The sequence below is a fragment of the Equus quagga genome, chromosome 6 (genome assembly GCF_021613505.1).
Source record: "Equus quagga isolate Etosha38 chromosome 6, UCLA_HA_Equagga_1.0, whole genome shotgun sequence".
NCBI lineage: Eukaryota > Metazoa > Chordata > Mammalia > Perissodactyla > Equidae > Equus > Equus quagga.
In genome coordinates, this window is record NC_060272.1 from 105,411,432 (window position 1) to 105,555,610 (window position 144,179).

Sequence of the window (144,179 nt, forward strand, 5' to 3'; positions counted from 1 at the left end):
GGTTCGGATCCCAGGTGCGGACATGTCCCCGCTTGGCACGCCATGCTGTGGCAGGCATCCCACATATAAAGTAGAGGAAGATGGGCATGGATGTTAGCTCAGGGCCAGTCTTCCTCAGCGAAAAGAGGAGGATTGGCAGCAGTTAGCTCAGGGCTAATCTTCCTGAAAAAAAAAAAAATAAGATCAGAGTGGAAGACTGCAGAGAGGCATGCCCATCAGAGGGCAGAGGACCAGCTCTATAGCACCACTGGCAATGAGGGTGACCAACACAGACCTAGGACCAGACTCCTCCCGTAGTCTGGCCCCAGGTTTATCAAGGATTCTTATGTGAACTCATGGGTTGGAAGTCACAGAGCCCTGATAAGGACTGAAATTAGACTTCTTATCTACTCTGATGACAGGTTTAATTTGTCTAGGAAAAAACTTTTTCCTACAATGTTGCTCAAATTTATTTCCACGGTGTGGGAGATATCTATGCATGTGAACAAGAGCTGGAAGGGTGTGTTAACTTGGTGTGGTGCAGAAGGTTTTCCCCTCTCTAGATTTGCTTTAAGGCTTTTGTACTTACTAGATGTTGGTGGTCTAGGTAGCAAAATGACACATGCTGTTGAGGAAGATCTGACGACAGATCAGTGATGGTCGGTGAGTTCAGAGCCGCTGAAGTGCCTTTGGTTAGGAGTCGGGGCGTGGGGCACACACACTGATGCCATGCCCCATGATTTTTTGACAATCATTTGTCTTCCTATTATTATTCACAAAATAATATTCACATGTAATCAATGACTTTTAAATTATATTGCTTTAACTTGTAAATCCCTTGTAAAAGCCTGTTCCCCACAGTTTTTATTTCAAATTTGGTAAGGAATTCTGGCATAGGCCAGGCCCAAGTCTGGCAGCTCTCTCTCTTCCTTGAAACTTTATGAGTATCCAGTGGATTCTAAACAGTCCTTCGACACAGTCCACTGATAAGGGCAGCAATTAATTTCATCACTTGTAAATTATCAACATGAAAACAAGCCAATATTTTTATCTCTCCCCCTCCTCCTCCTCTTCCCAGGGACCAGGAATGGAGAGAAAGATTTGTTTAAAGTGATAGCAAGGCAGTTAATTGCAATGTTTATCAGTGGGCACTGCTTCATTTAGGCTTGTCTAAAAGTAAAACCAAGTCCACCGGGCCAAAGGCACCTTTGTTCTGTGTGTGGTTGGGTGCTTTTACTAGTACAGATGCCAACTAAAGATCAAATGAAGATTAACGAGTTCAGCCTTCCACTGTGATGTTGAATCAGTGAAATAAGACCTTCTGATCATGAGTGGATGATATGTTGAAATTCCACAGATCTGGTTCAATTTTACATCCTACATCTCACAAGAAACCTTGGTAATGTTACCTACCACCTGTGTGTAATGTTCAATTCACAAACACTTTCATACATCATCTCATTTCATTCTGAACACAGCTCTGATATATGAGCAGGGCAGACATTACTATTTTCACCCATCAGATGAGAAAAGCAAAGCCCAGAGGATTAAAATAGCTTGTCCACAGTCACAGAGTCAGCAAGCAGCCAAGGTGGAACTAGAACCCAAGAATAATGACTCCCTTTTGAATGCTATAGCCATTGTGCCCTGTTGCTTCCTGGTTTGGCAACTATGAGACTTGGTTGCATAGGTCTTACTTTCATATCCTCTTCCCCAAGGACAGCTGGAGTAAGGAGGATTTGGGAAGTGAAGAGCTAGCTGTGTAGATGATGTTCAGGAACAAGATTTTGGCGATCAAGGCCATGGCAAAGCCAGGAGAGTACTGAGTCCCAGGCCAGGGGTGTGGGTGTATCACCACCATCAGAGGATCAGGTAGAACACATTTGCCAGTTCATGACTTCTAACCCAAGAAAGAGTTCCTTAAACTGAAAGATGAAAGCAAGAAATAAAAATGACTAGATAGGGGCTGGCCCGGTGGTGCAGTAGTTAAGTTCACACTCTCCACTTCAGTAGCCTGGGGTTCACCGGTTTGGATCCTGGGTGTGGACCTATGCACTGCTTGTCAAGCCATGCTGTGGCAGGCATCCCACATATAAAGTAGAGGAAGATGGGCACAGATATTAGCTCAGGGCCAGCCTTCCTCGGCAAAAAGAGGATTGGTGGCACATGTTAGCTCAGGGCTAATCTTCCTCAAAAAAAAAAAAATGACTAGATAAAATGGCAATAATTCTCATTAGGAAACCAGAGAGAATGGGTTTAGCTGTAGTGCTTTTGACCTCAGAGGTCTTTATATTGATGCATAAAAAAGTAGGAATGATCAGAGAAAACAAGGAATTTTAATCCAAAAAGAGAACTATGGTCTTCAGGTATCAAGGAAACTTGGTGGGTCGAGGATCTCACCTAAAGTATGACTCAATGGGAAGTTGAATCATTCAAAAGAAATATCTAGTAGAAGGGAAAGGGGAGTCAGTTGAAATGTTAAGAGGTATAGTCTTAGTTGGAAATCCATGGGCCTGAAATAGAAGACCATTTGGGTGAAGCAAAAGGAGAGAGAAACCTAAACTCTACCAGTGGGAGTAGGCATCTTATCCAAATGGTTGCAGCAAATAGTATTAAAAGAGGTACAAATCTCAAGATTGGAGAACAGCTTAGAAAAGAACTCTAGTTTCTTTACATAAGGCAGGCCTTTAGACCCACAAGAAATTGCAGATCTGTTGGAGGGAAAATAGATGTTGGCAAAATTACAAAAATGAAAGTGACAAAGGTTAGACAAAATTCCAGCTCTCATCATTTCTGATTTCTCCCATGGCACATACCCAAAATAATCTGTGAAACTGAAGAAAGATTGCACACAGGCAATGTTCAAGGTTTCCAAGTGCAGAGAAAGATAGATTCCAGAAACAATACACCATTGGCAAGCCATAAAAATCCTAGCCCAGAGTATTTAACAGGTGGTTTGCCGTTTACAATGCAAAGCACGATCTTCAGGAGGCAGCATGAGTCAAGAGCAAGCTAGGACAAGGAGACTTCATTTCTCATGGTGACTGGACTGACAAAGGAGAGGGATGCAAGGATGCAAAGGACTTGCCATTAGCAAATTTCTGACATTCTCCCATGATATTGGACAAAGTAGAAACATGGGCCAAATGTTAGTAAAAAAGAGTTAAATTTGTAGCCTCTTGGTCTTGCCCAAAGAGTGCTTCCGTGTCCACAGGGGCAACAGCGGACTGTTCTTTAGTTGGCTTCTGAGCTTGACCTTTGTCTCAGTCTTGATCAAACTGTCTATTAATAACTTGAGTAAAGACATAGAAGCAGTAGTGTACTAAAGCTGGCTTGTGAAAATTGATCATTAAATTTTCAGAAAATTTGGAGGCAGGCTGACACCATCTTGTTAGCTTGTAATTGGTCCTGGTGGGGTATTCTGGCTACAGAAATTAGCAAGCACTACAAATTAGGGCCTTTCCTTTCCCCTCCTCCCAAGAACTGATTGTTAAACATTTACTACCATACCACTGAATAGAAAACAAGTATATTAATTAGAATTCTTTTGACTAAAGATAAATTAGATTAAACAAACAAAAAATAGCAGTTTCAAGTACATAACTGAAAAGTCCAGGTTAGAGTTGGCTTCAGGCAGAGTTGAAAGCTGGACTTAAATGACGTCACAAAGACTCAGTCTCTCTCTCTCTGTTGTGCTTTCCTCCATGTTGGCTTCATTCATCAGTAATTCAAAGCTCTTATATCAGCATTGCAACTCCAGTGGAAAGAGAGCCCCTCTTTCTCAATAGTTTAAACAAAAGATCCAATCACTTTGAGGAGGGGAATAGAATGCTCTGATTGTTCAGTCTGGCTTATGTTCCCATCTGTGGGTATAGAGGCTGAGATTGGGGAAGTGTCTGGCATGATGCAGTTACCAGGAGAAAGGGAGATAGATGCTGGCCACCCAAGGAGCATGTGTCCACCAAGTGCATTTTCTTGATCCATGAAAAGGCAAAGGAATTATAATTCAGCTAAAAAAGTATAATTGCTGGATGATTGGATTAATGAGGATTATGTCAAGTCAGGAAATGTAAGCGCTATAATTGCTTAAGCACTCTTGGAGTATAGTATTCGGTTCTTGGCGCTGCACTTTACAAGGGACGTTAAATATCGACAATGCTGATAACGTTGTCCTAAAACTAGGTATGCAGAAGAATGTATGAAAACGGTTGAAGAAACCAGAGAATCTTTGCTTTGGAAAAAAGACGACTTACGAGCACACAGGATCTCTGTCTTCAAATAGTGAAAGTCCTTTTCTAGCAGAGGGCATCCTCTGTGTGACTCTAGAGGGTACAGTCGTAGAATCAGGGGACTGATTTGGCCCAACATAAGAAACTACTCTCTCATCATGAGGGCTGCCCAACCACAGAATGGGTTGACTCTTAAATCAGGGAGCTCTTTCTCACCAGAAATGTTCAAACAGAATTTGCATGACCAAACTTTCAGCAAGCTATAGCGTTGGCCTGGGATACTGCATACTGGAATAGCATTTTACATGGAAGTTAGGTTCTAAAGTCAGTGGCTATCACAAATAGCCAAAATCACCCTAAAAATTACCTATAAAGTATGGCAATATAGATCATGGGTTTGTGCATATAATACATATGTATGATACCAGCTCAACACAAGGTTGACACAAGGGAAGCCATATTGTAGAAGAGAAACCATATTGTAACTTTGGATGATCTCTGATTAACTAACCCAGACATGCTCTGTAGATTTTATGGCCCTTCCCAGCTGCTATAAGTTTATAACTTTGTTCTTTTAAGTTCCTTAGGAATGTGATGACACCCAGGCAGAGAGTCTATGCTGAAACCATCATCGACGACAACTGAAAAGTCAGCGTACAGGGCGTTGCTCGAGTCTCTGACGCATATCCAGTAAAACAAAGGACTATCAGGAACTAAGACCAGATGGCTCCCCACCTGGAGACCAGTCCCCTGTATAACTGGCCTGTAGTCTTTGTTCTGTAAGATAGTTCTTTTCGGACATTATTCAGCCATCTTCCCCTCACTAGCAAGCTGTAATAAGTCCTTTCTCTCCTACCACCTTGCCTCTCGACTATTGGCATGTCTTGTGGTGGGCAGATGACCCCCCTTAGGCAGTAACATGTATAAATATATAATGTATTTAATAACACACAATAGAATAGAGAGTGTAATCTTTTAAAACCTATGAGAGGTATATGGGGATGAAATAAAGCAACCATTGATTCAAGTCTCCTATTTCACATTCAGCTTGGGGCACGTATTGATAGAGTACAGTAGTGGGTGCATTGTTAACAGCACCTCACTGTTCCCTCCCACTACTCTACAAGCACGTTTCCTTGAATCTTCCTGACCTATAATAAAAAAACTTGACTGGCCTTTGTCCCTGATTCCTGGCAGGAGACTCTAAATCATTGGAATTTCCCAAGTATTAGGAGTGTCTTTGTTATTCATGAGCCCCTTGGATCACACCTGAGTTTATGCTAAGAAAGATGACTCAGGATGGGGGCTGGTCACCAGAAAGACTATGTGATTAGAGGGTTGGGACTTTGAGCCGCCCAACCTCCAGGGAGGGGAGGGGGGCTGGAGAAAAAGTTAAATCACACTGCCAGTAATTCAATTAATCATGCCCATGTAATGAAACTCCAGTAAATACTCTAGACATGGAGCTGAGTGGAACTTCCCAACTGGTGACTATATTGATGTGCTGAGAGGGTGATGAGCTCTGATTCCACTGGGAGAGGGCAAAGAAGCTCTGGATTCGGGACCCTCCCATCCTTGCCCTATGCGTCTCTTCATTTGCTAGTCCTGATTTGTATCCTTTGTAATAAAACTGGAGTCATAAGCCTAGTGCTTTCCTGAGTTTTGTGAGTCATTCTAGTGAATTATCAAACCTGAGGGTGTTGTGGTAACCTCTGAATTTGTAGCCAGCGGTCAGCAGTGTGGCTGACATCCAAAGAAAGGGCCGTCTTGTTGGGGGCCATGCCCTTAAACCTGCAGTCTGACACTTACTGAGTGATTAGCATCAAAATTGTGCAGCAGGACACAAGTTGGCGTCAGAGTAATAGTTAACTTAAAGAAACATGGGATGTGATTGTAGAGTACCTCTAATGAGTCTTACTCCAAAAATTCTACTGTTCTAAAGTAAACAAAATTAATACTTTTATCTTGGCCCATAGAAAAGCCATTAGGTAATTGTCTTTTGATATCTCACTTTATGAAATTTATGTTCAAAAGATGCTGGTGATATAGTAGTTAAGTTCGTACACTCCGCTTCAGTGGGCTGGGGTTTGAGGGTTTGGATCCCGGGCATGGACCTACATACCGCTGGTCAAGCCATGCTGTGGCGGCATCCCACATACAAAATAGAGGGTGATTGGCGCAGCTGTTAGCTCAGGGACAATCTTCCTCAAGGAAAAAGAGGAAGATTGGCAATAGACGTTAGCTCAGAGCCAATCTTCCTCACCAAAAAAAAAAAAAATTCAAGAGAAGTAGAACTTAAGAGTGTTTGGCTTATGCAATTGCACATCACCAACCCCTGTTCCCATAAAGCAGCTAATATCTAGTGTAGAGGAGCTTGTCCACAGGTAGGTTTGGTCAGTCAGGAAGAGAAGGCAGAGCACCTCTTTCTAAATTTGAATATGACTGGGAGACACCAACACCATAATAACAAGATGAGCATGCCCACCGCCTAATGGCTTAAAGGTTGGCAAGATTTTTCCTTTCCCTTTTTCTTTCAGAGAAATGCGAATCAAAAATGTCCACTGCCAATTTCACAGAAATTTAAGGGGAGGGGAAATCCCCTTGCAAGCTCTTTCAGGGCCACAGGACAATGCGTTATTTTCCCAGTCCCTTCAATCAGAGGCTAACAGCAGCAGCATTCATTGAAAACACAACATCCATTCAAATCCCTTAGGATGCCCCCAGAGACATGGCCCTGCTCCCTTGGCAGCGAAGGGCAGGGAAGGAATTCCCAGAGAGCAGAATTAGGATGAAGGGGGACGTTACAGGGGGACTGCCTCAGCTGAGTGTAAGGAAGGCCTTTCTGAGTGGAGGGGGCTTCTCAGGAGATTGAGAATGAACTCTCAGTTACCAGCAGGGTCTCAGCTGAGGGTCACTGCCACACCACCAGGACAAGTGGATGAGGAGATGTACACATCCAGTAAGGGGTGAGGGTACCAGATGACATTTAAGTCCCCGCAGCTCTGACAGCCTCTGGTTCTAACCCGACTCTGCGTTCCAAGTATAACTAGGGAAAATAATCCCACGTAAGGAGACTTCTCCGCTGTGTCCTTACCGTGGCTATTTCTCAACAATAAATCCCGCTAGAGTACCTCCTGCATGATGTTATTTAGGGCAGTTAAGGGAGATTTTGGAATTACTTCAATGCCATTTAAATTCATTATCTAATGCTAATTAAAATTATCTGTTTCACTGTCACCAAGGAAAATCTTGTTAAGGAAACTGAAGAGCTACAGCGAGCTGTCACTGAGCCGGGAGCAGACGCGTGCTTATAGCACCACACATCCTACATCACTTTTTTTTTTTTTTGGAAGATTAGCCCTGAGCTAACTACTGCCAATCCTCTTCTTTTTGCTGAGGAAGCCTGACCCTGAGCTAACATCCATGCCCATCTTCCTCTACTTTATATGTGGGACACCTACCACAGCATGGCACGCCAGGAGGTGTCATGTCCACACCTGGGATCCGAATTGGCGAACCCTGGGCCGCTGAGAAGCGGAACTGTGAACTTGACCGCTGCGCCACTGGGTTGGCTCCCATCCTATGCCATTGACAACTAAGGGCAAGGGAGATTTAACCTGGCAGTGTACCTGGCCTCGGGCAGCTTTTGAGAGCCAGCCTTCTGAAGAGCAGTCAGCTGGATAGCAGGACACTGGCCTCTGACCCTATGTCATCTTGGGGCAGTCACCTCATCTCTCTGGGTTGGGTTAGATCAGTGGTTTTCAATTGAGGATGCACAGTGGAATCACCAAGGGAACCTTCAGCAATACAGATACCCAGGGCCCACCCCAGACCAACTAAGTCAGAATGCCTGGAGACAGGGCCTAGGCAGCAGTGTCAGGTGGTTCCAATGTGTAGGTGAGGTTGACTACCACTGCGTTTGACGGCCTCTAAGGACCCCTCCAGCCCTGTGCCTCTGGGTCCCTCCAGACTGACTAAGTATTGGGAAATCATTGGCTTAGTTCGTCAGTCTTTTGCAGACATTGGTTGTGAGTCTGACTCAACTGGTTTCCACGTGCGTATCAGCGAGGAGGTGACCACTGTTAAATCACGGTCCATGCCTTAGTTATTTTTGTATACGTCTAGCACATACTAGGTGTTCAGTATTCATTTGATGAATGAATGGTGCAGAGGCCAACAATTCAATTTGCAATTCACGACATCTCTCTGCTTCACTTTGAGTGGCATTTTAATCATTTTGCTGCTCTTTATCACTTAGCAGAGTAAGGAGAGCTAGTTACTAAAGTTAAATAATATGTTAGACTTATCTTTAATAGCAGAATAGCCCAAAATAGTAGCGGCTTAAACAAGAGAGAAGTAACACATAAAATCTTGGCTTTCAAAACATGGTCCTGGGACCAGCATCAGCCACTTCATCTGGAAATTTGTCAAAAATGCAGACTCTTGGACTCCAAACCTTACCTGCTGAACCAGAAACTTCAGACATGGGGCCCAGAAATTCGTTTAAACAAGCTGCCCAAGTGGTTCAAGAACCCTGCCTTAATAAAATAATTTGAGAACTAGTCAGTCCAAGGCTAGCATAGCAATTCCATGAAGTTTCCAGGGACCCAGGCTTCCTTCTGCTCACCACTCCTTCACCCCCAGGGTAAAAATCTTGCCCACATGATCCAATATAGCTGCTGGAGTTCCAGCTATCACATCTAAGTTCAAAGGAGTAGGATGAAGAAAAGACCCAGAGAAGGGCACTCACTCTCCTTTAACATGACTTCCTGTCTGAGTACAACACTTCCTCTTACATCACATAGGCAAAAAACATTTCTGTGAATAAGGCTGGAAATGTTGTCTTTGAGTTGGCCACAGGCCACCAAGTTAAAAATCAGGGTTCTGTTTCTGAGGTACTAAGACAGGAAACTAGTTGTTTCTGCCTTAACTAATCACTCACTGATGGTAATAAGGAAAACTAAAACTTACGAGTGCTTTCCATGTGTCTAGGCCCTGTGTTAAATATATCACATGACAGTATCTCATTTAACCTTCACGATTCTATGGGGAATTATCATTCTCATTTTGTAGATGCAACAACTGGGGCTTGCAGAGTTTGGTTAATGTGCCCGATGTCACATAACTAGGAAGTGATGGAGCAGAACTCCATCTGCAGAGGAGATAAACAGAGGCTGTTTATCTGCAGAGCGTGTTCTTAGCCTCAAAGCTATGCTAGTCTGATGAAAGGTTTGGTGGAGGAGACAAAAGATGAGTAATAACTGATAGTTTACAGCCATTCCTTTATAGCAGGAATAATATAACACTGGCTTTGCCATCACTTAATAAGGTTGAGCTTGCAAAGCAACTCCCGCCTTACTCCAAATGGCTGGATTTTTTTTTTCTAAGACTGCATTTTCAGTTCACTAGGACTGGAGTGCAGTGGTGTCTGCACATTAAGAAGCTTAGGCCTAATGCAAGGGAGGATCAGGGTTTGTGGAGTCTGATGCTTGTACAATGTAGGATCTCCCCTTAGGAACAAAATTATTAAATTATGAACACAAAATTATGTAGCAGGCTTTGGAATGCCTAGCAAGCAAGTGGCCCTGATGCTTTAGCCTCGCTGGCTTCACAGGAAACCTGCTTCCAGCCTAATGCTTCTCTCCCGGCGCTGCTTGCGGATTGCATGGGGCACTGAGGACAGACCTGCTGACACCAATCAGGCAATCATGGGCGGTTTCATCTAGGAGGGACATTGGAGATGACATTGATCAGGGTTTTCTAACTTTGTTTTTAACAGTAGAACACTGTTCCGAATCTGAATATGTCACACAGACATAACTGGGTTTGCTCTGGTTGGAGCTCAGGAGGTTGGTCAAGGGCCCCACCTCCTCTGCCCCTGCCTCCCGCCACATTCCAGCCCCCCAGGCGTCTCAGGGCATCCTGGGTCTTCGAGGATCCCATGTGAAAACCACCTGATTTATTGGCAGGTTGGCAACTAGAGCTCCTATCTGTCCACAGATCTTTTCACTCTACCTTAATAATCCTCCCATTCCTAGGAGCCTTTTGCCGAGCTGTCTGTCACCTTATCTCAAATGCGGTATTTGTTATATGGCGGAATCAAAGCGCAAGGTATTACCTGCTTCTATGCGAGTCGGAGCATCTCTCTCCTACTGCAGCCCTGGCGGCGGAGGGCTGGGTACTCCTCCTTCTTCAGTCACTGGAGGTTATGCTTCAATGGCTGGTTTCTCTCTCCCTTTGGTTCACCAGCACAAGTGCTGGGCACTCCCAGGGGAAAGCGAGGGGCAGGGAATGGAACGAATGGGCAGAGTCTGTACCACTGAGAGGAAAAGAGTGGGAACCCCTGGGGTCATGGGGACTGGAAACACATTTATAAATTGAGCACAGGTAGAAGTTATCTTAATAGCATGAAAAAAGAAAACACAAAGAGATTTAAAGACATATCACACGTAGGCACCAGAGACATTTTCTCTTCCATCTTTGATTTTCACTGCTGACTGACAAATATGGGCTGCAAACGTATTCCTTTCCACTTGCTGGAATTTCATGTCTTTCGGACTGTACTTCTGGTCTTGGCAGAAGTTTGCCTTAAGAAAATTCTCTGGAGAGACATTTAACTGGAAGTAGTTCATTTTTCATGGACGTATTGCTGTACTTTTTTGCCGTACTTTTTGCCCACCTAAGTTGTGCAACAAATTTTCCCACTGTGTTGCTTTTTCTTTCACAGCTTTTCTTGGTTCAGACAATTCTCAAGTAAGTTACAGACGGGTAATATTACCCGACATTGGTCTTCTAATTAGAAAGGGGAAATTCTTCCATCAGACCCTTACTTTCCTCAATTATAGAATCTCCCTTAAAAATCTCAAGCTGGTGAGAAGTTTTAATATTAGTCAGTAACTAAAATTATAAATCTCTAAAGCTCTCTTTAAAGCAAATTAAACTTAAAATGTAATCTAAATGGAACAGAATAGCTTTCCACAGAATAGCCACATCATGACTGCAGTTGACAAAAGGGTAAGTGGAAATAGTTTGCTTCTCCTTTTCGGGAAATGGCATCAACTGGCTGATACTGTTCAGAAAAAGGGTGAATATGTCCCTTAGGGTTTGTTGTACTAAAAGGCTGCAGAATAACAGATAACTACGTCTATAGTGCAATATAGAGACAAAAAGCTACTTTGTAAACATCAAAAGTATTATTTCCAAACATTAAAAACATGATTCACATACAAATACATAATGCATCTAAGACTGACATAACTCATCAATGAGAAGCCCAGCAGGGTGGTGAAGGTATATATAGTGATGGGGTTCAGGACATGCTACCCCAAAATATGGCGCCTTGGCACACTGAATGCTTAAGCTGAAGGAATTTGAGAAATGGTAGGTGCAAGAAGGACTTTCTGATCTTCCCCTGAAACAGGTCCTAAGACCCTACTGTGAGAGGTGCCCTTCATACCCCAGCAGGAAAAGGAGGACCCTGATCTCTGAGGATGGAGGACGCTCAGAGGAACCTAAAGGAGGAGGCTCTGCTCTTTCCCCGAGTTGACCACCTTTAACTCACACCCTTTACATCATATCACATTTTCCCAGGACCTTCTACACTTCACCAAACCTCGCAAAAAAATGCTCAGGTTTAACTGCTTCTTCAGGCCTTCATTTCCATCCGAAGGCTCCCACGTCATGTAGAACTTAAATTTTTATGCTTTTCTCTTGGTAATCTTTTTTGCTATAGGGGCTCCGGTTTACAAGGGTAGCTTAGAAGAATTTAGGTAGAGGGAAAATTATTTTTTCCTCGTCCAATAGCTATATACATATTCAATAAAAGAAAGACCACCAGAATAAGATTGCAAAGTTAGATCTACACTGGTTAATGTTCTACAGGGCAATAACACTGTAATCTTTGGCGCTGTCTATTTTGGACAGAAATTGTTTGCAACTTATTGACATTCTACATATTGTGATCCACCACCTTTCCCGAGTCTGGACCCTAATTAATAGAATAGCATGTCAAACACAGTTACGTTCCGCTAGAAAAGTCAAATAGCTTTGCGGTTTTGTAGGCAATGCTCTAGCATAGCTTTAAATGGTGCAAATCTTTTTGCCTTATTTCTAGGCTTTGGATAATTTTACTTAATAGTAGCATCATTTTTTGTTTTAATTTTTATCTGTACACTTTAACCCTGTGACTTGGGAACCAAACAAGGCAAGGAATATCTGACCTAGGTGGGGAATCATAAATGTCGAACAGAGTTTAACAAAGCAACTTCACATACACAATTACATTTGATTCTGACTCCAACCCTCTTAGATTTTCAGGTATTATCTCCCTTTTTACAGATAGGAAAACAGAGGTTCATAAAGACTGTGACTTACCCACATTCCTGGTCAGAGCCAAGCCTCAAAGCCAGAACTTCTGAAAACAAGCTCCAAGTGCTTTTCACTGTGGTACTGCTCTCAACAACTCCTCACATTTGTAGAGAATCTGATTGTTTAAAAGCCTTTGTAAACTGATGGAACATGAGGCAGGTGGCTTGTTTCATAGAGGAGGAAACTGAGGACGAAGATCACCTACCTAGCAAGTGGGTCCAAGTTTCCCCAAGTCCAAGGCTCTTTCCTTTACAGAACAATTGTCTGGAGTTGCCCACTTTGTCTCCTGGTGCCGACTCACATTCCATCTCTGGATGCCAAGGCCACTATATGAGTTGAAACCCCCCCACTTATCAGGAAAGTGACCTCAAACTACCCCTTCCCCAAGGAAACCAACTCCCTTTCCAACCCGTCTAGCTCTCAGTATTCTGCTTGGGTTAAGTTGAAAGACTTGAAGGAAGGTGTTGATCACAGGCTACAGCTAAAGGTGCTGTTCCTACCAGGGTTATTTGCATTCTAAAAGGAGCTGATTTGGACTCCCGTGCTTTTCACCCTCTGCTTCCTACTCAGTGACAGAAGTGACTGCAAGGGCCCCCCGACCCCCTATCGTCTCTTACCCCAAGCACTAGCTACAAATGATGGCCTACACGTTGACTACTTTTCAAATGTACATAGCTGTTTTAAATTGTACAGTATGTCCCTAAAAGTGGTAATGAGTTCATGGAACTTTCTATGTGATTTCTTAGCCAATATATTATACTCAAAAGTACAAGTGTAATTTTGCATTTTGGAGTAAAGGTTGCTGAAATGTCTGATGTTAAAAATCTCAGAGATGGGGACTTTGACTTCCAAGGCTTGACTTCCAGAGTTGTCCCTGCAACCTTTCCAGCAATCCCTACATCTCACACGATTCTACGGCCCGTATGGAAGCTGGCCTTGGGAGAGAGCCCCACAGGGCGTCAGGTCCAGTTCCAGGTCCTTCACATATACAAACTCGTTTAATTCTCACAGTGATCCAGTGAAATGTGCATCATCTTCTTTTTATAAATAAGAAAACTGAAACTGAGATGTTATGTAACTTGACCAAGGATGCCCAGCTAACAGAGCCAGGCTTCATACTGTGGTTCTATGCTGCGCTCCTAGCCACTATCCTATATTGTCTCTAATTTTACCTGATTTTCATTTTCCAAACTGATACTTATGTGCAACTATAGAGCAGAAGACATGTAGGTGTAAAAAAGTAAAAAAGAAAAGTTTTGAAAGGGGTAAAAAGCTACTACAGAAAAACAGAGCAGGCTCATGTAGAGAGGAAAAGATGGAATACTCTTATTTTCCTAACTGTAACACGCCTTGACCGTAAAACCACCAATTATTTCATGTATCACTAAGAAAAAAAGCTCCTGGTAAAAATGACGATGCTAAATGCCATTGACTGTGAGATGCATCCTTTCAGATTTGTTAACATGTGAAAAAAAAAGGGGCATGTTTAGAATTGATGAAATACAGTAACATCCAGGCAGGCAGCACCAGGCAACAGGCTAAGGAGCTTGAGATCCTAGGGGAAGGGGGAGAGAGCATCTTTCACCATTTCTCTCACAGAGGCCCCAGAACCCTATGCTCTGGTTTTGGTCCCACGCCAGATTCTGATTTGACGCTACTTATCAAGAAGCGTACTTCACCCATTAACTAATCATCGTGGCCAAGGGACTGGTGGTGCGCTCTGGGAGACCTGGGTCCTGTGTGCCGGTGGAGGCAGGTGATGATGGGTTCACCTACCCACATAGGATGACTACGAAATGTGGGAGGAGGGGAACCCCCAAAGAGGTGCCAGCCAGACCAAAACGTACATCTACCAGATTATTACTCCAAACAGACACAGTGGATTCCAACAGATCTCTATTTAGAACTAGACTTAGGTATTAAACAATACAGATAGGGCAGAAAGAAGAAAACCCAAGGCTTGTCCATTTCCTCAAAAGCACTTTCTTGCTGTTACCCAGGTCTTGAAGAATCATGTTTGTTCTTTCTGTCACTGCCTACTGTTGAATGTAACAGGAGCCAGTCAATGTGTTTACTGGTGGTTGCAGCAATAAGAACATGAGTTTTAAATGCAACAGGATTTCTATCTAAAAGGAAAAGTCTGTTTTCAAGCATCTGGAAGTCGTTTAAAGTATCTAAATTATTCATTATGCTTAATTATAGTCATCAAGAGCACAAAGTCAGATGATTCTCATAACCTTACCAGATCCCTATCACCTTCCACTGAAGCAGTAATCACGTCAGGCACAACCAAGAGCTAAACATTTTCTCTCAAGATATAATTAATTCTCCTAAGAACAAGAGAACTTGGACCAAAATTTCTCATGACCACGTTTTTTGCAGCTCTCTTCATCCACTTACATTCAGCAACGGGCATGAGTCCATGTTTAAAAAGTGGAGAAACACTTTGATGAAAGATTCCAGACACCATTCCTTTATAGGGATGGGAGTGGAAACATTGGCGCCCTCTTCCAAGGCACTGTTTTGGGTACAAACATGTACACAGCAATCAGTGTATGTTTGCACACTTTGGAATGTAGAACAGAGCAGCCATTTAGTTGCTATTCATAAAAGACATGCAATCCGAAGAGCATATTCTATCTCCTGTAAGACTGTTCGTTAAAAGACCTTAAGAATTCATCTGGGAAAGAGGTTAGGGAATTTGGGGCACTTCAGTGATTGTATTTTTAAATTTAGAAAAAGAAAGATGGTGTATTAGTTTGCTAGGACTGCCTAACAAATACCACAGACTGAGTGGCTTAAACACAGAAATTTACCTCCTCATAGTTTCTGGAGGCTAGAAGTCCAAGATGCAGGTGTGAGCAGGTTGGCTGCATTTGGCGGCCTCTCTTTGTGGCTTATCGATGGCCATCTTCTGTCTTCACATGGTCTTTTCAGTATGTGTTTGTCCTAATCTCTTCTTACAGGGACACCAGTCATATTGCATTAGGGCTTGCCCATATGACTTCATTTTACCTTAGTTATGTCTTTAAAGGCCCTATCTCTAAAAATAGTCACATTTTGAGGTACTGAGCGGTTAGGATTTCAACACACAAACTTGAAAAGGACACAATTCAGCCCAGGAAAGATGGAGATGACAGTAAACTTAGTTTCCTCAGGACAAACAACATCAGAAGTGACAAGCTCAAATGGCAGATTTTTCAGTTTTAGTGCATTGGTTTTGGTATAGAAATAGTTGATTAGTGGCTCAGTTATTAACTGTTGCTTTTTTTGAGACCTTGTGCTCTCTTAACCATTATTCTAAAAATACACACCCTCATCTTTACAAGACTTACTCTTCAGAGTGATTAATCTGCTATAATTAAGATGTAACCTTTTCAAAATTTCATTGAAAATAGCAACAGAAGTGCCATCTCAAATTTTAAAGAGCCAATCCTTTGAGTTCAGGCATGCAGGAAGGCATTTCCTACAAGGGCCCTTATCCTGCTATGCATACTGCCCCAGGCTCCCCAGGAAAAACGGGGTTCTCCTTCCTTCTAGGCAATGTCTGATCCCTGGGAAAAGCATGGGGTTGGTGCAATCTGAAAACTACAAAAAACTGAATTTGAAAATTAAAGACATTCTTAAATTCACTAAGCTCTTCCATGGAAAATATACCCTCCATTCAGCCAGGTGGGTTGTTTTCAGTTTGGTTAAAACCATTTGTAGATTTCTGCTGAGAACAAAAATAGTATAAACTCACAAGAACGAAGTAAACAGGAGAGAACCCATCAGTGAGCGAGCAATAGCAACAACTATCAGGAAGAACAGGAAGCTGTGAGAAAGTAGCAGGGCTGAGAAAGCTGAATACCAAGTGCATGCAAAGGAGCAAGTTAATTCTCACCGTCATACAAAGAAAATCCCAGCAATTAGAGGTGCTAAGCATTGGGGAAAGCTGGGGTGAGGCCTGGGATGGAAAACAGGGAGATTGGCAAAAACTACTTGACTACCACTCTATCCCTTCGCAGAGGCCGACAGTTTATTTTGTGGACTCACGTTGGTTCAATTTCTCCAGACTAGGAGGCCCCAGGTACAAAAGAGTATGAGGGTGAGGCGCTGTACTCAAAGCAGGTGGGTTAATTCAGATCAGCACACTGAGTGTTGAGCAACCAGAATTCTGGCTGCCAGATGGATTTCTCTCTGGAGGAACTGAATTGCCCCAGGCAAAAAGCCTACAGATCCTGACATCTGGAGGACTCCAGTGAAACAGCAGCATCCACACCTGATCACCTGTGCAATGAAGAGTCAACAGTAGAGAGCAGGATGGGCTTGCCCCCTTTCTGATCAGTTTTAAGTGTCTTAAGTATATAAAGAGAGCAAAAGATCCTCCAAGAAAGCCTCAAACTTGAGAGAGACCAAAATAAACAGAAAGTGCAGACAACAGAAAAGAGAAAAAGCAAAGCAAAACAAAACAAAGTACGATATCCCCAGAGATGTTAGGAATACTTCATTTAAGAAACAAGAAAAGAACACTTCAATGGAAGGACTAGCAGACAAAGTGAAGGAAACATCTTACCCAGAAAGCAAAACAAAAAGCCAAAGAATTGAAAAAGAAAATCAGAGGGCCAAATTAGCACATAAAATCTGAAAAATGAGAGTTCCAAAAAGAATAGAGAAAACAGAGAGGGGAAAAAGTCACAGAAACAATACAAATTTAGCTCCCAGAATGGAGGACCTTCACTTTTCTGACTAAAATGATCAACAAGTGCCAGCATGAAGAATGAAAAACAGGTGCACATGACACACACAAATGCACATGACCCTGAAAGACAAGAAGGCTGGGGAGAAAAAAGTCCTGTAGCCTTCCAGAGCAGCCCTACCCTCCACCCAAAAAAGGCCACATATAGAAGACTGACAATTGGATGGCATTGGACATCCATAACAACTCTGCAAGCTGAAGAAAATAGCCACCACTGCCTTCAACATTCTGAGGCAAAGTTAATTTCAAAGTGGAATTCTATATCCAGCTCAACTAGGTACCCAGATATCAAAGGGCAAAATAAAAATACTCAGATTTTAAAAATTTTACTTCATATGCATCCTTTTTCCAGAAGTTACTAGAGATTGTACCCCATTCAAAAGAAGGTGTTAAGCCAGAAAAAGAAAAGCATGAGATTCTAGAAATGGGCTTTCCACAGAAGAAATAAAGGAAGGCCCAGGATGATGGTTATGCAGTCCTTTAGGACATCCAGAAAGCCAGCTGGCTCCAGGAGGGATGTCTGCCGGTTGACTTCATGTACTGGAGAGTGTGGAAATTAGTATTCAGAGAGAGGTTAGCACACTTTTGGCTGCACGTTTCTAAAGATCCAATTCAAAACAGCCTTAATGAGCTATGAGAGTTATTTTTCTCACATAGCCACAAGTTCAGGACTAGGGCAGCTCCAGTTATTTATTCTGCAGTTCAGCATCATCAAAGTTCCAGATTCTTTCCACCTTTTGCTCGGCCATCCTGAGGATGCCTTCTGTCTTCTCATGGCTGCAAGAGCAGTGCAACAGCTCTAAGCATCCAGTCTGCACATACTGAAGTCTGCCAGCAGGAAAGGGACTCTGCCTCGTGGGTCTGAGATCTAAGATACCTTTCCCAGGAACGCCACTTCTCTTCCCAGGTTCACCAGCCATGCTTCTGCTTAAATCCATCACTGACTTAAGGGATGGGCCCTCAGGATTAGTACATACCAGTGCTCTTTTGCACAAGCCACACAACAGAAATGTTTGTATGGTCTTGTGGAGTAACGGATGAGGCTTTAAAAATCTCAGCACTTCTATGACCCACTTGAGGCATACTGGGTGGGAAATCAGACCAGTCAGGGTACTGGCACCACGGGGAAAAGGGTGGACATCATAACTACATGGCAGCCTCACCATCCTGAAAGAAAAGAGGAAAACGGTGCCTGCTAGAGAAGAGTTTAAGCAATTCTGATGAAAAGTTTTGGAAAAAGAATAGGAATGTAGAAAAGTAGACAAATGAAAATAAATGAGACAATTATTAATTCCAAGAAAAATAAAATAGCATAGGAAATGTAATGACAGTTCACTACTTAATTCAGTATTTAACAATTTATGTTGGCATAAACATGCAAACCCTGAACACTGATTTATCGAAAATCATGCAATTCTATTGGGGAAGATAGAAAAGAAATGGGGGAACAGTGGTGGTGAAAAGTCTTAATCTGTATTTTCCCATAATAGGAAGTCAAAAGAAAATGCCTAAAATGGATAGATTAAAAAAAACCCCAAAACCCTAAAAATTATGTATTTAAAAACTTAGCAGAGCTAAAAAGAATTGTAAGTAGGTGCTTCTGGGGAGGGCAAGGCAGGGGTGTGGAGTGCGGTAGGGGTGTGGAGTGCGGCAGGGGAAAAGATTGCTGCTTTCGTTAAAAGTTTTATAGCATTCTAACTTAAAAAACTATGTACGTTATTTTTTTAGTCTCAAAGGTGGAACAAACAGGGTTTCTGCCACTCTCTCTGAATGGAACCAGTAAAACACAAACCACAATGTCCTGGTCAAAAAAAAGCAAGCTCTGATGTTGCCTTTTCCCCATTCCTCGCCTCACCCCATACCCAGTTCCCCCAGCTGTCCCACCTCCACCCTTGACCGCTGGGTGGCGGAGGATGGGGGGAGAATCCACGCCAAAAGAATTGTAGGAATTGCTCTTCTGCTCCTTCGCAGGGTTCAGTGTGCCCAGCAGGAGAGAGGGCAGCAGGTGGAGTCCTGGTTGCTTCCATGTTGGGAGGAGTCCTGGGACCTGTAGTCTGGTCAGGAAGCAGCAATTCTCCAGCAGGTGTAACTGCACTGACAGACTCAAGTGGGCGTGCTGTTACAGCAGGCTACTTAGAGAGGGCATCGAGCACCAAAAGCAGCCAGGTCTTCCCAGGCAGGGCTACACGTGCCTGCCTCATCTACCAATCCTTCCAAGCTTTGTTGCTAAAAGCCAAGCAGTTTTAAAATTCAAACATCCTACCAGCACTTAAATTCAACCTTCTGCACTGTTAACAGATCTGCACATCCTCAAACCCTACAGGCTTCAACTACTTTGGGGACAGTCCCAAGGGAGAAAGTCTCACCATAAGGAGCTATTTACTTGGAAGGCCCCGACCCAAAGATAGATTTTCCCAGGGACCTTGACCTTAACACTGCTACCCATTGTGATCCCCTAATTCATCTAGTGCATGTCCCCCTTGTTACAAGTCTTCACGTACTCAAGTGGCTTTCAAGCAAATTTTAGCATGGAACCAACCCATAAGGCAGCTAGAGGCATGCCCCTGCCCTGTACCCATCAAGGCCCTGAGGCTTCCTGAAGTTCAGTCCAAAACCAGTAACTTCTACACCTCACTGCTGCCACCAGACTCCCTTTGCCTTTTCTCCACATCCTGCCTTCCTTTGACATCCTCTCAAGTCCTACCTCCTCCATGAAGCCTTCTCAGACTATTGCTCACTGAAGATGTCTTCTCCCCTGAATCAACTCACGTAACTACTTTAGGGATTAATAATTATTATTTTTTGTGAGGAAGACTGGCCCTGAGCTAACGTCTGTGCCCATCTTCCTCTATTTTGTATGTGGGATGCTGCCACAGCATGGCTTGAGCGGTGTGTAGGTCCACGCCTGGGATCCAAACCTGTGAACCCCAGGCTGCCAAAGTGGAGCACACGAACTTAACCTCTATGCCACCAGGCTGGCCTTCAAGCAACAGCTTTAAATATATGTGGCTGGTCCCACTGCATACAACTGTTAAACCTTTTACATTACTGCCTCACACTGCGATTTACTTACACTCAATATGACAGAGGAGATGGCAGGGATTAAAAGAAAAAGACCATTTTTAGAAACCATTTTATAAATAGATTCTCATACAAAGAAGAAACACATCTACAGAGCATCCAATTACAGTAAGGTGGACCCTAGCCCTTCTTTTCTGCACTAGGAAAACAGAACAGAACAGGGAAAACGATTCCATCTCGCTCTTAACTGCTTCCACTTATGTAGTCAGTTTTTCCAGTAGAGTTTCTATTCCTTTGCTGGTGCTTTTGTGTTTTTCCAGTGCGGGAATCAGGCTTTTCAGTCCAGCTTTGACTTTGTCTGCAACTTCTTGATCAGAACTCTGGAGAAGGCTGAAGAGAGAAGACAAAAATTAAGAAACAAAAAATTAAATTTTGTAAAAATCCCTAAATCATCTGTAAATACTATCCGCATTCACAATATAAAAACTGACTTGTGAGACAAGTCTTATAACTATAATTTTTTTTTATCCATCAGATGAATGATGGAGGCTAGTAGCCTATATTCTAAAACCACATAAATAAAAAAGGTTTTATAATGTTCCTGGTGGAATCACTCAAGCAAACACAGGAGCAACTTTGTTCCATGTAGAATCGGTCCTAGCTTCACTCTGCTCATCTTACGACTGACACACTGCCCTAACATTATTTACTACACGTATTCCACCCTTCCTTACCCACCTAGGTAAACTCGAGAGCAGAGACCCTGTGTTTTCTTTCTTTACTTCATGGCACCACACGTACAGAGCAGATGGCCAAGAAATGCCTAGTGAGTGACTGAGTTAACACGAGTGAGTAGGGGCACCCAGAGGAAAGGTGGAGGCATCAAATCTAAGCTGTGAAGGGCCTTCCTTCTCACTGAACGCTGGAGCTAAAACATTTAGTCAAAGGATGAAGGCTAAAACATTTAGTCAAAGGATGAAGAGCCTTAACTTGGAGCGTTTTAACTGCCTAGATTTAAAACCTGCCTCTGCCACTCAGTAACTATACTACCAAGAACATGCTATCTAAATTCTCACAGATTCAATTTCCTGACCTGTAGAATGGGATCAAAACAGAATCCCACCTTCTACCAAACAGGGTTGTTTTTTGAGGCTCAAATGATCTTGTATCTAAAGCACCTAGCCAGACCCTGACACTTAGTAGGCACTTAATAAATGTGAGCCACTAAATAAAACATCAGCTCTACTTTCTGAAACCTTGCTGGAGTGCTTTATCCCCAAAGATGACTGGAGCCCTGGAGGCTGGTACAAAGAAGGCCCCTTTCTCTTTAAACAGGGGCTGGGACACAGGCACTTGACCACAGAACACCAGGGCTGAATTTCCTGGTCTCCCCACTTCTTCACAACCACATTTAAATGTTGACCTCTGAAACACATCCTAGAAAGAAGTCAGTTGGCATTTTTGAAAGTCCCTGGTCCCAGTAACTTCCATCACGTCAATAAAGAGGAGGGTAAGTTAGCAGCACCAAGCAGCATTCCACTATTTGCAGGAGACAAGCAACGAGTAGAGCTTGCCACCTGCAAAGGTGAAAAAGTTGAGAAGTAAAGTGCCCTTTTAACAGATTTGTGACTCACCAGGTGTTTTTATTTTATATACCTTGGTTAAGCACACAGTCACATAACACATAATAGTAATAAGTTAATATTGAACACACATATCAGACATAAAGCCAAGCATTTTATACACACCATCTCATTTAGTTTTATAACATCCTAGGATTGTTATTAATCTAATTTTACAACCAAAAAAATTAAGACCCAGAAAAGCTGAATAATTTACCCAAGGCTACACAGCGTGCTGGGTCTGGAACCCAGGCACTCTGTCTAGAGCCCATGTTTTTAAATGCCAGGGAATTCTCCTTCCCTCAGTTATTTTTCAGACTGCATACAAGGCTGATTTTCTTTTTTCGCCTAGAATGCTTTTTCACTTAGTGTAAAAAAGGTTTAGCAAAAAAAAAAAAAGAGAGAGAAAAAAAGTTGCAGAAGTTTTAAGTAAAACATAAACAAGCAGAGAATTTTACCAAACAAGTTAAGCACATGACAATATTCTAAAACCAAACAAAAACAATTATTGTATTAACCAATTACTAGGGTATCTATAGTTCAACCTCCTTCAGAACCTCAAATAGTGTACGTGCTCCTGTTCTAAGTACTGTTCCATAATAAACCTATGGTATCCTTCTTATGTTTGAAAGCCACCCAGGGGAGCTCTGATTGATGAGCAATCTTTATAAATTAATTTCATGGCAGCACTGAAATTTTTAGTTAATTGAGTGTAATGAAAGAATGTGGCAAGTAGGTATTTAATACTCCAAATGCCTGGTAAAAAAACTCTATCAAAAAAGTTCATGTTTCAGCTAATGGATTCTGGCTGTTCAACATCAACTGGAAAATTAACTAATTTTAATGAGAAGTGAACAAAATTATCTGTATCACCCATATATTTGGAGATACTGACACACCTGAAGAAATGAATGCTCCATATGGAGTGTGTGTGTTTGCGAGCACATATTATATAATGAAGAAACACTTATCACATTTACAAAGAGTACAGATCAAATTGTATAGCATGTTACACGTGAGTATACTGTGGGAAATTCAAACTAAGATTAATATCTGTTCTTCCAAACCTCAGCAACACAGCAACGGAAAAAAATCAACAGTGAATGCCTCAAAACAACAAGCAAATCTATTTTAAAATGAATGTTGTTAATAAAAGACAACTTCTATTCTGGGAATAGAATGCATGGAAATTTCAATGACCTGTAAATTATAAATGCAACATAACTATGTCCAGCGAACAACACACAAATTAAGCATACGCCTCAAAATTCACAAATCATCAGTTTTCTATCATTTCAATTAGAAATAAGTGAATAGCATGCAGACTTCAGTAGCAAATGCTTCCAGAATCCTTTTAGAATAGTTGGAAAATACTGCAACAAAATTACATGTAAAGTCAGTCATGACTGAAAAAACAACTTTGTCACAGTTTTCATAGGGACAAGACTAATTCATTAAAAAGAACACAACTATTTTTTTTTGTGGAAGATTAGCCCTGAGCTAACATCTGCTGCCAATCCTCCTCTTTTTGCTGAGGAAGACTGGCCCTGAGCTAACATCCGTGCCCATCTTCGTCTATTGTATATGTGGGAAGCCTACCACAGCATGGCTTGCCAAGTGGTGCCATGTCCGCACCCAGGACCCGAACCAGCGAACCCTGGGCTGCCAAGGCGGAACATGTACACTTAACCGCTGCGCCACTGGGCCGGCCCTACAATTACATTTTTGGCCAAAACCATAAATATGATGAAACAATCACATGATACAAATACTGTATGATCTGTCTTATATGTGGAATCTGAAAAAAAATAATTAAGTTAAATTTAAAAGAGCAAGGGAAAAAATAAAACAAAATAAGAAAATGATATGCCCTCTTCCACATTTTCTTAGGATGGTGCAAATGGGTTGCGACAGGCTTACAGGAATGAGGACCAGATGAGGAGTCATGATATTAGCTGAACTATTGACTTACTATTTAATAATGCGTATTTTTAACCAAAAAATGCTATATGCCAATAGGTAAACTAGTTGCTATGGATTTCTTTGGGATTTATAATTAATCATGGTGAAAATAATGCTACAGAAAACATAATACACTTGCAAATTCTACAAATTATGTAATTTACAATGATTGGGTGTGAGGGGCTCTATAATCTGGAGAGAAAACCAGGAGGTAGTGAAAGAGATCCCTACAAATTAATCAGATGTAAATGGCTTTCTTGAGAGGAAAAAAAAAAAAAGGATTACAATCACATTTTGGTCAAAACCATAAATGTGGTCAAACAATCAAATGGCACCTGTGGATCTCATAATTTTATGATCCAGGACATCCAAAAGAGGGCAGATGAACTGCAATGACTGAATGCAAGAGTTACATTTGCTTTCTAATATTTGGTATACCTGTCCAGACCATGAGTGACTGAGAGTAATAGTATATTAATAGTATAAATAAATATAGAACCAAAACATAAATGTGAAGGAAGCGTCTTCTGCATGAACAGGCATTCAGGATGAGGACACTGCACAGAGAAAGACACACCTTATACCTACCTAGAAAGAATAATGGCACCTCGATTTACACTAGCCCAGGACTTCAGGTTCTTCATACCAACATGCTCTACAAGCGTTTTTGCAAAACAACCTGCAAAATATACTGAAACTTAGTGAATATCACATAGCAAGATTTAAACTCCCAATCTCCTTTCCTACTGCCCTTAGATCTGCAAATATGTTTTAATATAAAAGCTAATAAGAAGAGTTCTCACCTAATATCCCTTAACACTAAAAATTCCAGCTCAGGCTTATATAATGTGTTTTTAATACAGCCATTTCTTTCAACTCTGATCCAAATCCTAAGCTATGTTTAGCAGTAATTACTCAAGAGAAACAATGAATTCTTATAAAACACTCACTTGGTCATGTTTGCATTTCTTTGTACTATTTAATGATTTAACCCTGACCTGAAAGGTATTCAGGAAGTAAATGTTTGACAGCAGCACCTCGTGTTTGGCTGGAATCATGTTTTCCCTCACGGAAAATGCTCACTCAGAAAGTGCCATGAACACAGCTAGTGGTCAAACGACTGTTCTGGCTGACACCTGGTAGTTTCTCTGTAGAGAGCTAGACATTCTCCCGTCAAAAATACCATTCATCTTTTGTTATTATAGTACATCTGATTCCTAAGGTCTTGGTATATTATCTTATTCACTGTGCCATCTAAGTGTAACCAATTCTTGGACAAAAGAGAAATTCTGATGGCTAGGACTTAGTGCAGATGGAGGTAGGGACAGTCTATCTTGAAGGCAAACATCTTGGGTAGGTAGCATGTATAAGTCACTCAAAGATATCCAAACGTAAGGACCCTTGAAAAGCAAAGAGGCCTATGGCTATTTAGCTTTTCATGGCACATGCTAAGGAGGGACAGAGAGCAACTAGTGAGACAGATGGTGTTTTCCAAAGGTGACCACAACACTATTTTCTGCCCTCTGTGTTCTTCTAGAATATTGCCCCTACGTCCCCTCCACCAGAGGCAGGATCAATGTCTTCTTTTGAATTTGGGTGGGGCTTTGTTACTGACTTAACCAAGAGAGTACAGTAAAAGTGAAGTTAAATATAACTTCTGAGGCGAAATCGTGAAACTACCACGCACCTGCTTTGTTCTCTTAAAACCTGACCACCATGTTCTGAGGAAGTCCAAGCAGCCTAGGGAGAGGAACTGAGGCTGCTGGCCTCAGCCATTGCCACCATTGTGAAAGTGGATGCTCCAAGCCCAAGCTGAGCAGCCCCTGATGACTGAGTAGAGCACAAACAAGCTCCACCAAACCCTGATCAAATGATTGTTGTTTCAAAAACTACTAAGTTTTGAGGTGGCTTGTTACACAGCAACAGATAACCTAGACAGCTAGCCACACTCATTTGGTACTATGTGAATATGACAAATGCAGGAGGTCCAAATGGGCATGTGTTAGGGCTGTCAGTACAATTTAATTAAGAAGAAAAGTCACTAGAAAATTGTTTGTATTTTAAAAGTAAGCCAGACAACTTTTCTGACATAAACTCAGCTCAACTGTGCACCAACTTCTTAATAACAAAAAAGATGATTCAATAGATTATTTTTTCTTTAAAATTTATTATAAGTTTTCTTTTACAAAAAATTTACAGTAAAAATAGCTCCCAGACTCTATTCACAGAGGAAGAGCGAGAAGTGACAGCTCTACTGCTATACTGATTGCCTCACTAGCCATTAGAACTGCGACTTGCCTCGAGACATAAATTCACGATCTGTCACTTTTTTCAGATGCAGTAATGGAAAGCCCAAACTGCTTTAACTCAGTGGGGGGGAAATCTCTTTAGCGGCTAAAATACCAGACGGAGTTCGAGTTTAGCAAGAGAAAGTCTGGTCAAAGACAGGACTGAGTGGGGAATGGTACGCAACTTTTCAACTACGTAAAAGATGCTGTCCTCCTCTTGTGAGCTGAATTTCTACAGAGAAGCTATAAGGTTTATAAAAGACCAGGAAGCGCCAAGGACTGGCCTGCTCCTTGGTCACATGTATTTCACTGACAAATAGGCATCAGTTCAAAATTCTCTGATGCGGATAATTTTCTTCTGCTTATCCTTGCCTCAAAACTAAAGATAAATATCATGCTTTTCAACTGGGGCAATGATACTCACAAATGGGTCCCCCCTCTACTCTGCTCTCAACATCCTCAAGGAACAGAATGGCGCTTTAGGGCAATGGTCAAGCCCAGTTAGAAGTCTGAAGCAGCAGAAGAGGGAGAAGAATGACAGAGGGCGGGACAGAGAACGAAAATTAAAGCATTCTAGGACACATTTCCAGCACTCACTAAAGCATTATTTGCAAACACTAAATCATTTCTTATTCACAGGCATCATTTCTAAACACTCAACAAATTTTCATTTGAACTTAGATAGTCGGCATAAAGTTCAGGGATGCCAGAAATTACTGAAATTCCACATAACACAAGAAAAGGTCAAGTTTCACAGCCTACCTTCTCTTCCATTTTCTTTCATCTTTTTATCTTGCTCTATTAACCACTTCAGAACTAGATGTCCTGCAGGATGTTCTGCAACGTGAAGCTATGAGGGGTCAAGAAGATGTTAATTTAAAAAGCTGTTTTCATCCATGCCGTGGCCTACAATCCATTCTGTATCACCACATACAAATAAGCCAAGTTGAAAGTTCTACACGGCTTAAGAGAAGAACCATTACACCTGGAGGGACCAGAGAGCTATTCCAATCCCCAGAGTGAAAAAAAGATAATTACTCAAGATAGCCACTGAAAAGCAGTTCAGACTCCCCAGTTAGAACAGAACCACCACAGTGTCCATCTTAAGGTCATGCTAACCACTTTTCAGAGGGCAATATGCACTTCTGAAGTACAAATAAACTTATGGGACAGAACACTACAGCAGAAACATTAAAACCTAAGGCTGAACGCTGTTTAAGGAGCTGATGAAGGCCCTGCGTGAACTGGCTCCCACCTTCCCCTTCTCTCTGCTCACTGATTTCCAGCCCCCTGGGCCTTCTGCTCTTAAATCCGCTGAACTCCTTCCTTCCTTCAGGCTGCTGCACGTGCTCTTCCCTCTACCTAGAATCTTCTTTCTACCATTCTTCACTGAGCTACCAATCCTCTGGGTCTCAGGTTAGCTCTCACTGCCTCAGGGAGGGCTTCCTGGAATAGGCTGCTTCCCATTCTTACACAATCTCAGAGAACCCGTAGTTTTCCTTCACAGCATTTATCTCAATACTGAATTAAATAATTATTTGTGTGTATATTTATTTAAATACTGGGTTCCCCAAAATGGTACGCTTTGGCGGGGCGGGGGGAAAGTGTTGACCACTGCCTAGCATATATATCAAGGGCATGAATCAATGAACTTAAGATACAAGGCAGAATAACATGAGGCCCAAATAGTATAGACAGGAGCTATCAGAAAGAGCAGACTTTTTAATGAGAGGGAATTACTAAAGACTTCATGGAGGAGGGTTCTGGGGACCCTGAAGGATGAGAAAGGCTTTCAACAGGGAGAGCACAGGAAAATGAAACATGGGCAGCACTGGAGGCTGAGGGAAGTACACACAAATGCAGAGGGATGGAAAGTCCACAGCAAATTCAAAATAGAATTAAGAGCATAGAATATGCTGGAAAGGCAGCCTGAGGCCAGTCACGGACAACAGAGTGCCACATTAAGAGGATTTTGGTTTCAGTCTGTAGGTAATATGGAGTCACCACAAGTTTCTGGGAAAGACTGTGTTGTAACGGCACTGTGTTTTGAATTCAAAATTTCCAAATGTACCGTTGGTATGAGGTGAGTTGAGATAATTATCATTAAAATTCTCTTCATAGCAATGTTCTCAGTGACTGGAGTTTTTGCAGCCACCGCAGCTTTCCCGCCTCGTATAAATAGCACATTACCTCTCCATCCTTGCCACCTGGATGCAGCTCTGCTGCTGCCAAACTGGCAATGGCATCCATGGCAGGCTGAACGTCTCCAATGGCAGCTCCCAGAATGTCAGACACCAACACACAGGCAGACTTATCTAGCACCACTTCTTGGGCGTGTCCCTGCAGGTAGCTTAACAAAGCTGGAGAAATGGATTCTAAGAGCTCTCGTCGGCGGATCGCGGTATCTTTCTTACTGTTGGAATGTTGAATGAAGTATCAAGGTAAGATAAATGGCAAAGAAAACACAGCGATTTCATTCTCACAAAAACCTCAAAGGGCTTATAACAGTCTGTGTCACGCTCTATTGTCTCTTTCCGTTGTATGTGTAGATGAGCCATCGATTTGAGGGTGGGATATCTGACCTTCATCTTTGTGTCCCCAGGATCTGAATAGTGCCTGGCACAGAACAAGCACCCAATAAATAAAGCCTGTCTTATACAATACAAAAAAGCCCCACACCAATCCAAAAACTGAACTACAACAACAAAATATCTTCCAAGACAATACATGTTTAGACTATTTTTTGGATTCTACTCTCTAAGGTACTTAATTATGTGGTACCAATAGTTTTAAACATAAAGCAAAAACAAAAACAAACCACACACTTGAGTGCCTACTATGTGCCAGGTACTCAGAGGCATTCTTCGGGCATGACACTTTATTTCCTTTTCAAGATAAAAGCTTTAAGAATCTGCCAAAACTACAGGCTTAAAAATGGAATTCACTTTTTGAGTTTTAAAAAGGGAAGGAGCAGGTGAGAAGAAATGCATGCGTGAGCAGACATCTGGAAGCATGTTATACTCAAAACTGACAAACAACCAGAGCTGAGGAATAAAGGGCTCAAGCCATTCTATTTGTTCTGACCTGTGTGCGTTTCCATCTCCTTTCTGCAGCACTTCAATGATTTCTCGTACCGTATGTGCAGGATCTCTGGGGCTTAGTAAATACAATAAGACCTTCCTTCCATATTTGTCATTTATTATGTCAGGCAACGAACTGATAATTTCCTGTAAAATTATAGAAACAAAAATGAATCTATATGTTTAAAATAAAGTACACTCGGAATCTGAACGGTAAAGAAGGATACATACTTAATTATTTTCCCCAAAGTATTTAACAGAAAACCCGGAGCCAATTCTGAAATCGTCTCATTAAAGCACAAAGAGATTTACAACACTCAGAACACAGAATCGATTCTCCACTGTGACTATCATTACTGAACAATCCATTTATATAACTGACCAAGCTCAAGGACTTGACAATGTTTAAAGGAGTTATGGTCATTCACTATAATCAGTATTTCTTAGGCCACCATTACTAGGGACATGGCTTGCTAGGGTCAGTGAGTAGACAGGGTTAACTTGCAGCTGCACTTAAATGTAGCACCAGCATTGATGAAGAACGTTCTTATTAGAATTTCCCCACTGAGATGTATGTGAAGGGAGATAAAGAAACTCTGTTAAGTAGAACAAGTGAATAAAGCTTTTAAAGTTAGGTTGCTTATTCATGGCAAATGAAGGCTGTTTAAGTATCGCACTGAAAACAAAAGGGGGAGGGGAGAAATACATGCAGAGACTCCAAGGAGCAGTTACAAATAATTGAATTCTCTGACATTTCCAATCAACTTACCAAGAACAGTAACCTCCTTTTCTAGTTGCCTGAATTTAAGTAACAAAGGCAATGTCATCCCCACATCAACTAAGCTCCCGTGTAAATTTGCTGATGTCTTCAGACAGAAAAGTCACTGCTTAAAAATTCCTTTATTCTTAACAGAGAACATGCAACAGAAAAACCATGTTCTTTCCTCCCTCTAACATTCCTTTTTCTTGTTACAAGCCTAACAGATACTCAAAGCCATACGTGTTTGAGCACCAGACTTTCTGCAGAACCGGCTGGGGCCACAGCAAGAATTCAATCCAGCTCCCCAGGTTTACAGAAGAGGAACCCACAAAGAGGAGAGGCGACTTGCTGGAGGACGCAGGTGTCAGTGGCAGGGCTCTGACTGGTCTTGGTCCCCTGACCCCACCTGTAGTCTCTTTCAAAGAAATCATACACCCCCTCTTAAGGAAAAGAATTCTCCATGAGAAAATATACTCAGATCCACTCTTCTCTTAAGCACCTATTTATCACAACAAGCTTAGTAATTTTAGTGCAAGGAACCAAGCTAAAAATTAAGCCAGTCATCAACCAGGGGATCATGACACTGAAATTCGTGACTCCAAGGTAGATGATGGAACCCCAGATTTCACACACCACATTTCTCTTTTTAAAATCCAAAGCTTCCCTCATTTTCTGCACAAAAGTAGACTGTGCTTCCTATAATTAATAATAGCAGCTAACACTTATTGAATGCTTCTAGTAACCAGACCCTATGCCGAGAGTGGTACGTCCATCATCTTAAATATTCTTCAAATCACCATGACAGAGGTACTATAGTTACCTTCATTTTACAGATAAGAAGCCCAAGATTCAGACAGGTAAAGTGACGCATGGTAGAAAAGTAAAGGTCACTAGTCCAGGGTATGAGAGAGCCGAGACATGACATGAGTGCCCATTTCCATGATTCTGAACTCCACGGCTCTCCTACTTTTGAGGAAGTTTCAGTTCCATATAAAGACTTCCCCACATGACGTAAAAGTTTTCAGAGAATAGGTGCAATAGATCTAACCATGTCAAAATGAATATAAAGTTCAACCATCCAGGGAAAATTATCTCAAAATTTCAATAATAAAGGGGAAGATAGAAAAAATGTAGACACCTTATCCTGGGAGTGGGTGCTGTCCTGTAATTTCAAGGTAAACATGCCCTAAAGTGGACTCAATATATGCATTTCTGATAGGGAAGCACTTAGTGGCACACACATGGGCTACCTGTAGTGTGGCTTTTCCTCTCCTTATGGTTTAATCAACTCATAAATGAAGAAAGATGCTTTCATTTGTTGACAGAAGAGAGTGAGAATGATACACAGCTTAGGCCAATTTCTACAATCATTAAAAAACTCCCACAACTCTGCTGGGGTATAAAAACCTTAAAAAAATAGGGGCCAGCCCTGTGGCCAAGAGGTTAAGTTCGCGCACTTTGCTTCGGCAGCCCAGGGTTTCGCTGGTTTGAATCCTGGGCGCAGACAGTGGCACCACTCATCAAGCCACAAGAAGGCGGCGTCCCACATGCCACAATGAAAAATACACAACTATGTATCGGGGGCTTTGTGGAGGAAAAAAAAAAAAACCTTAAAAAACCACTCTGGGGTATAATATCTTTGAAACACTTGTTTTTTCAGGAAAAAAAAATGGGGAGAGTACGCAATGAGGAAGTATAAACGGCTGCTATTTATTTTTACTTAAATTTTTTTCTTGGTGTAAGGCGGAAAGGGGGTGGCATGAAGCCAGCACTGTACTCCTCAACACACTTAACCTTCACTGTGGAGTCTACACTTAAGGATGAGTGGGACACATATGGCTTGGGCAGAAACGGTCTCACCTCCACATGAGAAGCTAGGACTTCCGAGACACGCATAAAATCCATGCACAAATACTACTTAAGGACTAGTTCCCAAATTCATTGAACTTTTACTGTCTTTCAGTTTATAATTAAGGAATTTAGAATCTAAACTTATGTTCATTTAAGGTTTTAAAAGAGTGCAATGTTTACAAAACAATCATATGAAACAAAAAAAAGTTTACTTAAAATTGTGACATCATCTAGTTCTCTCCCATCTCACCCTGTTCCAGCTTTCCTACCATCATAAACATTCATCTTGGAAAAAGCAAAAGGGAATAGTCTAAGTGCTGTTATATCATGGAGCACTAATTCGTTTCTCTTTAACCTGGGTTACAGAGAAAGAGGAGAGAAATTTCTAGATGATCACCTGGAGAACACTAAGTACAGTTACGTGTAGAAACAGGGAAGAGGCAGCTATGGGAGAGCTGAGTTTGTGCTGAATTCAGTCTCTGGGTTCAAGCTGACTAGGCTTTGGCAAATCCTTGAACCTCTCTACCCATCAATTCCCTTATCTGTAAAAGGAAATGACACACCTGCCTGACCGGGGGGCCATCACCAGGAAGAAATCAGAAAATTCACACTGAAAACTGCTCTAAAGTAATTATTTTCATATTGAAAACACATCTCTTAACACTAAACCATCTTTAACCAGGGATAGTAAATAAAGCTGGTGGAGTCGTGAGTTTGGCATCCTCAAAAGAGAGAAAACCCCAACAACAAAGTTTCAATTTTAAAGGTTTTCGACTTAGCTTTCCCTCTTCCAGGAATTAACATGGAGAAAATCACAACAGGCCTATTTGTTGTAATTTCTTCTTCTCATGCTTTACTCTAAAGCAGGCATGTGAACAGAAGAAGTAAAGGGCGGGAAAAACAAAAGGTCTCCTTTCTGAAGACATGTTTGGCCACTTCTGACCTCCTTGTGTTGGAAGCCTTGCCAGATTCTTTGGCACTCTTGTTTGGCCAGCACTCTTTTAAAACAGGAATGTAAAGGTCAAAATAGAGGGTGCACACTGGAAGCAGGGTTGGAGGGCACATGCATTTGCAGTGGAAGAAGGAAATGCAAAACGCCACAGACATTACTGAGAACCGAGCCTCCAGTGCACACAACACTATGGTAGGTTGTACACAGGGACAAAAAGAAATATAGACAGGCCTGAACCTGAAATAGCTAAAATCTACCAGAAGAGGAAAGAGAACCTTAATAAAAAGTTAAGAGTAAACATAAGAGATGTAAATAAAAAGTTAATAACAGAACTTTTCATGGCTAATAACGGAAATGTAGAAGGAAGGTTAGATCACGAGGCAGTGACTGCAGCCTCCTGAGTGTTCTGTTTTAAAAATATGGTGATTTTATCCAAAAGTCTACCTCTTTGGCCACACTCAAAAAATTGGAAGATGTAGTATAAAGCACCTAATTTTGGTTTCTCAAGATGAAAAAGTTCTGGAGATTGGTTGCACAACGATGTGAACATACTTAATACTACTACACTGCACACTTAAAAAATGGTTAAGATTGTAAATTATATGTTATGTATTTTACCAGAATCAAAAAGAAACAAAATTGGAAGATCCCCCACTATGGAGCTCATATTCCTAGAGACTGGAGGTTCTCCCCATGGACAGGGCATGCGCTCTCTCCTTTCCCACAGCCCAGCCCACCCCGCACCTGGCCTGCCTCACTCATTTACCTGCCTGGTTAACGAACGTTTCAGAGTTTGTGAGCCCTGCGTCAGACCATGATTAACTGCTACATGAATGGATGGCAAAGACAAATTACAGGGGTTGGGAAGATGGGAAGACCAGGTCTGGCTGGGAGATCAGAGAATGCTATCAGGAGATTGAACTGGAGCTTGGTCTTAAAAAGAGAAAAGGAGGAGTGTTTATCAGGATATGATTTCAACCTGCCATTTCAGGAAATCCAGTTACTATGAACAGAATGCTTAGCAACCCTAAGCTTTCTTAACTATTTTTAAAAGCACTGCATAATGCAATAGGTTTTGTAGTGGCTGGGTGGGAAATACAGACATGTGACTCCATATAAACCTGTGTGCAGCTTACTTAGCAATGCAATGATTCTAAGCAAATGCTTACAGAAACAAGGAGACAAATAAGAATGCTCACAGAATTATTTTGAATAACAAAAAATAAAAATTTTAAAAGGTTTTAAAATTGTAAACAATCTAAATGTTCATCAATAGGAAAATGGAAAAATTAGCAGTATACTCAGAATACTATTTGGCATTGAAAAATGAGTAATTTAGAATAGGGGTAGGCAAACTAAGGCCTAGGAGTCAAATCCAACCTGCAGCCTGTTTTTGTACATTCTATAAGAATGGTTTTCACATTTAAAGGGGTGTTAAAAAACAAAGAATGGGTGACAGTGATCATAGATGGGCCACAAAGCCTAAAATCATTACAATCTGGCCTCTTATAAAAAACACTTGCTGACCCTGATTGAAGAATCTCACAAATATGATGCCATAAGAAAAAAGGAGTTTGCAGGAGAAAACATACAGACGTCATTTATATAGACTTTGTAAACATGCAAAAGAGTACTACATACATCGATATATAGTGAAAGGCTAAGGAAATGCATGGGAATAACAAATACAAAATTCATCACAGTGGGTATGGGGACAATATACAATCAGGGACAGGGACACAAATGGCTTGAACTTTAACTGCATTTGTCAAGTTTTACTTCTTTGTCACATGGTGGGAGGGTGGGTGTTCTTTATTGCTTTGTACCTTTCTGTATGTCTTAAAGATAATATATTTTAAAGCATGCATCAATATTTATTCACTCTCAAACAGTAGCTGCCAGTGTACTTATTTCCTTTTCAGAACACTGCTGTCAAAGCAGTTGCATCATACCAGCAATTCCAGGGTAAAACTGGTCAAATTTTATGTTTATTTTGGAAAGTCAGGTAAGTGGGAGAGTCTGTGTCTATTTTGGAAGGTGAGGCTCAGCTGACCAGGCTGTGATTTCAACCTGACATTTCAGGAAGTCTGGTTACCCTGAACAGAATGTTTGGCAACACTAAGCTTTCACGGGTATTTTTAAAAAGCACTGCGTACTGCAACAGGTTTTGTGGTGGATGGGTGGGAAAAACGCAAGAGCAATTAGCATTCCAGAATTTTATCACTAGCTACATAGTTTAATGATACACAGAACCTGTTAAGCGTCTGTCAGCTGGAGTCAAGATATCAGCAAATCAGGCCACTCTGAGGGAAAGCTGCCCTAAGTGTGAGAAAGGCATTAGGAATGTGTGTTAAGTAGTTGTGAGAATCAAACTGATAAGCCCAAGGAATTAAAACTGTTTCAACAGCAACTTTAAGTGGGATAAGTATTTGGAAAAAATTTATCTAGCACACAATTGTGGCAAATCCTGAAGGAAGTTTGAGGTTTCTCTTGAAATCTATTTGGAACAGTTATGCAAATTTTAGTTGTCCAGAAAACATTAAACAAAAGCAGACTTTCAATAGCCCAGCCTGTTTCCATTTTCATTAAACAACTTTATTCATTTAGCCAATCTATGGCCTCACAGCTCTGTCACCAGAATGAAAAACAATCATTATCGATTGGAGTCAAAAGGGTAATAAAGTCACAAGGAACACGTCAAAATACTCAGTTTGTGACATGAAAGTCTTGCCAACTTGTTTCTTCCCACAATCCTATCCCAAAGAAAGTCATCACAATCTTAAAATAGTCAAGGGGAAAGTTGGAAAATGACAGCAAGGGCATGAGAAATTCACACACACTGGGACCTACAGCTGGCATCTAAGAAAGCAAATCTCCTTCCCCTCCACGAGCTGACACATTCTGTCCAATACACCCAGCTCTACTGGTCCACACAGTCTACAGAGAGGGGCCACAGCACCACCATATGCCAATCGGTAAAGTCTCTTTCTGAACATCCATACGCTTCTCTCTGCAGATGGTATGAAAGTAGCTTCTGTCACTAAGATTTCTCCAAGAAGCCTATCCATGTATCCAACAGAAAGGTTTGTGTAATTTTCAGATGAATAACTTATGTCTACACAGATTATGTGGTTTTTAAAACGTTTCTGAGTTTGGTCACTGCTACCAATGTTGCCATTTCTTATCCCTACTCCTGCAACCTCTATCATATATCTGACACTTCTATCTCTGCACACAGAAATAAAGGAAGGGAAGAGAAGAGAGGACCACAGATTCGGAAGTTGGAAAAAGCGGCAATAATTGCAGAATGAAGGAAATTATTTCAGAAGGCAGTTTTTACTTTGGAGTAGCTTTTCCAAGAGGACAGCTCAGTTTTTCTGAAGGCAAACTTAGGGTTAAATAAACTGCATCCAATTATTACCACTTTATGGTCATTATACCAGGCGAGAAGGAATTGCTGAAATGTAAAGAGGAAGCTAGCATGTTAATTTTAATAGTAATTTTTAATCTTACGCTACAAAAGCTTTCATGAAAGCTCTAAGAAGTATCACAATTGAGTGAGTTTTATCAGTTTTTCTTCTCCAGCTCAGTCTAGGAGAAATGTATTGATAAGCTGGGTAACTGTGCAGAGGTAGTTTCTCCAAAGGGAGGGAGAGAAAGGTCATGGAGATCCTCTGGCCGGATATGAGTTCCTGAATAACTGAAGAATTACTGTGTAAACCAATTTCTAATCAAATCTAAACATCACATCGCTAAGTTTTCATTTAATATGTCAATTCGTCTAAAAAGCCATGTTTTTGTAATTTAACCAGTCCTACATATTAAAAGCAATATTAATTATTAATATCAAGTTACAAGATTATGGTTTATACAGGAATAAAGCAAACCCCCAAAACAGACTTAACTGAGGCAACTGAATAATGAAGACAATAGTGGCAGAAAGCACACTTCAAAGTCTTTACATAGCGTGTGAGATCAGAGTTACACACTCACAAATGACCTATCAATTTAACTTAAATTGAAGACCACTGGAATTACTTACTGATATGATTATCTGCTTCACAAGCTTAGTATCATCAATACAGTCAAATGCCGCCAGTAAAACCAAATGGGAGTATTGGCCCTGTAAGAAGTGGAAGCCAGGAAAGGTTAAAAAAATGCATAACTTCTCCCTTTTATTCTATACATGGAGTCACTTTATAAAGGTTAACAACTTGACAACTTGTCCAACATAATATAAATAAGATGGATAAAAGCCATTCAAAGGAACTCCCTTTCTTATCAGGACCTAGTTAATTATATTCTAGGTTGATTTAAAAAAATAAAAGACAGAAACAGAAAAGCACATTCTTCAATATCAAATAGCTGAGACTCATTTTTTTTTTAACTAATTGGGATACAACACCTCTCAAAAATAGGTATCCTGTTAATGAACAGCTACTTGAAAATTAAACTAAAAAAAAAAAGTTCAAGTGATAAGTGGAAAAGAAAAACCAAAAAAAAAGAACATAAAAGAACAGATAGAGGCCAGGCCTGTGGCCAAGTGGTTAAGTTCTCGTGCTCCGCTTCCACGGCCCAGGGTTTTGCTGGTTCAAGTCCTGGGCGTGGACATGGCACCACTTGTCAGGGCACGCTGAGGTGGCATCCCACATGCCACAACTAGAAGGACCCGCAACTATGTACTGGGGGGATTTGGGGAAAAAATGCAGAAAAAAAAACCCATATAAAACTATACACAGGATTCCAATCATGAAAAAGAAAACAAATTCAGGTATAGTTATATATATACACAAAATATACACAAAACATGTACACAGAAAATCCTGGAAGGAAGAATACCGTAATATAAGACATCTCTAGGTTAAAGGATCACAAATGATTTTTCATCTTCTTTTGTATATCATCCAATTTCTTTAAAATAATCCCAAATAATTAGAATAGAAATACTAGAAAAATAAACTAGAAGAACATACTTATATACTGAATATGAGAATAAGATAAAAACAACTGCTTTAAAAAAGTATTACACCATGAGATCATACAAATATATATTATAACTTTCACAATAGCCATCTCTGGAAGTAACAGAATTATTTCCACGATGCTGATATTGTTCCAAAAAGTTAAAGAACTTCTATTTTAAATTAAAAAAAAAAAAAGTGCTTTCAGAGCTTGTGGCATATTCTTTTTGCATCCTAGATAATAATGTAAATCTCTTTTTGAGGGGAATTTAACTTTTGATGACACTCATTCACAGCCAGGCTGATGAATTTGGCAGGTAATAATGTTTCAATTAGAAACAAACTGGAGAAAACAACAAAGGTCTAACATCTTTGCTATATAAAGACCAACAATCTACTAAAAGTGAGCTAAAAACCTGAAGAGTCAGTTCACAGAAATAGAGAAGTACAAATGGCTTTAAGCATATGAAATAATGCTCATTAAGGACAATAATTAAAACAATGAAATACCACTTTCCACCTATCCTACAGGCAAAAGTGAAAACCCTTGATAATATACAAATTTGGCAAAGATTTGGGGAAAAGCAGGCACACTTTTATGTTGCTGGTGAGAATGTAAAGTGGTTCAACTTCTCTGAAGGGCAACTGACAACATCTATAAAAATGTAAAATGCATGCACCTTCTGATCCAGCCATTCTAATTCTAGAGATTTATCTTACAGACATGTTTCGACATAGGCACAAAGGACATGAACTGGAGTACCATTTGAAATAACAAAAAACTAGAAACTACCAAGTGTCCAATAGCAGGGACTGGTTAAATGCCTTATGGAAGTCATATAATGAAATACTATGAAGTCATTAAAGAGAGTGAGGGAGACAGATGTACATGTTGAGATAAAATGACCCTGAGATGATCTAAGTGAAGGAAACGAAGGAGAGAACACTGCACATATAGTACACAACTGCTTTCTGATCTTTAAGTCCCACACACAGAAGCACGCCCACGCACAAAATATCTCTGGGTAAATATGAAAGAAGTTGGAATAGAATTTAAGTAAGAAATAGACAATTTTACAATTATAGTTGGAGATTTTCATATCCTTCTCTCAGCAACTGAGAGAACTAGACAATGACAGACAAATCAGTAAAAACAATGGCGATCTGAACAACACTCTCAACCACCCTGATCTACCAAATTGACATTTATTACCACACCCAATAACTCCACAAAACACATTCTTTTCAGATATCTTCAAATCCATATGCTAGGCCATAAGTCTTTATAAATTTAAAAGGATTAAAATAGCAGAGTACGTCAAGAAACCCCCAATATCTGGAAATTAAACACTTCTAAATAACACATAAATCAAATCCATGGGTTGTATTAGTTTATCTCCCTCCTTTAGAAGCAACTCCTTGAGACAAAAAAGAACATTGCACTGTTAACTTCTTGTTACCATCACAATGCCTTGCTGGGATTAGGTTCTCAAAAAAATATTGTTGATATAACTAATATGCAAAATTAAAACTATCAAATTTTATTACTTAAGACTGTCTTTATTATTAATGTTTTAGACATATTAACATTCTATTTTTATTCTTTTTTAATTTAAAATATTCAAATTAAAACGTTATAAAAACATTTATTTAATGATGAATAATGAATCATAAGATATTCTCATACTCAGGAAACAACTTACTAGACAATCTCTTATTTCACTTTGTTACAGAAAAGTTCCATGCCTTCTAAGTAGTTTTCTACTCTATTCCTAGCTCCAGCCCTACAGAAGACAATACGTATGTGTGCAATCAATCACACAGCACCAATTTATCTGTTTGAATTAGCGTTTACTATATTAAGTATTCAACAGATGCTAGTAGTTCTCACTGGAATTTTTCACAGGAAAAAGTTATTGATATCACTAATTTCAGTTCACCAGTGAATCAGAAGCTATAAAACATAATATATAAAATAAGTAAAAAATTTAAAAAGAGGGATCCAGCCCCGTGGTTGAGTGGTTAAACTCCGCTTCGGCAGCCCAGGGTTTCACCGGTTCGGATCCTGGGCGCGGACATGGCACCGCTCATCAGGCCATGTTGAGGCAGCGTCCCACATGCCACAACTAGAAGGACCCACAACTAAAAGATAAAATGTACTGGAGGGATTTGGGGATAAAAAGCAAAAAAAAAAAGAAGAAGAAGATTGGCAACAGTTGTTAGCTCAGGTGCCAATCTTAAAAAAAAATTAAAAAATAAAGGTTACTACTACATATATTCCATGTAGTATCTAGTATTCAAATACATAGAAATACTATTTTTTGAGGCAATTAATTCCACAGAAAAAAGTTTTTGGATCCTCTGATTTCACCAGGAAAGCTGTTACAGCATCTCAACTGTAAAACTTAATGACTAGAATTTTCTCTGACCACATTACAAATTTACACTAGGTAGTAATTTCCATGTTTCATAACATGACAGCACAAATTCATTAAAGAAGCTAGTAAATATTAGCTCTTCAAAAAATATCTAATAAAAATGGAAACTATCATGATACAATGTTAAAGGAAAAAAGGAGAAATCTCATTTTGTGTAAATTTTATATAAGATACACGTATAAGCAGAGAAAAAGATTGTAATAAAACAATGAATAATTTTCTTCTTGGTTATTTTTTGAATTTTCCAAATTTTCCATAATAGATATGATTTCATCTTATTATTAAAACCAGTTAAAAGAAATCTATCATTTTATTATACTTACATTAGCCACCTTTTCAACATAAGTCTTCATTGTTTTCACAATCACTTTCCTGTCCTTAAAAAAGAAAAAGTGTCTCAATTAACTTTTAGTTAGTTTACAGGTATTTCATAGTCAAAGATTTTAAATATTAAAATTTTCATTTGGGTGGCATACTTTTCACTAGTGAAGACAGTTATGCAGCCAGCATGAAAAAAATTGCAGTATCCTGTAAGAAGTCCTTTCAGGGCTGCTGTAATCTTGGACTTGCATGTGACAGTCCATGGAGACACAGATGTGGACCCACAGATTGTTAACTGCAAGGCAAACCTAGCACAACTACCTCCTTTCAATGGGAACTGAGAGCCCTCTGCACTGAACTGTTTTCAAACTCAGAAGAATCTAGCATACAGATGGTATTCAATACATACATTTGTTGTATAGAAATTCAATTTGTATTAATTTAAAAAGTAAACAAAGTATAACCGTCTTTTAAAGGCAGAATTATGCTGATCAAGTAAATGAAGATCATTTCTGTTAAACGTCATAATTAATATGGATCTTTACCTTTTCCCTCAAAGTACATAACAGCCACATGAGCAAATGTGCAGCTGTTCATTATCTCCTCCCTCCTCTAGTAAGATCATCAAATGAGGAATCAGAGAACCTGACAGGTACCAACACTTCTACAAATCTAAGCCCAACATAAATATGGTGCTCACTTGCTTGGCAGATCCCTTCCCAAATGACAACTCAAGGTTTCACACTTTAAGGAAAACTCCAACAGACAAAAAAATACTAGGCCCAAAGAAAAGCCAAGTCCTGTGAGGCCCTGAGGCAAACTCGAGGAAGATAATGCTGTTTATGCACAACAGGGCAAAGACCAAAGCAGAGGAAAGTCTATGGAAAGGCAAGGCAAGCCCTGACGACACACTCACCTTGGGCGTGCCGTGCCACAGGCAGTGCATGGCCACTCTGGCGCCATCGTGTGTGTGTGCCAGGTACACCACCGCTTCGCGGATGGCTTCGATCATTTCCTGGGGAACAAATGCCATCAGGACTTTGGTTTATTCTTTCTTTCTGCCTTTTAAAAACGTGTCTACTGGGGAGCAGTTGTGCACAGAGAATGAAAGAGCAGAGTAGCAAACAATTTAATTTTTAATTTTGTAAACAAGCACACAGGAACACAACCTCTTTCTAGAAATCTTTTCCATCAAGAGCAGCAAAAACGGCTGGCAGGCAATTTCTATTAAAACAGCCGAGTTTTACCAATGTCTATTCAAAAAAGTCTGTAGACATATAGTATACTAAAAATGATTTTCCAAAAAAAAGAAGCCTAGGAGGTGGCTGTGGTAAGATTGGAGTTTTTAATAGAAAAGACAGACAAAATAAATAAAATGCTCTTCCCTAAGCGTTACGTATATGAACAGAGAAATAAAACACTAATTTTGGATGAAAAAGTTTCTTTTTTAGTTTAGCACTTGATTACTTCCAGAAATCTTATTAATAATTCACCATAATAACAAATAACATTTCCCTAAGAAAATCAATCTCTGTTAGACTACGCCCTCACTTATGACCCTTTAGTAAAACCCCAATCCTTAATTTCCTACACAGTAGTTTAGCTTATTTTTCACCTTTATTCTTCATTATCAATGCATATAATTTCTTAATTCTATTTTGGAAGTCTAGCATATAGATGTACATGAGTTCTGGCAGCTAACAGCTGCAGGGCCCCATTTCCTTCCAGGCCCAATTTAAAAATTTACATTAACTAAGTAACTAAGTACCGCCTCCTGCCAGGAGAGTGAAAGGTGGGTGCCTATTTTCATCAATAAGGAACAAGCAACTTCACCCTTAACTATCTTACAATCTTTTCCCAGGCTGAATCTCAACAACACAGCTTTCAGCTTATGCACCTAAACTTACGAATCTCTTCAAAGCTATCCAGTTGGAGAGTTATACATTTATACCAATTACGTTCCCATTAACCCCAAAGGTTTTTTTTAAGTCTCTCTTGAAAATGCTCCCAGGGCCAGAAAAGATTTGTCTCATTACTTTATAGTAACACTAAGTTCCCAATGATTTTTTTGCTATTACTAAAAAACATTCAACACTAAAAAGATAATGATTTTCCACCACTGAATATATTCAAATGATCATTTTCTCAGTTCTGAAAATAGAGTCCTGCCTCAGTAAATCCAGAACTGTGAGACAGTGTTTTGCAGGAAAGGAAGAGAAATCCTCAAAAGAGAAGCAACAGCTGCTATGGTCAGCGGACCACAAGCTTAGGTGGGTGGCTACTCGTGGAAAATATTTTGTATGCCAAGTCTAAGAAGGTCAAAATTCCTATGAATGTTTAATGTGGCATATTTGTTAAAATGAAGTCAGAGACATTATTCTAGTTATCCCTTATTATTAGAATGAGGGCAAATGGACAATGAGTTCACTGTATGATGAGGCAAGCAATGTCCAGGGGCCTAACGGATGAATTCTAATTTGTACTCCCATCATTGACTTGAAGGGCAGTGTAATTTACCTTCACTCTCTGTTCTTACCCTTCTATCATATACGGTCCAGTTTTTCATGGTCCATTTAGTTTTACATAAGCGTCCTCCCCTAACATTTTAATGCCAATATAATTTTTTTTTTTGTATCAGCACAGGTGAATTTCAAACTACCGGAATGCTGAATATCCCTCCATTTGTTAGTTAATTTTCAGATTAGGTTAGCTAGAGGATACTCTGAATTATAATGAAAATATAAACGTTCAATGGAATTGCTAAAACTATGGTCAATTCTATTGTCTTCTGGCAAAAAACTAAATGGAATTAGCAGACTTGTTCAAAGGAAGGTTAGTGTATTATCTTCTCTAATAAGTTAGTCTCTTTAACATTTCCAAAAGACAATATACATCAAAGCAGTGTTTCACATTTTAACATGGCTTTTCTTCCATGTTTTGGTTTAAAAATTAAAACAAAGAACTTACTGATCTTAGTTTTGGGGGTGCATAGGTAAAAAAGTCCAAGAATACTTTATGCACCAATGAGTGCTTAATCACAGCTTCCCTGAAAACAGAAAAGAAGAAAATACATCAGATCTAGTATTATAGTAATAAGATATAATTAATCTAGGTTGTCCTAAAATAATCAAATCAAGTGAAATGGTTTAGGAAATGTAATGTATCATAAGATACATTGTAACTTTCCGCCACACTACTTCTTTTTTCTTTTTTCTTTATTTAACTTTTAGACTATAAAAATCTTTTAGTGCCATCTATAACCAAAACCAAAAGTACCAATTTCTGGTATCTAATCAGCAAAGATGAAATCATCATTCAAAATACTCTACTCTGGGGTCGGCCTGGTGGCGCAGCAGTTAAGTGCGCACGTTCCACTTCAGCCACCCGGGGTTTGCTGGTTCAGATCCCGGGTGCAGACATGGCACTGCTTGGCAAGCCATGCTGTGGTAGGCATCCCACATATAAAGTAGAGGAAGATGGGCACGGATGTTAGCTCAAGGCCAGTCTTCCTTGCAAAAAGAGGAGGATTGGCAGCAGTTAGATCAGGGCTAATCTTCCTCAAAAAATAAAAATAAAAAAAAATAAAAAACCCTAAAATACTCTACTCTCTTGAATAACAACATCTATATGTTTTTACCCAGCAACAGATACATGATTAGAAATCCCTATGTGGACCTATTTTTTTTATAGCTATTTTCTTTCTGTCCAGCACAATGCATCGGTTTCATAAAATAATTTTAGGTAAATTAAAACCTGAATTGATCAAATAGTATCAGTGATTGCAACAACACCTAACTGACCTGAGACTCGGAGTGTGACACTTGGTGAACTCAGGTGCACAGAGGAGGCTGATGAGCAGGTACCAAAGACTTTACGTTCACATGGAGTACCCAATTAGAGGGCAAACACATGTTGTCTTTATGGGCAAAGAACTGTTTTGCGTGTTTTGAAATATTAACCCATTTAATCTTCATAAAACTCTATGAAATAACTATTATCCCAATTTTATAGACATGGAAACTGAGGCAGAGAGAGTTGGTCAGCATCACACAATGAATAATTGAGGGGGGCACCAGGATTCACCACCAGGCAGTCAGGTCCCAGAGGCTATGCCCCAACCAGACCATTATGGTACAAACGCCAAGGACACACGCCCAGGCTTCTAAATCTTACAATCCAACTCAAGTAACAGATTGTATTTGTGAAACGATCCACCTTTTCTGCGCAAGGTTATAGAAAACTTTCCTCCTTCAAATGCCATATGTTACAAAGAAAAAAAATGGCTTTCTTACTTTTGGGCCATAGGAGTTAAAATCTGCTTCATTTCATCCATAATAAGCTCTAGTTTTTCTGGCTGTACTTCTAATACTTTGTCCAAAGTTGGGTGATCTGCTGACTGCAACAAAAGAAAAATCAAACCCCTCTAAATGTAATCAAGTTTCCTCATCTTCAGAACAAAGAAAATCAGTCATTTTAAATGAACAATATAAATTTCAGATTTCCCATATGCACATAACAAAAGCCCTGCTGTAGATACGCTAAAGGAGTAATTCTTCATTATAATTCTCAGTCTATTCACCCACTAATGTATTTAAAGAGCCAGGCTAAAACAACCAACCAACTCAATCAGCCAACGGGTACTTGCCATCATCTAGCACGTGCCTACTCATAAGATCAAGGAGTCAGTTCACAAATTCTCTCCACTAGGTATTTTGCAATTAGGTGGATATTCCTGTAGTGACTGTTACAAAAGAAACAGAGCACTAAATTCAACCCAGGAAATGAACCCGACTAGTGAAGGCAACCAGGAATTAATCCATATACCTGGAGATAAATGTGTACATTTACCTCGCAAGGTCTGAAAGAGGTCTTTTAACTGTCCTAGTCCCATTACTGGCCGCCTTCAGATTCAATCCCTGTACTATATCCAAGGTTGGGTCTCTCTACGCCCCTTCCTCTCTAGATACAACCTGGAGAAGGGTAATCCACACATGTGAAGAAACACGGAGAAGGCAGCAACAGGGAGCTCAATGCACTTCAGCCAGAGTTGGTTAGGGGGTGGTTACAAAGCTTCACTAACTATTCAGAGTCCTCTACCTCTGTCTTCTGACTGTAGAAACGGAAGCACTGAATCACTACACAGAGCACCTGAGAGGGGCTAACAAAAGTAGTTTAATTTGAAGGGGATTTAAAAATAGTGCTCTGCGAGAAAGAGAAAGAAGGATCACTTGCCCATTACACCAGAGACAAAATAATCCAAGAGAATGAAGGGTATAAGACAGTCTCTTAAAGGATCAGCCAAAGTAAAAGTACTTTCTGAAAACAGGGCATTGGAATGTAAGGAATGGAAAACAGAAAAACTGAAAACACTATTAAAAAAAATCTCAAAATGTCACCTTGTAAAGCTGAAATGTGTTCCCATAGAGCTCCTCTGTCAGCATGTTCCTCTGCTCCAAAATGGCTTTGTCATTGTATGCATATTCCACAATGGCTGATGCTTCTGCATGCCTGAGCATCTTCCTCACGTGGCCTTTAAAACTTCTCATTATCTCTGCAATCTGTGGTTTACTCCTAAACCAATGAGATCGTGGGAGAAGATGAGCAGTAGAAGGAGAAAGCTGTGTGGCAACAAAATATAAGTTGAGATCAACAGAACTCCTGAGACCAATGGGTGACAGCAAAACATAAGTTGAGATCAAGAGAATTCCTGAGACCAACTCATCATTTTGTGTGTGTGTGTGTGTGTGTGTGTGTGTGTGTGTGTGTGGAGGGGGTCCTACCACAGAGAAATGCTTAGAAGGGAAATCAAACTGACTTCTGTTTCTACCTCAAGCTTTCTAAGTTACTCAGTAGCCAGCCGGCCTAGGTTTGAAACCTGGCTTTGCATACTACCTGAAATACACTAAGCACGTTATTTAACTTCTCTGTGCCTCAGCTTCCTCCTTCATAAAATAGAAAAAACAAAGTTGATGTGAGGATTCAATGAATTAAGATGCACTGAGAACTGTCACTAGCATGCAGTAAGTGCTCAATAAATGTCAGTTCCTGTTCTGAAACTGTTCAGCTTGTAAAAAAAGCAGGATAGGAGAAAAGAAGGGAGAAGTTAAAGATGTAGGGAAATATGAATAAAATAAATTCTAGGATTCTCTTTTCAAACAGGACTTAATCATAAGTACTTACATTGCATCCTAAAATAATCAAGCAGCTGATAATTATAATTAGGAATACAGTTTTTGAAAACTTTGCCAACTGTACTTTTTTGTTGTTGATTAGCGTATTCTGGCACCTTATTACACTCAAAAAGAGAAGTCAAGTATCAATTCCACCTAATTTGGGAAATCCTCCCATCCTGACATTTCCCAACCCACTGACTCTGCCTCTGAGTCTACTCACCTCCCCCGCAACCCTCGACTCTCTAAACACTGGTAACTAATTACAAGTTAATTACTCCCTATCTCTTCTTCCAGGGCTGCAAGATACACTCGTAAGAATGGTGAAGGCAGTACCATCATTTTACATTCACTTCAATAATTGTTTTTAAGACCACACTCCCTGGGAACATTACAAGCATCTGCGTAGGTCCATTATTATGATGACAGACTTTTTTTTAAAGATTGGCACCTGAGCTAATATCTGTTGCCAATCTTTTTTCTCTTTCTTTCTTCTTCTCCTCCCCAAAGCCCCGCAATACATAGTTGTATATTCTAGTTGTGAGTGCCTCTGGTTGTGTTATGTGGGACATCACCTCAGCACGGCTTGACGAGCGGTGCCATGTCCACGCCCAGGATCCAAACTGTGAAACCCTGGGTGGCCGAAGTGGAACATGTGAACTTAACCACTTGGCCACAGAGCTGGCACCTGATCACAGACTTTTAAGTAATATTTGTGCACAATCGGTATCCATGCTTTCAAAAAAATTAATAAAAATATATTTTACAAATAAAACAACTCACCCATACATGAGAAATTTCTTAACAATATTTCTGGAATATTTAGCTTTACTTAGTTCAACCAAATCGCCTGAAAAACAAAATACATTAAAGTGATTTGATAACCTCCTTTCAGTCCTCCAGAAACAAAGGAAAGAACTAAATACGTACACAATCCTGGGACCACAAACCAATAACTATTTGTCCCCAGCAAAGAACAAATAAAAACAAGAGAGTTCCTGCAGAGGACACACTGCCTTCCCACAAGTGAGCTGTTTCCCAGGACAATCTTGGGTATTTCAAGAGAAAACAAGTGACTTACTACAAATGATTACAATTAATCTTCAATATATAAGAAATACCTCGCAGTTCTTCAAAAGCCTGTTTTCTCTGTTCTTCATTACCGTACTGAATGTAACACTGGATCACACGAGTTGAATCATGTGCAAACGCAATCTGTAGGAAAGACAGTTTGGGCCTTCAGACTAATTCTCTGAAGATTTACATTTCTATCACATTTTTTATATTTTGTTACTACCTCTTTCAGAATTCCTTGGTAGAAAAAAAGTAGGGTCTTCACGGATAAAACCAAACCTACGTTGAGCTGGGAGCAGACACAGTTATTTTAATTGTACAAAATGGCATTCTTTGATTTTGCTGCCTACCCGATGGCACTGGGACAGGGACAATTTAACCATTATGCAAGATTCCTATCATTGTCATTAAAACCCAACCAAACCAAAACTGTCTAATGATTATACACACTACATTTCTCTGAAAGCTACTTTCCCTAAAAGGGGAATGTTCCAATTCAAAAATTGTATTTTTTTTAATATAAATGATCTCAGAATGTCTGGCTTAGGCAACTAAAGATATAGATCTAAGTCTTGCTACATAAATAAATAGTATCTATACACACACTGGAAATTATATTATAAGCTAATCACTCAATTTTTCATTTTCATTATAATCCCTGAACACATATCCAGTTATAGTCTTAGAAAAGTTGCTGTATTTCAAATGTGATTTCCTAACCCACCCCTCATCACAACTATTGGATGGATTAGCTCCTCAGTGAAGGACCTGGTGATCAATTGTCTACAGCAATAACCACAAATAATCAGTCATGGAAAATTACTTCTTACTATGCTATAGTACCAATCTACTTTAAAAGTGCTTATTATTTGCTGCTCAGTCTGTCTTTAAATTTTTTTAACTCCAAGAAATCATAAGGTGAAGGTACACTTCAATCAAAGTCACAGATTTCAGAAGAATTTCCTTAAGAGAGATTTGTATAATTTCTTCTAGGACTAAAAAAAAATTTTTTTTTAATAAGGGTGCTTTTATGCATATACTGACTAGCTAGCTACTATATAGCCAACATATGTGCTTTAAATATGTTGTCCTCATTTGGAACTCAAAGCAACCTTAAGAGTGGGTTGCTGTTATTTCCACTTTACAGATGAGAAAACTAAGTTTATGAGAAGTTAAGGAACTTACTATTCCTGTGACCCTGGGACAAAACTTAACTTCTCCAAACCCCAGATGTATCAAATGTCTAATAGGGCTGATGTCATTAAGTTAAAGGAAACAACATATGCATTGGTTAGCACAATTCCTAGCACACAGTAAATAACCAACAAACAGGTTGCTATTGTCCAAAGGCACACATATTTTAATCAGCTGAGTGAGAATGTGATCTCCAGACTAACTCCCAAGTCCATGGGCATGCAGTCATAAGCTAAGGGTAGTTGGGAAAGGATCTTGAGTGTAATATATTTATAAATCGCGGATAACAGACTACTCTAGAGTGGAGGAGGAGTGCCATCCTAAAAAGCGCATGCTGGATTCGTAAGCAGAGGCTGGGAACTTCCTCTTTCAGGACATTCCTTCAAATGCAACACAGCATCGGGTTAGACCTATATATATGGTTTGGTGAAGGCTGCCCCTCCAGGGTCTCCAAAGCTACTGAGTCTGTTGTCTTACAAGTGAACAGTCACTAAGTTTTATCCAAATACATAAGACTCAGTGGAAGTGTATTATAAAACAGGATTAAACAGCAACAATGAAAATTACTTCAGAACTCCCAAACCTATTATATTTTAAAGATCTTTGCCTGATGGTTGCAAAAGCAAGGAAGAAACGGAAGAAGTAATCATGTTTATATCATGCAAAAAAAGCCAGCAATTTGGAACATAGGAAAGTAGATGGAGTTCAGAGCAAGACTTTCTAATAAATACTATTGAACTAATAAATTCCTCAAGATAACTTTAAAGAACACTGATTTATTTTAAGTAAATTATTTTAAAAAATGACACAAATATTTGATAGTCTTTTTACAATTTCCCAGCAGTAAGGTCCCTCATTATTAAATTTTATGTTTAGTCAGCATTATAAAAGGTATTTGAAACTTTTGGCCAGATATATTTAAAACAACAATTTCACCTGTCATGAATGGTCAGCTACCCTCTACTGAGAGTCAGTTTCAATTGCTAAAATTGCAACACGATTACGCCCTACTTACAGTTTTAATTTTTCCTTGAATCAACTTTTGCAAATCACTCATCAACTTCACTCTTTTCTCTTTGTCACAGTCTTTTCTATAAATGAGAAAAGAAGAAGGAAACATAGCTTAAGACATTATTTTAAACACAGAAACTAAAACCCTAACAGTGCATGTTCATCCAGTTCAGGAAACCTCTGACATTAAAATTACTGTTCCAGAGCAGCCAGAGAAAAGTAATTTCCTCAAACGCAGAAACTCATCTCACAGGCATAATTTTATGCATCAATCTAATCTTAACAGCCAGAACTTCGAAAGTAAAGAGAATAATAAGACAAGTCCAAGATACCAGACACTTAAGTACCTCAAAACCTAGCCAATAAGAAATTATCCTTCATTTTCTCAGAAATCTCTCAGGAAGGATGTCAGATCCATTTTAACTCTCATACATTTTCATAAACATATCTGACACCATCCTAATGATTCCACACATTTCTGCAATGGGCAGACATCCAAATACCAATGTCTCTACTGGGGTGTTGTGAGTACTCCCTAAATAGCTCCAGCACTATGTCATTTATTTTAGGACATCTCACTATTTCTAAGGTATACTGTTTTTCCTCCATCATCTCAAAGGGACTAATAAAGATGCCATTGGGCAGTATTACCTTCTTAAGGTCTCCCAAATCTGCTTTGCCCGAACAACAATGTCATAGTTGGTTTTATCATTGAGTTGCCTGCTCTGCTTCAGTTCTTTCTTCTTCTTTTTGAAGTCATCCCACTTGGGTTTCTTGGCTGCTGATTCTAGTCATTACAGAAATTATTTTCAATTACATTTAACATTCGGAATGCCAAAAACAGATACAAATTAGGTACATAGGGCAGTCACTAATCAGGATCTATAATCATTGTGGAAACTAGAAAGGGGAAAATATCATTCTTGATAAACTTCAACTTTATTTCATTTTCTAAGCAGTTTATACCTTTTAAATTTGGTTGAAACCAACCATTCATTCATTCCACAGCTATTTATTGATTCTTTCTTATTAAGAAAAAGGAAACAAGGGGGCTGGCCCCATGGCTGAGAGGTTAAGTTCATGCGTTCCGCTTCAGCGGCCCAGGGTTTTGCCAGTTCGGATCCTGGGTGCAGACATGGCACTGCTCATCAGGCCATGCTGAGGCGGTGTCCATCCCACATGCCACAACTAGAGGGACTCACAACTAAAAATATACAACCACGTACCAGGGGGCTTTGGGGAGAAAAACGAAAAATAAAATCTTTTAAAAAAACATAAAATAAAATTCTACTTTAGAACATTAAGATCATAGGACTTTAGGTATAATTCGTTCTCAATGAAAACAGAAATTAGTCCAAACAAAAATAGAAAAAACCAAAACAATTTATTCAAAAATACACTATTCTGAGTGTGGTTACATATTAAGTCACTTAATCCCTATAACAAGCCTACGAGGTGGATACTATTGTTATCCTTCCTTTCTGTATCAAGCAGTTAAGTTCCTTGTCCAAAGCCACACAAGTCCTAAGTGGTAGAGCCAGGATTCAAACCAGAGATGACTCTGAAACTGTACACTCTGCCGACTCTTACTCATGACAATACATTATCAAAATCTGTTTTCTACAGAGTAATGCTATAAAAGTGGAGTATCCTTCTAACAGTATTTTTTTGTCATTAAAATCTAAGTAACTTACCAATTGAACCAAAAAGCCCAGTAAGGCGAAAGAACAACTAAATAAAATGGATATGATTTACATGAACATTCTGCAAAAAATCTTTGCAGAATTAGTTATTTCTAAATATCTCCCTTTGTCTAATTAGAAAATATACTCATCTTAAACTTGGAAAATGCAAAAAACAAAATTCTCCAATAAACCCGAAATATAGATGCAATCACTAACATTCTATTTCCTTCTTGCCCTTTTCCCTATGCATGTTTTAAATAAATCTTCTTTTAAAATTCAAATCTTACCATCTTCACTTAAACATTAAGTTGTAAGTGTTCTTCCATAAAACTAAATATGCCTCAAGAACATAATTTTTATTGGCTATACAATATATCATAACGTATTTAATTACTCCCCTTACTGTTTAATTATTTACTCCCTGCCTGGTAATAGAGGATTATGGGCAACAAAGGGAATATTTACCATTAACACGAGGGCATCATGTCCTACACAAGAGAGGATAAAAACTGATCCAGAGCTCATTTAACTCCACAAATATTTGGGCCCCCTTGACATATGGCATGCTAGGTGGCAACAGATATACCAACTTTGGGGATGTCTAGTCTCCAGTACCCCTCAGTTGCTGGTATAAAAATACGAGAAAATAAAATCAAGAGTTCCATTTTCAGATGTCAGGAACACATCTCCCAGAGCAGAGGAATCAGCGCTATAGCATGACAAGATCTTAATGTGAGAATGTGTGTGTTTACAGCATGGGTGAGCAGAACTCCAGGGAGAGAGGAAGATTTAAGACTTATTAGAGGGGTCAGGAAAGAAGAGGCAGGAAAGAGAAGCTAGAAGAGAAGGGGACTAAGGAAAACACAGGTGCTGGAGCATAAAAGGATCCTGCAGGCCTAACGAGAAACAAGGAAATTTTTCCTTCCTTCCTCTCTCCCCACCCCCCTGTTGTAAGGCTGCTGTCCCTGTAGTAAGCAGCCCTAGGAAGAGCACAGGGCAGGGGCAGGGCTAGGGGACTGACAATGGCCTCAGGTGGCAGCAAAAGAGCAGTGTTAGCATATGCCATGTTGAAGAAAAAGAGAATGAAAGACACCAGAGAAATTTTCAAGATGCTGCAGAGAAGGCGTAAGTACGTCAGTACACGTAAACTGGAAATTGCTTGAGACCAGTGCAACACAATGCACAAGATGGGCATGTTGTACAACGGACCACAAAGCTCTGAGTCAGAACAACCCCTCCAACAGCATGATGAAGAGATTAGCAGGTTGTTTCAATAGACAAATAGGAGCTCTGTTAACATGTCCCATCAGTTAGCAACTTGTCCTCAACCAACTAAAGTCAAATCTGTCCTATGCACACTACAGCTTCTCTGGAACTGACCGCAGAATCTGAGCCATCTGACGGGTTGTAAGGGCAGCATCTCTATGTCTCTTGTTCACCAAGGCATCCTTAGCCAGGGCGGTTATTAGGCTGGATACACTGATCACTTAAGGCCAGCTTCTATACTGATTAGTCAGCACCTGTACCCTTACTGGGGTTAATTTTTCCCCCATGTCCTAGCACAGTGGATAGAAAACTCAAATATTTGTTTGTTGAATGAAAGAATAAACAAATATATTTTAGCCTACAGACGAGTTTTACGGAGGTTCCGTGCACGAAGCCAGTACAACCTAACCTAACTCCACAGCTGGGGTAAGCCAGCAAGGAAGGGCCCAGGAAACAAGGTACTCTCAGCACCAAGGACAATTTTGCCCAAGGAAGATGCTTTCTGTTGCAACAGCACAGGCAGGGCAAGGATTCCACAAAAACTATGCAGACAGAATCGGTGCTTACCATCGCTTTTACTGTCTGGCTGGAATTTTCTCTTCTTCTGGAATTTATTTGCCTGCTGGAATTTGTTCTTTAGTATTTTATCCCCTTGCTGCTTGTTTGAGAACTGCTTCACACCTTTTTTCCCTGGTTTTGTGGCACTTTTCTCAAAGTTCTTAGATGTGATTTTAGGTCCACCTTCCTTAACAACTTTTCTTGGGAATGTCTTTGAAGAACCAGAATCTAGTGAAAAAAATAAATAATTATTAGTTTGATGATCCTGGGCCTAAATCTCTTTTATCTGCTAGGTTGTATTTGTTACAGGAAATTACGCACTCTTGAGTAAGACATACTTTGCCTTACTCTCAAAATACGGAGCAGAATGGGATTTAAAAAATCAAAACAAAATTCAAAAACTTTCTCTGACTTTAAAATTACAATACAGGTTCATTACAGAAAATCTAGAAAGTAGAGAAATGCATAATAAAAACTATTCATAATTCTAGAGATAGGGCTTGGTGTATTTCTCTGTTTTAAGCACGCAGTAGAGATGAGAAATTATTTATATATCTTTGTATTCTGCTTTAATGACTCCAGGTCAGTGAAGTCTTTACACATAATTTTCAATGGTTTAATAACAAACAGAGGTCTAAGAATAAAATGAACACTTGAAATTTATAAAGTACATCACAGACAAAAATATTAATTTTTCAAAGCTTCTAGTTTCAAAAAACATTTTTCAAAGTCTATAATAAAGGTATTTGAGGGGCTGGCCTGGTGGCACAGTGGTTAAGTTTGCACGTTCCGCTTCTCGGCGGCCCGGGGTTCGCCAGTTCGGATCCCAGGTACGGACATGGCACTGCTTGGCAAGCCATGCTGTGGTAGGCATCCCACATATAAAGTAGAGGAAGATGGGCACAGATGTTAGCTCAGGGCCAGGCTTCCTCAGCAAAAAGGAGGACTGGCAGTAGTTAGCTCAGGGCTAATCTTCCTCAACAAAAAAAAAAGGTATTTGATAAAAATCTTCTCTGGTCTACAAAGCGTGCAAATTAAACACCTAGCAAATGAGTTGGAAACTCCAACAGCTATGCCCTAGACTGCTGCAAGGAGAAAACAACGACTGCTTAGGAAATAGTCATTTACCATCCCCGAGTTTCCTATTTTGCAATAGTGACACCTCATGGAATAATAAGGACATCACAATTAGCAATCCTGTAGATAAAAGCATTTGGTTTACCAGTACTCCGTATTAATCAGCCACAACTTATCAAACAGTAAAATAAGTGTTGTGGTGGATTAGTGTGACTAAAATGAGGCAGCAGCATCAGTAGCTGAGATAAGGGGTCTTTCACAAGTACAGCATCCAACTAACCTGGTGATTTCTTAAACGTCTGAGTTTCATGGAGGAACATGCAAACTCATACACAATAACACCTCCTTTTCCTACTATTTTAATCCTATCCTAACCCATGGCTAGAGTGGAATCTGCTACATACCTCCTCATCCCACGAACCCCACCCCCCCACGATAAGGATTAAAACAATCACATGGAAAGCATGTTTTGGTATGGCTTCTTACCACTGTTTTTATGAAATCTCTTTTTTTCTTGTGATGTCTTTGTACCTTTTCCTGTGAATTTTTTTTTCCCTTTAACTTCCATCACAGCAACTCTGGAAAACAAAAACCCAAAAACAATCACTGAATTGCTCTCACTCAATAAGAGTCATTAAGCAGTCACTGCCATATTTAGTCTGTGAGTTTCACAAACACAGAACGAATCACATGGGTACAGCACGGGCACCCACACAAGCTCAGGAACTACACAATCACTTCTAAGATTTTAAAACTGAAAATAAACAAGATACCAACACAAAAACTAAGAGCACACACATGTTGGCTAGTGCATGATGTATTTGGAGGCAACACTTCAGCAATAGTACTGACTAAAAATAGACCATTATTTGCATTAAATATGGTACAAACGTCAGTGTTTGTTTCTTGTAACCTGGGAAGAACTTGTGATAAGAAATTGACAATACTACCATTTGATTTCTTGGTCTCTATCCTAAAAAGCCAGGAACAAACAACAGGTTGCACTTACCATACATTCGAATTTAACAAAAGAAAATAAATGATTATCTAAAAGTTCCCTGTGTAGCCCAATGTCGCTAAAACAAACTTCAAATGTTTAGTTATTCTTTTAGAGGCAACCAAGTAATTTTCAGTGACCTCCAAGATAAGATTATGTTGAAATAGTTAATATTTCATTTTGAGGAATCTGCCTAACAGGTCACTTCTGGGCACAGAGACCCCTCGGGGCACAGGGCAGACAACAGATAATCTATCACCTACCCAAGGGTCCTGACAGCAGCACAATGTATCAAGCGGAAGTCATTTGCTATTTCTCTACCTTCCAAAGTTGGATCTTCAACTCACTTCTAAATTTCTAAAGTTGATTCTCTAGAGTAGACGTTAGGGACCCCTAGACCATACTAGATATTTCTAGACAAGAATTTACCATTGAAGAATAACTAATTTCTCAAGATATTAATAGGCATAAGAGAAAAGGGATTCCAGAATGAAATGCCTTTGGGAAATAGTGAGTTAAACGAAAATAATTAACTGGGCTTCTTTAAGGAAAGGCTTTTCAGTCTTTTAATTTACTAATTTAAGCCATCACTCACCAAGCACAGGCTAAAGTATGCAAGATTTTCCAACCTGAGTTGAACCCCTTTTTCCTGGAACATCTCAAGGAACCAAAAGGGTTCCAAAGAACTCTCTGGAAAATGCAGCTCTAGTCTAGCCTTCACTATTACAATTCTGAAAAAAGGATGGCCGCTGAATTACTTAGTTTCCTTAGGTCATCTACAACTATAGGGGCACTTATCACTTGGCTATGGTCACCATAATCACATCTGCATCTCTTTGCTCTTCTGGGCATGAAGTTTTCTAAAAATCCAGTCATTTCTACATTTTCTCTGTATATTTGTTTTAACTTTTTATTCTGAAATAATTTTAGTTTTACAGAAGAATTGGGAAAGATATACAGAAAGTTCCAGTATACCCTTCACTCAGCTTCTCCTAACGGTAAAGTCTTACCACAGGGCATCTGTCAAAACTAGGAAATAACATTAGTACAATACTATTAACTTTGGATTTCACCAGTTTTTCCAATAATGTTCTTTTTCTGTTTCAGGATACATTACATTTGATCATCAAGTCTCCTTAGTTTCCAACAAGCTGTGACAGTTTCTCAGTCTTTTCTTATTTCTCACGACAGAGATTCTGCATGAAAACTGGTCAGGCACTTCGTAGAATATCCCTCTTTTGGGGTTTGTCTGATGTTTTCTCATGATTAGACTGGCGTCATGGATTTTGGGGAAGACCACAGAGGTGAATCATCACATCATGTTGGGAGGAACATGATAGCAACATGACTGGTGATATTAGCCTTGATCTCCCCGTTAAGGTAGTGTTTGCCAGGGTTCTCCACTGTTTTCCTTTCCATACTCTATTTATTAGAAGCAATTCACTAAGTTCAGCCCACACTCAAGAGGAGGGGAATTAAGCTCCACTTCCTAGAGAGAAGAGTATTAAAATTTGTTAAAATATATTATGTTAAAATCACCACAGCAATTAATAAATATTTGGGGCAACATATTCTGAAACTATGCAAATACCCTGTGTTTCTCCCGCTGATTTTAGCACTCTCCAGTGGGTCTTGCCTGCAGCAATTACTGTGGTATTTTAACAGTAATTTTCTATTTCCCTCACTACTTCTACTGCTATTATTCTGAATCCTTCTGTGGGGAAAATTTGTTCCTTCTTCCCCATTTACTTATTCAATCATTTATTTACATCAGTATGGTCCCACAGATATTTTATTACTTGGGTGACAACCTAATACTATCATTATTTTGTTGCTCAAATTCCTGCAGCTTTGGGCAGTGGGAAATCTCTCGGGTTGCTCCTGTGTCTTTTTGACATGGACCATCCTTTTGTTTTCAGCATGCCCTTACTTCCTGGCACTTGTTCCAACTTCACTTTCTGTTTTCCCTGCACTAGCCCTGAAATCAGCCACTTCTCCAAGGAAGCCTGGTTCCTTTTATTGAGAATGGATTGAAAAGCCAGGATCTGCGTGCTAGGTATGCTTGTTATCACTGGGGTGTCACTGCTTCCAGGTCTCTTCAGCAGACAGGGCTGGGTAACGTGTGTATGTATACTAGCCCATATGTACCCACAAACCTGTAGTTCTGTATCTATCTACTAAACATGTTCCCAGTCATGTCTCCAACTCTAATCAACTGCCACAGGGCTCACTCCAGTCTTCCTCTCTCGCTTATTTGTAGCCTCCTTCTCTGACAGTGAGCAACTTGCCTCCCAGTATCTGCGACTTGGTATTGTTTAACTCTAACACACATGGAAAGTAGTTTCAGAATTGTTAACCTGTACCCCTCTGAGAAACAAATTTACCAACTGTAGTACAATGTATATTTACAGTTCTGTTTGTCTTTTTCCCTCACAGTATCCATTCAAAACACTGTTTCCAAAGTTTCTTAGGTCAACTCTTTGTCCCCCTGCCTTCTTAGTGAGGTTATTTTATACATTTGTAAGAGTGAGATTCATTTTATCCCAGTCTGCCTTCCATTTCAATTTCCAGACATGTTTTTTTTTTGAGGAAGATTAGCCCTGAGCTAACTACTGCCAATCCTCCTCTTTTTGCTGAGGAAGACTGGCCCTGAGCTAACATTGTGCCCATCTTCTTCTACTTTATATGTGGGATGCATACCACAGCATGGCGTGCCAAGCAGTGCCATGTCCGCACCCGGGATCAGAACCGGTGAACCCCGGGCCACCGAAGCGGAACGTGCACACTTAACTGCTGCGCCACCGGGCTGGCCCCCACCAGACATGTTTTTTGCCCCACCTGCATACAGTCAAGTTAAATCTTTTGGGTGTACACTGCTGATTCTGACGAATGCAGTCATGTCTCCACCACCACACCTTACAGAACTATTCCATAACTTCAAAAAGTCCCCTGTGGAGTGTCTTTATAATTATCCTCTCTGGGCTTCCCAGGCAACCACTGATCTGTTTTTCCATCCCTCTAGTTTTGCACCTTTTCAAAAATGCCATATAAATGGAATCAGATAGTACATAGCCTTTTGGGTCTTGCTTCTTTCACTTAGCAAAATGCATTTGCTTGGGGTCCCTGTACACCATCATATCCAGCTATCACATTCCAGTGTCTCTTGGAAGTGTCTCCTCTTTTTCCTCCCTCTCTTACCCCACCAGGCTCTTTATCTCTTGCTCAGATTAGTTTCTGCCGTTAGATCCAATCCGCTGTGATCCGCTTCCTGCTGCCTGATGAATCTTCCACTAACACACCCATTTCATTCCATTTCCTCACTGGACAAGTTCAAAACTTTCCCACGACCTACAGGAAAAATTTCAAACTCAGCTGGCATTCACAGTCATTCAAAATTTGGTTCTAACTTACCCCCATCACAAATACCACACTGAAGCCAAACTTACTTCCTTACCACTCTTTTTCAGGATCCAAACTTTAAAGCTATTTCTCTATCAATATAAACCCCATCTATCCTTCAAATCCAGCTTAAAGGACAATTTCTTATCATTTCTCCACAGGTCTTCCCTTCCCCAAATGATTCTCCTTCTCATCCCTATGGCACATTTTGATGGCCTTCTTATAACTTAATACTCTGGACTTGAAATGTATTCAATACCTACATACTAGGTACTAGAAAGCCACTGTCTTGAAAACAACATACGAAAAAAAATTAAAGCGTTGTATCATTGGGGAGACAAGCAGCAAACTAAAATACAATGTAATCAAGTGTTATAACTGTAACATATATAAAGTGTTCAGGGAAGCAGAGTGAGAGCCCAATTCTGCCTTGTGAAGGGAAACTGCAGATTCCCCAGAGATAGAGGGACAGCTGACTGATCCTTCTTTACTCCTCTCAGGAGGCTTAGCAGTGCACTTTGAAGGTAGTAAACATTGAATATCCAACCCCTAAATGTTGGCATTCCTCAAATCTTCCTCTCTCTCTCCACACTTCTCCTTAGGTGACCTCATCCAATCCCACGGCTTCCTATGCTGAGGACTCCATTAGGAACATTTCCTTGGGCTCCAGACCTGTGTATCTAACTGCCTACATATTCGTTTCAGTGTCTAACAGGCACCTTACACTTAACAGATCCAAAATATATCATTCTTTACATTTCCACTGCAAACTACCTCCAAACAATCACATCCTCACCTGTCTTTCCCCACCCTCTTCTTCCCCATCTCAGCCAATGGGCACATCGTCCACCTCACTGCTCAAGGAAGAAACCTAAGACTTACCTTTGACATTTTCCTCTCTCTTGTCTGCTACATTATTCAATCCTTCAGTAAGTCTTCTTGAATCTCCTTTAAAAATATCTCTAACCCTCCAACTTCCATCTTACTACCACCACCCTAATCCAAACCATCATCATATCGTCTCCAATTATATAATCAATAGTAATCCAAACTGTATACATTTTCTAAAAAGAACCAAGGCCTATCATGTTTCTCCCTTGCTTATAAGCTTTCAATGTTTTCTAGAAATGGCAATGTATTCCCATTGTGAAGAAAATCTAAACCCCCCACCACGGCTTTCAAAGCCCTACAGAACATCGTCCCACCCAACTCCTCTAACTTGATCGTGGACGCTCCTAACTCCCCATTCACTACTATGATTCCCTTTCCATGGCTCCCACCTCAGGAACTTAGCCCTAAGTTACTCTCTCTCCTTAACGTAGTTTTCCCTGGGCTTCCAGATTTCAGGGTTGCCTCTGGTCATGCTTTAGGTCTCCGCTTAACGATAACTTCTTCAGACTCCCCTATCCTCCATCTCAGCACTCAGTCTGTTTCCTTCCCAGCGCTTAGAACTTGCAACTGTACATTCAGGTTGCAAATTCAGACTTAGCACTGATCGGGCGCAGAATGGATGTTTGTCAAACACATGATAGAAAGGCTGAACGCAACTAGCACGGGCCCAGATTTCAGAGGGTGAAGGCAGCGCATGCTAACCCAGCACTCTCAGGGCAAGGTGGTAGGAAAAAGGATCGTAAACCTGCTCTAGTCGCCAGGCTCCCTCCAACCCCCAAACTCCCAGAATAGAACAGGCCACAGAAGACCGCCCAGCAGAGGACACATGTGAACACCTCCACCCGCTCCGGCAGCGCGGGGAGACCCTCTCTGCCGCCAGGACAGGGAGCGAACCCCTTCCACTGGCAGTCGCCGAGCCCCCCGGACTCACCGCGCACGTGGGACGCAGGCAGGCGCAGATCCCCACTCTGGGGCCGCCGCTTCCGCTTCCTCGCCTTGCCCCGCCCCTGGGCCTGCTTTTTCCTTCTTCCTCGGCAGAGCTGGGGTTAAGGGGTGGGAATTAGCCAGAAAAACGGAAACTCGGCATTTCTATTGGCCCGCTCCCATTTACCTCATCTAGAGGCGCGAGGGCTGCGCCTCCACTTGCGAGGTTTGGCCCTTGAAAGGATCCGTCGGGTGAGGACGTGCTAGCGGCTCCCGAAAGTGACGTCATGAACCCTGCAGCTTTGCGGCTGTGGAAGAAACTGTGCTCTCGCGAGGGCTGGCTAGTTGTCGAACGGGAGACTTGTTTGGTTCGGTTAACCCTGTATCTTGAACTAAGAGTAAAATAGGTAATGTTTTTAGAGTGCGTTCATTTGCATCCTCTCTGGCAGTCTGGCGTGCAGGATAAAAGCGATATCTCGGGAGTCGGTTCGAATTGTAATCCTGTTTTTCTCGCTAGCTAGCTGTGTAGCTTTGGGCAAATTACTAAATTTCTCTGAGCCTTAGTTACCTGATCAGTAGGATAGATAGCTAAGTCATACAGGAGAGCGCCTAGCACAGTGAATGATCATGATAAGCACTCAGTTAATGTCTGCCAAGTTTAACGTCTGCCTGTTCCTTCAGACTGCAGTTATCCCGTTTTCCACTGTAGGAAATGAGACTGTAGTTAGGATGTTAGCCCCATTTTACAGATGAAGGAACTGACACCACAACCTTGGTCGTGTCAAACAACAGAATTTATCTTCTAACAGTTCTGGAGGACAGAAGTCTGAAATCAAGCTATTGGCAAGGTTGTGCACCTTCCACTGCTCTAGGGAAGAATCCTCTGCCCCTTCCAGCTTCTGCTGGTCCCGGGTTCCTCGGCTTGTCCTGCGTGACTCCAGTCTCTGCCTCTGTCTTCACATGGCCTTCTCTCTGTCTTCTCCTCTTTTGTTATGAGGACACTTGTCATTGGTTTAGAGCTCGTCAGGATAATCCAGGATGATCTAATCTGGACGTCCTTCATTATATCTGCAAAGAGCCTTTACCAGATAAGGTCGCTTTGGCGGGTCCTAGGGTTTGGACACTGACCTATCTTTTGAAGGGCCCCCTGGAGAGTCAAGGAATCAGTACTTGATCCCAGGTGTGTCGTGTCAGATTTAACTGTCTTCCAAATCATACTGTTTCCTGCCCCTTAAGGTGTTAGCCTTGAGACTGGTAAATCATTAGACTGTATGCTTCTTGAGGGCAGGAGCTGGCCTTATTTCCCAGGCACCTACCCCACCACTCAGCGTGTAGATGTTTAATAAGACTTATTATTATTGTCTGCCTTAAATATTATATTTGTATTTCAGCTCATTTAAATCTCCTAAGAACAGTTCAAGTAGGTCTTTCCCCCTCATTTTATTGAAAAAGGGGAAACATTCAGTAGCTTGGATCCCATGAGCCTGACTCCAAACTCAACAAGGCTGCCTCTGGACTGCTTCCCCTAATCCATTAACTCTCCAGTAGGGGCTGGCCCTACTGCTGGTCCCGGGTTCCTCGGCTTGTCCGTGGTTAAGTTCGCGCGCTCTGTTTCGGGGGCCCGGGGTTTCACCAGCTGGGATCCTGGGCGTGGACACGGCACCGCTCATCAGGCCATGCTGAGGCAGCATCCCACATAGCACAACCAGAGGGACCTACAACTAGAATATACAACTATGTACTGGGGTGCTTTGGGGAGAATAAGAAGAAGATTAGCTCAGGTGCCAATCCAAAAAAAAAAAAAGTTCTCCAGTAAATGCTCAAGAGAGGAGAATACAGAATAAGAATTGCAGGAGGTCCATCAGCAGTGCCTATTAGACAAATAGTATGGTACTCACTAGCCAAGAAAAAACCTTCACAAATACACCCTACCACACAATACCTGGAGGGATACATTTGTATTTTCAACACCACACATGGCAGCACCCTGGATCCTCTCAGACACATCCATGTAGCTGTCTTAAACATACGTGAAAACCCTACTCTTCGTTTGCCTTTTCACCAGGGAGGAAAAAGAAAGTGATCACATAACAGAGTCCTAGATTGTTGTTAACAATGTTATGTATCAAGTCTTCTGTGCTTTCAAAAGGGGATTGTTTTATTTGTTTGGAGTGAGTTGAAAGTATCTTGTGGTTTTGCACAACAGCAATAAAAAGAGTTTATCCTGTAATTTTTCAGTTAGCCGAGCAAGTTAAGCCCATTGGTTTTTCAGATATCTAATGATGTAAATGTTGAGCATTCTGTATATTCCTAGAACCATGAGATGCTTTATAGCAATGTAATTAAGAGTATTGGCATTGGAATCAAGCAAGTCTGGCTTAGAATCCAAGGTCTGTATGTCCATGGGCAAGGTAGTTACTTTGTATGGGCCTCAGTTTCTGCATGTGTAAAATGGGAATAATAGCACTTATCCTTTGGGGTAGCCATGTGACTCAAAAATGATGATATCTGTAAAGTTATTAGCCCATAGTAAATGTTGAGTGATTTATAGCTTGAGAGAGAACCAAGGTGTATTCATTAGAAATGCATCTAGTTGCAAGTAATGGAAAGTTCAGATATAGTGGCTTAATTAATAATTTTCTTCACACAACAAAAATTCTGAAGGTAGTTGGTTGCTTTAGTTCAGTGACTCAGTGATGACATCAGAGACCCAAGTTCTTTCAGTTTCGATGCTCCATGCTCCTCAGTGTGTTGACTTTTCTTTCTTACACTTGTTACTTTCAGGGTTTTTTCTGTTTGCACCTTTTGACCGCCTTCATCCATTTCCCCCATCCCCCATCTCCCTGCCTCTGGCAGCCGCCAATCTGTTCTCTGTTGCTATGAGTTCGGGTTTTTTAGATTCCACATACAAGTGAAATTGTATAATATTTGTCTTTCTCAGTCTGACTTATTTCACAGTTGCTTTCTGATTGCAAGATGTACTTCTCTGTTTCAGAATTTATATCAGATTTCAGGGCTAGCAGAATGGGGAAAAGGATGAAATTCACTTTTTTTTTCAGTGCCTAGACCTGGGTCACACAGCCACCCCCAGGATTGGAGGACCATCAGACATAATGTTAACCAGGGATTTGGGTTTCTTTCTTATTCCAATACTCTAGTAAAATTAAAGGTCACGTGGCAAATGTGCTTCCATCCAGCAGTAGAGATTTAATCTGTAACTTAAACTAATCTGGTTTAAAACTTAAAATAACTATAGTAAGCTAAAGCTTAAAATAATTGTAGTATTCAAGGTGGTGGATCTCAATCTTGGCCACACATCAGAATCCCCTGGAGAGTTTACAAACCAAAAAACCCAAACCGGTAATTCTGATTTAATTAGTCTGAAGTGGGACCTGGGCATTGAGAATTTGGAAAGTTCCCCAGATCATGCTAATGTGAAGATGGTTCAAGTTGTTGATTTGACTTTCTAGTTAACTGAGGGTTAAACCCTATAACCGTGTGGTCCCTCTTTTGCAGTCCCCAGAATTAAAGAATGAAAATGTATAACACACTTGTTTCTGTAAGTAGAATGCCTAGGACATAACTGTATCCTTCTTGTTGCCTGAGGTCTCCTGTTGTGATTTCATATCATTAGATACAGAAAATGGTTTAAATTTCAACTATGCACTTTCAAATGTATTCTGGAAAATGTTTACCTTTTTTTCAATTCCTCGTGATTTTGTAGAATTTTTCTCTTTTTCATAAAAATAAAGTGTGTTAGGTATCAGCTCCCACATATCTCCTCTCCATAAAATCAGTTCTTTAGAGTTTTAATTAATGGGTTTTAACTAATTGGTGTTGTTTCTCTGTTTCCCAAATGTATAAGTAGGGATAAAGGGCATGTTATTGATATGAAGCATAAGTGAGATTTTGGCAAAGATTGGGTTTTATTTCCCAATCATAAATCCATGGAAATGGAGCAGTTCCTTTAGTAAAAGAGAACTGCTTCTGAGTCTGGTGGATTATGGTTAACATTATGTCTGATGGTCCTCCAATCCTTTCAGCCTGAATGAGGCTGTAATGCTGCTGCCTAGTTTCAGTTTGCATCTACAAACCGAGCTGACTCATCTGTAAACTATGCTTGGGCTTTTTCCTCCCCCTTCAGCTGTTTGTATGATACCCTGCTACATGGCCATAGGTAGGAGCTGAAGAAGGGGAGCTGATGCAATCATGTGGGTGATAGGGAGGTCTGGGCTCCCTGTTCATGCAGATAACTCAGGCCCTCTGATCTTACTTGGACTCAATCCCTGATATACCACTTCCATCTTACAATAGATGTTGCTGGGTCCACCTAACTTTATGAATTGACAGGTAAGACAGAGCCCAGCTCATAATGGGCAGTTCTGGATGGATGGTCATTAGTACACTGTAGTCAAGCATTCTATCTCTATCAGAGCTCAGTAATGTGCCAGGAGCTGTTTCTTGAGATGTGTAGAACTCTCCATTACAGGTGGCATGACCTTCCTCCAGAACCCCAAGGTCCTATGTTGTCCTCCTACTTAGGCTTACCATGAACCCTACACTGTATCTTTTCTCACTATTGACACCACCCACATCATGGGGCCTGCCAGGTGTTCTGGTCTAAGTGGGCAGAGCTGCTTTCACTGGACTCACTGCAGAGCTCTTTCCTGTTCCAGGCCCCACTTAGAGCTGGCAGCCTTCCACATCCTCTGGTGGATGGACTGGAGCAGGATTCCTAGATGCAGATACTGTTGCTGCCAGAACCTGAAGAGGCCCGCCAAACATTGTAGTTCCTTCTTTGTAGTAGGGAACACAAGATGCAACAATGTGTCTTTACTTTGGAGGGGATGTCCTGACATGCCCCTGACCCACCTCCTTCTTTTTAGTCCCAGATTTTAGAATTCCTGAAAATTTTACTAAAGTGGCCTGTCCTTGAATCTTTATAGAGTTTGTCTCCTACCTTCTGAGCACATGTTTCTTACCGAGGTCTCTAGCATACTAGCCATGTCTTTATTTTATTGATGTAATGGATCAATGTGATTTTCTGCGAATGTGCCGATGGTCCAGACCTCTTGGGGCTATCCTAAGACAGACGGTGGGCATGTGCACATAGCCTTGGTGCAAAACTGTAAAGGAATGTTGTTGTTCATTCCAAGGACTGTGAACGGCTTCTGATCCTATTTTCCATCTATTTTTTCCATCCTATTTTACCATCTGCTATGGCCACTCAAGCATTTCACCTTTGCTCTCCAGGCTTCAGAAAGCTACGTACCAATATGTTTGCCCCATCCCCTGGGGTCCTTGCCAAGGTATCAAATCCCATGTCCCTAGAAAGTGACCCCAAGTCAATGTTTCCCTGCTTGTTGGCTTTTACCTTCCAGCCCCTTGGTCAAGAGCCCTTGTAATCTAGTTCCTGGGTACTCCTCTGCTCTTGACAGTATATGCTGGCCAATTCTTACAAGTCCTTTGGGATATAATCTTTTTTCTCCCTCATCAGGCCAGGCATGTCCCCAGCTGGGTTATGCTGGATTGCACCCTGGTTATTGGCCCGGCAGCCAGGAGGGGCACTAGGGGGGCAGCTCCTGAGGGCAGGGGTGGGGGAAGCAGGTGTTGTCTTGCAGGAGAGGCCTCTGCAGTGTCCTCCTGCTCAAGGGAAGTCTAGCTCTTAATAAGGAGGTGTGGGCCACCTCTGCAAGCTGTGTATGTTCAGGGCAGTCAGTGGAGCTAAAATCTTTGGGGACATCCACCCATGTCCCCGTTCCATATTTCAGGGTCTCGAGTTTTCCAAATTGGGGCACTGGCCTCAGTGTAACAGACTGCCTTGGCTGAGCATTTTAAAGATTCAGGAGATTTATGACTCTTTGAAGTCTTGTGCTTGCTCCTTATATTGTCCGCTTCCCCTGCAGGGGATAAGAGCCTCTTTGCAAGCTTTCAAAGATGCCTCTGACTCTACCACTAGCCCTTAACTATCTAACTGTTCTTATTATTACTCTGCAGGGAATCTTCAGACTCCACTATCATTTTATACTGTACTCCCCATAACTTTCAAATACCTGAACCATTGCTTTGGCAAGGGCATTCCTCTCCGTCAGATGTCCCCCTGGTCGTCAGTGGTAAGTTTTTCAGCAGTGGTGCAACCATTCTTGTATGTGGGATCCAACTGTCCCACATAAACTTGGATCGTGATCCTCCTTGCCAGCTCATGGTGAGTGATCCAGTCTCAAAATCTCATCTTCTCGCCAGCGTTCTGGAACCGCTCTTGATACCAATTGTGTTATTTCAAGTTTTCTTGGAAACAAAAGCAAAGACAGTTAGAAATGTAAGCGGTTTATGCAGAGAGTAGCCTGCGAAAGATAAAGAGGGAACAGGGTAAGTGGGGCAACCACTGACTACAATGTGGGAAGTAAGGATTATATAGGAAGAGACCCGGAGAAAGGCTCTGAGAAAGTTTTGGCCAGGCTGATGAGGAGCCCCACAGCAAAGGTTGACTGTTAGAAGAGTCCTGAGTTGGGCAGGAATGGCCTGGCTCTTATACCCCACCATGCTCTGTCACTGGCCTGGAGTAGCCCCAGGAGCTATGGCCTTAGTTGGAATACGTGGTGGATCCTAAAAGTGTGAGAGCTGGAGGCCTTCAGCTAACCGCACCTTTCACTCCTCTCTCACTCCTCTCTCACAGGGAGATCTGAGTGGTACTCTTTCTTTATCTGCCTCAGTCATGTGACTAGGTTAGTGGCAAGATCAGGACAAAAACCAGAACCAGCGCCAGGGTTTTAGAAGCTTAGTCCTCTGCTCTTTTTATATGTTTGTGAAGAAGATTAATTTCTGCCATATATTCTCCAATGTATTATCTAGTATTAGCAACTCAAAGCAATAGGGCCTAAAAAAGTACTCCTTGGACGATAAATTATATGTGAACTACTGAATCACAATATGACAGCACTGAAAGGAGAAGGTAGGTCTTGGGAAGCTACACAATCCAGTGTTTGTTTTAATACACCTTATTGCTGAAATTTAGTATGTGCAAGGCAGGGTGTTGTTGGTGCCTGTCCATAAGACAGAGACACTAAAATAACAACCTAGAATTTTAAATTTTGTGGCTGAGAATTTCACATATATTAATACTCATGTTTTTATAACATCATTTCAAAAGAATTAGCTGTATGAGAGCAGGGAAATTGCCTTTTGTTTACTGTAATATCTCCAGGGCCTAGCAGATTGCCTGGCACATAGTTGGTTGTCAATAATATTTGTTAAATGAATGTCCTGGCTAAACTATAATTCCGTAAGTGTAAAGATCATATCCATTTCATTCACTGGCATGTAGTACAAACTTAAAGTAACAAAGTCAGCAACTATATTTATTCAGTGGCGCTGCTAGTCTTGCAAAACTGTATCATTCCCACTTTCAGCAGCAGCAGGAAGAATTATCTGGCGACTACTTAATCATGACTAACTTTTGGATACCATTTGATAGTTTTTAGAGCATTTTTCATGCTTCTTATGTCACTCAAATCATCACTATAACTATATGTTGTCTGTATTACATCACAAATATATCACAAAGAAAGAAACAGAAGCTCGGAGAGATGATATATATATTGCCTAAGGTTACACAGTTAATAAATGGCAGAATTTTGCCTTCATCTAGTGTTTGTGGGGCTTCATTCTATGTCCTAAAGAGAAAAAATAGTTTAACTGCTCTAAGAGGGGTTTACCGTCCAGGTGGGAGGCCAGGATAGGAATAGACAAAAATATGGTAACTATCAGAATAAAGAAGTGGAGGCAAAGTACCAAATTCATTGTGTGTTCAGCCAAAAGGTCCAGAAGAGGACGATGGTTGTGATGGTTGGTAGCTTTAGGTAGCCTGAAATGGAGGGAAGAGGGGCATTCCGGTGGTGGCAGATGCTTGGGCGTCAAGATGAGCAGTGTGTCCTGAGAAAGGTTGCATGCTGAGTGTGAGTTGTAGGAAAGAGGATTACAGCAGGTAGAAAAAGGCCACATTACACAGTCTCAGGCCACAGACTAAGACCATTTGTACTTTATCCACCAGAAGTTGCCAGTGTTTTCTGACAGGAGGGGATAATGTTTGCAAAGTTTTAAGTCTCTTTGAACTTTTTAAGAGAGTTCACTGGGACAGCCCTGTGGCCCAGTGGTTAAGTTTGCATGCTGTGCTTTGGCGGCCCGGGGTTTGCTGGTTTGGATCCTGGGCATGGACCTACACGCTGCTCATCAAGCCATGCTCTGGCGGCATCCCACACAGAAGAACTAGAATGACCTACAACTAGGATATACAGCTATGTACTGGGGCTTTGGGGAGAAAAAAAAAGAGGAAGATTAGCAACAGATGTTAGCTCAGGGCCAATCTTAAAAAAAAAAAGACCTGCCGTCCTTTAAAAAAAAAAAAAGAAAGATAGTTCAATATAGCAGGACTGTGTCTAAATGGTTTTGTGGGGGTAGACATGAGAGGCAGTGTCTTAGAGTAAGTTCCTCCAAAAGTCAACCCTAAAACAAAAATTCAAGTTCAAATAGCTGATTTGGGGGGGTGAGGCTACAAAATAGCAGTGTGGGGCTAGAAGAGAGAGACAGGGAACAGAAGGCAGCCGACAAAGCGTTCATTGTCAAGTGATTACCATTGTGGGTAACTGGAGATTAGTCTTGTTGGGGGACTCTGGGAGCCAGTGAGAACATACTCCTCAGAGGTATCCCACCCGAGAGGTGCAGAAGCTGGGGAGTTTATATGTGAACCCCATCAGTCACTGGTTGAGGCTGCTCCTGGGGGTTCCCCAGCACTCCAGCATGCCACATGGGCATCAAGGAGGCATCTGGCAGCCTCAGAGAAACCTCAGACAAAGATGCATCTGCTGGTAAGGGGAGGCTGGACAGTGTGCAATGAAGAGGTAAGGGTGTGGGATATGGACAGGTACTGGCAGGCGAAACAGCAGTGGATTATTCAGTCCCCTGTGCAGAGAGCCACATGGGTCTAGACAAATGTGCTGACAGCAAGGAGTGGAAAGAAGGAACAGATTTTAAGAGATTTATAAAGGAAGAATTGCCAGCATTGGTCTTACAGACCTTTGCCTTATAAGGTGACAAATGGCTCTGGCCACTTTGGAGTTAACCTCTGAGAAAAGTTAGCCTGGCGCCACGTGCATTCTTTTTGATATATTAGGGAAAATAAGTATTCACAAGACTAATCTTTTAAAATACTTGTGAGTTACACACATTAGGAAAGGATCTGGTGTGATAAAGCTTATAAACACACTCATGGAAGAGTAGTGGACACATATCTAAACTCCAGACTTGCTCATTTTTGGCCACTCTGTCTTTTTCATGAGAACAAAAGAAAAAATAGTGAAGAAATAAATGCAAATGAAAAAACATGACCCAGAAATAACAGATAAAAAGTAACATGAGTACAACCTAATGATTTGTTCAAATATTTCAGGCAGGAGCTTTTGAGAAAACTCACCGAAGTCTGAAGATGAGAAAATAAAGGCATGGGAGAATAATTTGCTGAGGCGTTAATTCAGTCTCATTCTCATAGCTGTGACTGGAAGAATGAGAGTTTCTTTTTTTCTCAGCTCCCTGCTCCTCAGCAAGTTGGACAGACTTAAAAAAAAAAAGGGAAAAAACCAGGCTCCTGAGAGAACAGAGCTGAAATCTCGGAGAGGAAGCACTGCGGGTGTAAAAGGGCAAAATCCGAGTAGTGATGGGAAGCGGGGTGGAGGTGGCGTCGGGAGGGTTGGGACTCCTGGAATGTGGGGGAATACGAAGGATCTGCCTCCAGAAGGTCATGGGGCTTGGAGAATGGGCATTCCTTGGCAACCATAATGAACTAAAGACTAAAGACCCCAATCCTCAATCGCATGGGCCCCTACAGTCCTGTGACTCTTTACGATCCATGAGTGAAGGAGGGGTTTCCACAAACCCAACTGAAAATATTCTCTACCTCTGGTGGTTGGGAGCTTAGCCACATTGATCAGGTTTAAAAAGAAATAATGCTGATTCTTGCAGCAAATTCATACCTGCAGCGGAAGGAATAAGCGATCCCTCTTTGGGGACTGGCTGCCCAGGCGACTCACTCGGCTGCTGGGGGCAGCCAGGGCAGGCGTTCCCGTGGCTGTTCAGTGTCCCTTATGTGGATAAGCCACATTCATCCATTCTCCTGTTGGGACACACTGGGCCCATTCCAGCTCGGGGCTCCGGGAGCACACTATCCCGGACCGTGTCCCACCCTTCACTGGTGTTTATACCTAGGAGCAGAACCTCTGGGTCAAAAGGTGCTCTTACCTTCCTGGGCAGTACCGCTGGCTTTTCTAAAACAGAGAATTTGTGTGTGCAGGTCCCGTGCTGAGCTCAGGGAGGGGCGGCATTCTTCCAGAAGCCACAGCTGCAGAGGGGCCTGTGCTGTGGGGAGGGGCCAGCTGCTCAGAGAGGGATGAACAGGGAGGGAGCCCTGGCCGAGTGCGTGGAGGGTGGTCAGCGATGCCCCCTGCATTAGAGACACAGTTGCTGAGGGTGGTTGATGGCAGACATTAACTACGTGGAGCATTCCAGGCAGGAGGAGGAGGGTGCAGAGGCTTTGAGGCTGGGGGTGACCTGTCAGCTCGGCCACCACAACGAAGTGCCGCAGACGGGGCCGCATGTACAACCGAAGTTCATTTTCCCACAGTTCTGGAGGCTGCAAGTCCCAAACCAAAGTCTGGCAGGGTGGGTTCCTGGTGAGACCCCTCTTCCTGGTTGATGCCTTCTCCCCACGTCCTCATGTGGTGGAGAGGGGGCTCAAATGTCCCTTCCTCTTGTCAGGGCACTAGTCCTACCAACTTAGGGCCTCACCCTTATGGCCTCATTTAGCCTTTAGCACATCCTGACAGGCCCCTATCTCCAGATACAACCACACTGGGGGTTAGGGCGTCGACATGTGATTTGCGGGGAACACAAACATTCACAGCCTGTAACACTAAACTTAGTGGGTTAAAATGAGAATCGTTATTTATTTACTCAAGGTTTCACAGTTTGGGCAGGGTCAAGGTGGGGACAGCTCCTCTCTGCCCTATGTGACATCAGCTGAGGCCTTGCTCAAAATGCCTAGCAAGTTGGTGCTGGCTGAGAGCTGGGAGCTTGGAGGGGAGGGGAGAGCAGCTGATGGTCGGGAGCCTTGGTCCTCCTCTGTGTGGATGCATGGGCTTTCTCGCAGAGTGGTGGCTGCTTTCTAAGAGTGAGAAAGCAAAAGTTGCCAGTCCTTTTAAAGGTTGGGCCTGAATCCAGCAGGAGTGTCATTCCTGCCATCATGGAAGTCAGAGTCCTAGTACAGCTACTGGCTGATCATATCACAGACGTCTATTTTTTTTTGGATAAAAATGATATATATTTAAGGTGCACAACATGTTTTGGTATACAGATACATAGAGAAATGGTTGCTACAATAAAGCTAATTAACATATCTATCTCCTCACATAATTGTCTTTTTTTTCATGATACAAGCAACTGAAATCTATTCTTAGGGAATTTCCAGTATATGAGATGGCATTGTTAACTATAGTCATCGGGCTGCACATTAGATCTCTAGACTTATTTATCCTACTAAGTGCAGCTGTGTGTGCTTGGACCGCCCTCTCCCGGTCTCCCCAGCGCCTGCCCCTGCTGACCACACAGAGCTTGTCTTCTCTCGGCCATGTGCGGCGGGAAACGCGCCAGCTTTTATGTTGGGCATCACCTCCTACACTATATATCTTCTTGTCCTTGAAGCGCATATTGGTCAGCTCTTTCCCTCATAGTTAAGATGCGGGGCTGGAGCACACCAAGCGGGGAAAATCAGGGCCAGCTGTCTCACATGCTGGACATTCCTCTGTGGCCAGTGCACAGGACTCTCCATGGCTGGAGTTGCAGTCGAGTGTGTGCTTTTTTCTGAAGTGGGGTTCATGGCTTTGATCAGATTCTCTGATGGGGCTCTCACCCAGAGAAGAGGTGCCCTGATCATGACCACGGATCTGATTTGACTACAGCTCTGTAGCATGGCTGTGAGAGGAGGATGGTTTGTCCAGCCTCTCCAAGCCTACCTCAGAGAAGCCATGGTTTATCATGTGCCCCAGTCACCACCTGCCACTTAGCAGGAGTCCAGTCCAATGTGTAGGGGACTGGCATTGGTGACCCCAAGATATGTGTCTTTGGCATGAGGATTATTTGGGGCTGGTTGCTTTCAATAAACTGGGACAGGGAAGGAGGCTCCAAGGCGTGGAACTTGGTTACCGTTTGTTAAGAAACATTTACATTTGTAAGGGAAATCTCCATCTGTAAAGTTGTCTCCCTCTCTGTACCAGGAAGAAGGGGGATGACCTTATCTCTAGAAACTCCTATCAATACAGAATGCAAGGACTTAAATCTGCATAATAATCTTATTCCTGTTTCTGGTAACCTCCTGTAACTGACTCCCCCCACCCTCAACATCCTCCTTTGTCTTTAGTTGGATATGATATTTAAGGTGGGGGCTTCAGCCATTTGGGGAGTTGCTCAGCTTGCCTGAGCCTCTCCCAGGTATACATGTTATAAAGCTTTGTTTAATTTTCTCCTGTAATTCTGTCTCATGTGAATTTAATTCATTCTCTGGCCAGAAGAACCCAGAGAGGGTAGAGGAAATGTCTTCCTCTCCTACAAATGCATGCACCCAAATTCACTTACTCTTGTGTTCTGTTTTTTCAACTTTTTCTTGTGGAAAACTTCAGATATTGACAAAAGCAGGGAAAACAGTATAATGACCAACCCCTCCCCATGTGCCCAACTTCACCAATTATCAGCTCATTGCTAATCTTATGTCATCTACCCACCCTCTTACTTCCCCCTTTCACATTATTTTTCTCAACGTTTTTATAGAATAGCACACACACTGAATAGTGCTTGTGTCCTACATGTGCGCAGGGTGAGTTTTCACATTGTGAGCTCTCACCTGATAAAGATTCTGGTACCCAATTCTGACGTGTGTTGTGGGGGGAGTGTTCCTACACCACCAAGCAATTGCCTGACACCTGATGATTCCCTGACAATTCAACTCAATTCCGACACTCTCTGCTGGAGCCAGCATCAGATTCCACAGGTTGAGGACTCAGTCCCACAAGACTGCCTGCACTTCAGATGCCAATCGCAAGCCCAAGTTGTCACCTGTGCTTCTGACCGACAGGATATAAATCAGAGGTTTTGATTATTTTGCTAGAGTGGCTCATAGAACGCAGGAAACCAGTTTACTCACTAGATTACTGGTTTATTACATAAGACATTAAGATATGAATCAACAGCCAGATGAAGAGATACATAAGGCAAGCTCCCTGACTAGCTCTGTCCTTTCTACCGAAACCAAAGTGGGTTCCCTCCTGATGAGTTAAATCAAACTCTCCACCACAAGTAGTTGTCTCACAAAGTAAAGCATATTTGTGGCAAATAAGTGACCATGAGGAATCATTTCCAAAGTCACGGCGTCCCCCAAAAAAGGGAAGCAGGGACTTTTATTTTGGATGGGGAATGAATATTTAAATGAGAGGGGTGGGTATTTGCTTGAGCAGGCTCAGTAGGAAAACATGCTTCCACATACACTGCAGGTTACGGTAATAAGATCCAAGCTCCTCCTGGAGAGATCTTAGCGTTAAAAATAAGGCAAAGGTCATAGGAGTAGCTCTTGTGGTGAGGCTTGGTCTCGTTCAGTGTGGTTGGTGATTGCATCTCCTTAACATGACAAAAGGCAAAAGAACAACTTGGAAAAACAATTAAAATGTCCAAACCCACCCTTGAGTTCCTCAGGATAACTAGTCAGTGACAAAATCCCTCCTCTAGTCTTTATCCTGCTCCTCATTCTTGAGGGGTGCAGGTCGACGGTCTGTCTTCTGTAACTGCTTCCTGCTGAGCATGGGCGTTGTCATAAGGACCAGTAGAGGAGCAGAATTTCCAGCTAATCTCAAATAGGTTTGTGGGTTACCATAGGCATAGCCCCCGGTTGTTCGTAACAACCATCTATAATTTTATAACTTCAATGCCTTTAGAATATGTTTAGGATCTGGGCATACTTGCCCCCCACCTCCAGATTTGACCAGTTCTTTTATAGTCTAGATACTGGGTTGCCATCCTTCTCTGATGGACCTAGTCTTCCTGCCCAGGAACATGCAACCTCCTTGGAAGCATACCATGCCTAAATGGTATGGGGTTGGTTTGGTTCTAGGGCAGAGCCCCGGGTGGATAGCCAGTCCTTCAAAGGTTGACAGGTCATTGGGATTTACTTATCTGTATAGTGTCTCTGAAACAAGATTTTATTCAAATCAGAGACTGGTTTGCAGGAAAACTCAGAGTCATCAATTGTCTGTGACGATCTCTCTTGATGTTCAGGCATGGGCACCTTTTTTACTCTGTGTGGTGGATCCAAGGGATGACTCCTTCTAACTTTAGGAAAGAGTGAGTGGTTAGTAACACCAAGCGAGGCCCTACCCAAATAGGATTTAGCTGATCTTGGAATGAACCACTTTTCCAAGTTTTAAGACAGCATGAACACTCTTAAGGAGTCCCCAAGCTGTTTATTTGGGGACCCAAATCTTCCCTCCTTGGTTTATCATCCAACCCTTGACTATTGGGGACCACTGGTAACCATGTGTAGTGGCTTCCCTTACTTCATCAGGCGAATACACTGGTGTCAATTCATAGAAGGGTTGAGTGGGAATTAATGATAATTGGATAAACTCTCCTGATGGAGCGGCCCTTTTTACAGCTGCATTTCCCAAGTTATTCCCTTTGATGACCTCTGATTCCCATTGTGATGGCCTTTACAATGGACCACAGCTACTTCCTTGGGGCCCTGTACCTCTTCTAGCAGTTTAAGGATCTCTGGCCCATGTTTAATTTCTGTGGTTTCCTCTGGGGATCTCTGTGGCTAGAGTAAACGTGATCCATCACTTCTGGGCAAGTATGGGTAATAGGCCCATTGGAATGAGGGAGCGGGGTAGCTGGTTTTAAGGTATGATACGTGATGAGGATGAAGGCTGCCCCAGTGAGAAGCCCAAGGTGTCCTGCCCTACATACTGATCTATATCTTCCTCCAGGAAGCATAGGACATCCTGACTTAATCCGATCTGATTCTTATCTAAAGTTATAGGACCACCCAATAACCAGACCTCACCTGCACTGATACCATTTTAACAACTTTTTTCATGATCTTTCCTTTGTCTTGTAAAGACAAAACTCACATACCTATGCCTTAAATTTAGCCCTACCCTCAACACATTGTAGCTCTTACTGCCCATGGGTCCTGTCCCCATGCCTACAGCTCTTGCTGCCCACGTGTCCTTTCCCCATGCCTGCAGCTCTTCACTGCCCATGGGTCCTGTCCCCATGCCTGCAGCTCTTACTGCCCATGGGTCCTGTCCCCATGCTACTCCATGATCTTCTCTGAATAAAAGAGCACTACTGCCAGACCTTGAGAGTCCAAGAAATCTTTCTTTCAACTCCTTGGCTCACCGAGCCCGCATCAATAGGGTTTTAAAGAAATCTGAGGGGAATCTAGCAGCATAGCTTGGTATTGTAGTATTCTATCCTCAGATAGCCATAGATGTCCTTTAGCCTCTAGAAAGCTAGAGACTTGATAGGGAGTCCACACCGTCAATAGTTTGGCCCATAGCCAGTTTTTCTGCTGTCTTGATTAAGAGGCAGGTGGCAGCTCAAGCATGGGGGTCATCCTATCACCATGGTGTCTAACTTATCCCATTCAAAGGGATCTGTTTCTGGCCCCTGTAGTTTATTATAGAGAGGCTTAGAAATCAATCCAAAGGTAGGGATCCAAATGCAGCAAAAGCCAGCCATCCCCAAGGATTCTCGTAGCTGCCTATGAGTTTTCAGTGGAACAACTTGGCATATTACCATTTTCCTCTCTTGGGGAAGGCTGTGTTGTCCCCTTGAAATGATGAACCTCAAATACTTTACATTCTCTTTATATATTTGTGCCTTCCCTTTAGACACTTTATATCCCTTACTGGCTAAGAAGTTTAACATATTTAACTCAATTCTGACATTAGCTACCTGGGGGTAGAATCGGATCCCACAGGTTAAGGGTCCAGTCCCACAGGATTACCCTTCGCCTTCTATTTTAGATGCCAATTGCAAGTTCAGGTTGTCACCTGTGCTTCTGACCAACCAACCGCAGACCAGAGGTTCCCACAACCCCCTCCTTGGGGTTGATTAATTTGATACAGTGGCTCACAGACTCAGATAAACATTTTACTTAACAGCCAGATGGAAGAGATGCATAGGCAAAATATGTGGGGAAGGGATGAGGGAGGGGAATAAAGTCCCTCTTTGGGACTCTCCCCCAATCTCCATGTGTTCACCAACCCAGAAGCTCTCTGAACACCATCCTTTTGGGTTTTAGTGGAGACACCACCCCATAGGCACAGTTGATTGGATCATTTGCCAATGGCAATCGAACTCAATCTTCAGCCCCTTTCCCCACCCTGGAGGTATAGGGAGAGGGATGGGGCTGAAAGTTCCAAACCCCAAATCACACAATTGGTTTCCTGGCAACCAGCCCCTACTCTCAGGGGCTTTCCAAATGTCACCTTGTTAACATAAATTCAGGTGTGGTTGAAAGGGCCCTGTTAGGAATAACAAAATGCGCTCATTTCACCTTTATGGCTCTGGACTTATTTCAGGAACTGAGGACTAAAGTAATTATTATAACAAAAGATGCCACGTTGGCTCTAATATGGGAAATTACAAGAGCTTTAGGAGCTCTTAGGCCAGAAACAAAATGAAGATATTTACTGTTATAAATCCAGGATCGTATAGCATTGACCATACTAAAGTTTTGAACAAATCTATATTCCCCTGTTCCCAGCTTATTGAGGCCCCTAACTTAGATAGCCTGTCCCTCCCTAGAATGGGAACAACGCATCCTGGTGTGTACAGAAAAGAATGCTTCAGCATTTTTTATCCCATTTCACAGGTCAAGGGCTCCAGAAATCTTTTGGTCTCTCCTCTTCCTGATACCTCCTTTATGTCACACTTTCCTATAGGAAGGGTTCCCTCTGGGGCACTCAACACTGTCGACAAAAATAATCCATAACCAATCTATAAATGAAAATTTGGGTGAGTTTATTCTGAGCTTAAATCTTAGGATTATAACCCCGGAGAGTCTTTCCACAAAGGAACAGAGCACTCCAAAGAAGTGGGGGTACACAGGGTGGTTATATACCCTCAAAGAGGGTGTTTCACATATGATTGAAATGTCCCTCCCACAGTAGTCACAAGGCTGCTCTGTCAGCACAGCGATTGATGGAAACGGCAGATAGGTCTGCTGTCTCAGTGAACACTGCGGGGTGGCAGGTGTGTTGCCTCGGGCTGGGGGGTCACAGATGAGCGCTGCAATCGGTTCCCAGCCTAAAGAAAGATGCTTAATCTTTAAGGAGATGCCAACATTGGGAGGGGGAGAGAAGTTGCACCTTTGTCTCAAGGGCCTTTTGCTCTTGCCATAGGGAATGTCTAAAGCAGATATACAATGCATGCTCAACGGCCTCCGTCAGGCCCTTTTGGAAAGACAAGGTCAGGCCAAATTAGGTTTACACCAAATGGCTTCCTCATATATTCCAATATATCCTATTACTTGCCATTTTTACTTGTCAACACTGAGAATATAGCTCCATTATTGAACAAAAATTCAACATGCTCTCCTCCTACTGCCAAGGTCACCCAGGGCTCCTGGAACCAACCAGGGAGCCCCACAGCCCCATTACATCTCATCTGTAGTCAAGGGAAGCTGCCACGGCTCAGTCTTGTTCGATCCCTTCCCTCTCTGGGGACAGTTTGGACAATCCTGCCACCAATGCCCTTCCCGTTGGCAGTACGCACAACCGATTAGCCTCCAACTTTGTTGGTGGCCTTCTGGTCCCTTGGTAGGGGCCGAGGTCACTCACCCATGGCATATCCCTTCTCTCCCTCGGGTTACCTTGAGGAGGCTGGAGGGCCACAGTTAGCAGGGCAGCTTGCCTTTTCATCTTCTTGTCTTGCTTTCCATGCTCAGCTTCATCCCGGTTACCAAACACCCTACATGCAGCCTCTACTGGTTGTGCAAGATTAGTATCAGGACTATAGCTAACTTCTGGAGTTTCCTATGGATGTCTGGAGCACTTTGAGATAGGAAATAGGGATTAAGAACCGCTGTACTGCCCTAGGCCTTGGGGTCCCAATTTGTATATCGCCTGAGGCAGTCCCAAAACCTCTGAAAAAAAGCGGAGGGGTTTTCCTCAGGGCCTTGTTGGACCTCTCTTAATCTAGACCAGTTAACGGGTGGCTGCCTTACTATTTTCATGGCTTTAAAAAGCAGACCCCCAAAATATACTAGCTTTTCTTGTTCATCGGGATCATTGGGATTGCACCCAGGGTCACTCCCTGGCACAGCCTGCTCACTAGGCCTGCGGATGTCTGATCCTGGGTCATATTCATTATCTGCTTGTTCTCTAGCTTTTAACAGAACAGATGACTTATCCTCAGGCGTGGAGTGTAGTCAACAGGCTTTGAACATCTGCTCAGGTGGGACTATGAGTGGAGAAGATTCCCTTCATCAGGTTTATGAACTCCTCTGGGTCAGCGCTCAGTCCTTTAATGTGTGCCTTCCAGTCATCCAGATCAGAGGTGGAAAAGAGGACGTGCACATTAATAAGTCTCCCCTCACCATCAGGCACCTGTTCTAGGGGATCTATCCCAGGTTTGTGTCTGGTTCTTAATCTAGGTGTACTATCTGGAAGGGGAGGGTGAAAGGTCTTTGGTTGTTGTAGAGTCCAATTCCCTCTAGAGGGATTGCTCGGGGTGGGGGTGGGGGGACAGTAAAGGGTTTGGCTTGAGCAGGGGTGAAGGAGGGGAATAAGGTGGAGGTCTCTCAGGGCTCACTAGCTGGTCTAATGGTGGGGCCAAAGCTGGAGTATATGAGCGACATGGACTCTGAGGTGGGTTTTCCTTAGTCCCCTGTTTCCTGATTTGGAGGAATAGGTCCTTCTCATCAGAAAGATCTTGTAATATGGGAAGTATTTCTGGAGTCTTAGTTTCAACTTTTGACCCTTCATTTAGACATAGTGCCATGAAGCACTGGACACAAGGGATTTCTTCCTATTTCTTGGTTCCTTTGCAAATTAGATCTAACTGTAGTATGGTGTTAACTTTTAGGGTCCCATTTTTCTGGGCATTTTCCCCATATTCCAGGGGATATTGCAGTCAGGCTGTGTTACATAAAAAGATCATCTGCTCTCAGGTCAATGGGGAATACCTGGAGGCCTTCCAGTTCTGGAGGATGCAGCCCAAGGGGCTTTCCTCCGAGATGGAGCTTGCTCCCTCCATATTCTAGCATCTTTTCTTATGGTCTGTTTCCAACCTCTCAGGAGCAAGTTGTAATGGTTACTGATGACACAGATGCCACAAGGTTGTGCCCAGAGAAGGTTTAGCACCCTAATAGCCTGAAACTAGACCCAGGGTGAGTAACTAAATCCTTAAAGGGAAAATGAAACTGGTGGACGCTGAGTTTCACTCAGGGACCACTGATAGGAAGGGCCAGGAAAAAAAGGAGACCTAAGAATCCAGAAAAGCCAGATTGTGGGAAAACAAGATTGATGTCAATCATCCTCGACAAATCAGTTGATGTCGAGCGTCCTTGACAAAAAGAAACAAACAAAAACAGACTCAGCAACTCCAGAGGGGGCTTGACCCCATCTAAGGGGACCCCTCCTCCGATCGCAGGCACAACGCAAAGACAGACTCAGTGATGTCAGGGGAAGTTTAATCCCACCTCATCACTCCAGAGGAGACTAATCTCCAGAGGGAACTTGATCCCCCGACTAGTCAACAGGGATTGCTCCTGTTTTGCCAGAGCTGAGCATCGGCCCTTCCGAAGTGGCTGGGTCATGCAATCCCTCCAATCAGGGGGATATCTCACTCCCCTGAGCCAGGCTACCCCCAGACGGGGACTCGAACTCTGAAGCCAGACCCCAACAGGCAGGCTTTGTGAGACAACTTAAAGAAATAACTCTTATAGCTGTGTTGTGGGGTTGGTGCCCCTCTCCTCCATTGAGAGATCCTCCAAGCAAAGTACTCAGTGCGACCACTGGGTCTCCCAATGGGGTGGCAACATCAAGCGGTGGGACAGGCAGCACAAAGGGGTAAGCCCCACAGGGTGCCAATTTTGGTGGGTTTTTTTTGAGGAAGATCAGCCCTGAGCTAACTACTGCCAGTCCTCCTCTTTTTGCTGAGGAAGCCTGGCCCTGAGCTAACATGCATGCCCATCTTCCTCTACTTTATATATGGGATGCCTACCACAGCATGGCTTTTACCAAGCGGTGCCATGTCCGTACCCGGGATCTGAACCAGCGAACCCTGGGCTGCCGAGAAGCGGAACGTGGGAACTTAACCGCTGTGCCACCGGGCCGGCCTTATTTTATTTATTTATTTTTTTTTTGAGGAAGACTAGCCCTGAGCTAACATCTGGCAATCCTCCTCTTTTTTCTGAGGAAGACTGGCCCTGAGCTATGCCAATTTATTACTGAAACCAAAGTGGCTTCCCTCCCAGTGAGTAAAATCAGACTCTCCACCAGATGTAGTCTCACAAAGTAAGGTATATTTGCAGCAAATAGGAGAACATGAGGAATCACTTCCAAAGTCATGGTGTCCCTAAACAAAGGGAAGCAGGGATCTTTTGTTTTGGTTGGGGAATGACTATTCAAAAGGGAGAGGTGGGTATTCGCTTGCGCGGGCTCAGTAGGAAAACATGCTTCCACATACACTGCAGGTTATGGTGATAGGGCCCAAGCTCCTCCTGGAGAGGAGATCTTAGCATTAAAAATAAGGCAAAGGTCATAGGCGTAGCTCTCTGGTGACGCTTGGTCTGTCTCAAGGAGGTTGGTAATTGCATCTCCTTACCATAGCAAAAGGAGAAAAATAAATTTGGAAAAACAATTAAAATGTCCAAACCCACCCTTGAGTTCCTCCTCTGGGTAACTAGTCCGTGACATCTTCGTGGAGTTTGGGGCAGCAGGTGGCACATGGAAGGGTTCTGGTTCACCAACCTGAAAGCTCTCTGAACCTGTTTTGGGTTTTGGCTTTTTACGAGGCTTCATTATGTATGCATGATTGATTAGCTCACTGACCATTGGTAATTGACTCAACCTCCAGTCCCTCTCCCCTCCCTGGAAATCGGGGGGGTGGGAGGGGACCACTGAAAGTTCCAGCCCTATAATCAAGGTTGGTTCCCCTGGAAACCAGTCCTCATCCTTAGGGGCTTTATAAAAGTCACTTCATTAACATAAACCCCATCGTGGTAGAAAGGGGCTTGTTATGAATAACAAGTCACCCATTTCACCTTTATGACTCTGAAGCAATTTCAGGAATGGAGGACAAGAGACCCAATATTATAACAAAAGATGCTTCCATTGCTTTTCTCTCTCAGAAAATTCAAAGGGCTTTGGGAGCTGTAAGCCAGGAACCACAGAGGAAGGCCAAATATATATAAGAAATATATTTTGCTCATCTGAATGACCAAATATTTATTTCTCATAAATCACACTATCCCAAATGAATAGCCAGTACTTGGATCAGGAGGCAAATATTGTCAGCACTCACAAGCCCCCACGGCCCGTTTCCGTCACCTGCCCTCAAGTAACCTCTGTCCTGACTTCTAACATGATGGACAGAGGCTGGTTTGCATGCTGGCTGTTGACGTTGTGACAGGAGCGTGGCGTAGCAAGGAGTGGGTGGAGTGGGTAGAATCAGCAAATCTGGGTTCAAAACGTGCCTTGGTGCCAGCTGGTCATGTGACCGTGGCAGTTAACGCAAACTCCAGGAGCCTCAGTCCGTCTTTCATGCAGTGGGGACCATGTTGGACCGGCTAGGTTGCTTTGAAAATCATTAATAACATGCGTCAGGGCCCAGCTCAGGGCTTGGCACGTAAGGAGTGTCACGCATCATCATTGTCATTGGTGTTATTTCTAATTTTGCACTTGTGGTGAGATGGCAGGTGGCCTGTGGCCCTGGCAGGCATTGTGTAGCTGTGGTGAGAGCTGTGGACAGCCAGAGCCTTCAAGACAGCTGACAACTGCTTTATGGCATCCTGGAGAAACTATCCTGCACCAGACTGTCAATTAGCTTGAAAAACCACCTCAATAACACTGTCACTGACACAGCAGACATAGGAAAGGGGCACAGGATGGCCTCCTGCAATCTGCAGAGATGGTTCAGTGAGAGAAGCCGTCCCGTGGGATTTCTGTGCTGACAGGGCCATGTAGCTTGTTTGTACAATTACTGAAAGGGCAATTTAATTACCTTCTCATTTTCTTTTGTCTATATTCTATAGCTTTTTTCTTTGTGGTTACCATGGGATTACACTCAACATCGTAAAGTTGTAACACTCTAATGTCAATCTATACCAGCTTAACTTCAGTAAAATACAGAAACTCAGCTCCTATACAGCCCTGACTCCGCCCCATTTCAGTTATGAATGTCACAAAGTTACATCTTTAGGCATGTGTGTCCAAAAACATATACTAATAATTGGGTTTTTTAATACTTTAGTCTCTTAACGTAGAAAACAAAAAGTGGAGCTACGAACCAAAGTTACACTAGTACTAGCTTTTATAATCGTCCACGTACTTTGACCGGAGATATTTATTTCTTCCCAAGGCATTGAGTTACTGTCCAGCGTCCTTTTGTTTCACCCTGAAGGACTCCCTTCCTTGGAGGGCAGGTCTAGTGTGAAGAACTCCCTCAGCTTTGGTTTATAGGGGAATGTCTTCATTTCTCCCTCATTTTCGAAGGACAGTTTTGCCAGATACAGGATTCTTGGTTGGATTCTTTTTTCCTTCAGCATTTTGAATACATCAGCCCATGCCATCTGGCCTCCAAGGTTTCTGAGGAGAAATCTGCTCATGATCTTACTGCGGAAAATATGATGAAAGCTCTCTTCCTCTCAGCTTTATAAACATCAATGATGTCCCTTCTCGTGTCTTACCAACAGAACATTTTCCTATAGTATTATAACATCCTTTAAGTTGTGGGATCATTTTGAGACTAATCAGAGTTGAAGGACAAGGAATTAAATATTTTAAGTGTAGACACTGTGAGGCCTCTAAAAGCCAAAAATTATTACAGATTTTTAAATTAGAAATGAAAAGGCCACTGAAGCATCTTACAGATTTTAATTTCTAATAAATATCACTCTCTAATATCCCACATAAATAAAAAGCTCTTTGGGGTCCTTTTTTTTTTTTAAACAGTAAAGGGGTGTTGAGACCAAAAAGTAAGAAAAACACTGTAGTTTATCTCCAGCCATGATTGGTCCATTTCTTGCCCAGAGCTCATAAGGATCCACCATGATGGAATTACAAACACCTATAGAGTCTCTGGCTGGGCTTGGGTTTTTGTTCCTTACAGCCCAGGAAGCTAATTTTTGGTGACCTGTAGGACTTGGACCGCAGTGAGCTTTTTTCTTTTTTTTTCCATCCCATTTTGTTTATTTTTTCTTTTTTACCTATTGTTTTTATTTTCTTATTTTTCTCTATTTTCTTTTTAATTTTTTTATTCTCCTTTCTCATTTTTTAAAATTCTTTTTGTCTTTTTCTCATTTTTCTTGTTTTATTTTTCACACTTTTTTCACTTTTTCTCAATTTTTCTTTGTTCTTTTCTTATTTTTTCTTTTTTCTTTGTTTTCTGGTTCTTTTTCTCATTTTCCCTAAATTTTTTTTTTGAGGAAGATTAGCCCTGAGCTAACATCTGCCACCAATCCTCCTACTTTTCTTTTTTTTTGGCTGAAGAAGACTGGCCCTGAGCTAACATCAATGCCCATCTTCCTCTACCTCATAGGTGGGATGCTTACCACAGCATGGCTTGACAAGCAGTGTGTAGGTCCACACCCAGGATCCAAACCAGCAAACCCCGGGCTCCCAAAGCAGAATGCGCAAACTTAACCGCTGCACCACCCGGCTGGCCCCTCCTTAAATTTTTTATTTTGTATTGCTAGTAGAGTTAGTACTGTTGGTATAGTTAATATAGTTAGCATACTTGGTATAGTTAGTATTACTTATTAGCATAGTAAGCATAGGTGGCATTGTTAGGATCATTAGTTAATATTAGCATACTATAGTTTTGTTTGTTAGCATAGTTAGCATTGTTAGTTAGTATTGTCAGTTAGTGTAGTTAGCAGGTCACATGCTTCTGGGCCTCGAGGCCACCTCTGCTAACAAGACGACCCGTATTAACAATTACGAGCTCCTCAATACCATTGGAGAAGGGAGCTTCACCACAGTGAAGGTGGGGCGGGAAATCCCGACTGGGACAGAAGTGGCTGTAAAAATCATTGAGAAGCCTCAGCAGAGCTTCTACAGAAACAAGAAGCTTTTCCGTGAAGTCTACACCCTAAGGGCCTGCAATCACCCAGACTTCGCAAAGTTATTGGAGGTCATCGACACAGAGGAAACATCGTTGCTCATCCCGGGGCATGTTAGCAGAAGAGACGTGCTGGATTACGTAGCAAAGCGCGGCCCCACGACGCAGGAGGAGGCCTGAGGCAGCCTGAGGCAGCTCAGCTCGGCCCTCCAGTACTGCCACCACAGAGGCATCGTCCACAGGGACCTGAAGCCGGAGAACGTACTTCTGAACGCTGAGCTGAATGTAAAGCTCGAGGACTCTGGTCTGAGCACCGTGACCCTTGGCCGGAAGCTGAGGATGCACTGCGGTGCTCCTGTCACACTGACCCGGAAGTCTTCTTTTGCCAGGACTACGCTGCTGGGCAGACGTCTGGAGCCTTGGGGTGGTTCTTCACGTTATGCTCACTGGGGCCGGGCCTTTCCCAGGAGACGACTTCGCTCCAGTGAAGTGCGGGTACTGAGAAGGCAATGCCTGCTTCCTGTGTTCTTATCCTTTAAATGCAGAAAACTCCTAAAGAAAACGATGACCCTCGACCCCAGCAAGAGAAAAAGTTTAAAAGACATCATGAAGGACCTGTGGGTTAATATGGGCCAGGAGAAACTCAGGCCTTACAGGGAGATGCCCTGTGACAACAGGGACCTCTGGGTGATAGAGGTGATGATGAACATGGGCTTTGAGTGGGACAAGATCCATGATTCCTAAGAAAAAGGAGATTTGACAGTGTCATGGCAACATACCTAATCCTGAGCTCCAAGAAACCCAAGATGGAGGGCCACACCATCACTTTGAGGTCCTCTGCTTCCATTCACCCCAAGAGCTGCAGCTCCTCCCTAAGCCCCAAGGTGCAGCCGAAGGTCTCTGCACTCCCAGTGAAAGGCAATAAAGTCAAACCCACCTGGCTCCATGAGGCAGAAAATCAGCAGCCCACCCAGGAGCCTGCCAGTCCCCCACTCAGACTGGAGTCGAGGACCCCCACCCCTAGTCCAAGCCCCCAGCGTGGCCCTGGGGCCTTTTTCTCCACCCACAGCACACACAACAGGATCCCCAGAGAGAACCTGCAATGGAAATTCCCTCCACACTGGGGAGCCTGATGGGGTGACCCCAGCCCCCCTCCCCGGTTGGTGGGGGGCTGCTGGGAGATTCTTAAACTTTCTAAGATGCTTCTGTTTTTGTCTTCTCAGCAGCAACCAGTATGGCAAACACAATAGAGTGAAGCCAATTTAATCTCATGGCAGGGTTCAAATCAAAGATTGTGGGGAGGTCAACCCGCACCCCTGCATTTTAAATGGAGAGCAAGATGTGGAGCTCCAGAGAGCCTGGCAATGTGGTGTGGGAGTTCGGCCAGAGGCTGGACACATTCAGCTGCGAGTGGGAGCTGTACAAGAAGTACACGCTATATGTGCACGGATGTGCGGGCGAGAGGATTTGGTCCAGTGGACGATGGAGGTGTGCAAACCGCTTTGGTATTCTCTGCTCTGGGTTCACATCAGAATGGTGTCTGGTACCTCCATGGCCTTCAGAAGCATTATATCCAAAATACTTGGTGAACTTAGAGGACGGGCTGGAGGCGCCTGGGGGACACGAGGAGAGGCCACCCTAGCTGCAGGTCTGCCCCTTGGCCCCCACCTGGGTGAAACTTCAGGGGCTGGACTGCTTTTCCTGGGGCACTTCTTCCCTCCCCTGTCCTCTTCGTCTTTTCTTCCATGTTTGTGGGGAGGAGAGATGGTTCTTATAAAGTACTTGGTTTTCCAAGTCTTGTAAAAAACCTGATGCTCCAGAAAGATGTATCACAGATACGCTGTCTTGCATCCTCTCTGCGCAGAATTGGGGCTGCGCATGCTCCAGTTTGAGAAGCAGGTAGTGATGTAGTACTTGGAGTTAATCAGAACAACTATATGGAAAAGTGACTTAGAATTACTATGGGAACTCTCAGCAGCAACGAGTGTGGTTCTGAAGGGAAAAGGCTGTGAGCCATAGTGAGGGCAGAAAGGCAGAAACTGCGTACTAACATTCCCTAACATTTTCAAGAGTGAGGGAAACTTCTGATCCTGTGGCCTTTCTTAACTACAACCAAGCGGTCCATAATAGATAACAAAGTCCCATGAACCAGTCTGTGTGCAGAGTCAGAGAAGTGGCACTGGTGTGGGCCTAAGGGTCAAAGCGGCCTAAGGGTCCCTCCCATGTGCAGCTGAGTTTTCTGGCTATAACACAGGAGTTGGCCCTTCCACCGTGATGATTCCTCCTTTTTGTAACAGTGCACCGAGCACTCCCTCTAAGAGTCCTGACCGAGGTCTGGGCTGTTCAGTCTGCTCAAGGTTCCAGGGGAGCTCCACGGGAAGCCAGACATCCTGGGGGGTAGAGGAGGATTCATGGTAAGAGACAGCAGCCCAGAGAGATGGAGGGGATAGCGGAAAGGTGGCTTCTAAAAGGCAAGTTCCAGGTGCCCAGGGCTTTCCCTGGTATTTCCATTTTAGGCGCTGAATTTATCGTTTCAGATGTCTATCAGGGAGCTTCTGCATGGGCTCCTAAGAAGCTGAGGAATGTCCAGGAGGCCCCTGGCTGCTTCTCATGAGGCTGGGTGGCACTATGTGCAGAGTCTTTCTGCGTGCTCTCGAGACTGCCCAGGGACGATCCCAGCATCTGACCAGTCAGAGAAGATTTTCCTTCGCACACTGAGAGCAGGGCCAGGGGAAGTAAGAGGAGGGCTGGGGACAGGCTGGGAGTCTTGTCGCTCCCCCTTCATGTCCCCCATTTTGGTTTTCTTTACACCAAACAACCCGATGTGTGGTCAGTGAGTGTTGTTCTCCTTGAGATCTGTCCATGGCTCTCATTCCCTTCAGGGAGTGTCCCAGTGCCTTAGTGGGCTTTTGGGACCCTCTATGACCTGTCCCCCTGCAGAGCTTTTCACTAGCATCCATTCCTTGCACTTTACTCATAGTGAATTGTTCAGTTTCCCCCAGATACTCTGCCCATGAGGTTTCCTCTCTGGGAAGCCGAAATGCCGGGCACTTGGCCAAACTCCATCGGGCTCCCAGAGATGAATCAGACAGAGGTCCTGCCCGAAGGGCACGGTCCAGCTGGGAAGACAAGACAGGGACCTAACTACGGTACAGTCACCTGTGCACAGGTACAAAGGAAGGGCAGTCACAGCACAGCACACGCTCACCTGCTGCTGCCAGTATCGGGACAGCGTCTTGAAGGAGGTGGCATCTAGCGGGGCCCTGATGCACGGCTCTGACCACAAGATATGGAGAGGAGGCATCCCAGACAGAAGGAAGCCGAAGTGTTAGGCACATACAAGACAGAGGTGGGGAATGAGGCTGGCGAGTGGGGGTTGGACCAGCACCCCTTGTTTCTGGGACCACTTCCCCCTGGTGCATTTTGGTCTGCATCTCCAAACTTAAATATCCCGCAGCTCGTGGCCTGGAAAGCAGTCAGCTCCGGTAACAGAATGCTCTGCTAGTGAGACTTTCTCCTCTTGTGTGAGCTGTGGGCCTTGACTGGCTGGGCCAGTGGCTGTCTCTGATCTCCCTCATTAGTCCAAGCTCAGTTCCACAGGAAGGCCTTTGGGTTTTGTTCTAAGGAGCAGGGGATCCAAGAGCAGGGAGTGACACGATCGGTTTCCATTGGAGAAGACGCTCCTGGCTGCGTGCACACCGTGGGCTCTGGGTGGGAGAGAACCTCAGAATTGGTAATGGCGTCCCACCAGCGGTTTACCAGCAAATCTGGCTAATCTAATGAATCTAATGAAATCTAATGAAAAGAACCCACCGGCCCATGATTTTCAGCTGGTTCCTGAATTATGAATTACTTAATGCAATTTGTCTGATGGATACTTTTTCATAAAACGTGAACTCAGGGTAGGGAGTGGTCAGGCGGTGGGAGGAAACATTAAAAGGGGTGTGGCAGAGAGGTCCAGGTGCCTCCCAATAGCAGTGTCCACTTCTCAGAGCAACCGAACACCTGACTTTTAGCTGAGCATGTGGCCACCCAAGACTATACAGAGTTCCCAGCCTCCTCTGCAGTTAGGCTGGGTGTATAACCAAGCTCTCCCTTCAGGATGGGGAGGGAAGCAATTTGTGTGGCTTCTAGGATATTTCCTAGGAGGGAGAAGCCAGCCCTTCTTTCTGCTTCTCCCTCTGTCCTGCTGCTGGCAGCATGAGCTCTGAGGCTGGAGCTCCATCCTGACCCACAATGGTGAGGGCAACTCCTCTGGGATGACAGGGCAACAGGGAGAGGGGCCTCCTGGAGCAGCCCTGCCAGGCCAGCCCTGGACTGTCTGCCTCCAGACTGAGCCTGGGAGAGATGCCAACTTCCGTGTGCCACTCTCCTGCGGGGGGGCACTTTACTACAGCAGCTGAACCTTATCCTGTCCAGGACAATAGTCTCGGAGGGGACTTTCTGAGTGGTTCCCTTGGGTCAGGCTGCTCCCAGGGCCACAGCTGTCTGAAGTGCTCAGCCCTCCTTTCCGTGGGGTGACAGTGAAGTGTAGCTCCAACCCACTCCCTTCTCTGGGTGGTTCTCTGGAAATTTAATTCACGAAGGTTGATGCCCCCAAGTAATCAAGTCTGGAGCTGGTATCTCCCAGGGCATCCTCTTGTTCTGTCCTCCCACACTGTCCACCTCCACTCTCTCCCAAAGATGCACCTTGTCCTGCAACAGGCCGGGCTGACTCTTTCCCTGCTAATATCTGCAGATTCTCATTAAATAACTCAGGGAAAAGGCCATCTCACATGTGGTGTAACTTGATTATTGCTAGAAAGATGAGTTTGGGAATGACGAGTGCCCTGCTAAGCTGACAAGTTTAAAAGCTGAATTTGAAAAACCAACCAAATTCCAGGCACAGTGTGAGGGCAGAGACTGGGACTCGGTCACGCCTTGGCCTGAGCCCTCAGTCTGGGGACACAGATATTCAGGACTTCCCAGGGGTCTGGCCTTGTTCTTGTAATTTCTGATAAGCCCTCCACTCTTTCGGACCCTCCAATTTTATGGGGAAAAGGAACTCTAATGTATGTTAAAATATTAAACTTGTTGAAGATACTGTAAAAGGATACATAGTTCATTTGTTCTTCGTGTGTTTACACTAAGTGTCTGCAAAGTGTCTTGTAGGGCTGGTTCAAAATAGAATGTATTAATGGAAAATTTGAGATTCAGTAAGGCCAACAGATCAGGAGACCATACCATTGAAAAGATAGTTTCTTACAGTTCCCAGAGGAGGGGGCACACAGGGCCACACGGGGGTGGTCAGGAGGCACAGGGAGCAGGGGAAGTGTGGGCAGGAGCCTTTACTGTGGTCTCTGCAGGAAGGAACAATGAGGCAGGCTGAGCAGGCTTAGGACTGGCTGGTCTGAATAATTTCACAGGCTCTGGGGTACAGGGTCTGTCCCAGTTGTCTGGTACCTGCCCTGGGTGATAAGGGCAGGGGGACAGTGGCCCAGAGTATGAGTGTCCAATAGAGGAGGTGGTTGGGGTGTGGATGGACACTGGATTGGTCGGTGTGTATTTGAAGAGTGGGCCCACGAAGGAGGCTTCTTCCTGGGGGTGGGAGAAGTGGGCAACCAGGGAAGCAGGAGGCCAGGTTGAGGGGATTCAGAACAAGGCACGTCCCACGTTTGCATGCAGGACAGATGTTAAAGCATCAGGTTTACAGAAGCTAGAAACATGGTCCATATGAGGGCTCAGCTCAAATGTCACCTCCTCAGAGGAGCCTTCCCTGCCTACTCCATCTACAGAGAGAGCCTCCCCAGCCCAGTCTCCCTACCATCACCCACTTCATTCTCCTCGTGGCGTTCAGGGCCCGGCCCCCTGCTCAGCACCCCGCCCTGCCTCTCCCCACCCAGAGGGAAAGTCCTCACAGGGGCCCCCAGGCCCTGCTCCATCTGGGCCTCCACCTCTCTCTGTCCTCCCACCACTGTCCCGCCCCACCCCCGATCCCCGAGCCCTACTCTTCCTCTGCAGTACTTCCACCTTCTGACCTGCTGTGCTCTGCTCACTCTTTGTCCCCGTCTGCAATGTCGGCTCCATGGGGGCCGTGGAGTTTGTATCCTTCGCTGAGTCCGTGCCTCAAGCCTAAGTCAGGGCCGGGCACAGAGCGGGACTCCATAAACAGTGAATGAGCCGACAACGCTTAGCACTCCCGGAAATGTGCTTGTTTGTGGTCTGCAGTGTTCACTTGCTCAGGGCATGTCACTGAGGCCCTGCTGCCTGCTTGGCTGGCTCGAGACACAGGGCACAGCAGCGGGAGAAGCAGGCAGAGGTCTCCATTCTCGTATAGCTGACAGCCTAATTGGGGAGACAGAGGAAAAATAAATAAAATATATGCAAGTTCAGGTGGTGATATTTACCATGGAGAAAAATAAAATCAGGAAAGATGTTTGAGCAAATTCCCGAAGATGTTTAGGGAGCAAGCAATGCAGAGGGTAGAGTGTTCCAGGCTGCGAGACCAGCAAGTGCAAAGGCCCCAAGGCCACAGTGGGCTGCCCATTTGAGAGTCTTAGTTATTAGTGTGAATTCTTAGTTTTGTCTCGAGTCTGTATTTCATTTTTGTTTGTAATCCTTGGTTTCACCTTTCTAGCTAGTTAACCTGAGTTCAGCAAATTCTGTTCTATTCTATGATTTAAAGTAGAAACGGGCTAATTTGGGTCAAGTCAGTACATGTTTATTGAATGGCCTCCCTGGGCCCAGCTGTGTTAGGCACCAGGAGGCTGTGAAATCAACACAGCAGTCTCCACCTTGATGACCCCAGTTACTGAACATCTTCAAGATCCTCCAGCCCCTTCCACTGCCCCTCTGCCTCATCTCATCTGGGTCTCAAGCTCTGACCCAGACCCTCTGTCACACTTTCACCTCCACATCCAACATTTCATACACTTCTCTGTCTGGGTGTCCCCTGAGCTTCTTGAAGTCAGTGTGTCCCAGCCTGAGTTCAGCCCTTGTTCCACGATTGCCTCCTCTCCACGAAGCCCCTCTTGGTGAGGGAGACCCCACCAGCGGGCTCTTCTGCCCCAGGAAAGGCTCCTGCCCACCCTGCCACGCAGATGCGCCCCACCCCCTGGATCCACCTCCCTGGGAACCCCGCCATCCTCTCCCTCCTGTCTTCAGCCTGGGGCTGCACACCGTCCTCCCCCTCTTCACAAACCCCCAAGAGGCTGGTCCACTTACTCACGGGGACACGGAGGTGACACCTGTGGGAGCGGCTGGGAATGACAAGCAGACTCCCAGATTATAGGGCAGACCAGGGCTCCCGAGCAGCCAGAGCACGGCAATTGGGCGGCAGGACGGCCAAAAAGGGGGTGAGGTGGGCACCCCACGGCAGCCCTTCCCCACATTTCCCAGGGGGTCCTGAGTTTCACATCTTGGCTTGGGCTGGCTGCCCCTCCTTCTGTCTGTTAGGTGGGTGCCTATTCATTCATTCACTCACTCATTCGTTTATGTATTTGGCTCCTACTCGGTGCCAGGGCGTGGCTAGATGATGGCTCGTCCTTGGAGGACCAGCACAGATGCCACCTCCTCCATGAAGCAATTCTTAATTCCCACCCCCTCAGGCCTCACCTGGGATGCCCCAGTGCTGTGATCACATTCTGATGACCTCTCCAGCCCGTGAGCTCTGGGAGGGCCCTGGGCCAGATGCAGAAAGGGGCTCGGAAAAGCGTGATGGCGGCTAAAACCCTGAACACACGAAAGGATTACCCACAGGCCGCATGGGGGTCAAGTTCAGCCCCTCCTCCTCTCCCTCCGGGACCAGGGCTCCTTCATTACCAGGAACCTGAGGGACCTTCTCTCACCCTGTGCTCATTTAGACCATTAACAGTCTGGATTTTCTTTTCAATTTTAAGTTCTTTAAAACTTTGAAGACATGTCATGAGGGTATCCTTCTGTAATGAGAAACTTAATTATCAATTCAAGGAAGGGAATCCATCCTTTGTGTCTGAGCCAAGACAGGATAATATGGAAAGTGCAGGATGTTGAGGAGGAGCAGACTCAGAGGCTGGGCCTCGCGAGGGCAGCAGGACGAGTGGGGGACAGAGAGATAGATGAGGCAGAGCTGCCAGGGCTGGGGTCAAGCTGGGAGGAGGAGTCCAGGGGCTTCCACATGTGAGAGCGGTGGCTTCCAGTGTCCCCCTCTGTCACATACAAGCCATGTTTCTCACACTGCAGCACCTCCAGGCCTTTGCATGAGCTGGTCCTCCAGCAGGAGTGCCTTTCCTCTACTCCCCAGACAGCAGTGCCCTCACCCTGCAAGACTCTGCCCTTCTGGGGCATTTGTTCCTGAGCCCGCCTGTCCAGTACCCTGGCCCCCACCATGACACACGCAGCATGCTCTATGCTTAGGTCATCTGATTGTCATTGCCTGAGGCTGACCTGTCTCCTTGTGTGAGAGACTGGCAGACCTAGCTTCTAAGCCTTCCAAGTCCATGTGACCTTGCATAAGTCCCTTGTCCCTTTAGAGGCTCAGTTTCTCACTATAAATGGGTCTGACAGTGGCCGCCTCACAATGGCACTGTGCTCTCTGAGCTGCTGGAGACGGCACGTTGGATGGGTGCCTGTTGCTGGTGCCCTTGTTGCTGACCCCGGGGTCGTGGTCCCCAGCATACCCAGGGTTTGCAGAATGCCTGGCTGCAGCAATGCATGAGAGAGTGGGAGACGGGCAGGAGGTTAGAATGTGGCTTTGCAGTCAGAAGACATAGCATTCCTTGGGGACACTTCCGCGAGCCCCTGGTCCCGGGCCTCACCCACCCACACCCCTTCTCGGCTTCCTTTGGGGGGCAGGCGATGAACCCCCGCCTTGAGGGCTGCATTCCCAGGTCATCTAACCGGTGTGCCCAGGCTGGACGCTGCTGTGGTCCTCATGTCCCAGGTGAAGAAGTGGGGCTAACGGGAGGACCGCGAACTCAGATGCCTCCAGGGGTCAGGCCTGGGGAGGTGGGGTGGGGGTGGGAGTCCTGGGCCAGGGGGAAGCTTAGGGAGCTGCAGGGACTGTGGCAAGCTGGGGACACAAGCTCTGTCCAGAGCACGGCTCCAGCTCAGCTCCAGAAGAGTGTCGCCTTGAGGGACTGTCACAGGTGGCCAGATTTTCTCATTTCATACAAAAAAAAAAAAAAAAGCTAGACAGCTGGAATTCCGTCTGTAATCTTCCAGTTTTTAAATGTTATAATTAACTTTTAAAATCTAGATTTGTCCCTGGGCCCTGGCTTGAGGCTCTTGGTTTAAGATGCCTGGCCAGGGGTGGGCTCAGGAGCGGCTGCCCGAGGTAGAGTCCAGACTCTCAATGCTCTTGTCCCTGCAGGTACCCCTCTGCTGCTGCCCCCCACTGGCCTGGCCTTAGGTCTGGGTATCCAGCAGCAAATACAACACAGCCCCCTAAGCTGCCGGTCTCGTGGCAAAGCAGTGCTTGGAGAAAACCTGCCCGTGGTGCCCCCACCTCGCCCCCTATGAATGATCTCACTGATGTAAGGCTGAGGCTGTGGGTCCCAGTGAAGGGTGAAGGGAGGCCCTGGACAGCCCATGCAGGCACTGACTAAGAGCTGGACAATGGAGCAGGATGGCCTGGGCTCTGTGATCTGAGGCATTTACCTCACCTCTCCGTGCCTCGGTTTCCTCAACTGCAAAAAGGGGTGATGATAGCGGTACCTATGCCCTAGAATTTTCATGTGGATCAAGTGAGTTCATGTTTTTAAAGTGCTTAGGATAGGGTCTGGCAGTGGATGAGGCTGCCACTCCCTTCAACGACAGCCCTGTAATGTAGGTTTTGCTGTCCCCGTTCTAAGATGAGAAAACAGACGCCAAGAGTGGTTATGAGGTCAGTGCTTGGTCACCTCCTCCTCATGCTGCACCTTGAATGTCCATGGGTCCCCTTTCTGCCCAGCTAGCCTGTGTTCACCTCGTCTCTCCATCCCCAGTAACCACCTAGCAAAGGAGGTGCTGAGAATTGTTGAATGAATTAAATTAGTGCATTACTGAAGACTCAGACCTCATGCCCCACCTCAGGCTCTCCGGGGCGCGGACGGTACTGGGATGCTGAGCACCCTCAGACTGTCCAGGAGGCAGCGGTGTGTGTCCATTGCTCTGCTCACACCGAGCATGGCAGACCCAGGCCTAGGGCCAGAGGCGCTGGGATGACCCCTGGGGGAGGTGCCAGGTGGGCAGGGGAGGGACACAGAGGCCTCAGGAAGTGGGGCCTGCCTCGCTGAGTGTCCAAGCAGCCGAGGCATGGGAATGAAGACACTCAGGAGGGGCAGAGGATGGAGTCCAACCTGGGCATCACCCCCAGTTGGGCAGTGGTGAGAACTGGGACAAGCCCTGCCCCCCCCGGGTCTCCTCATCCAGCAAAGGGATGAGGAAAAGATAAGACTGGTGCAGCTGACCCCCAGTGCACCCTGTGTGCTGACCATGGCCTCAAGGATTTTGTATGTATTAGCTTGTTTAATCCTCCTGGAGACCTCAGGAAGTAGCTACTGATTCCAGCCCGCACAGACAGGAGAACTGAGCATGGAGGACTCAGTGACTCAGCCCAGGAGGAAGCCAGGACTCAGCCACCTGAGCATGTGCTCCAGGCCAGTTGGGAGCAGCCTTCCGGGCCCTGTGGACAGGGTGTGTGAACGAGCTGGCCCTGCAGGCACGCAGCAAATGTCTCTGTCTTCCCTTTGATGGCATCCTGTCTTGTTAGGACAGGGAACGCTCTCAGTGCTGATACCTAGCACCCCTCTGAGGGATACTGACATGTGGAATCCAGATGGCTCCTGGGAAAGTAGAGAGGGTGTGGGCCTGTGCATCAGGTCTGCATCAGACCCCAGCTCTGCCCCTACCCACTGTGTGACCTAGAAGCTTTCCCTAACCTCTCTGTGCCCAGCTTTCCAGACCTGACTCATAGGGTTCTGTGTTTGGCACACAGGACACCCTCATTCAAAGGGCAAAAACGAGTCCTCAACAGCACAGCACAACCCATGTGACCATGTCAACTAGACTTGCTCCTTGATAAGGGTGGCAAGTGTAATCCAACAGGTCCCCCAGACCCCTGCCTGAGGCCTTTCCCTCACCAGTGACAGTGAGGAGGGGCAAGTCACAGTGTCCCAGGAAGTCTGCCCTGAGCTTCTGTGACTTGGCAGAATTCCTTGTTCCATACGACTCGGTTTCCAGGTCGTTCCAACAAGGTGCAGAGCCCACTACTCTCCTGTTCCAGCTGCAAGTCCCCTCAGGGGCAGGATTTAAAAATTGCCCACCACTTTGGGGCTGGGAGATGTGGATTCCAGAGCACATGACCATCTGCCCCCTGACTTCAGGGGAATCATGCCCCTACCACCTCCCCCTTCTCCTAGCCAGCCTCCTAGAACAGGGTTAGCCATCCTTGGGCAGCTGCGATTTTATCAGAATGCAGCCCGCCCACTACTGAAATGCGAGTGTGTAAGACAGGGACGCCCTGGGCCCGGAGCCCTCACCTGGAAAGCAAGTTGAGAACCTGGACTGCCCATTGTCGACGATGCTTTTGCACTACAACCGCAGTCCAGCAGTTGTGACAGAGACCACAGGTCCCTCAAAGCCTAAAATATTTACTCCCTGGCCCTTTACAGAAAAAGCGTGCCAGCCCTGCCCCGGAAGACGGTCCTCACAACAGCACCGACAGCGTGCCTGGGGGCAGCGCTCAGCCCAGCCCGCTCCCAGGCCCTCCCTGCACCTCATTTAACCCCCACCCCCAGGAGGGAGAGACTCCAAGATGCCCACTTTACAGGTGAGAAAGCTGAGGCCCGTTCTGCCTTGGTAACTAAGCAAGTGATGGAGCTGGGTTTGCACCCCAGCGTCCTGGTTTCAAAGTGCTCACCTCTCAACCCCTGCTCTCTGGATGGCGGGTCCGGGCACACGGGACCCTCTGCTTTCACACTGACAGTCGTGCTCCAGGGCCCAGCCTCCCAGAGGAGGCTGGGTTGACACATTAATTGGCTTATTCTGAACCTGCGGGGCCCTTGGCTGTGGCACTCCCTGCTGCCCGACCCTCCAGCCGCCTGAGGTTTCACAGGTGAATTGTCACCAGACCCCTCACCCTGCCATGCCGACAGCCCCCTCCCAGCCTCCTCCTTCTAAATCCTTCGTGCCGACGTCTGCAGAGCGGCAGTAAACAGCCTGGCTCCCCCAGTGCAGAGGCAGCAACCCGGGGAGGGAGGGAGGGGATGGGAGGGCCTCTATACTGACGCTGACACATGAAGGGAACAGTATTTCTGCTCGTAATGGGACTCAATTTGAAGCTAAGAACTTGGTCCCGGAGAGAAATAAAAGCTGAGAGGCTGAGGGCTACAAGGGAACAGGGAAAGGGGCTTGGCCATTGGGTTGTAAATGTGTAATCTAATCAATGAAATCAGCCTCCTGGATGATCACAGTTTGCCCTTTAAAGGCCAGAATTGGCCAACTGAAGCCCCAGGCCCCCCTCAGTTCCAGGATGTGAGTGTGTGGACCTAGGGGGCCTTAACCAGGGTGCTGTCCTCTCAGTCATGGGCCAGACTGTGAGGCCTCACCCCCAGCACACCTGCCCACGTGTCACCCCATGGACTGTGGTCCCCGCAGGTGCAGGGCGTTCCTCGTGCTCGGCCCCAAAGGCCCTGGGTCATAATGAAGGACAGGTCTGTGGGGTCCTGTGGGAGAGTGTTGCAGAGGGAAGACACCTCCACTGCCTCCCCGCCCACCTCCTGGGGAGTGCTGGGGTGAGCAGGAGTTCCGAGCCCCCTCGGGGTTAGCAAACATCCTGGCTCTGAAGTCATAAAGCAGCTCGGTGGACTGGGAAAGACAGGCTCTGGGTTCAAATGCCACCCCCACCAGTCACCAGCAAGCCCCTGAGCTACTTCCAGCCTCTGTTTGCTCCTCTGTAAGCTGGGACACAGTCATCCTCACCGTCGGAGGTGGGGGTGTCCTGTGTAAATTACAACACCTGTGCTATGTTTGTTCACGGGTCCTGGGGGAGTGCAACAGCCCAGGGCAGATGGGAGAGGTGAGCTGTGGGCGTCACCACTGTGATGACCTTGCTGTCTAAAGCACCAGGCTGCGTGTGTGCGTTCTCATATCCAGAAACGGGGGACTGCCATCAGCAAATTCATGAATCAAGGTTGTGTTTACTCTCTCTTGTCAATTATCATCATCTTTTTGAACAGAGGCCTCCAGGGTTTATTAGCAACATTATTGCCAGTCACAGAATGGCTCTGCTCAGTTCCTAAAGTCCAGGGGCCTCTGCACACCTGCAGTTTCCTGTCTGCGCCTGCCCTCACTCTCTCCTCAGCGTCTGTTCGTAGCTCCCTATTGCCCAGGGCCCACTGCGCTCCAGGCATAAAACATAATACAAGGCCCTGCCCACTTTTCCCCACCCCTGCCGTGCTGATGTGGTCATGAACCACCAGTAATCCCATGTGCCAGCTCATTTCCTGCACTCTGCACCTCGGTGCCTCTGTGTGTGCTGTGGCTCTATGCTTCTGTGCCTCCACACCTCTGTGCGTCTGCACACTGGGCCTCTGTGCCTCTGCATCTCTGCACCTCTGTGCCTCCACGCCTCTGTGTGTGCTGCGCCTCGGTGCATCTGCACCTCTGTGTGGGCTGCGCCTCGGTGCCTCTATGTGTGCTGCACCTCTGCACACTGTGCCTCTGGGCCTCTGGGCCTCTGCGTGTCCTGTGCCTCTGTGCCTCTGCACCTTGGCACCTCTGTGCCTCTGTGCCTCTGAGCCACTGTGTGTGCTGCGTCTACACCTCTGTGCTCCTGCGTATGCTGCACCTCTGCACCTGTGTGCCTATAAGTGTGCTGCGCCTCTGCACCTCTGTGTGTGCTGTACCTCTGCACCTCTGTGCTGCGTGTGCCGCAACTCTGTGCTTCCCTGTGTGCTGTGCCTCTGCACACTGTGCCTCTGCGTGTGCTGTGCCTCTGTGTTTCTGCGCCTCTGCGTGTGCTTCCCATCTCTCACATCATCTTTAAACAGTAAACATTAGATGCCTTTGCAGTTTAAGTCACTCTTAGTAGAGTTTTCTGTTACTTTAGGCAAACACACATCTAACTGGTACAGCTTTCAAATCTCAGTTAAAAATTTCCTGTCCTGGGGCCCGCCTGGTGGCACAGTGGTTAAGTTCACATGTTCTGCTTTGGCAGCCCAGGGTTCGCCAGTTCGGATCCTGGCTGCGGACATGGCACCGCTTGTCAAGCCATGCTGTGGTAGGCGTCCCATATATAAAGTAGAGGATGATGGGCATGGATGTTAGCTCAGGGCCAGTCTTCCTCAGCAAAAAGAGGAGGATTGGCAGCAGTTAGTTCAGGGCTAATCTTCCTCAAAAAAAAAAAATTCCCTGACTTTAACTAGTTCCCCAGTAGACATGGGTCTCTGCCCCGACCCCCACCCTTCCCCTATGAAAACAGCCCATGAGCTATGGTTCTCTGTCTGCCTGGCTGGCTCACCCATATTTGGTTTGTGAACACCTCTGGGGCCGGCATCCGCCCTTTCTCCTCTGTATACACCCTGAACCTGCACACAGTGGGCCCTCAGACACTGCAGGGACCTCGCACCCCTACCATGGCCAGGAGCCCCCAGCCATTAAGAAGCGTTTGGGGTCACCTTAGCCCGAGCACTGGTTCCGGCCCTCAGGGACCTCAACTGCCCCTTCAGCTGGTGTGTGAGCTTCCAAGCGGGCAGCTCTTGCCTCACAGGGGCCTTCAAGTGCTGAGCAGTTGATTGACCGTCAGCGACAGCCCCGGGAGGCCACGATGCAAGGAAAGGAGGGCACGAGCTACGTTTTGGGGAGACATGGAAAGGGCAGTGATAGATACCTCCTGTTTCAGAATGAGCGAGGTTCTCTGCATGTTCTGGAAAAGACATATGGTGTGCAAGTGGGGAATAGGGCCCCCCAAGGCCCAAAGGAAGGAGGTGTTCCCAGGTAGGGTGGGGGCCTCAGGCTCCTGGCCTCCCCTGTAGCAGCTCCAGACCCTGGCCCTTGTGGTCACATGAGCATGACTCTGCCAAGCAAAGCGAGAGAGAGGCATGCCGGCCCTGGGGGAGCTGGGAGGGGTGGTGGCGCCAGTGAGCGGAGGTTCCCTTCCTCTCTTCAGTGCGAACTGCCTCTGTGAGTCTCCTGACTGCCACGTGGCAGTTACCAGCCTCAGGCCCTCGCTGTACACCGCATGTGGTGCCGGGTGCCTCAGCCCCACTTTCCTCGCTATAGCCAGTTACCTCCCTTCTCTGAGCCTCAATCTTGTCTTCTAAAATCAGGATTAATTTGGGTAACGTGAGTGGCCCAGCCTGTAGCAGGCCCCCAACAGATATTGTTTGAGTCCATTTGGATCTCCAGGTTAGATTGCACTGTTATCTGGAAGTTTTTCCTTGAAGCTAGCCTAAATCCTCAATATTGTTGCTGTTCCACAGTGCGCCATTTAGCCAGCTGGAAGGAACAGTCAGATTTTTTATTTTTTGATGAGGAAGATTGTCCCCGAGCTAACCTCTGTGCCAATCTTCCTCTATTTTGTATGTGGGACACCACCTGGGATCCAAACCCGTGAACCCTAGACTTCTGAAGTAGAGTGCAGGAAACTTAACTGCTATGCCACTGGGCCAGCCCTCAGAATTTTTTTGATAGCCAGTGACAGAAAACCCAAAGTGGCTTAAAAAAGCAAATGAAGCAGGAGAGAATGATTTATGTAATGAAGAAGTCTAAAGGCAGATAGCTTCAGGTAAGGCTGTACCTGGGTGCTTGATGCCATCAGCAGGAATAGCTTCTCCCAGCCTCTCGGCCTGGCTCACTCCCCTCTGTGCTGGTGTCCTTCTCAGGTGGGCTTTCTGTTGATGAAAGCAAGATAGCCACCAACAGTTACAGGCTGGGCTCATCACCCCTCAGCAGCCCAACAGAAAAAGAATTTCTCTTCCCCCAAGATTCTAACCCTAACTGCTCCCCATTCCCTACGTGGGAGATGGAGCGAGGCCAGTGTCCAACTGCCACTCTCGTCTGTACCTGATTTCTGGGTTGAGCCTGCTCCTATGGGCTTCCCACACCCCATTATTTTCTCTTTACAAAGGATTTGTGCCCGCACTGCTTCCCCCCGCCCCGCCTCCTTTCCCAGCCCCACTTCACCCATACCAAAGAGGAGCAGGACTTGCTGTTGGAAGACAGGATTTGAGGTCCACTCCCAGTTTCATGGCCTGCTTTTTTTGTCCCATTATAATCATTTAGTCCACAAATGTCCACTGAGCACCTTCTGTGTGCCACTCTGAGTGTTCAGGCCTGTTAGTTGTGCCGGGAAGGGAGCATCACCCAGGAGCCTTCCAAAGGCAGTGAGTTTTGTCCAAAGGCTAGCTTCCAGTCCCTCTCTGCCCCTCACTGTGTGGCCTGAGGGAATTCTTTCCCCTCTCTGGGCTTCTGCTTTCTCCTCTGCAAAGCAAGGTGCTGGGGAAAATGAGGTCCTGGAGCCCCCTCAGCTCTGACACACTGTGGTTCAGTCTTAGAGCGTGTCTCCTGCTCTGAGTCAGGCCATGAGTGTCACGGACAGTGACCACGATGCTCCAAAGGCGGGCTGGGCTGAGAAAAGGCCACGGTCCCGCAGCTGCGCCTCGAAATCCTTCCCCTTTGTGGCTGTCGAGGGGGCCCAGGACAGAAGGGGATCTGGGCCTTCTGAGCCTGTGAGAACCCTGGGCTCTGAGTTTCTGTGAGGTTACCCAGTGCTGCCGCTGAGACAGAAAATCTCTCTTGGGTGTTGGTGACTCCCAAGCCTGTCCACCACGGATGGTCAAGCTGTGGACTCTGAAAGGGAAATGCAGGGAGGCCACATGGACGGAGGAGAGGACGATGCCGAGCTCCCACGGACCCGCCCATCGCCCTCCTCCCTGTCCCTCCCCTCTCCCCCCAGCCCACCCCTCTTTTCTCTGTCGCAGCTGAAACTGGTCATCTCCCTGGAGGAGTGGAGACCCTGAGGTATTGGGGGGGGGTTCCCTCTGAGGCATGCCCAGCAGAGAGGACTTCCTTTTTCTTCTGGTTGAGTCCAGGTTCTCTTCATCCTTTGAACATCTGGGGACATGAATGAATTCCCCTGGTCACTCTGTCACTCATTTGTCAGTTCACTCAGAGCTCATTGCCTTATTAATCCATTTGTTCCCTCCTTTATTTAGCTCATGCATTTTTTCCTAAGCAAGAGGGGGAGATTTATTAGGAGAACACAGGGAACCCCAGAACAAACAGCGAATAGGCTAACTCATCTTCCCAAGTGACCAGAGCCAGCGGCTGGTAAGGCATGAGGAACCAAGCCTGCTCTGTTCTTTCCCTGACCCTGGGGCCACCTAGCCACTCCTCTCTGCTTCCCTTTGCACATCACTCAATCCTCCTATCTTTTTAATCTGTTGGTTTCTCCCCGTTTCCACTGCCATGACCCTAGTAAAGGATTGTCCTTTTTTTGGCCTGGAGAATTGAAATGGCCTCGCAATCTTTCTCCCCAAATCCACTCTTGCCCATTTCCAATCGGTTGTTCTCCTTGCTGCAGCTAGAGTGACTTGCTACAAATAGAGAATGTATTCTGTGGCTTTCCCTGGCTCCTAGGATAATCATCAGAATCGTAAGCGTGGTGTGGAACTGGATGACGGCTCGCCACCCTCAGTGCCCTTGTTGTGGCTCCTCCCAGCCTGGAGGATTAGGCAGCCCTGCTCCTTGTTGCTCTCGGGCACAGCAAGGGGGCTGAGGAACGGCAAAGAGCCAGTGTGCGCTTTGTCACTTCTTCTCCTCCCCCCGGGGCAATGGCGATATTGCAGACAGACTGTCCCACAGCCTGAGTCCAGAGGGAAGGCGACAAGCAGCAGAGCCATGTGGACACGTAGCGTGAGAGATAGACAGACCCGACTGTGGGCCCCTGAGATCTGGGGACTCATTTGTTCTCAGCATAATCCAGCCTCCCCTCACTGGTACCCATGGCCCACAAGCTCTCCCTCACTGCCCTGTCTCTCCGCTGGAGGCTTTCAGTACTTACAGGAGCCGCTCCCTCCCACCTTGGAACGTGGTCTGTTACTCTCTCTCTTCGGAAAGTTGCTTATGCCTATTTCTGCCTGGTTTATATTTACTCACCAGTGAGATCTCGGCTTAAACGTGAACTACTCAGGAAAGGACTGCCTGATCTGTGTTCAGAGTACCTTCAATTCCCCTTCTTTGTCACTAGATCTCTTTCACTGAACTCTAAGTTCTGTGAAGACAGAGCTCAGGCATTTGGCTCATGCTTTTTTGAGGCTCTGCTCCATCCTCACTATGTGCCAGGGCCTGTGCTGAGGGGCTGGAGGGGACGGGGGTGAATCAGCCATAAGCCTGGCTCCCACAAACCTACCCCCTGGTAGGGAAGACAGACATGCAAGCAGCAGCATTCGAACCCACTGTGATTATTCCAGCCAGGATAAAAGAGCATAATAAGAGTATATGAAAGAGGCTGGAAGGAAGGCAAGGGAGACTGCCTGGAGGAGGAGGCATCAGAGCGGGTTTTGAGGAGGCATTGGAGTTGTCCAGGTGGGGAACTTGCTGGGGGAGTGTGGTGGGGGATGGTAGAGGTAGAAGCAGTGTGCCCAAAGTTTCCAAGGCTCAAAAGACGATGAGTTTGGACCAGAAGTGAACATCTGGCATCTGTATTCCTGGGAACACAAGCATTCTTGTTTCTGGGCCTTTGCAAGTGAAAAGTGGCGTGTGGTGTTTGCTCCTCAGAGTCTATGGACAGTGGTGATCATAGCAGGTTCCAGGCCCTTCGACACAGTGGGCATCCATGGCAGACTCCGATCAGGGGTCCCCCGGGCCACATGTGGGTGCGTGCTGGCACTTTGTTCCAGGACGAAGCAGTCAGAGACGCCTTTGTCTCCACTCCGCTCCTTGGAGACGGCAAGATGCCTTAAGTTCCTCTCCTTGTCTTCTAAGAACCCACCACAGTTCCTTCTAGTGAACCAAGACTTCCTGCACACTCAGCCCCAGCAGTCATTTAAAATTTGCATAAGATGAATAAAACGGAAGAGAGATGAATCGCCAGAAACACCACGTCACTGGATATAATGTCCCTCGATACAATCTCGTTACTGAAATAATCTGCAGGAGCAGGATGCTCGGGGACTTGGGACTGTGGTCGCTCAGCAGTCCCTGGCCTGGGGGAGGGAAGGTGTGTCCACGCAGGACGGGGCGTTTCAGGGCCCTGATGGAATGTGGCAGAAAAGCTTTCCCGGCCTCCCAGGAGGTGGGCAGGTGGACAGTGATGCTAGAAAGTCTCTCCCCTTTGTGGCCCTGACTTTCTCGTTGTCACCATGGGAGTGAAGTGTGTCCCTCATTGCAGACTTCACTGGCTGTGACACTGGTGCAACAGTAAGAGAGTGTTTCAAAAAGTCCACTGACTCCAAGGAATATTTGTTGTTCCTGATGGCATTATTATTTTCATGCCAATCATTAGGTGGTCTCTGAGGGGCTCCCCGAAGTGGGGGACAGACACCCACAGAACCTGGCCCCAGACATACGTTCTCCGTGAGAAAGCTGAACTCTGGTGTGGCTGTCTGCAGGAGGGCACGCTGACCCCCGCTGGGGAGGAAGGAGCTGGGCAGTGTGGACAAGGGGGACTCCTGCCAGCTGAGGGCCTGAGTGGAGGGAAGATGGGGGCCTCGAAAGGCCTGGAGGCCTGAGGAGGCAAGGTGGTGGGAGGAATGCTGTCCTTCTGCAGGGGAGGCTGGTTGATAAGGCACAGTGGGCACTCCCAGTGCCCTCTTGGGTAGATGGTGACATGAGCTCCCGCCCGGCCCTCTGTGCCAGTCGAGCTGTTGTCAAGTCAGCGAAGCCCACCGGCATGGGGTAGACGTGAGCCTGCCTAGCAGGTGGGAGCACGGAGGCCTGGAGGGATGGTGGGTGGGCAGCAGGGGGCTCCAGGAGACTGGAAGCCATGAGCGTGGGCGCTGTCAAAGCCGAGGGTCCACCTGCCAAGGTCTGGCCAGGGCCGGCTCCAGGGCCAGCGGGCTGCTCCCTGAGAGGGACTGCCTTTCAGAGTGCTGGTGCCTACTGGCCTGGCTTCAAAATTCCAAGCCCAGAGCTGGATGGACTCTCCAGGTCAGCAAGTAGGTATCACTGTGTGTGCCATCTCTCTTATCCACCATCCCTGGCAGCCTGTGGTGCCAAGGTGAGAAGGAGTCCAAAGCTGTATAAGTGCTCAGCATGACAGAGTGCTGCAATCCATTAGTAATGTCTGCAGTAGGTAAGGAAAGGGAGATCTATGCTACACATGCCAGCCATTTGTCATTCCTGGTAAATCCCCTTATTTTGCATATGGAGAAACTGATGCCCAGGGGAGGGAATGCCCTCATCCAGTTTCCAGTCCTTCTGCCTCATGGTCTGACCTCTCCACAGACTTCTGGGTACCCATCGTGACACAAAGTGAAAACAGTGAGCTATGTGACAGGGACATCATACTGGATCTGTCTGGATCCACACTGTGTTCCTCCTCTTTTTTCTCCTTTGCTCGTATCTTTTAAAAATTTAATGTGTTTTATACATTATAAAAGATAAAAAATTATGAGCATCTGTGAACACACCACTCACTCCAGAACTGGAACCTTCTCAATAATTTGCATCTGTGTGTTTGCATCTTGTCATACCTTGGAAGTCACCACTGTCCTGAATGTTGTGTGTGTTTGTCATTCTCTTGCTCATAAGTCTACTGCATATGTCCAAGCAGTATATTGTTTTGTTTGTTCTTGAGCTTTGTAAAATGGCATACTATGTAGAGACTTCTAAGGTTTGCATTTTTTACTCAACATTTTACTGTTTCTAAGCTTTATCCATGCTGTCTTGTGTAGCTGTAGTTTATTTTCAACGGTGTGAAAATAAATTGTGACTATTCCACAGCTTATTTTTGCATTCTCCTATCCATGAGTATTTGGGTCATTTCCATTTTATTTTTTTCTGTTATTAACAATGCTGCTAGGAGATCTTGTACATATCTTCTGTAATGCGTAGGGCTGGGCTTGCAGGGTTAGAAGGTGTGTGAATGGTCAGCCTAACAAGAAAATGCCCGTGTGATTTTCTAAGTGGTGACCAGTTGACGCTCTCATCAACACTGCTTATGTGTCCCAGGTGGTCTATACCCACTCAAGCCCTTGGTGCTGTCAGATGTCTTACTTTTGACCAGTCTAGAGGGCATCCGATCACAGCTCACTGAGATCTTAGTGTGCACATCCGTGTACACTAGTGAAGGTGAGCATCTCTTCCCACGTTCTCTGTGTGCCTGTGATCTCCTCTGAGAAATGCCTGCTGCAGACCTTCTGCTCATTGTAGGAGTTCTTTATGTATCTGGGTACTAATCCTTTGCTGGTTGTGCATATTCCAAATGTCTTCTTGCCATTCATGGTTTGTCTTTTCACTCGTCTTTTGGTAAAAAGTAATTTTTCATTTTACTGCAGTCATATCTACCAATTTTTTTATGCTTAGTGAGCTTTTCATTTCTTGTTTAAGAAATTGTTCCCAACCCCAAGTTTGGAAAGATAGTTCCCCATAGAAAATTATTCTTAAGTTTTAAAATTTTCCCTTTCAATGGAGGTTTTTAATGTGTCTGGAATTGGTTTGGGGGTGTGGTGTGATGTGGTCTTCACTAAGTCCCAAGGGTGGGCCTCTGCAGGGACCCACGTGGGTCAGGCCAGGCTTGCTAGTGCAGCAGCTGGGCGTCAGCGCCCCCACCCAGGGCTGGGCCAGGCCGTCTCCCCTTGGGAGGGAGCTTGAAGCCTTTGCGGTTTGTAGCTGTGTGTCATATCTAGAAACCCAGGCATCCCAGACTCATAAATTACCTTGAACTAGTTTGCTAGCCCGTGTGCCTTGGTGCAGAGGCTTTTCAAAGGCAGCCGGTTATGTAACTGGCTGAGTGAGGCATGGCTCAGTCCCCTCAGAGAGGCAGGGCAGAGCCGGCCTGGCCAGGATGCCGGCCACCCAGGACCACAGGGACCACGCAGGGAGCCTCTCGGGTCTGTGTGGTTCACTGGCATTTCCATGGAAACGCTCTCTCAGCAAGGAGCAAGAGTTGACAAGTTAGTGAAGCTGGATGCTCACTCCCAGAGGCATAACTAAGATATAACCTTGACTTTTCTTTTTCTGTTTGCTCTGTTGAAATTATGTGCTGGGAAGTCCCATTTTGAGATTTGCATGGGAGGGCAAGGAGTGACGTTTTGCCAAGTTTGTGGAAGGAACCATCCTCCGCACGACTTTTCCCAGACCTTGTTCATCTGTGTAGGCTCCTACACGCTGACATTCTCAGTGACACAACAAGTATTGATTTTTTTCCACTTCTTCTCTAAATGCTTCTCTTCCTTCCGTCAGATATTGATATACGAACAAGAATGGGTACATATGCCCAAGGACATCGTTGAAAGGTGTATACTTGAAAGGAATAAGGAGAAAGGAAGGAGAGCGAGGAGAAGGCAAGTGAGAGAGCAAAGAAGCAGAGGAGGATGGGAAGGATGGGGAAGGCAAGTGGAGAAAAAAGTCAGAGAGTAGAAAGGCCGAGGAAGGAGAGGGAGGAAGAAGAGGGGATGGTTGAACCTCTGATCCTTTCGTCTTAGCAAATACGTGTCTGCTTCATAGACGTGCTCCTCGCTCCATCAGTGAGAGAATCCCCAAAGTGCCTTTGGGCCAAGCTGCTTAATTAAACGTTTATAGATATAGAGAACCAGCCAAATGTCTCCTTGTAATATTTAATTCATTTAGTGACATGTACATACTTAAAGCCACCTTTAAAATGACATACAAATTTGGAAATACTGTTTGTTTTCACTCTCACATTTCATTTAATCAAGTCTTCATTTTTGGTCCCATATCTTTGTCATCAACAGAGGTACTTTTGGAGTCACCCAACACTGTTTTCAGAAAGGACTTAGACATTAAAGTTTACAGCTCGGGAATAATGACTGCATTATTTTTCCTGGCCTCTTTTTCTTTTTTTTTAACTGATTCTCTTGGCTGCCCTCTCTAAGCAGCCAAAATCCGCATCAACTGAGCTAGTTTATGGCTCATCTTCTCCAAGCAACACTTTGTTTTTCAACATAAAGTAACCGAGAGAGCCCCATAAATGAGAACGTTTGTGAGGACTGGATTTGAAGGTGATTCGCCTTTATCTTTCTTTGAAGTAAAATTCAGGCAACTATGATAGAGTTTTTCTAGAAGAGAGAATTTTCTGGCTCAAGGCTAGGTTAGTTTTAGCTTAAGATGTTCCAGAGATTCATTGAGCCCGCTGCTGTCACGTCAGGCTGGGACAAAATCCCACCAAATTATACATAGAGAATACCTCCCAGGAGATATTAGCTTCCAGTAGGTTCTGGACTGTTCTAGCTAGCTCAGCCTCTCCAGGAACGGTACCCTGAGAGAATGCCTGCCTCATCTGTCCACGGTGGTGTTTCTCAGCTGGGACTATCGTGCCTCCCAGAGGTCACTTGGCCATGCCTGGAGCTGTTTTGGGTGGTCACGACTTGGGGTGTATTAGAGTTCTTCAGAGAAACAGAATCAACAGGATCTGTGTGTATATATATAGAGAGAGGTTGATTTTAAAGAGTTGGCTCACGTGATTATGGGGGCTGGCAACTCCAAAATCTGCAGTTGAAGTCAAAAGGCTGATGTGGCAGGTCAAGTCGGAAGGCCGTCTGTGGGCAGAATTCTCTTCTGCTTGGAGGATGTCAGTCTTTTGTTCTATTCAGGCTTTCAAATGACTGGATGAGGCCCATCCACATTCTAGGGGGCGATCTGCTTTACTCACAGTCCGTCAATTTAAAGGTTAATCTCATCTAAAACCACCCCCACGGCAACATCCAGAATAGCGTTTGACAAGATAGCTGGGCACTGTGCCCCAGACAGGTTGACACAAAATTAACCATTGTGGGGGTGGGAGTTACTGGCATCTAGTGGGTAGAGGCTGGGGATGCTGCTATAGTCCCACAATGCACAGGACAGCCCCCATGACAAAGAATTACCCAGTCCCAAATGTCAGGAGTCCCGAGGCTGAGAAACGCTGGTCCACAGGCTCCAGTCACAGACCTGGTAATGTGACTCTAACATCATTGACTGGAGGTGACGGGACTCTTCCAACTTGTGGGGAGCCATTAGATTCACCCAGAAAGAAAGTGATGGGGGAAAACATCTTAATGAAGATCATTCTTCCTTCTCTTTCCACTTCAACTTGCTGGGAAAGAATAGTATTCCACTGAGACCTATTTATGACAAGACTGCTCGTTTGGGACTTCTGAGCAGAGATAAAATTAATTTCTTCATGCTGATGCTTCAGTCAGTCTTTCAGCTACAGAAATGTTCTGGGGAAAAGGAAAGAAAAGAGGGTTCCTGGCAGCTCCTCTGAGCTGGGTAAAGTGTGAACTCAGATGTTCCTGGAGTAAAACCAGCATTTGAGTGTAACTTTCACTGAGCAGTGCCGCCACCAAACAGGACAAGACACCCCAACTGCCAATGAATTTGCTGAGAACCACAGAGCAATGGCTATGCTCATTTGTTCATTCATTCATTGGTTAACTCAACAAATAACTTGTGGAGGGCCCAGAATGTGCTAGGCTCTGAGCCAGTAAGGCAGCCTGGTCTCTGTTCTCAAGTTTTGCAGCCTAATGGAGAAGACAGACAATGAAACACAATTAGAAATCCGTTATCAGGGAGAAGAGGTTGTCATGCGCGGATATACAACTTCATTTAGAGATGACTTTTGCTGTACGCCAGTGGGAAAGAGCCCTGGGTTAGGAGCCAGAACTAGATTCAAGTCCTAGCTCTTGGACTTCCTGGCTGGTCAAGTGAGTTATCCTCTTGGATGTCTTGTAAAATTGGAACAAAAACCCCTGCCATCTCACCTGTCACGTGGACTTGTTGTGAGAAGCAAACGCAATAATGTAGGAAAGTGCTTTGTCAGTCGTAAAGTACCGAACTCATGTTGCTCAACCCTGGCTGCTAGAATCACCTGGTGGTAGCTTTTAAAAAAACTGGTGCCAGGGGCGAGCCCCGTGGCTGGGTGATTAAGTTCGTGTGCTCGGCTTTGGCAGCCCAGGGTTTTGTGGGTTCAGATCCTGGGTGCGGACATGGCACTGCTCATCAAGCCATGCTGAGGCGGCGTCCCACATAGCACAACCAGAGGCACTCACAACTAGAATCTGCAAATCTACAGCTATGTACTGGGGGGCTTTGGGGAGAAGAAGGAAAAATTGAAAAAAACAAATACTGATGCCTGAAACCCCAGCTCAGACAAGGTGGTCAGAATCCCTCAGCAGAAGGGTCCAAGCACTGGCATTTTTTAAAAGCTCTCAAGGAGAAACTAAAGCACGGCCATCCTATACAAGCATCGTCAATTTATATAGTGTTACTATCCCAAAGTAATCACAGCCCAAACTCGGAATTTAGGGATCTCTGTGCCCCAAGGTTTGTTCAAATTTGATGTGAAAAGTAGATCTGGGCCACTCTGCTTTTCAGGGTCTTGCTTTAATGCTGTAAGCAGCAGAGAAACCTGCCACAGCTCAGAAATGAGAGTCACCCAGTGACCCCACGGGCCAGGAGACTTGGGGGTGGGGGTGGGGACAGCTCTCACCACAGGCAGTGAAAGAAAGTCCTCCACCAGGGGGAGTGTGATCTCTTGATGGCAGCAAATATGAGTCTCAAACAACACACATCGGATTTTCTGCTCTGTGACAGCACTGCTTTAGACATTAGCAATGCTATAACAATCTGAAGAGGCAGCAATCACTACTTCCATGGGCATCATGTTCTAGCAGGAGGAAGAAGACAAAAAAATGTGAGTAAAATACATTAAATGTTAGATGGTGATAAGCACTACGGAGAAAAAGAAAATACAGAAGGGGCACGAGTCTCTGGTCCTGTGAAAGAATGAGCCACCTTGGTATCCAGAGGAACAGTGTTTTAAGCAGAGGAAACAGCAAGTGCAAATGTCCTGAGGAAGAGGCGTGCCTGGCTTGTTTGAGGAACAGCAAGGAGGTCAGTATTGCTGGTGAGGGTGAGCAGAGTAGGAAATGAGATCAGAGAGTTATCTGCAGGCCTGACTACAGTGCCTTGCAGGATAATGTGAAGACTTTTATTTTTACTCTGCATGAGAAAGATTTTGAGCAGAGGAGTGGTACGATATGACTTGTGTCTTTACAGGATCACTCTCTCTGCCATGTGGACAATGAACTCAGGGGGACAAATGTGGAGGCAGGAAGACCAGTTAGGAGTCTGTTGTGGTCATCTGAGGGGAAAGGCTGCTGGTTTGGACGGGGGAGGGAGCAGTAGAAGTCATGAGAAGTGGTCAGGGATGTGGGGAGAAGCAGCAGAGCCCAGGTGAGGAGCCAGCATCGCAAGTAATGACACAAGGACAAGTTAACCAAAACATGCCAGCAAATCCAGAGACAGTGTGTAAGAAACTCAGAGAATCCACCAAGATCAATGCCTCCAGAGGGCCAGAAATGGTCTTCCCTGCAGCCCTCCATCTCTCTGTGCGCCTCGTATTTGAAATGCCTCAGGCACCCTCACAGATGAAAATGATTTCCGACGGGAGAGAGACCTTCACCGTTATTGAAGCCTTGTGCAAATCCAAATTCAAACTCTACCAATCACTGCCCCCTGCTGGACGTTTCTGAAAGGGAGACGTAAAACATGATTCCGCAGACCCTTGCTGGAGAACCACCATGAATCGAATCGGTGAGATTGGGACTTGGCAAGACTGGAAGCGTGCAGTGGAAAGAAACGGGGCAGAGGTAGGCACTGACCGTTCTACATGCCGGTGTGTTTTGCTATGAAACGTCCCTAACTACGAGACAAATGGAAGAGTGCAGCCGAGAAAGAACATCTGCCGCCAGATGGCGCCATTTCCCCTAAAATGCCTGATGGTACCCAAACCCTCAGGAGGAATCACTCCCTAGGATTCTTAAGAGCTGGAGAGAAGAGTTGTGATTATCATTCATCTCTTCTCAAGTCGAGTGTCTGGAGCTTCAGAGGCAAGGGGTGAATGTGGTCCTGTCTGTTCTTAAGCAATTCTGTAGGCTCCTCTGGCACGGAAAAACTTGAAGGTTTTGATTTTCCCAACCAAGCTCTCAACAGAGTTCTTAGCCCCTTCGCCAGACTGCAGAGGCCTCTAAACTCCTTCTCAGCATCATGTTTTTAAATGCATAAAATAGAATGCATAGGATTACAAAGGAAGCCAATTATAATGCAATGTGGTTATCAGAATATTTAAGACAATATGAGCTATAGTAACATATTTGCTTTTTTATTAACACAGTAAATAATAAGATCCACAGGCAGGCCTCCTATCCATTGTAATTCTGAAACGGTAGTGAGCAAAATGATATTTCAAGATATCTGCAACAACTGTAATTTGATGTTTGTGGCCTGCAATCATACTGGATAAAACTACTTAATTTCAGAGGTTAGTGAAAATAAAGATGCATTTTATTTTACTTTTTCTTTCCTTCCTCCTCCCAACTTTTTTTTTTTTTTTTTTTTACCATTTCAGCTCATGGACCACTTGAACTCTGTCCAAGGACCCCTTGAAGACTTGAAGACTGTGGGTTAATAATCCCTGGTTCGATGCCTCTTTAAGGAGTCTCTCACACATTTTGTGAACTGAAGGAAGTGAAACCTCACTCAAGGAGCCAGGCTCGATAAAGAAGGGCTGAGTCCATCACAGGAATCTCAGGTTCCGCTTTTCTTCCCATCCCTCCCTGTGAGCCTCCCGGGGCCCACTGTTCTTCCTCTCCTCATCCTCCTTTCTCATCACACCTCTGGGCACAGCGAACGCTTTACACCTTCTCTTCCTGGAGTCTGTCTTCTCTTTGGCAGCTGATGCCAAAGGCACTTCCTGGCACCTGTTTGCTCCTCCTTTTATTTCTTTATCCAAGGTCAAGAGGAGTCTCACTCAGTCCCAGAAATACCACTCCATCATTTGTCCTTTGCTATTTCTTCTCCCTCCAGAGGGGGAAGAGGAAGACGGAGGATGCAGTAATTGATGAAAGCCGGCAAAGTCCAATGGTTAGAGCAACAGAAAACACGGTGGCTTTTGAATCTCTACATCCTTCCACCTAAAACGTCTCCTTCCCCCCATTATTCTCTCCCCCTAGCCCTGATGTCTTTTCTTCAGAGCTCTTATCCTTATCTGAAATGATTCGTATATTTACTTTATTGTTGTCTGTTTCCCACACTAACATGCATACATAAGGGCAGGGATTTGTCTGTGTCGCTTCGATCTCCCTAGTGCCTAGAACAGGGCTGGGTGGGTGGCAGATTCTTGAGTAGTAATTTGTGAAAGGAGTGAACCAGATTGGAATGGAATGAGAGTGCAAATAATTACTGAATTTCAAATTTTTAGTCTTTTCTCTGCCATTATATTTTATTGACCTTAGATATACAAAAATACCATGAGTGAGTTCCACAGGGTGGTTTTGATGGAGTGGAATGGTGGTCCGTAAAGAAGGTGACTTCTTAAGAGTTGGAGAAGTAAAACAGAGAATGGGCTTTGGTAATTACAGATAGTACAATATGATAAATGTCTTAATTTTATGTAACGCAAATGCGTTTTTGCCTTTTTATGTTGGCTAGAGAATATCTAATGAAAACAAATGTTTTCTTTTTTTAATTATGAAAAAAGAAATTCTGTATTTTACACACTCTCTCTGTAAAATGCTTGTTGTGGGTCATGAATGAATTTCTATTAAATATGAAATCAAATATATACATCATAAAGTTACATATATTGCTAAATAGTAGAGGCTGAGATAAATTTTATATACACACACAATCTTGAAATGAAAGTTGGTACTCTTGTTATTAATAATTAGTTTCTTTGTAAATTGTCTTACTTTCTCCTTCATGCACAAGATGGGTAAGGGAATTTAATCATTTTACCTCTGTGCTTCTTGGCCCAGCTGCTGGTGGGACTTTTGTAACTTCACGGGGAACACGGGGAACAGAAGATTTTAAGTGGGAAATTCACATCATTTTAATTTTCTAAAAAGGGAAAAAAAATCTGCAAACCACAGACTGGGGAGCTGAGTCTCAGTTCCAGAGCAGAGTTGCCAGCCTGGAGAAGCTGTAAGAGACCCTGATGCCAGTAGGTGGAGCCAGCGAGCGGTCACCAAGGACAAACGGCAGCACGGTCACTTCATTTTCTTTTGCTTGGAGCACGCTACTGGACTGGCCATACCAAGACCACGTGTGACTCCTCCGAAAGCTGTTTGAGGGCCTCACTAATGGTATATTTTCTGACAAATGGAGAGATGTGGGCTAAGCCCAAATTAGTTGCATTCAGAGCATTTAAAAAATAGATAATTGGCCATTCTCATATCTTATCAAATTGTACGACACACTATCTTGTCCTTCTTCCTATGACCAACCAGTGTCTAGATTCACACTGGCATATGAACTTGTTTTCATCAAATGGGTTAATAAGAATCTGAGGGTTGATTTGAGCCATGTTAGGCTGCACTGAATGAAGAGGTATAATGTCTAGAGGAGGAGAGATGATGGGTTTACTCTCCTCTGGGCTAGGTAGACCACCTGGAAAGTTGTACTCAGTTTGGAATACCACATTTTTTAAGTGAATACAGACAAATTGGAACACTATAAGCAGTGTGACAAGGATTCTGAGGACTTGCGATATGTATATGCAATGCATACAAAAGACCTGGGGATGCTCAAACATGACGAGGAGCAGGGGTCTTGGGGATGAGGGGATAAGTCGGCTGCTCCGATCTGCTCGAGAGGCTGACAAGTAGAAGACTGTACAGTCTGAACTGTACGTGCAGTCGCTGCTCTTGGACCAATAAGCGAAAGGGGAAGAATTGGAATTAAGTTCAGCAAACGGAGGAACGTTCAAACAGCTGCAGATGTTCAAAGATGAAGAGATGTCAGTAGGAGGGAGTGAGTTCTTCACCAGATGTCTTCAAGTCATTGATAGACTCTAGCAACACTTTTCATGGATTTGGAGAAGAAGGCTCAAGTATAAGCTGAGTGGTAGATGAGGTCAGGGTTCACCATATGCTAGTCTAGGGATGGGTGACAGTCCATTATAAAATTTTTACTGAGTCCCTAGAAAGATACAGGCAACATGGCTCATAAATCTTAATTTATTCCACTTAAAAGACTATAGTTTATTCTGATATTTTTTACTTCTTACTTTGTAAGGGTGAAATGCCATTTCTTTAATGAAATGATAGCAATGATAGGAGTAGGTTTTAAAATATACCTTACCTGGCAAAATAAAAAGTTTGGCAACTCTTTGTTGAAATCTCTGAGTTGTCTTGAAATGTAATAATAAAAATTGAAATTAAAAATCAAAGGGCTCCTGGGGCTGGCCAGGTGGTACAGCGGTTAAGTTTGCACATTCTGCTTTGGCAGCCCGGGTTCGTGGGTTTGGATCCTGGGTGTGGACCTACACACTGCTTGTCAAGCCATGCTGTGGCAGGCATCCCACATATAAAAAAGTAGAGGAAGATGGGCATGGATGTTAGCTCAGGGCCAATCTTCCTCAGCAAAAAGAGGAAGATTGACGGTAGTTAGCTCAGGGCTAATCTTCCTCAAAAAAAAAAAAATCAAAGGGTTCCTTAACTTAGTGATCTTTAAGGTTCCTTCCATTCCTGGGATGTTATGATTCTGGAAACTATTTCCGGTCATGGGCCACATAATGATGTTTCGGTCAACGACAGACCACAAGTATTACGGTGGTCCCATAAGATTAGTACCACAGAGCCTAGGTGTGTTGTAAGCTAACCATCTAGGTTTGTGAAAGTACACTCTATGATGTTCGCACAATGATGAAACTGCCTAACAATGCATTTCTCAGAATGTAGCCCTGTTGTTAAGCAACACATGATTGTATTTAGCATCCTTAGGGAATGAGATTCATCTCCCCAGTGAGTCTAGCAGGGTGTTAGGACATGTCAGGCCCTCCTTTGCCTGGCCCATTCCTCCTGTGCTCATCACTTCCGGGCCTTTCTTCACATTTTTACCATATATGTGTTCACCTCTCAACTCGATAGTTTGAATTTTACATTTGGACTTAATGAAAATGGCATCATAGAAAACACGTCCTTTTTCATTTGTCCTGTCTGCTCAACATTAAAAACAAAACAAACATTGATCCAGATTGTTGGATGTAGCTTTTATTTTGTATCTGAATACAGCCAGAATATAGCGCAATTTATCAATTTTACTTTGCTGGACACCTTATCCAGCTTTTTGCTGTTTTGGATAATGCTGCTCTGAACATTCTTATTCGTGTCCCCTCATGCAAAGTAAAGAAGAAATGATGTAAGTTGAATATTTTGTATGAAATACAACTTTTGTGAAAATCAAATGTCCTTTCCTTGCACAATCCCTGACCCCATCCTTATTGCCCAGGAAGGACCCAAGAGGAGAACACTTACAACGTATTTACAAAACCAGAAAACAAACATTCAAAAGTATCATATACATTGTTTGAAGTAGGAAGAGGTCATTTATCAGTTTGCCAATGTCCCCCCTGATTCAGGTATCCATCTGAATTGAGTCTCTTCAGTTGTTTTTTTTTTTTCCTTTTAACTTCACTTGGAAAAGAAATGACACATACAAAACCACGTGAAACATAAGCGCACATATGAATTAGTGTAAAGTGACCATCTGGGTAACTACTGTTTGTGTCAAGAAATACAACATTCCCAGCACCCTAGGAGTCCCCACAAGTCCCTCCTGATCACATCCGCCTCCTCACCCCATTTATGATCATCACTTCCTTGTTTTTCTTCACCTTGACCACAAAAGCGTGCATCCCTCAACACTATAGCTTAGTTTTTGCCATTTATAAAAATGAAATCATAGGGAATGGTTATGAGCTGAATGTGTGTTCCCCCACCAAATTCGTATGGTGAAACCCTACCCTGCAATGTTATGGTATAAAGGGGGGGGGCCTTTGAGAGGTAACTAGGATTCGATGAGGTCATAAGGGTGGAGCCCCCGTGAATGGGATTAGTGCCCTTGTAAGAGTCAGGAGAGAGCTTGCATCCTCTCTTCCCTGCTCTCTGCATGTGAGGAGACAGTGAGAAGTAACCTGGAAGAGGGTTCTCAACAGAACGTAACCATGCCAGCACCCTCATCTTGGACTTCCAGCCTCCAGAACTATCAGCAATAAATTTCTGTTGTTTCTAAGCCACCCAGTCTATGGTAATTGGTTATTGTAGCCTGAATGGACTAAGACAGGACTGACTTTGTGTCTACTTTCCTTTGCCCAACATTAAAAAGATTTCTCCATATTGGTGTGTGTAGCTGTTGTTCATTGATTTTTGTTGTTGTATGGAACACCTTTGTATAAAAATTCCACAATTTATCTATAAATTTTACTTTGATGGTCATTTTTTCTGGTCTTTTGCTATTATGAATGATGTCCTGGATAGTCCTCTACATGTCTCCTGATGTACCTGTGCTGACATCTTCTAGGGCACATATCTATATCTAGGAGTAAGTTTGCTAGTTCAAGAGGATTCATTTCTAAAGCTTTACTACATAGTGCCAAACAATTTTCCAATGTGAATATACAAGTTTATCTTCCCACCAACAATGCATGTACGATCTCATTGCTCCACATTCTTACCAACATTTGACACTGTCAGACTTTTTAAAGTTAGCTAGTCTAGAGAATGTGCAGTGACATCTCACTGTGGCTTTGATTTTCATGACCTTCTGTATTAAAGATGGTGAGCACATTTTTATTTGGATCCCCTCATTTATTAAGTACCTAGGTCTTTTGTTTATGTTTGCCTCTGAGTTGTTGTTTTATTATATTTAGGAATTCTTCATATATTCTGCATAAAAGCCCTTTGTCAGTTACATGTGTCACAAATGTCTTTTCCCACTTTATGGTTTGCATCTTCATTCTTCAGTAGTATCCTTTGATGAGAAAGAGTTTTAATTTTTAATACCGTCCAATTTATTAATACATTCCTTCAGCAGTGCTCTCTGTGTTCCGTTTAATATTTTCATACTCTGAGATTATGAGGATATTCTACTATGCTGTCTTCCAGAAGTTTTATTGTTTTGGCTTTCACATTTAGACCTTTAATCCTTTAGAGCTGATTTTTGTGCATGGTTTGAAGGAGGAATCAAAACCCTCTTTCTTTCCTCCCCTCCTCCCTTCTTCCCTTCCTTCCTTCCTTTATTCTTTTTTCACTTAGGGATATTCAATTATTACAGAACCATTTATTTAAAAAGACATCCTTGCCCTATGACTTTGCAGTGGTTCTTTAGTTATAAATTAAGTGATCATTTATGTATGTCTCTGTGTCTGGGTTTTCCATTTTGTACCATTGTCTACTTGTCTATCTTTGCACCAGTACCTCACTGTCTTAACATCTATAGCGCTGTAATTAGTCTTGATAGATGATAGAGCAAGTTCTCCATCCCATTCTTCTTCTGGCTAGTCTCTGCCTTTTGCTTCTGCGCTGAATCTTCAGTAATGAAAACATAGATCTATTTAGTTTCATTTCTTCCTCTCCTCACTCTTCCTAGGAAATCTTTATCACAACATATTTGCTTATGTAACCCTTGTAATTTCTTTAAACTCAGAAGATTTGAATTATAAAAGAATTACCCTCTCTTGTATTTTTTCAGTAAAAAATAATTTTGTTTTACAAATTTAATAGAGTGAAAGAGACTAGAGATGAACTCTTCTTAATGTCTTAACATCTCATTTACAAATGACCTCAATGGATCATTCAAACTAATTTTACATTTCACGTGAATTTCAAAACAAGGTGACATAAAACAGCAGAGTGCCACTGTGCCTGCACCCTTATCACACCTCTGTCAGCCTCTATGATCCCACTCACCTCCTTCTCTCCTCCCAACCCTTCCTCCCCTGCATGGTAATGTTTGGCCTCATATTTCTAGGCGCCAAGTGTGCTCACACTCTTTCTTCTAAGTTTTCTATCAAGCCCCTGTTTCAGGTATTACACTAAAATTTGTATCACTGATAAAGTCCATGACTCTCCCAATGATATTTGTTCTAAACAATAATCAAAGACATCCAATAGAATTTTACAAGCTCTAAATGGTGTTTTATGCTGCCTTTATACAAGAATATTGACATAACTTAGCAATAGGAAAAATAGGGTAAAATTTGCAGAAGAAAGGGTCTGTGCTATTCTGTGACCAACCTGTAAAAATGCTATACTGTAATATACAACTTGACCCTCCTCAAAGAAATCTTGATAGATAGAAGGACTATGGAGATAAAGCCTCTTATTTTCTCAATGTCCCAAAAGACAAGAGAACAACCTCTTAGGCATAAGACATCCCACTAGAGTAAGTGGTAAAGATGCTTTAAATATAAATTAAACTAATGAACTTGATTCTGTAAACATTCCTAGCAACAGAGAGGTGGGAGTGGGGAGCATCTACGAAAGAAAGAGATTTGGTTAATGATATTTTGATGATGTCAAGAGGGACATGTAAGGCTAGAAACCATGAATTTCAGAGCAGCCGCTTTTTGATTAGAAATACAGTCCTTTCCAAATTCCTTAAGCCTATGGAGTGGGTTCTAGCAATGAACTTATCCTCCCTGTGTATCCTCATCAATTTGACCTTTTTCCTTCTAGTGTCTTCCCAACAAGGATCTAAGTAAATTGACAAAAATTCTTGGTAGGAAGCCTAGGCACTAGCCTGAGATGTCTGAGAGGAAGCCAAATTCTTCCTGGTGTCCCTGAAAAGACATCACCTATGCCTCACTCCTTAGGGCCACTTTACCTTCCCTCTTCTGTTTAGGTAACCGATGTGTTCGGCTACTGATGTTGGTCTGGCTCATCTTTTACCAGTTCCTTCACATAAGTTTGGAGGCCACTAAGAGTCTTTGGGGGGGGGGGGTTGAATTTCATTAGGAAAACTAGAAAAAAATACATTTACAGATGTTCCTTCCATTTTAACTGTTAACGTCCACATCTGTTCACTCTTGTGTATTACTTGGACAAAACCTTTCCATGCATCATCAAGCACCGGCTCCAGAGTTGCCACAGAACAACTGCATTTGAAAAATCTAACTAGAAAATAAACTACTTGATGATTAATGAAAATTTCACAGTATTTCAGGAAATGGATGTCAGACTCTCCAAATGCCTGCAACCAAAGAGAAATTTATGACTTATGCTAGTGAATAGAACTAACCAAGCTCAAAGACTGATTAAAAGCCTTTAGCTTTAAATTGCATTTGACTGTTGGTAATCAGAGACCTGATCAGAGTGGCTTAAATAGATGAGGGGTATATTTTTGATATAAAAAAAGATCCAAAGGTAGGCAATCCAAAGCTGGTACAGCAACTCACTGCCACCATGAATGCAGGCATCTTCCTTCTTTATGCCTCGCCATCCTGGACCATGGCTTGCGTCCTGCAAGGTTGCTACTTCATCATGCAAGATGGCTGCCAGAAGGTAATTGGCTCTTCTTGTAGTTCAGCAAAGCTTGAATGAAGTATACAGGTTACTGTGAGTCCTAGAATGGGAGGATGGAGAGGCTTTGCCTTTAAGGGTAAGAAGAGAGGAAAAGAGGTAAAGGAAATTTCCCCTGACAAAGCAGAGGTTGGAAGCCAATGGATGTCACACATCTTTGCCCACATCTCTGTATAGATTTCTGGCTACTGGTCAAAAGGATCTTGATTCACGCTTAAAATTGCTCTCCAGAGAAGCTGTGAACCAGTAATCTATGAGCATGCCTATCTCACTGCCCATCCTTGGTAATGTTTGGCCTCATCTCTCTAGGCACGGTGCACTCATGCTCTCTCTCATGAGTTTTCTATTAAGGCCCAGTTTCAGGTATTACACTAACATCTATATCACCAATAAAGCCCATACGTCTCCCAATGATATTTCTGTTTATCACTCACCAAAGACATCCAAAATTCATCACTGTAATTGCTTTACATCCTTTCCCATTTGGGATTAAAACACTATTTAATTGCTTTATTTTATATTTATTTTATTACTAGTAAGCTTAGGTTTTGTTCACGTTTATTAGCCTTTCTGTTTCTATTGGGAATTTTTGCTCATATCCTTTGCAGGTTTAAAAACTGGAGTGTGAAGGATTTTATTTTCAGTTTATACAGGTTCTTTACACATTAAAGTTATCAGCCCATTGTGTCTGTCACAAACTGATCTTCCAATTCGCTGATTCATTCTTCAGCTATATCTGCCCCATTATTTATTCCATCTATATATTCTCTGTTTAAAATATCATGGTTTTCACCTGCTTCTTTTTTGATGTCTTGTTTCATATATCCCACATCCTTTATCACAGGCATTTTTTGTGTTCATTTTAAATTGTTCCAGCAGTCTTGGTTCGGATGGAATCTAAAGGTCTTGTCTGTATGAGTTCAGATGAGTTTGAGGAAAGGAGAAGGATGAACCCCACAGTAGAGCCCCGGGTACCATGGAACCACAGTTGATCTTTGCCATTTGCTGCCATCTTACTGGGCAACTCCTCTGATCAAGAAAGCATCTTTAGGGGCTCGCCTGGTGGTGTAATGGTTATGTTTGCATGCCCTACTTCAGTGGCCCAGGATTCACAGGTTCGGATATCCAGCACAGACCTGCACACTGCTCATCAAGCCATGCTGCGGCAGCATCACACATACAAACAAATAGAGGAAGATTGGCACAGATGTGAGCTCAGGGACAATCTTCCTCAAGAAAAGACAGGAAGATTGGCAACAGATGTTAGCTCAGGGCCCATTTTCCTCACCAAAAAAAATAAAAAATAAAAAATAAATGAATCTTTAAAAGCTTAGAGAGAAGCGGCACTATGGGGAGGGGTGTCTTCCCTGGCTCGTAAACAATAGCCTTGGGGTTGGAGGAGGAGAGGAGCGGACACTCCAGGACCACTCTGTCCTGCGTCTCCTTTCATTCAACGCCCTACCCTGCAAGGCTTTGGTGCCCGTGTCCATATGACACTGGCAGAGGAAATCTGAAGGACGTCAGTGAGTTCTCCAAGTAAACCAGGAGGAGTGGCCAGTGCAGAATTTAATGGGCTTTCCTCCAACTTCTCTTTTCACTGTCATCTCAGGCCACCCTTCTGGCTGCCACCCACCTGTCCTACCACAAAACAAAACCATTTTCAGTCTCAGGAGCAGCTCACATTTTTTATCACAAGTTTCTAGAATCCGTGTTTCCTCTTGGTTCTGGAGTTTCTCCAGGGTTGATTCGGGAGGAGGGAGGCAGCAGCCTGGGTCATTGGTCATTGTAGTAATTTCCTAGGGTTACTGTAACAAATTAGCACATGCTGGGAGGCTTACAACAACAGAAATGTATTCTCTCACAGTTCTAGAGGCCGGAAGTCCGAAATCAAGCTGTCGGCAGACTGGTTGCTTCTGGAGGCTCAGAGAGGGAATCTGCTTCACGCCTCTCTCCTCTCGGGTGACTTGAGAAATCCTTGGCTCCTTGGCTTGCAGTTGCATCACTCCACTCTCTGCCTCCATCTTCATGTTGCCTTTTCCCTGAGTCTGTGTCCTCTCCTCTGCTTATAAGGACGCTTGTCATTGGATTTTGGGTCTACTCGGATAATTAAGGAAGATCTCATATAGAGATCCTTAATTTAATTACATCTGCAAAGACTCTTTTTCCAAATAAGGTCACATTCACAGTTTCTGGGACCACCATTCATCCCACTACAGCCAACTAGGCAGGAGCTAAAACTCCAAGGTCAGTTGGTTCACCTGTATCTGTTTCCGTTAACTCATCCAAGCAGGGCATTTGTCCTACTCCAACACCACCTGCCCCTCTTGTGAAACACGCATTCTGGAGCTCAGAGGCCAAATTCCTCCAGCATCCACCAAAAGGTCCCTCTCTTTCTCTCAAGTCTTCGGGAGGTCATAAGAATTCTAGTTAAGGAGACATTTCTCAGTTTGGCTTGGAGGAAAGCCATGCATGTGTCCCAGGCCCTTTGACTTTCTCACTCCTCTGCCAACCTTAATAGAGACTTAATAGATATGCCTAGCAGGGCCAGACTATATAAAAATCTATAAGCCATTAACCAGAGTTATATTAAACCAATAAGAATCAATTCCTACACTTGCCTTCAAAGCATACTAGGGCTCAGAAGTGACCTGGACAGTGACAGTCTGCAGCTGGCCTTGTGATCAGAGGGGGCTGGCCAGAAACAGTCAGCTTCTCAGATTTTACAAACTGTCCGACCCTCAGGAGAAGGCTCTCCAGCTTAACCTTGGGCGGACGATCCATCAGGAGTTGAGAGGGCCATTCCTTGACATGGAGAGGGAACGGAGGCCCAGGAAGGATTTAATAGGGAATTAGTAACGGCCAAGCTCCTGAAATAATGGGACTTTAAAAATCCCGAGTTTTGCTTTGCTAAATGACTCTGGGTTGCCTTATGCCTATTGATCCTCCTGAGCTTTCGCAGCCTGTAAATGATGAGCCTTTTATGGCACTCCATGACTGAAGGGCACACAACTGTGAGAACAGCTCATTTCATTTTTTTCGATTTATACAAAAGATGCTGTGGCCCAAGCCCTCTAGGCACCCAGCTCAATACATAAATATGCCAATTAAGCTAAATGGAAATCCTGCAGGTTATAAGGGCCTCATAAAAGAAAGAGGCTTTTTCCAAAGCCAGAAAGTTTATCCACAGAGGAAATACCAAATCAACAAAAGTGGGTTTGTACCAAACCACTAGGGTCAAAAAACCCAAGAATTCTGAGATCCAAAAATGAATAAAAAACATTTTTCTCCAAAAGCAAGCAGAGAAAAAGATATCTTTAAGCTGTGAATTCAGGATTCTAGGCAACTATTGTTACTACGTTTGTATTTATTGCATTTTCCTGGTAGGGGCTTGTTGGAGGAGGTAGGGAAAAAGAAGAAATGAGTCCCAGAGCTGCACTGACACCCACTGGTGGGTCTCAGGTACCCACCAAATGTCACAATGGTGGGTGTGGGCCAACCAGTGTCAGATACACTATAGCCTTGCAAATCAAAGTATAGTCCATCATACTGGTGCCCAGCGGCATCAGCGCCAGCACCACATGGGGACTTGTTAAAAACAGAGAATCTTAGGCCCCACTCAGATTAATTTAGGCAGAATTTGCATTTTGGCAAGATCCCCAGGGCTGTTCATGCATGTTAAAGTTTAAGAAGCCCTGACTTGCAGTGAACAGCCAGTCTTACTCGCCATCCATCCCTGCACAGCTCAGGCTAATTTCTGTTTAACCAACAGCGCTCATGAACTGGGGCTCTGATCCAGGTAATGGGCTGAGGGGAACAGATAAATGGGTTTTCATCCAGCCTCAGTCAGCTTGAGCTTAAGAATCTTAGGAGACACTCTTGAATGGATTTAAAATCTCAGACTCACATTTATACATCTCCAAATCCTTGATGATCATCTTCCAACCAAAAACTGGTATTCCTGGGTCTTCTCTAACCAGCACAGTAGTTCAGATCTCACACAGTTGGAGGGCACTCAGACCAGGTTTGGTTTAGAGAGCCACCGACCATAGCAGGTAAAAGGATTTTTACCTAATGTTCTTGGTCCTCTGATGTGTAGGGTTTTTTGGCTGAAAATATTGTATCATCCTCCCAATTTTTCTCCCACCACAATAGCCAAAAGGGCACACAGGTGCCACAGACTCAACAACGTCAACATTATCAAAATCGTTCAATCAAACCCTAAGCATCTTCGCTCACACACTCAACCGTTCACTCACTTGGTTGCTCCCTCAGCCATTAATTCAGTGCGCAACAGTCAATTATCTACTTGACATAACCCATCACTCTTGGATTGCTGCCCTCTCTACTTTCTTTTCCTACCAAACTTTACAAATAATCATCAATATTTGCCTTTACTTCCTTAAGACTTTGCTCTGTTTCTCTGCCATTTGTCTTCATCCCCACCTCTGTATAGAAACAAGTCTTGACAGTCCCCTATATCTCTTTGCCAAATGCAAGACAGAAACTCTGGAATGTCCACTAGGAAACAGGAACTGAAGATAACACTATCTCTTCCCGTGGCTTCCATGACATTGCATTTTATTTGCTCTCTCACCCCCATGACTTCTCTCTCCCTTTGCTGCCTCTATTTCCTCTAATTGTTCATCTTCTCCAGGTAGAAAGAACAATCACAGACTTTTTCAATTTTCCACTACAGACTGATAATAGCTACTATTTTTGAGTAGATATGGTGTGGGAAGGCTCTGTATTGCACAGTTAACTTACCTTCTCAGTTAAACTCACAACATACCATCCAGTAGTCATTCCCTCTTTAAAGATAAGAAACTCAAGGCACAAGGGAGTTAAGTAACTTACCTCAGATTACAGAGCTGATTAGTGGGGAGCCAATTACATCCGAAATATGGCCAGCAGGAATCTGTGCCCTCTGGAGGAATCCAGATTAATGGGAGCTGGAAGGACTGACCAAATCTTTAGGACAACAGGAGTCCTATATGAACGGAGTGCTAAGTGGAGAGAGCTGGAGGCAGGCTGCGCCACAGGTGGAGTCAAAGAGGCGTCATCATCAGAACTGCTGAGCTGATGGAATAAAGCTGGGAGGAGAGCGGCTGCATGGAAGCTGATGCTGAGATAAGGAGGAGTCAGTAGCATCAGTTGGGAAGAAACTTGGGTCCAGAGATAAAGTCTTACTTGTTTTATCTCTAAGCCCTGTGACCCCAAATTACCAATTTTCAAGTAGGTATTCTGACAGTTTGGTTCAGTCCAGTGTACACCACTGTGATGTTTTCTGTGTCAGATGCTAAGGACAAAATGGGTAAAATTACCTTGACTTAAATGCCCGAAGCTTTGATATCAGAGAGGCATGGATTCCAAACTGGGCTCAACCACACACTTGCTGTGTGGCTTTGTGGAAGTTAAACAGCTTTCTGAGCCTCAGTTTCCTCATCCATAAATGGGGGTAATAATGATGCCTAGTTCATTCAATTGATACGATGTCTAAAGAGATCCTGCATGTGAAGCACTTACTACATAGAAAGACCCCTGAAATATTTGATAGGTTGGAGGCTGGGGAGGGAGGGAAACAAGACACAGTCTGCTCTCAAGGGCTTAGGGAGGGGTGGTGGAGAGAGCAAATAGACCTTGAACTGAGTAATTTCCCCATTTAGCCATATTTGTCTCCTGGGATTCTTATGGGGAATCATTTGTTGGGTAAATATTTGAGGTGACGGAGTCTGTATCACACAGAATGACAGAAAGATACAAAAGGATAGAAGTTATGGAGAAGCAGATTCTAGCTCATCATAAGCAATAACTTTCTAACAATAAATATTGTCAGACAATTCTTGACAATGAAGGAGTGAGTGTCCCAGGTTTGGGATTATACAAGTCAAAGATGGATGGCTCCAGGTAGGAAATGCTGTAAAAAGGCCTTCGGAGGAATGAATGACTGAATCAATGTCGTTTTGCTCCTACCCATCGGACTGACCTTTATGTCTGAGAGACTCTTAAGGTTAGGGCATCCCCCTTTTCCTCCTCTTTTCTTTCATCCACACCCTCTGCCACTTCTCTCTTTGTGTGAGGTCTCTCTTCTGAGCTCCAGACATGTGTATCCTATTGCTCACTGAACTTGGATGGCTCCAATTTCCCAAGTCCAAAACAGAACCTATGATCTTCCCCCTGGTCCCCCTCCAATCTGTGAGCAAGAACTCAAAGGCATTTCACAGACATGTCACTTTCAAAGGACTTCCCTGCTGGGTTGTAAGGGAAAAGTGAGAGAGGATACTACCGTCAGTAGAGGGAGATGTCAGATAAGAAAAGAATCTCAGAGGCCCTGTCAGTATGGTTTTAAATCATTTTTTTTTCTTAACTCAAAAAAGGATTTTAAAACTGGCTATTTTTTGAGCCCTGAAAAAATTAATGTTATTTTATAACTTTTGACAAGGTATTTTCTATCGTTGGGTGGGTTCCTTCTGTTAATTTGCCTTATGTAAGAGAAGCAATTTTTGCATTTGGGTTTTAATATATATAATATTCACAATCACACACATTTAGGCCTGCCTTTTCTCTGCCACTCACTGCATATAGAGCCTGTCTCACAAAGTCCAGTTGGGGGTGTCTCACAAAGTCTCAGACACACTCAGAGAGGCAGGTCTAGAGAGGAAGACACATGTCACAGGCCAGAGCCTCAGGTTTAGCAAGATGCTCACTTTGGTTATGTGTCTCACTGCCTCTCCTGTCACAAGCTGTCACTTAGAGAGGCATAGTGACCCAGTCCAGCAAGTGTGTGTGGTCAGCCCCATTCTTGGCTCCATGTGGTCCCCATCCTTGTACTCCTTTGTTATTCTACCCAATTACAGTTTACACCATATCATCATCATGTACAATTTATCCTTGGAAACTAATTTAAGTCCTTTTGTAAAAAGGCAGGATGGACGGATAGACGAGTGGATGGATGGATAGACAGTTAGATACTCTTTAACAGCCACCTGGGAACAGGGCTATTGATAAATCCTTACTATTTCCATTGACTCCACTTATAATTTCCCTCTTGTCATTTCTCCCTCTAATTCAACTTCTTTTTGGACTCATTCTCCTCTCTTGCCTCCTAGACTCCCTCTCCTCATCTCTGGGTCAGCATAGGGTTTGGGATAACTGCACGCTTAGCACTAGTAGAACTTCCCAGAAAAAAAAAAAAGCCCTTCAACTGTATTCTAGAAATGCGAGGCCAGTATTAATCTTATTGGCAACTTTCCGACCTTTGTTCCATTCTCTTGTCCATCCCTGGTCTTCCTTCTGGAGAGCTCACCTCCACCTTGTGTCCTGCCCAGGATGGCTTGAGTCTGGTTTTCTCCAAGAATTGAGATCAATTTTTACTTGAGGCATTTGGGTACAACTGTAGTAAGGTGTATAAGAATTCTGGAGGGAGGGGAGTCTTGAGAAAAGAACTGTCAGAGAAGAAAGAATTCCAAGGGCCGTATGCTGGAAACTTCCAATAGTCTGAGAATAAAGTAATAACTCCTCTGCACACGTGCACACCATCAGACTCATCACTTTTTAGTCATGCCATATCCCCTCACACATCCTCATACATTTACCCCCACAGGGGAAAATCAGTCTTTTCAACAATTCAGCTCTCACTGTCTCATCAGGACAGCCTACTGAATCGGTTCAACAGCGGAGCCTCATCGCCCTCTAAGAAGGAGAACTTTCATTCAGTAAACATGTATTGAGTATCTACTGTATGCAAAGGAAGCTGATAGGCAAATGGAGTGAGGGTGGGAGCAGAAACACAAAGATGTGTTCAAGCCTGTTCCATAAGACTCTTTGGGGAAAGTACAATAAAGAAAATATTTACTCAAAATTGGCAAATCACAATCTCCAGGTGTGGAGAATCATGATTTAGCCTGGCATTCATTGCCGTGACATTAATCAAGCCAAATTCTTTTACGATTTATCTGGATATATTGTGCAGTTCAGCCTCTGAGATAAAAGATAACTATGAATACCAACTCTCCAGGAAATGCAGTTATCACCAATTAAGTCCATTACTGAGTCATCAACAGCTAGGAAAATGTTTATTCCCAAATCATTGAAAGAGCAGGTCAGACAGGGAGCTGGTAAGTACTTTTCAGGGAAAGAGGGAGGGAAGCAGTAAATTGGGGGTATGGGTGGAGATGAGTGTCGGGCAACTATCTTCAAGAATGTGGCCATAAGAGAGGCTACACAAAGCCTAAAATATTCTGCTTATTTTCTTTTGGTTTATCCTCAGTTGTGATATTTTAATACAAAGCTGTGTATTCCCTCTGTAATAAATAAAAAAGCAAACAGCCTGCTCTGGCCAAACAGTGTTCAACGGCCCTCGTCTTGAATACTGTGTTGTAGGACCTCAATTTGGCTTGACTCCCTCCCATGACGTGTCTGTCTTGAATTGGTAGTGTTTTCATTTCATACCCTCTGGGTTTGGCACTGGTAAATGCATATTCTTTTGTGTTTGGCGCTGTGGTCTGCTTTTGATATTCCCTTTTGTAAGAACCTGTCTGTTTCCCTCCTGTTTCTGAGCTTAGGCAGTAAAATAATTCAGTTTTGTTCTCTCCTTGCAGCCACCATCACTCCATAACATATTATGACAGTGTACATAAAAGTGCCTTATAAACAGTAAAGCAATGTACAAATGTTAATTGACGTGATTATAAGTAGCTGTTCTAAGTATCTCACGTTGATTTCCAATCACAATTCCTGTTATCAGGTCAAATATGAAATAAAATTGCCCTCCTTGCTTCTGTGATGACTGAGCCATCCAGGCATAATGCTATTATGACAGCTGGGAATCATTTGAAAATGAGCTTCACTTCACTTGGCATGTCAGATGGTAATTTTTAAAACTGGGTCCTATTTTTCTATATTAGAATTGGTTTGCATTCGAGAGGCACACGCCCCCTGCTAGGAGAGGGGCTCAGACATGCAGCTGGTGGTGGGACATCAAACCAGAAGCGCGGGGACCTGGGTACATAATAAATCCTAATGGAGGCATTGCAAGGATGGTTGGCCAAGAGGGAGGTGTTTGCAATACAAGGCCAGTTTTGACAGGGGACAGGTGGTGATCTTGGCAGCTGATTGACTTCAGAGAGAGCCAGCCAAGGACCCCTGTGGGTGTGCTGGCAGGAGGGCAGAGCCTTCCCAGAAGTGCTGGAAGGGATGGGGTGATGGCAAGCAAACACGTCAGTGATGGCAATGTTTATGACAGTCCCTGGGAACTTGTATAACAATGCTTAGGGACAAATGTCACATTTCCTGTCTTTGTTCTCCCAGGTACCTTCTACCTCCTCGCAGGTATACCCCATTCAACAGATCCTCCCAGACACAGGAGAACTCAACGTAGACTCCGTTTATCATGGCTGCTACCTAATAAAAAACTGCTTTCCTGAAAAATATTTATCATGAATTCAGCAGCTGTTAGGTGAAGCTGCAAAAATCAACTTCTCTCCATGTTGCCAAATTCCTGGCTTTGTAGACGCAGAATAATAGGTAGGATGTAATACCATTTGTGCCAAAAGGTGCAGAGAGGGAAGAATGCATGCATATTCGCATGTGTGAATGGAAGAACGGACAAGAAACTTAGAATATTAGTTTACCTTGGGGACGTGAACTGCAAGGCTGGGGAACAGGGGTTCAGATGGAGACTTCATGGTATATCCTTTCTACTTTCCTAATTTTGAAACTTGTGAATATGTTGACAATTGAAAAATTAAATTTAAGTGATTCCCAGCATTGTGACTGTCACCTTGCTTATAATTGCTGATGATATGAGGTCTTTGATTTTACCATCACCACTCATCTCCTTGATGGTCATTTTTTGGGGGGACTCCAGCATTGTCATTGACTGCTATCAAGTACAGCCATTTGCCACGTAATGGCTTTTTGGTCAACGACAAACCGCATATACGATGGTGGTCCCATAAGATTAGTACCATATAGCCTAGGTGTGCAGTAGGCTGTACCATCTGGGTTTGTGTAAGTGCACTCTATGGTGTTCACACAATGACAAAATCACCTAATGACACATTTCTCAGAATGTGTCCTTGTTAAGCTACACATGACTCTATATAGAACTTTTCTGGCTTTGTGAAGAAAAGATTAATTTTTTCTTTCTCTTTTTGTCCCTATCTCTCTTGGGTATGGGGCTTACTCTTACTTTAAATGGAGATTCTGGAGGGAGAAATTTGTCCTCAAGGTAGTCTGGCAGACAGTTGTACATTCCCAGACGTGAGGCGAAGATTCAGGAAAAGACTCCAGCCCACGTGTAGTCTATAGAGACCAAGTTCGGGCCCAAGTCTAACCAAAGTTGGAGGAAATGAGGTGTTATGCATATTGTCAAGGCAGAGATTTGGATACAGGGACTCAGCTCTCACCCCATTTTTCTGCTGTTCTTCACGTCAAAACTCCTGGGGAGAGCAGTCTAGATACATTTTCTCCAATTTATCATTATCCCTTTCACTCTTTACCCCTGCAATGGCTCTTATCAAGGTCCATGTTGCTTATTCCAGTGGCCAATTCCCTGTTTCCATCCGGTTTGACTTCACTTCCACATTTGACACAAACTGTTCGTCCCTCCTCCTTGAAGCAGTTTCTTCTTTTGTTGCACGTCCCTCCACTCCTCTTGCCTTACTGGGTAAACTGCTCCGTCTCTCCTGCTGACCCTTTCTACTCTCTCCAATTTGTTGTAAATGTTACACTTCTCTGCTCTTGGCTATCTTCTCTTCTCTACACCATCTTCCAAGGGACCTCATCCAGGCTGGTGCTTTGATAACCATCTGTTTGCTCCGCATCTCTCTGACCCCTATCTCCAGATTGGGCTCCTCCTGAGTTCCAGATGCTCATATCTAACTGCCTGCTCGATAGCTCCACTTTGACGTCAAGTGGCCATCTCAAACCCAGCAATCTCACAACAGAACTCTTGATTTTCCCTCCCGAACGTGCTCCTCCCCTAGTCTTCTCCATCTTAGTAAATAGCCCTGATTTGCTCAGACCAAAAACCTGGGAGTTGATCTTCATTCTTCTTTTCCTCTCCTAGTGACAGCCAATCCATCAGCAAGTTTTGTTACAACTGTCTCCCAAACAGACCCAGAATCTAGTCACTTCTCAGCATCATCACTCCTAAAAGCCTAGCCCTTACACCCCATCTCTCATTTGTTCTATGGCACCAGGTTGTTCTGTTTCTGTTCTAGCCAACATACAATCCGCTTATCAAAAACAACTGGAGTGAACAAGTACACGGGGTAAATTTAATCGTCTCACCCCTCTGCTTAAAACCTTCAGACTGCTGTTGTCTCTGCCTGAGTTCTCTCTGAATCTTTCCGTGGCTCCCTCCTCACCTGCTCATCACTCAGCACTTCAGTGAGCACTTCCTCCGAGTGCTGCTGCCTAAGCAGCAACCTCCGAGCCCTCTGCATCCCATTTCCCAGCGTTATATTCTTCGCTGCCCTTGGCACATTCTAATATTGTATACATTCATTTGCTTATATGTTTACTGTATGTATCCCTCCCCCTATGATGTAAAAGGGAGGACCTTGTCTATCCTGTTAACTAATGTACCCTCAGTGCCTGGAATGATGCTGGATTGGTTAGGATAGGCTTCATAATTTTGCAAGAAGAAATACTCCCAAAGCTCAGTGGCTTAAAACAACGAAGGTTTGATTTTTTGCTCAAACTACATGTATAAACAGGTTGACAGAGGATTTCTGACAGGGGAATTCTGAGATATTCCGTGATTCCTAGATAATCAGAGACTCGGCTGAAGAAGGTGTTTTGTTTTTTTTTTTACTGAGGAAGGAGGAAGAGCAGGTGTGGAGAATCTCATGGCATCTCTTAAACGCTTCCACATGGGGTGACATGCATTATTTCTGCTCACATTGTATAGGCCGAAGTAAGTCATATGGCCATGCCTAACTTCAAGGGACCTAGGATATGCAATTCTCTTGTGTGCCTGGAAGGAGAAGAAAACTGAAAATATTGGCAGGCAGCACTTATATCTACCATAAGGCCTAGGTGATAGCAAGCACTCTGTAAAAATTTGGTGACAACTGAATGAGAAAGAGACATAGTTATCAGTTCCATGCACAAAACAGAAATTCACAAAAACTGGAGCACAAGATGAGAGCAGGACTAGCAGCAAAGTGAACTTGGTAGAGTCGCCATGCCCATTGGAGCCCACTCCCACGCTCAAAGTTGGTCCATGGCCAGCAGCATTGGCATCACCCGGGAGTTTGTTAGAAACTTAGAATCTCAGGTCACACCCGGACCTACTGAATCAGGCTGCATTTTAACAAGATTTCCAGGTGACTCATACGCACATTAAAGTTTGAGTAGCAGCTCCCAGAGATCACCTGCATCTCCATCTCCTGCCCTCGTCCAGCATCAACTTCTCTAACTCACCGTTAGGGCCAAGGAGGTCACACAGCAACACACCTGCTCCTCGTCTGTAGCATCACTCAGTGGGCCAGGCAAGGCAATTCCAATAACCCAGAACAGCCCTCCACAGGTTTTGTCAAATTGACACCTAAATCTGCTCCTGTCTCCACACACATGCAAACCTAGCGTGCTGATTCTAAAGCTCATGGCGTTTAATCCATTTCTGAAAGCACACGGCCCTGGAGTTTTCGTTTTGTTGGACACACTCTTTCACTCTAATTTCTAGGTATTTCCTAATACCTGGGAAACAGTGCCAGCAGTCTCTGGTGCTTCTGAGGAATAACAGCTTTTGTGTGTTCCCCAAATTGTATCCTGGTAAGTGACAGGTAAGTGGGATTTCCATAAATAACTTCACTTATTATTATAACAATGATGAATTATGTTTTTAATGGCGACAGTATACTGCAAACGTTAAGCTAATGTATTTTTATTTCTTCCTTAAATAATCATGCTTTAGTTTTTCCTTTATATGGGCTTTTTGACCCAGGGCAAGAGAGTGAATGAATGAAGGAATGAATAAATGAATGAGATGACGTCTTCAGCAAGACAATATGTTTAAAATTAGGCTACGAATAGAAAGTGGATTTTTCTAGATCCCTTTCATATATAAGGGACTCAGCCAAGAGTTCGTTCTGAACATAAGATGCTACTCCATACTGGAAAGCTAGATCTTGAGGCTGCAGCCCTAAGGCAGAAGAATAAGATTATAAAGTACGGGAAGGAATAAATAGTCACCCCCTCCACCTCAAGGAATTACAGTTGCAGAGGGGAGAGAAACTGGTAGATGGTGGTGGTCAGGCGTGTATCCCTCTCCATGTTATAATCGGAAGCCCAGCAGTTTTAGAAAGGGTATAAACAGGAAGCTGGGAAGAGAAACTAAGAAGAATCCATTTTGTATGTTAATATAACACAATAATAGCTACATTTAATGACCCAGACATTGCCATAAGTGCTTCAATATATCGTTTCATTCAATCCTCACCAGAACTCTATTGTTACGACTTAATTTTAGCAATAGGGAAACTGCAGCATAGAGAAGGCACGTGACTGGCCCAAGTTTATATATCTAAGTGACAGAGCCAGGCTTTGAACCCAGTATCTCGAACTGAAGATCCCACGCCTGTAACCACTGTGCAAAATAGCACTTTCAGGAAAAGCTGATCTAGAATTTAGTTGATTTGCCTGCCTAGAGTCTCTACTTCCTTGGAGTCCTCCTCCACACTGCCACCAAAGAGATCCATCTGATACAAACCTGATCATGTTTCTCCTCCACTTAAAAAATGTGAAATGGCTCTTTGTCACCTGTGTACAGGATAAAGTCCAAAGTCACCATGGCATACGTTTAGGGGAGTAGCCACTGAACGGAAGGTGGGATGAATACTTGTACAGAGAGCAATTACTCTCTTCATGGTCCAATTTCTTCCCCATCCTGTTAGATAAGTTCATTCAATAAGCTTTTGTATAATAGCATGTCTTAAAATGGTGTCTATCTTCTCCACAGACGGGTATTCAATTTAAACAAGGTACTACACCTCACCCCTATGGCCAGGGCGTGTGATAAGTGCAGCTGCACAGGGTCCTGTGCTCAGATGTGTTTGAGGTTTAATGCTCTGTGGTCCCCTTAGTGACTTGAAATCCTTAGTACTTTTATCTTTGAGGTTGTGTTTTGTAAGTGAAGTATGATGGAACTGTGGAACAGGCACCAGAGGCTTACAACCTAGGCTTACAGGTGGTCCTGCCTTCCCACTGCCTCTCTGGGATGAGTTCTCATCCACTCAGCAAACTCCAGACTCTGCTTGGCCTCTGTCTCCCCACTCCTGCCCCTCTGACTACTGCAGCAAACAGGTGGGGTTGGCTTAAGTTCTACTGTTACTGTCCGCCCCCATCGGGGGCCTGGGCAAGGCATGGGTAGAGCTGGGGTCAGGCGTGTGTCCTGCTGCTTTCTGGGTGAGGCAAGGCAACGCTAGTGCCTGCTGGGAGACTGAGTTCAGTGGGAAAATCACTGGGGCCCTCTCACCCACTCCCAATTCAGATACTGGGAAGTTGCAATCTCTTGGGGGTGACCACCTGCCCACTGTGGTTTGGAACAACAGGCCATGAAAGGAGAGAACTTACCTACCCTCGCTGAGTCTCTGCATCTTCTTTTTGCACTGGGTGATACAAATTATGTAGCCCGTTCTGTCTATGGCTCTCTGATGTGTTTCTTTAAATACAGTGGAAATGTCAAGTTATAATAAAAATGTGACATTAATGTTACCTCCAAGGGTGCTGAGTGCAAGACATTAACAATTTAATAAATTTGGGCTATTGCATTGACCTGTGTTAATGTGTGATTTCATGCTATTTTGCATGGCAAGGGAAGTTTATCAGAATTCATTTGATTGCTAGATCAATGTGAAAATGCATTATCTGCCTGCCTTGAGCATGGCCAACTGTTGACCTCTCCAATTAAGTAGACTTGAGAATGAAAATTCAATTACAATGAACAAACGTTTCTTGAACACTTTCTATGTGCCAGGCCCTAATGCCAGACCCTGTGGGGAATATGCAGATTTGTGAGATTTGTTAATATCTTTGGAGTGCTTGCAACCAAGTGGAGGAGGCAGAGATACATGCATGGATAGCTATGGTGTAACACGCTATCTGAACTTATGATGGCAGAGGAGATGGAATTAGCAGTGAAACTGGACTGTTTGTAGGCAGCTCCTCATAGCAGGTGACCTTGGTTTCTTGGCTTACGTCCATTCTCTTTCTTTGGGAATAAAACCCTACTTTGTTTCAGGGTCTATCCCTTGGGAAAAATGAGTCTCCAGCTCAGTGATAAATCCTGATTAGTGTGGCCCCTTTGTGGTAATCTCATGTCTCTCGTCAGTGATTGGTTTAGAGGTGGGCATGTGACTCAGATCTGGCCAATGAAGCATGAAAGTAAGTCTCTGGGTTGCTCTCGGAAAGGCTTTCTTGAAGTAGAGAGAGCTTTGTGGTTAAAGGCACGACTCTGCAGAGCACTGCCTGATTTATAATCCTAGTTCCACCACTTACTAGCTTTGTGTCCTTAGGAAAGTTACTTCACCTTTCTGCCCCTATTTCCTCATCTGTTAAATGGGGTTAATAATAATACATACCTGAGAGGGTTGTTGTAAGGATCAAAATTAGATAATATTTGTAAAGCGCTTAGAACAGTGCCTGGCACATCATAAGCATTATACAAATGTTGATTATCATTCTTTTAAGAGGAGTTACCGGAAGAGATGTCCTCTTTTTATGACTCTGGACATTGGCGTGTCTGGATGTGACTCCTGTAACTTCCACGGTCACCTTCTGCCTCTGAGGGGGGCTGCTCTGCAAGGGGGAACTGAAGAGCAAAAGGAGGGGGGACCTCAGTCCTCGATGAAATCACTGAGCCACTGAGTCCTCAATCCTGGAGTCCACTCTGCCTCTGGACTTCCGGTTACGTGACATGATAAATTGATTGTTTAAGGTATTTTCAGTCAGGGTCTTGTGTTACTGGCAGTCAAAGGCACAAGTGAATCTCTACAGCACATCCTGGTACGCCCCGACCTCCTCAGCCTGTGCAACTTCCAAGTCCCACGTGTGTCCTGGCTGCGCATCCTAAGATGGAGGCTGGGCTACCTAGAGCGGCTCTTGACATCCGTTCCTGGGGTTCTGGCCTTACTGTAATTACGACGGGGTGGCTTCAGGAAAGACTGAGATTCCAAGGTCCCTGAATTCAGAATATACTCTTGATATTTGCAGAGACACGCTTTGAGTTCACTTTCAAATTTGCAAATACAATGGTAATGTAGTTTCTCCACTAAACAAAGTAAACTAACAGTAAGTAATCCCCTTTGAATCTTAATTCTACAGATATAGGACTAGAATAAGTAGTCAAGTTACTAAATTCCTTCACTAAAATAAACTCTATCCTACATGACGTTATGTCATTTTTTAGCCACATTTACTATGAACTCTTACTTAAATTTCCAAAAATAAGGTGAAGAGGATGAAAAACAATTTTTAAGGAATACATCAGGAGAGTTATTAATTACATGAAGATGCATTCTCTGAGTGACTGACAAAAAGACACTCACTTCCCCAGACCCACCTTATAGTGTATATCTGTATCAATTTTCTGCTTCAGCAAAATTACAAATTCATAAATATTACACATCTTTGGGATTGTTCAAAGATTGAGAAGTATCATTTTTTGAATGCTTAAAAGTCATGGGTTTCTTTTCTTGTTCCCACTGCTATAGACTGATAATGGCTTCCTCAAGTGTCGGGCTGAGAAGGACTGTGAGGCCCTGTCAGGGTTTGGTGGGAAAGCATGCTGGTATTGATTATGAATGGCTGCCCTGGATGTGGGTGGAGGCGATGGCAGCAGCCATATTGTGTTTCTGCAATCCAGGGTTGACACAGTTTCTGCCTACCAGGCTTGAAAGGCAATTAGAACATTGTCCATAATTTCAATTATTCTTAACTTCAGGATAAACTTATTTATTTAATCAATGTACATTTACTAAGTACCTTCGATACATTAGGTATACTGTTAGGCACTGCAGGAAATTTTTAAAAAATCAGACTCAGAGCTAATTCACAAAGAACTTAGTTAACAGAAGAGAAAACTATATGTGTATTTAGGGTATGAAGTGATAAAATGCTGTAAGAAAGGACTAGATAAGGGGTGGGAGAGAACATAGGTCAAAGGTGGGAAAGTCACTGCTAGCGAGTGTGGAAGGTGCTCAGCGAGCCATGCTGGGGAGGGTGCACTGGAACGGAGCCTTGCCCTGATGTAAGTGAGTAAGATTGTTGGAATGGATAGAACGAGAAGACTATTTCAAACTGAGTGGCCAGAGTGAGCGAAAGCACCAGAGTGGAAAGCTGAAAGCTGCGGGTGACTGACTGACTGATGAGAATATGTAGTTGCTGTTTATTCCAGCCCCCCGGGCAGAGTGAGCGGGGTGCCTGTTGGGCTTCATTAGATTGTCCTGCTGATGTGACATCCATTTTTATAAGGGTGTTTGGGCCAGGGGAAAATCTGCTCTTCGGAAAGACTATTTTTCATCACCATTTGATGGGTGACAAATAACCCATGTCTTAAAGTAAAGGAGAAGCCTCTTTGGTATCACACACTGTACATTTTTATTGTAAACCTAAGAGAACTGATAAAAGTTCCATCTTTATTTTCTTAACGGCATACAGAGTCATCAAATATTGCCAATGAAGAATATTCCTGACATCATATTATTCTGTTACATGAATAAGGCAAAAATTCTTTAACACATTGCTGAGCCACGAACTAGCTGTTGATTTGTTGAAAATATTTGTGAAAGCAGTCAGAGTAAAATTGCAAATAGCTCACTCTTCACATGCTCTTATGTCATGTCCTACATGTGCATACATACAAATGTGAGGTAGGGTTTTGTTAAATTTCTTTCTTAAATACTTCAAAAATGAAAGCAATGCTGTTGGCTTTACTAAAATAATAATAAAAATTAAAACAACAAAAACATAGTTTCTCAGCTACATGCGGAAAGCTGGAAAGAGCTGGTCTAAGAAGCACCAAGAAATGGATTTGTTAATAAAACGCACATTTTAGAGTTAGCAGGAAAAAAAGGAGTTAAATAAACCCAAACATCCTTGTCAAATTTAGAATGCATATTTGGAACGTGAAATATGAACTTGGATGTCGAGGGACGTCTCAGGCCTTCATTTTACTTATTGATTCGCTTGTGACTATCTTCTAAGCAAACCTAGAACAGAGAGGGTGACTCTATGACAGTGAAGCAATTAAGTTCTGCCCAGGTCCAAAGCTACGGGCAAGCCAGTTTTGCCTTCACGGCCTCTCCCGCCCTCCTCATCCCCTCCCCTAACCCCCGTCCCACTCCCATGCCCTTGCCTGGAGTTTTTATGGGCAGCCTCAGATCTATATTTACCCACTATATTTAGTAAGTTTGATTATGCACAGCCTAAATGCAGATCTGAGATGATGATCCAGATTTTGTTCACTGAAAGAACTTTTTCTTCTTTATAGGTTTGTAGCGAAGGCCAAGCATTGACTTATTTCTCTCTTCTTGCTAGTCAATAGGCCCCACTGTTCTCCTACAGAAGGCTCTGCTGGAACATTCGCCCACGCTGGTTCTTTCCTGACATTTAAGTCTCCACTCAGCTGCCCCCTCTTCTGTGAGGCCTCCCAGGCCACTCCACATAAACAACATCGACCTCCCGTCGCTGGCCTCACCACTGTCTGGCATATCACTCTGTCTGTTTTCTGCTTTTTTTGTAAGTTTTTATGTAATTGAAAAAATTTTTTACACACAGTAAAATTTACCCTTTTTAGTGTACAGTTCTGCGGGTTTTGACAAACGCATACAGCCACGCACTGCCACCACAACAATCAAGACACAGAAAAGTTCCATTGCCCTGAAAAGTGTCCCCATACCCCTTAATAGCTAACCCTTCCCCAACCCCAGCTCTGCTCTGTTTTCTGTATCTATAGTGTTGCCTTTTCCAAAATGTCATCCAAATGCAATCATATAGTGTGTAGCCTTCTGAGTTTGGCTTCTTCCACTTAATGTATTTGAGACTCCTCTGTATGATTACACCTATCAGTACTTCATTCCTTTTTGTTGGTGAAAATCATTCCATTGTATGGATGGACCACTGTTTGTTTATTCATTCTCCACTTGAAAGACATTCTAGCTGTTTTCAGTTTTGGGTGATCCCAAATAAAGTTGCAATAAACATTCACATATAGTTTTCGTTGCACTTGTATGAAGACCGAGGAGTGGAATTGCTGGGTCATATAAGAAACTGTCACACTGCTTTCCAAAGTGGCTGTACCATTTTGTACTCCTACCAGCAGTGAAGGAGAGTTCTAGAAGCTCCACAACTTCATCAGCACTTGGTACTGCAGAAATTTCACTTTAGCCACTCAGGTAGGTATGGAGTGGAATGTCGTTATGGTTTTAATTTGCATTTCCTTAAGGACTAATGGTGCTGAACACCTTTTCATGAGCCTTTTTGCTATTCTATCTTCTTTGATGAAGTGTCTGGTCAAATCCTTTGCCCTTTAAAAAGAATCATTGTTTTCTTGTTATTGGGCTTTTTTGAGAGTATTACGTCACAAATTCTTTTTATATTCTAGATACTAGTTTGGTCTTTTTCCAGATATATGATTTACAAATATTTTCACCAAGCTTGTGATTTATCTTTTCTTTCTCTTGATGTCTTTCAATGATCATAAGTCTTTAATTTTGATAAATATATTTAGCCTTCTCTTTTCGTGAATTGTGTTTCTGGTGTCATATCTAAGAAATCTTTGTCTGACTCAAGGTCACAGAGACTTTCTTCTAAAACTTTTATATTTTTAGGTTTTAAATTTCAATCTAGGATCCCCGTTGAGTTAATTTTTATAGGTGGTATGAAATATGGATGGAAGTTCATTTTTTTTATTGCATACTTGTAAGTCCAATCATTGCAGCCCCACTTGTGAAAGACTATCACTTCTCCACTGAACTGGCTTTGCAACTTTGTCAAAAATCAATTGACCATGTAAGTTTGGGTCTGTTTCTGGCCTCTGTTCCATCCCACTCATTTACATGCCATCCTTTCATCAGTACCGCTCTGTTTGATCACTGTAGCTTTCTAGTAAGTCTTGAAATCAGGTAGCTATTACTCTGTTTATCTTTTCCGGAAAACTTACCACTGTCTGAAGTTATCTACTTGTTTACCTTTTTAATGTCTCTCGGGAGACACCAAACCGTGAGATTTTCTAGAACCATGAAACCAGGGAGCTTGTGCCTATTTCATTCTCTGTGATACCCCAGCACCGAGAAGAGTGCCTGGCACACCATAGCTGCTTAACAAATTGGTTGGGAAAAAAAGCAGGAAAGAAAGCAATATTTAAGTTGAGGAAATCAATGGGAGTTATTATTTTGGAGGAAGAAGGATCAAATTGTTTAGTGAGAAGCTGTGAGTAAAATACAGGCTTGGTTCATGTGCTAGCACGGAAGAATAAATGCTCTATAGACCACCGCATTTTTTTTTTTTTTTGAGGAAGATTAGCCCTGAGCTAACTACTGCCAATCCTCCTCTTTTTTCTGAGGAGGACTGGCCCTGAGCTAACATCCATGCCCATATTTCTCTACTTTATACATGGGACGCCTACCACAGCATGGCTTTTGCCAAGCGGTGCCATGTCCACACCCGGGATCCGAACAGGCGAACCCTGGGCCACCGAGAAGCGGAACGTGTGAACTTAACTGCTGCGCCACGGGCCGGCGCCAGACCACGGCATTTTGATCACAAGCTCAGCTCTTTCAGACTCATCAGGAGCTCCATGGGGCCACATTCATTCAGTCATTCATCAAACAATTATCCAGCACCTACTGTATAACACCGTGTTACGAATGGCAGTAGACAAGATCTTGTGCTCCAGGTATGAGGGGTAGCAGACAAATAAAACAATACTTGAGACAGAGTTATCCAGGTGCCCTAAAAGTGGTGTCTGCACAGGGCTCTTCGAGTGACGTTGGGAAGGCGTCTAAGCCTGGAAGGCTTCTCAGAGGAGGACACGCTTGATTAAGACCAAGTTTCAAAAGGAGGCTTTGAGCCCCAGCTTTCCTTTAAAAGAGACACTTCATAACAATGTACCACAGGTTCTACGGGGTCTTGGGTTCCATTGGTGGTGGTTTTAAGGATTAACGGCTCTAGGTCTCCCAACCAATGCTCTCTTCGCCCCCTCTGCCTCTCCTTCATGACACTTATTGCAGTTATGAAGACACAACTACTTAGGCAGTGAGCTACTTAATGCCCACCTCTCTCTCAATACAACGCGAGCTCCATGGTGGCAGGGACTTCACCGGCCCTGCTCACCGCTGCGTTTCCACGGCACAGGGAGCACGACGAACTCTGTGTGGGAGACAAATGATGCAGAACGAGTTTACCTGAGTGCTTTCCCTTGCTGATGAAGTCGTTTTGTCCCCTTGCTTACTTTTAGCAACAGCTGTTAGCTCTTCTTTTATTTTCAAATTACTTTAAAATAATTAATAGTCAAAATAAAGTTACCCGCCCCGCCCCCCAACAAGGAAAAAGAGAAACTTTCAAATCATGTGTAATGGTGGGTGTTCATGTTTTTAGTAAGTAAGTTGTTGATCTTGAGGTGTTTTTAGCATGCCACTGATGCTCAGATGCTGTCAGGGATCAGCGGAAAAACAAAAATGCATCTTTTGCTTTTGCGTGTTAGTAGGGTCTACTGGGCCCCAAAAATGGGTAGAATAAAAAGTAAATGGAGAGAAAGTTATTTATTTTGGTGCTAAATTACCAATAATTCCTCTGGGTAATGCCATCTATTTTGGTTCTCCCCAATACACACACACACACACACACACACACACACACACACACATCCTTGTGCTTCTCAATTGCTGCAATGGCAAATTGAAGTTGAATGTGGGGGACCAGGAGAAAGGTGAGACCACTGTTGAACATTTATTTGAGCATCTACTGTTTTAAGTACACTCCAAAGATTCTGTCATTTAGTCCACATCTCTACTGAGGATACTGAGGCTGAGACATCAGGAGAGGGATGGTAAAGAAATATAATTAAGATCTGGGATTCCCGGGAGAGTCACTTTTTAAGCACCCTCATCTGCTTAGTTACCTATGTCAGTCAGACCAGCTGTTGAGTGAGAGGAAAAGGGAAACGCAAAGGCACCTGGCCCTCGCCCAACAGCCTGTTTTGACACGGCTCTGGCTATCTGGAGCATCAGCAGACTTTGACAAGCTCTCGCTCTGACCTTGTGGGCACTGTGTTTGTGCCTTCATGCAAAGCAGGGGCTGGTCAAGGCCAAGGCCCTCTCTGGGTGGTTTTCTGGTTAAAACCCTGTTCTTTAAGATGAAGTGGAAGTGGGACTCAAGAGTTACGAGTTTACATGGTTCTTGCATTCAAAAGGTGGGTTTTCTAAAACCTTACAAAAATTCATTTTCTTTTCCAAAATCCAAATGATTCTGTTTGGAATGAACTACAAATCATCATCTATTTACTTATTGAAAGAGTTGGACAGCAGAGAACAGGAAGAAAGGGAAGAAGAAAGGAAAGTAGCATTTATTGAGCATCAATTATGTGAACTATTAAATACTGGAACATGTTATGGACATCCTGGCAATCTCCCAGTGAGGTGTGTGTTGTTTATCCCATCTTACAGATGAGAAAACTGAGGCCCAGGCAGGTTAAATAGTGCTAGTGAGCAGTCAGCCTGTTCTTTCTGAGGCCCAAACCTATGCCCTTTGCTTTACATGGCAGGACGGTGCAGAGGGGTGGGAGCGAGGACCCCCTCCTCCGTCAGAATTAAAGATGTGATCCATATCCCTAATTGACAATAGGTTTCAAAGATCCATAGCATGTGTGACAACTTGCACACAACATACACAACTGTAGCCTTGTCTGTTTTTCTCCTCCCCTGCTTCAAGGTCAAAATTTCTTTTTCTCATCTCTGCCAAAGAATTCTTGGTGTGGTTTCCTGAGTTTCCTCTTCTCTTCAAGCTTTTCAATACCACAGGGACACGATGCTTTGATAAAAGCCTTGGGGAGACATTATAACATGAGGGAAAAATCTCTTTGTAATAAGGAAGTTAAGAGCGACAGTGTCCAGGGGTTTTATTTGTGTGACTGATTTCATGTGTGGATTTTTAATTGGCTCTATTCAATAGGTGTAAAGATGGGGAGTTTTTCCAGAAACGTTTGTTGTATCCATCTCATTGTGGCAAGTCCTTTGTATCAGATAAAATCTGCATAGATTCTAAAGAGAGGCACGTCCTGACTTACATGGTCTCAAAAAATGTCCTTTATATGGACTTCTCTTTTAGATGTATTGGAATAACTGCCACAGCAAGTCACCCCTTAGTGAGTGTAGGTCAAAGGAGATCATCTTTAAACTCACATTTTGCAGATGAGAAAACCGAATGCCAAAAGGAAAGTGACTTTGCCTGAGGTCACACAGCTCGTATAGCCCAGCCGGAAGGAGAATTCACTTTGTAGGACTCTCCAGTGGTCTGT

The 144,179-nt window shown here is 43.8% G+C and overlaps 2 protein-coding genes across 5 annotated transcripts in view; both read right to left on the minus strand.

Moving 5' to 3' along the window:
- Window positions 1–20,430: 20,430 nt before the first annotated feature.
- On the minus strand, window positions 20,431–60,914 carry PUM3 (pumilio RNA binding family member 3). The gene is made up of 19 exons (XM_046664932.1): window positions 60,823–60,914; window positions 58,800–58,949; window positions 55,091–55,182; window positions 53,537–53,755; window positions 50,670–50,805; window positions 50,023–50,098; window positions 47,861–47,954; window positions 47,523–47,589; window positions 45,966–46,140; window positions 44,862–44,965; window positions 43,537–43,615; window positions 41,486–41,584; window positions 40,572–40,625; window positions 36,892–36,972; window positions 29,291–29,433; window positions 28,397–28,619; window positions 26,969–27,056; window positions 24,507–24,597; window positions 20,431–20,724 (listed from the first exon to the last, which is right to left on the minus strand). The coding sequence occupies exons 3-19, from the start codon at window positions 55,170–55,172 to the stop codon at window positions 20,592–20,594; spliced, it is 1,944 nt and encodes a 647-aa protein (XP_046520888.1). The 5' UTR covers window positions 55,173–55,182; window positions 58,800–58,949; window positions 60,823–60,914; the 3' UTR covers window positions 20,431–20,591.
- Window positions 60,915–138,321: 77,407 nt separating this feature from the next.
- The window catches only part of LOC124240600 (histone-arginine methyltransferase CARM1-like), a 249,880-nt gene continuing 244,022 nt past the window's right edge, over window positions 138,322–144,179 (minus strand). For 3 of the 4 annotated variants that reach the window (XM_046663693.1, XM_046663692.1, XM_046663688.1), the window contains one exon: window positions 138,322–138,873. In XM_046663693.1, the coding sequence (XP_046519649.1) occupies window positions 138,864–138,873 (10 nt within the window). In that variant the 3' untranslated portion in view covers window positions 138,322–138,863. The remainder of the gene's footprint in view (window positions 138,874–144,179) is intronic. The other variant, XR_006888951.1, reaches the window with a different exon arrangement.

Bases quoted from the DNA above. Each gene is read 5' to 3' on its own strand.
- PUM3 (XM_046664932.1), bottom strand. From the start codon at position 55,172: ATGGAAGTTAAAGGGAAAAAAAAATTCACAGGAAAAGGTACAAAGACA. The intron at 43,616-44,861 runs GTAAGAAAGCCA...TTCTGTTTTCAG, and splicing joins TTAACTCCTATGGCCCAAAA to GGAAGCTGTGATTAAGCACT. The intron at 24,598-26,968 runs GTAGGCTGTGAA...TATATTTTGCAG, and splicing joins GAAAGAAAATGGAAGAGAAG to GTTGTTTTGCAAAAACGCTT.